The 126,390-nt window shown below is 32.5% G+C and overlaps 3 protein-coding genes across 5 annotated transcripts; 2 read left to right on the forward strand and 1 right to left on the reverse strand.

The window, feature by feature from the left end:
* Positions 1–40,645: 40,645 nt before the first annotated feature.
* Positions 40,646–42,189, forward strand: LOC125069519. Its single transcript, XM_047679039.1, has 2 exons — positions 40,646–40,718; positions 41,480–42,189. Exons 1-2 carry the CDS (start codon positions 40,646–40,648, stop codon positions 42,187–42,189), a joined length of 783 nt encoding a protein of 260 aa, XP_047534995.1.
* Positions 42,190–58,491: 16,302 nt separating this feature from the next.
* Positions 58,492–118,927, reverse strand: LOC125069427 (lysophosphatidylcholine acyltransferase). Of its 3 annotated transcripts, none has more exons than XM_047678920.1 (11): positions 118,598–118,927; positions 109,925–110,070; positions 80,239–80,450; positions 69,002–69,114; positions 63,649–63,803; positions 62,776–62,913; positions 62,377–62,502; positions 61,775–61,919; positions 61,161–61,262; positions 60,451–60,592; positions 58,492–59,927 (listed from the first exon to the last, which is right to left on the reverse strand). In XM_047678920.1, exons 1-11 carry the CDS (start codon positions 118,712–118,714, stop codon positions 59,830–59,832), a joined length of 1,494 nt encoding a protein of 497 aa, XP_047534876.1. In that variant the 5' UTR covers positions 118,715–118,927; the 3' UTR covers positions 58,492–59,829. The 3 variants fall into 3 exon arrangements, with proteins under 3 accessions (XP_047534876.1, XP_047534875.1, XP_047534877.1); XM_047678919.1 differs by lacking the exon at positions 80,239–80,450 and adding an exon at positions 93,518–93,744 and having other exon boundaries at positions 118,598–118,922; XM_047678921.1 differs by lacking the exons at positions 109,925–110,070; positions 118,598–118,927 and adding an exon at positions 93,518–93,570.
* Positions 118,928–119,496: 569 nt separating this feature from the next.
* LOC125069397 (sperm-associated antigen 7) lies at positions 119,497–121,675 on the forward strand. Its single transcript, XM_047678881.1, has 3 exons — positions 119,497–119,798; positions 119,871–119,981; positions 120,236–121,675. The coding sequence occupies exon 3, from the start codon at positions 120,569–120,571 to the stop codon at positions 121,274–121,276; it is 708 nt and encodes a 235-aa protein (XP_047534837.1). The 5' UTR covers positions 119,497–119,798; positions 119,871–119,981; positions 120,236–120,568; the 3' UTR covers positions 121,277–121,675.
* Positions 121,676–126,390: the final 4,715 nt, after the last annotated feature.

A 126,390-nucleotide genomic window follows, 5' to 3' on the forward strand; every position in this document is an offset into this window, starting at 1 on the left:
TTACCGCAATTCCGTGACCTCAGTCTGTCAAATCCGGTTATGGTGTTCCCAGATAAAAACTTACTTAAGATCACCTGGTTTAAGCAACTTATTTATTATTTAAAACAAAAAAAAGCAATAACAAAATTTACTCCCAAATTTATTCAAGTAGTACTTCAAGCGAGTATATCAAAAATACAATTTTCCACTGTGCCTTTCACTGAATATTGAATACGTTCAAAAATTTTAATTTTAAATAAGCATTGAAAAGTGGGTTGGATACGTGAACCTTCACCAATAATGGGTTGAAAATCCAGGCAAGCACCACTGAATTTTCATGTGTTTAATTTGCGTTGCGTTTCGGTAAAATACTAATTGCCTCATTGGTCTAGTGTCTAGATATAAGGCTGAAAATACCGAGGTCCTGAGTTTAAACACCTGATTTGACTGATAAAAAGTTATTGGGTATTCCTGTCCAAAAAAATCTAGGTTACAGCCCGGAATTTAAAAGCCATTGGTAAAAAAGTAATTCCGGTTGGGTCAGATTTGCTGTCCTGACGCATAGTCAGAAATAGGAAATAGAGAGTGCATCTGTGCAGACATACCATGACCGAACCGATTTGGAGGACATCTTCATCATAATTTACTAGTTGCCTCGTCTGTTTCCCCCCGATAAAACGTTAAAGCTCCTGTCCTTGTAAGTCTTATAATAACTTTCCTCAAGTATTAAGCTATCAAATTTTAAAAAAAAAGTTTCGAATCTGACAGGGTTTTCCAGAACCAAACATATGAACGACAAGTAATGAGGACATTTTATGACTTTATCCATCGAACCTCGTTCGACCAGTGGGACGGAATAAACTCCAAGAGAGATGGCGTTTGACACACAAACATAGACACATTAGAACATTTAGGGATTTAATATTTAATCTTCTTTGATCGTGACAGACAACACATTGTAAATGAATGAACGATTGAATGAGCCAATTATTGATACGTGACTTGTATTCATAACTCTGAGCATCGTTTCCCACTCAATCACACCTTGCATACCTAATGGTGTGTTGACTTTGGGACATAAATCGTTTTAATCCTTACGCTCAGATATCGTATAAAATACACTTTATTCAATTTGGCTCTTACAGGTCGTAATCAAAATATTCTCTATTCCAAGTAGGCTTATGTAAACACATTTGATATCACGTTACAAGGTGATTTCATTGATTCGAAATATTCATTCTGAGGAGAAAACCGACAAGAAACTCTTATGTAATTCTAATTGTCATGTTAATCAGTTTAACGTTATAGAACTTGATGTACCACAGCACCATCTTGCAAATAAAACATCGCTAGAAGATAATAATATATAATAAAAACCTTCATACCATTCATATTTGTATCTTAATATATATTTAACAGTCTTAGAAAGTAAATACGTTTTATAGAAAAGAATCATAAATAAACTGGAATTCTTGGAGAATTAGCTTTAATCTTTAAATCCATCAATTGAACGAATTGATTTATTCTTTAACTTAAGGGATTTAACCGAAAATAAATATTCGATGAGTGTAATTTTATCAAAGACTTTTAAGCATTTGAATAATAAATTCAATATTTATTTAAAACAAGATTTCAGATATTTTTGTAACAAATATGTCTAAAGCAATGTTTGCTGACTCGGCAATGTAAAACATAACCGAGCATTTTTGTTTCAAGCCATAAGTATTTAGTTCAATTTACTAAGTAAATAATTAACTATTTGTTGAACTATATTATAAATAAATAAATAAGTATTGGACAACATCACATACATTACTCTGATCCCAATGTAAGTAGCTAAAGTACTTGTGTTATGGAAAATCAGAAGTAACGACGGTACCACAAACACCCAGACCCAAGATAATATAGAAAACTAATGAACTTTTTCTAAATCTATTAGGCCGGGAATCGAACCCAGGACCTTGAAGTGGCATACCCATGAAAACCGGTGTACACACTACTCGACCACGGAGGTCGTTAAATTATATATATATTCCCAAAAAACCTGTCTGTTGTAATAAATAATTTGAAGAGACAAATGATTAAAACTTACTTATAAACAGTTCAATTAAAAACATCTTCAGTTTATATGCATTTAAAAGAAGGCTTGAAAGTGAGACAACAATATCTAATAACACAAAGTATGAAAGAGATGTAAATATTCCACGTAGATATAAATACAGTCGAATTTTAGAAAACACGAACACATTACGTAAAACATTACTGGGCACCGTAATTGAGGTCGTTAAGCCAGAATCACCAACGCTATGGTGCGTAGCACGTTTTAAACTCAGAACGAAAATTGTTTTGGAAATGGTTGATCTGAATCATCGGAATTGATATTTGTTGAAATAATTTATAGTTAATGTATGTATTTTATTTTATATTAGAAAGTTTTGCATAGTACATAGCTTGACGACACGAGAGATCGACTCGTATGAAGGCAAACGGCATACAGGAGTCGGTCTTGCCTCCCAAGCATGACAATAGATACTCGAAAATATATTAAATTATAGAATGTATACTATTACTAGCTGAACTTGTTGCTTTACCCGCACTAAATTCATAAAACATAAATTTCCACACCCTGTTTTACCCTGTTTTACCCTGGGATGAAGTTTCGTAAAATCCGTTCTTAGGGGATGTCTACACACTATAAGGCCTGACCTACCTGCCAAATTTCAAGTTTTTCGGTGTTATTGTTTCTGAGATTTCGTGAGTAATCAGTGAGTGGTATTTCGCTTTTAAATATATGTCTAGATTATAAATGCGAAAGCAACTGTTGGTTACTTCTTCACACTTAAACCGTTAATAAGATGGATGGTGTGGTGATAGTTGAGCCCTGGGAAAGGACATAAGGCGTATACATATACTTTTTTGAATTCACCCCCGATGTGACTAAAATAGCGGGTGACGGATTGTAAACTATCGGTAATTTTTTATAAATTGGGCACGGATAAAGTCGAAGGTTTAGCAAGTAAATTATAAATTAATTACTGAAATGCATGTCATTTCCAAAAATGTACTGTTCAGAGGTCTTTCCCAAATACTCACTTTAAGCACCCGCTATTCCCATAAGATGGTTTTAATCGCAAAAACACCATAACAATGGTCCAAGATAATTATGGTTTATGGACTGGTTTATGGGGATTGAGCTGGTGCAGCATTTTAATGTACATATAATGTCCGATGAATTATAATTAAAATTCGCGAATTTGAAGTTGAAGTATTCTCATATAAGAACTTGGTATTTATGCATTTTATGAAAGTATATATAACGATAAGTGGTCATTTTCGCCTTTAGATACTGTCAAGTAAAAAGTGTCAACCTGTAGATGTTCCGCTACTGGGCTATGACCGTCTCTCCTTCTTAAGGAGAAGTTTTGGAGTTTATCCCACCGCGCCTTACTTGGCGGTAGGGCTTTATGCAAGAACGTCTACGTAGGTACCCTCTCATCAGATATTCAACTGCCAAACAATAATACTTAGGATTCTTGTGTTCCAGTTTGAAGGATTATTGTAATTATAGGCACAAGGGACACATTATTTCAGTTCCCTAGGTCGATAGCACGTTGCCGATGTAGAGAATGGTAGATTTTTTTTACGGTGTCAATGTCTAAGGAGAGCTATGATCACTTACCATCAGGCGGCCCACTTGCCGGTCGACCAATCAAAGAAATACCAAATATTTGTATGTGTACATTTTTATTAGATCAGATCTTTCCTACAAAACCCAATATATTGTTCTTGAGTTATACTTTTACTACATAGTAATAATAAATTGACTAATAAAATAATTTATGGTTATTTTTGAAGAGCTATTTAAAAATTGGCGCCCAAAAACGACGAATGCACTACGGATAAAGAAAACGTGTTTCTTTCGTCTTCTAAATATCCGAAGAGATAAATAAATACATTTACATTATCATTGAAAAGAAATATTTTTACTAAATACAACGCTAGACATATCTGTTTATCTTATTTTCCATAAAAGCAAAAAGTAATTTGTAAAAAGGTTTTATATTTCTAATCTATAAGTCTTATAGCTCGAAAGATCGTAGCGTCAGACTACGGAAATCTATTAAAGTTCGCACACACTTAATCGACAAAGCGAAGCTTAAGATATTGGGAGGAGCGGATTTGAACTTGAATTTACATATATAGTTACAAACATATATAGTTTATATAAATAGTTTTTTGTGAATGCTTGAAATCATAATCAAAATAATTTAATACATAATACACGTTACGTAGTTCATATTAAAGACACCTCTCTATTCAATTGACTGCCTCGTTGCTCTAGTGGCTAGTTAAGGCACAGATCCCGAGGTTCTAGGTTCAAATACCAGGTCGGACTGATAAAAAATATTGGGGTTTTCCTGTGCCTCGTATAGCACGTAAAGCCTCTAGACTCTCTCCGGTCGCGTAACATTTGTCGTCCCATCGGATTATGAGAGTGACGGAATTGAGAATGCACTAGAGTTTGCACACACACTGTGCACAGTTATTAGCCCGCCTAGTTGGATAGTCTGACATACTTGTGACCGAGCATAGCATCAACAATACGTTACTATATAAATTAATACAATTATTTTTGTTTTGCCATTACTTCTTATTTATAAATAAATAAATATTGGACAACATCACATACATTACTCTGATCCCAATGTAAGTAGCTAAAGCACTTGTGTTATGGAAAATCAGACGTAACGACGGTACCACAAACATCCAGACACAAGAAAAACTAATGAACTTTTTCTACATCGATTCGGCCGGGAATCGAACCCGGGACCTCGGAGTGGCGTATCCATGAAAACCGGCGTACACACTACTCGACCACGAAGGTCGTCAAATCTTCAAATTTATACCGAACATGAAAAAGAGAAGCTTGAATTTATAACGCTAATTTTAAATACGAAAGTAATTTATTCCTAAATACAAAATCTCACTTCAATTTTGCGAATTATAATTTTTCTTAATGTGTCGCTTTATGCAGAGCTATCGCTTCGCTATGCCAAGCCTATGTATTAAGTTCTTAATCGTTGCAGACCTCTCGTTTTCATCGAGTTACCGCTCGCAACAGATCAATAATATGATTATTTTAGATCAAATGCCGATACGAAGCTGTGTAAACTTTAAACAGGCTGCAGTGTTTACTCTTAGCTATAAAAATGTGAAATAGTCGTTAGTTCGTAAAAGTATTGTTACAAATAAACCTCGCAGAACAGCTTTTATCAGTCGCGGTTATTGAATCTTGTGAAATTTTAATAAAATATTTAAGATAGAGTAAAATACCATCTATACCAGAGCCGAGATCGTCCAGTACCCGCAAATAGGATTAAAAATTATTAATTTTGGAAAGAAATGAGACTCTTTTTTTAATTAAAATTCCATTCGATTTAATTTTGATAGGAACGGTATACTATCGGTCAGCTCTAAGAGGTATAAATATAATCAATCTTTATCGACACTTTAAACACACATAAGCTATGGAATATACCCATAGCTTATGTAGGGTAGGCCCCCCAAGGTCAAGGTCAACAAGGTGGTCCGACGACCTGGTGAATGTCGCGAGAAGCCGCTGGTTGCGGGCTGCACAAGACCGGTCGTTGTGGCGATCTTTGAGGGAGGCCTATATCCAGCAGTGGACGTCCTTCGGCTGAGAGAGAGAGGCGATTTATGTTTAAAATGTCATACATTCAAAAATACCCAAGCACCTTAAACTACGAAGACTCATCTTAGGGGCCACTGCCATCCAATCTATAGAATAAATGGTCAATTGCATTTTGAATTCATGTGGAGGTGTCGTACGATCTCGATGGAATATACAAAAATAAATTATTATACTTAATTTGAAATATTACTGTACAAAAATTTCATTAACATCGTTATAATAAAAAATGACGGAGACCGGACAATGTGCAGCCTCATGCTCGTTATGACAGTATAAAAAGAATTAAAAAAAAAAATTAAAGAAAAGAGCGTTCATTTATTCAGCTCAATTAGTAACGTGGTACTTTTATAAAATTCAGCTGTAACATATGTACTAACAGGGAAAAAACAGCAATAAAAGTTTCATTATTTGTTTCATCAAAAATATACTGACCCCTGAATATTATCACTGTTAAAATATGAAAATTAACTCTAATATTTTTTTAAGATCACCTGATCGACTAATTTTCGTTAATATTTTAGGTTTGAAAAACGTTTATTGGAATAAACGTTTTTATATAAGATTTTTTTTTATATAATAATTAAAATAAGAATGCTACAAACAATCACTTAAAGGAACGTACCGGTTAGCTTACAAATAAAAGTTACACATATAAATTAAGAGTACAAAGAAATCCAAATATACATAGTTCAGTTTCCTTTATAAGATGGTAGCAACAATAACATATTTTTCTGAAGTAAGTAGTTTTCATCACATCACATCATTGCATCACAAACTAAGTACGAACGTAATGGGAGAGAACGAATATTAAATATTAAATATTTAATTGCAAATAATATATATGTTAGGTAAGCGGTCACTACCGTAAATAGACATTGGCCTTATAAGAAATATCAACCATTTCTTCATTCTCTAATTCGCCAATGCGCCACCAACCTAGGTCACCAACATTTTATGTCTCTTGTGCTTGAATACAGGCTCAACCTCCAAATCAGAACACAACAACACTAATCTAGTATTAGTGTTTAGCAGTGTACAATACGTGACAAATGGAACTTGGTGACAAATGGTGACTTGCAAACTATAAGTGTACTTCCAGTATATTAAGAGACAACCAGACTCGAAAATGACCCCTTATTGATTCGTTATTTCGTTATATGTACGAAACCCAAAATCCCAACAAAAACTTGATATAGTAAATTAAGAAATATATAAAAGCCTGGTTTAAAATATGAGAGTCGGTTATGTGTGGCAATTTAAAAAAAGAACATGAAAAATATACAAGAAGACGAGTATATAAAGCTCGGATAGTTTCATTTCGTGCACGTCGGAAATAAAAATGGCATCTAGTCCTCAAAAAGGCTCTCAACACCTTTGTAGGGGCGATTATTAAAGCTCCACATCTCTTCTCCGCTTTAAAATTATTGTTCTTTTAGAAATCCCAGGTGTCACCTTAATATATACATCAGTTCGTCATAAAACCGGAACAAAGGGACGTTTTCAATGTGCTTTTTTGCGTACGACATTATTAAAATAAAACGTTATCATAAATTAACTTTTATTTAATGTTTAAAAAATTATTACTTTAAAACATTTTTTAAAGTAAATGAAACCTATAGTTTTAGTACATTATACAATATATATAATGTGAAGGTTTGTCCGGAGAAAACATAAATTTTTCAAAAGTTAAGTTATAATAAGTTATATATCGATATAAAAATAACATAAAACAATCCAACAATTTAGTACGTTGAGGTCAGAATCAGTCATAAATACATTCCAAATCGATATGACCTTAAGATTCAGCATAGCGATCGTCGTTCGCGACAAAATATTCACATGCTATTCTAAAGGTGTATTCACATTGAATTTATACTCGTTACCGTACGAGATATTCGGACGAATATGAAATATTTATCTCGTTCAGGAATGCGGTATTCACTATTTCATGCAGCGATATTGATATTATCGTAACCAAATTCAGTCGTTACGAGTCATTATTAAACTAACCACACTAACTCGTTGCACATACAAATAACTTTTAGAATGCACTCGTACTTATAGCCGTGTTTTGTATTCAACACGACCATCGTACACAGACCTAACAAACTCTTTATGCGCGGCAAAAATCTGTTTTTGTTTTTTTTTTTTTTAATTTTTAATGTGCATTCCCTACCACTATTCCAATTTTAAAAATATAATTATTGTATGCATAATAATACATATTGTATATAGTTGCATTATATAATTCTAGCATAGTTATAATTTGGCAGAATTTTTTTTTTCGTTTTCGGTTCACATTCATCTCTTCATGCGATAACCATTAATTATATTTATCTTTTCATAATTATATGTGTATATTATATCAGATACAACTAATAAGTCGTCTTGTACTGTTATATTATTTACATACAAAGGGTCGTCAGTGCATTAAACATCGGCGCATAAACGCTTGCCGCCATTTTTTTAAGATGATTTATAGATTAATCATTTCTATTATTTATGTTACCGACTTTAAATATTTAGATTTAGATACATTGTTTTATTAAAGCCTAAATATAAAATATTTTAATAGATCACATACTATATATCATACAATTATTTTTGTACGTCAAATGATTCTTTCCGTTTATATTAAAATATTTAGTTTGATTAATAATATGGTTTTTATTTTGACTCCTAATTAAGCTTATAATGAAAGTCGTATAAGCACCCATTCGTTTTCCTAGATACCGAGCAAAAAAGGTGTACTGTCAAATAAATAATTATATAACTGACTGTCTAGAATTATAATTAAAAACCTAACGTCTCCAAAGTAAAGTGTAAAATGATGGGCGGTTTGAGTGACTAAGATAATAAGGCCGTAACACTTATTTACCTAACATAATTTAACGAACATTAATTATATGATCAATAAAATAATATCTCTCTTTTAAGCCTTATTATTCGGCCTAGTAAAATAAAATGCCGAATCGTATGTGTAATCGCATTATGGAACACTTCAATGTGAACAGACCTTAATATAATTTCATTCTGCCCTACGTCTTTCTCACTAAGCGAGGCTGACTTAGGCATAGTGTGACCTTCTCAATGCATGAGTTGCATGACACCGTTTAAGAGATAACTGGTATAGCAACAACAGAAGCGTTTAGTTTTTGCTCTTTCAAATAAATAACCCTAACTAAATATTATAAATGGAAAAGTATGTTTATTAATTTGATGTTTGTTACGCTTGCACGTCTTAACTACTCAAACAATCGTCGTTAAATTTTGCGTTTTCTTCATCAGGACTACTGAAAAGGATTTAGATAAACCACCCGTGTCCCCGGAAAAATTAACAGCCTGTAAATTTCTCACTGTTGGGCTAAGGGTTCCTCGCTCTTGGAAGAGAAGGTTTGGAACTGGAACTTATTCCGCCACGCTGCTCCAATGCGGATACACATGTGAAAGAATTTCGTTGGAATTACACATGCAGATTTCATCACGATATTTTCCTTCACCGCCGAGCTCGAGATGAATTATAAACATAAATTAAGTACATGAAAATTTAGTAGTGCTTGTCTGGTTTCGAACCCGTAATCATCGGTTACGAAGCACGCTTTCTTAGCACCGAGCCATCTCGACTCCCCTTAACTAGTCTTATATAATTCTACAACAAAATAGTGCTTGCTCTTCTTCGCATATAATACGTTCACGCTTTGTTGATACGATTAAGAAACAGCCGTACAATAAGTAGCGAGCGAGTGTGACTAAATTAGCTTGTAGTAGTCAGTAGACTACTATTTTTGTTTTTTTATTCAACACATTTTTTAATTAATCAGACGAATTATTTAATCCAAATATTCTATATATATATTTTGTATTTTTTTTCCGACCAAAATTTATTTTAGTCGGGTTTTTCTCAACATTTTACACGCAAAACGCGAGACTCTCGTTGGGCATTTCCGGACTGTTTCCGCGGACCAAGGTTTCCGATCAAAACTTGTAGGGATGTAATTAACTCATCCATCACGGGAATCGAGTATTTTTTTTTAATTATTATTCTTAACACAAATTTACGGTTTTTAGATTATTCCCTTTTTTAATGTTACAAGCTTAGTACTTATGATTGTATATCAACGGTACCGTAAAGTACCCTTTTGATTCTGGGTCAAAAATACGGCACAAACGAGGGTTGAACAAACATATTTATTGATTGCGTTGACTTAGAAGTTTGAGTTTTTCACTGGTAGATGGATATCGAATGATCCTATAAGAGTTCCATTTTTCTTTTTGAGGTACGGAACCGCAAAAAGTTTTTTAGGAATTATACTAAATATAATTATGCTTAAATTTAATAATTTACTTAATTTTTGCACAAATAACTTTTCATGTATGTTTTGAGGTTAATAAAGATTGTAACAGTGCCTAGCTTTTGTGCATTTTCATTTGTTTGTTTTTTTATGTAATGTTATGGCAAATGGACCACCTGATATTAAGTGGTCACCATCGCCCATAGACATTGGCACTATTAGAAATATTAACCATTCCGTACATCGCCAATGCGCCACCAACCTTGGGAACTAAGATGTTATGTCCCTTGTGTCTGTAGTTATACTGGCTCATTCACCTTTCAAACCGGAACACAACAATACCAAGTATTTCTGCTTGGCGGCAGAATATCTGATGAGTGGGTGCTAACTAATAAAAATAATAATAATGTAATGGCTATACATTACCATGAACCGTCAAACTCACACAAACACACACACACACACACACATACACACATACGCGATCATATGTTTAGGTGTAGTTATTGGTTTTTATATTTATAAATTCATACGTGGCGATTACTATCCAAAAGCATTGTTACACAATAGGGTTAAGGTCAGCCATTCACGTTTTCATTTCCCCCTCTAAATAAAGCTGTGGTTTCCTACAAACTGGACGCAGTTCGGAACGGATTTAAGGCGTGAAAAGAAAAATCGTGCGGTTTAATTCGCATTGCAGCCGTAACCTTAAATCACAAGTGCTAGAGAAATAGGATAATAAAACTACGTGGACTTTTACGGCACAATCTAACTCTCAGTGCAAGTATATATATGATGTGAGTGTATTGTTTTATTGATGGCTGCCTCGTTGGTCTAACGGCTTGATATAAGGCTACAGATCTCAAGATACTGGGTTCAAACAAACTGTCATAAATTTTCAGTAAAATCCTAAGGTCTGGAAGTAGGAAGAGTATACACTCCCATTCCTCGGAAAATACGTAAAATACTCTTTCCGGCCCCGTCTGATCCGTCCGTCTCTGGATTACGAGAGTTACGGAATAAAGAGTGCACCTGTGTTTGTGCACACACTTGTGCACAATAATATGTCATGCTTAGTTGGCTGGTTGAGATTGGAAACCGTGATCGATATTGGCCGGAAAACAAGTTTATCATTACAAAATGAAAAAATCAAAATCAAAATATTCTTTACAAGCACTTTTGACAACAAACTATATGAGTACAAATGAAGATACCACGTATTCGGAAAGCAGATTCTACCGAGAAGAGCTGGCGAGAAACTCAGTAGTTACTCTTTTTCAAAACAGTATTGTACATTTTCAGTACCAGTACGTAGCGTTAATTGATCAAATCGCGTTTCTGAATTTCTAAATCGCGCACGCAAGATGTTCTGGATATATTATATGCTTCAGAACAATTTCAGTCAATCTCAAAGTAGCCTCACCCACACACGCTCACTTAACAGGGGCGAGACTGATACGTACACCTCACTTACAGTGTCTCCGCTGGCGGAAACGAGGTCTCCGGCTTACCGTATCTTCCTTTCCGACGTCCTAAGCTATTCGCTATCTCGGGAGATACCCTTAAGACGATAATATTACTGAGCTCTCACGTGGGCTTATTATCTCGGCTGAATCGGACTTGACACATTCCATACAATTTAAAAAAAAAAAACAAATAATAACTAATTGTTTACTAAGTTTTGTTAGATATAACCTCGAATTGTATCATTCATTGTATCCAACCACTAACTTCAGACGTAAACAACAGAAGTTAACTATTCACATTTATGTTAATAAAACAGTTACTTTTTTTTTCGTTAATAGATGGCGCTAGTAGGTCTTTAATTCGCACTATAATTGTCTAAAGTTATTATTTAAAGTATATCGTCGTTCAAAATAATTATTGAGTTTAATGGTTCGTTTCATTCGTGACCTAACAGTAAGAACCATACATACAACCATACAAGATAACGGTTGGATCATGAAAAGTTAGTTTAATGTTATTTATGTTAGCTTAACGTTTTATATAATATGTAATGTAATTACAACGAAATAGCAATCAAAACCAAAAGGTTATAATAGGCTTTTTAATTAAAAGCAACATGCAGATGTCAACCTTACTGTACACACACGATGTACATATATGATGAGTTAGGGCCTTCTGTAACTGTAAAGGACAAAACGCAGGCTCTATTAATGGTAATATATTCAAACATTCTTAAATTAAAAATGAAATGAAACGTTCTCTTTTTGAATCTTTTTTTTTTTAATATTGTATAGTCAAGGTAAAAATATAAAAGGGCAAAGTTTCGTTTGCATGAATTTTCATGGTAAAACGGATACAGATTTCCACTCTGTTTTGGGAGCCATTAAGTAAAATAAAATACATTCCATATGTTCATCCAATATAAATATATAATGCTATCTCTCTCTTCCTTTAATAAAAAGTAGCGATTTTAGTATAATATATTCAACATACGAATACAAAATATTATTTTAAAGCATAATAGATTTATTTAAGTTTTTTTTTTATAATGACACCCAACAGTCGACTTAATCCGTATACATAATTGGGATTAATTATTTGTCACATTTTTAACATGAAATATATTAAAAAATAAATACAGGAATGAATATTAAATTACACAATACGTGGTAAATTTTCATACAACCTTTGGTGGTTATCTCGTTTCGTTTTTCTCCACCGAGCACGAGATGCATTATAAACAAAAATTAAGCATATGTAATTCCTGTAATGCTTGGTTTGAATCGCAATCGTTTAAGATACGTGATCTAACCACTGGGCTGCATCAGCTTAAAACTATTAAATGAATTAACCTATATAATCTGAACGCATACCTAATTAACGTTTGACTCGCTTCGAAAATTGAACACCAAATTAATTAGAACCAAGCGCCTATTAAACTATTTTGAACGATACGATTAAATTACCCTAAAAGAACACACCTCACATAATAGTGATGCTAATTTGTAATTAGTAGTTTACGTATGACGTCACTACGTATGTCATTAAAATCATTGTGTTATTTTTAAATGATTAAAATAAAAAGAACGACCGACTAGCTTGCAATTTTGTAAAGTGTAAAAGTTTAGTTAAATAAAATACGTAAAGATAATATTAAGTCCTTACATACGAAATTATCGTTTTGTCGTACTGGCCATTTTGATCTGAAATATCACCTCTTTGGTTAAGAATTCCAAATTCAAATTCATTTATCTGGTACATTTGAGTTTTGAAAACAGTAATTCAATTGTTTTTTTAATATTTCCGCTAGCTATCACATGTTCCGGGGGGGGGGGGGGGGGGGGATTTGAAACCGCAGTCTTCGTTCATCACGTGTCTCTATCACTGGGTCATCTCCGCGCACGATAATATACAATAAAATCAATGATTTCTAAATCTCATTTTTCAATATTTATCAGTTCCGAGACTGTTCCGCCATTTACTATATGTATATCGGCGCGGTATATCAACATTATTGCCTAATATTTCGTGCGAAGTTCGAAGGCAGTACTTCATTTATTATTTATAACAATTTTGAGAGTAATATTGTAAAAAGTGAACTATTTTCTCGAGGAAATGTTTTTGTAATCATACATTTATAAAAGTCTAAACAAAAATATTTAAAAATAATTTAATTTATTGGTAAACAGGAAGAGGCGGGGGGGGGAAGGGTTAGATATCGTGGACTAATTTCCTCCCGCGTCTTTGCCTGCTTGTTGCCCGTGATCACGTGTATGCATAATTTTATAATGATCGGTTGAGAAGTTTTAATTTTAAAGCGTAATTAGAATTATGTCTTTTGTGCCTTCAGTTACTAATTAGATTATATATTATATAAAACAGCCACGATTTAACTTGGAGGAACGCGAGGAAATCTCAGCTAAGCGCCGGTTAAACTTTTTTATAGCAGTTCATATCCAGATTTTTATATAACATTTAATATTTTATGTTATGCTGATTTTCGGTATGGACATTTTAATTTTTTAAATTATTTGACTCTCTTTGTATATCTTTGCTAGTATCACGAATTTCTTAAGCCTTTGTCAATTAAAAAAGACTTGATTGTATTAAGGAATAAGATTATTTATTATTAACAGCCTGTAAATTTCCCACTGTTGGGCTAAGGCCTCCTCCTCCTTTGATGAGGTTTGGAGCATATTCCACCACGCTGTTCCAATGTGGTTTGGTGGATACAAATGTGGCAGAATTTCAAATTGCCACATGTGTATCACCATGCCATATTCACCGCCGAGCACGAGATGAATTATAAACACAAATTAAGCAAATGAAAATTTAGTGATGCTTGCCTCGGTTTGAACCCGTAATCATCGATTAATTTGCACGCGTTCTAACTATTATTAAACAAATAACAAAATATTAAAAAACCGTTGATAACATTAATGGGTCTCTATAATATTCAAAAAGATATATAGAACGTAATAACATAATTGGAAAACTTTGAAGGAATATCCGAGATTTTCCGATATTTTCCTCCAAGGTCATGCTCGCTTTGAATAAATCGCCCAAAGCAGAAAAAAGATTTATGAAACAGATTGCATTAAAAAAAACACTAATAAATTATTCCTCTTCTATCTCGTGATATTCTTCAGGCGACAAATACGAAGATCAGATCTAACAAAAGCCTATAGAAAAAAATATAATCAGAAACGATATCATAGCTCTATATTTTACGAAAACGTTGCCTCATTTATTTTCAATCTTGCTTTCCTTGTATCCGTAGTCCACCGATCGACCGAAAATGATTGATGGTCGGTGGTTTGTTTGAAAAATAGTGTACGTTCCGACAATGGAGCGAGCATTGTACAGTTGATTATAACGAACGTCGCCACGCCATAAATAACTCGGATAGGCATTTTCAAATGTAACGTGTATTTTTGTCAATATATTCGCTTCTTACCTTATCGAGTGATATATTACAAAGTATATAAAGCGTAGAAATGTAATGCTTCACGTCTTTACGTCTAGGACGATAATGGACATTGATGAACGAGTGGATTAAATACATGATGAAATCTACTTGTGCCAAATTAAATTCTACCAAACATCTGCCAATCAACTTTAAGTGGGCATATTTGGAACACAAGAACATTTACAGGTCACTTTTACTTTTAATATTTGAACAGACAGTGCGTTTTTATCGAGCACAGTTCTTGATAGACCTTGGGCACTTATATCAGAGAAAGAGAGAGATCAGGAACCTTCAAACATACGCAATTTGCAATGTAATCATACAATTACATTTAATTCAACACTGTAACAGGAAGATTTAAGAGTGCTTTGGCCTACCTAAATAAAGAAAAAAAGATAAAAGAGACGAAGACTGTCGAACAAAAGTATCTTCTCGTTTTGTCGCAGTTGTCTTGAGGCACGTGCTTTCTTACATCATATCTGGTTTCTTAGGTTTTCGTTTTTCCAATACTCCATTGTTCAATGTACAAGCGTTTGGACTACAAACGCCACAGATATTACAACTTGATATAACTTTGTGCTAGCCCAATTAACATCAGTTACCCATAAAAAAAAAACTAAAAACGAGTGAACTTTACAATAGTTGTATATGAGTCATGAACATATGACAATGTAAAAAAATACCGCTGTGTTTCTGTCGACGGCTTCAGTTCCGATGGTAGATTCTTGGCTTGCAATCAATCAAACTACTATAATAACAAGTGTATTTATTTGAAGCGAAGCCGGGATGGCCCAGTAGTTACAACGCGTGCATTTTAACCGATGATTGAGGGCTTAAACCTAGGAAAGCATCACTGAATTGTCATATGCTTAATTTGTGTTTGTAATTCATCTCGTGCTCAACGGTGAAGGAAAACATCGTGAAGAAACATGCATGTGTCAAATTTCAATGAAATTTGCTACATGTATATCCACCCTGCATTGGAACAGCGTGGTGGAATAAGCTCCAAAACTTTTTCCGAAAAAAGAGGGGAGAGGCCCAGCAGTTGGATATCTACCAGCTGTATCTATATGTATATTTGAAATGTATTCTGCATCATCCACTTATCATTTATGTATCTACGTGTGTAAAAGCCCTTCTCGGAGTATGAGGTCGAATCATTTATTATATTGATGAATAGGCGAACGTTCGTTGACGGACTCTCTTACTCAGGTATAATGGATGAAGTTAATTAATTACATTCGTAGTATAAGTATAACTCCAACGTATTTACTGTTATATTCTATTTAACTTACTATATATACATATGTATATATACTTATATTAAACCGATTTTGCTGATACCTTTTACATTTAAAATATTCAAGGCTAAAATAAACGTTATAATCAAAATTAGAAATAAATACCGTGCAAATCAAAAATGCAAGCTGCGAATTTGCTTTTTTTATATAACCGTTGAATCGCAAATCTGACCAAATCTGACCAAATTAATCCGACCAGCCATCCAGTTCTTCGGAAGCAATACGATGGGATATTGTATATTTTGTAAAGGTATAAGGTATTATTATGACATCTTAGCTTCCAAAATTAGTGACATATTCGTGAAATCAGTAATTGTTTAATTTCTTACGGTGCTTATGTTTATGAGCAGTGGTGAATACTTTAGGTGGTCTATTTGCCAGTCAACATATATATGTTATAAAAAAAATGTGATTTCAATCTAAGAATTAAGTTTTGTAATGTCTATGGTTAGAATTAAAAAATAAATAAATACATTTTATCAGAACCGAAATTGTATTCTAGTATAAGATTCATTTTAATAAGAATTTGGTCATTTGCCTAAGAACTTATTACCATTGGAACGGTCCAATCACGTACAAATTCTTAAACAATTTAATTACAAACCAATAAAATGCATTTACAAACATCCAATAACAAATCTTAATATAACAAGTAAATAAAAAGTTAATTACAAATATTACATTATAGGAAATGAGTAATAATTACACAAGACGCAAAACATTCAGAGCGAATATAATGGAGTCCACAAAAAGCTAATGGACGCCTTTCAGAACACCCTATATTTGTCCGATGATACAGCATGATTCGTTAGTGTTTGACATTTTTCACCCCCGACATATAATGTGGGTACAATATATATTGCATTAATGTAACAGTATTGTAGACTGAGCGCTGAAAGCTCCTTCATCATGTAAAAAGGTTTTTTGGGCGCAAAACTCGTCCAGCCTTAGAACTGAGTGTTTTGGATATGGCATTAAATTTACGTTAGTTAAAAGATGTTGAATCATTTATTTTAAATATATTTAATAGTGCTTTTAACACAAACGTTTCCGATATAAAATATTTAAAAAATCTTTAAACAAGTAGGCATTTACAAGCGCTTTGAATAGTTTTTTACAAAATTATGTTTAATGTAAAGCTACCGAGATGTCCGAATGATTAGTATACGTGAATCTTAACAAAAGATTGCAGGTTCAAACTTAATTTGAATTTATAAGTCATTAAGTACTCCTCATTTAAGGAAAACATCGTGTAGGAACCTATTCAAGTAAACATCTGCTACATATGTACTAACATATTATTCTGCATATGTATTCAAGCAATCCATACCAACCTTGAGAACTAAGATGTTATGTCTTGTGCCTGTAGTTACAATAGTTCACTCACCCTTCAAAACACAACAATACTAAGCGGCAGAATATATACCTACACTCACTGTCAGTGTCATATGACTTGGTGGTGGGGCTTTGTGCAAGCCCGTCTGGGTAGGTACCACCGACTCATCAGATATTCTACCGCCAAACAGCAGTACTGAGTATTGTTGTGTTCCGGTTTGAAGGGTGAGCGAGCCAGTGTAACTACAGGCACAACGGACATAACATCTTAGTTCACGAAGTTAGTAGCGCATTGGTGATGTAAGGAATGGTTAATATTTCTTACAGCGCCATTGTCTACGGGCGGTAGTGACCACTTACCAGCAGGTGGCCTATTTGCTCGTCCGCCTGTCAAACCACCAAATAATTTTGGACTCATATTTATACCTAACGAATATATACGAAGCGCTCTTCCATGTTCCTAAAACATCTACAGCACATCTCGTAGGTAGGTATTGACGTAACGAAGTTTTCATTCTGAAGACGGCTTTGAAAATAAAGAAAATATTTCAAAGAAATTTTTTATTCACAATAAAATCCAATATTTGTTTTACAAAGGAAAAAATCAAGAACAGCTGATTCATTTGGCTTTTAATCATTCTAGTTCATTTTGTTTATGTAGGGTTGTGACCAGCCCTACGTTACGCCCTTGTACTCATATCTAATAGTCTCAGCACTATCTGCCTATTTAGGATTTAGGATATCAGTCACTTAAATTATCGTTAATTAATAGAAGGATTACAATATATGTGTAAACAATAAATTAATTTAATTAATTATATTTTCGTTTTAAGTTGTGCTTATTAACAATTAAACTTTTTTTATTTTGATTTATTTTGAATTATTCTTAAGTATACGTTGAATCAATTATTAAACTCTGTGTCTTATTTTTTTTGTGGTTTTAATGTTTAAAATAAACTGTTACTTCTTTATGTCTACTATAATCAATCTTGATATAAAGTGACTGTCTGACTGTTAAAAGGCTGTCACAGACACACAGACACATAAACATACAATTATATATGTTATTCCACAATTAAAGAACTTGCTGTAGTTATATGTTGCGGATAAGATTATAGATTATATATCATATTAGTAAAAAAAATATGGCAATAATTAAATTTGTTTCAATTGTAAATGAAACGATTTATATTTACAATACGACATTAAATATACATAATAACAAAAGAGAGTCAGTAAAATTAAAAATGACTAAAAAACAATTTAAACAATATAATCTTGAAGATTTCATTAAAAAGTTTCGCTGAGACTATTCACTTTACCCTTTTAAGATGTAATAAGGCGAGATTGGTGTAATTTTCGCCTTTCCGTACAAAAATGTTATTTATTTTCATCTCGAAAGCAACGGTTCTACATTCTCTATAAAATGTAAAATCGATATGAAAAATTGCGATGAAAGGAAATTTGACGTTTAGTCGCATGCAATTTGGAAAAAGTTTAAGGTCGCTAGGAACTATGACAAGGAGTTTATGCATAGTTTAACTAGAATGCATGCAAGCTAAGATAAGAAGTATACACATACGAGAACGTAAAAGCGTGTTGAAATTCCACCGGGCTAAGACCTCCTCTTCTGGTTTAAGGCGTTGGTAGATTCATAAATGAAAGATTTCCTTCACGATGTTTTTCTTCCCCATCGATAACCAATTGTTATTTTAATAATATAAGATAGACGGTCTAATAAACGAGCTAGTTGGTGGTAAGTGGCAACAATTGGCCAAGGACGTTGGCGTTGTAAGAAATATTAAAATTTACTAACATCGCTAATGCGCCACCAACCTTGGGAGCTAAGATGTTATCCCTTGCGCCTGTAGTTAAGCTGGCTTATAATATGTGTTTTAGAACATACTTAATTTTGTTTTTTCATTTCTAGTTTAATGTTAACTGTAATCAGTTCAGACTGGAGATATATCTGCTATTCTGTATAATATTATTCACAATGTTACTAGACCAAAACAAAATAACGTTATTGCCTTATAAATTAAAATACATGACTGCACTGAATGTTTATTTGAATTAATTTATCATATCTTATACATCCATCAAATCTTAAACATTACGCTCGTTTTTTGTGCAGTCGTGTAAATAGTTCACAAGCTAATGTGCATTATTGTTTACTATATGCAGATATAACCAAATAAACCATTGTCATTGCTGAGTCGAGTTCCACAAATTGTCAACCCTATTGGGAGTGTTGGAACGCTTCCGACAAACGACCAGTCAATTCTTTGCCCTCATATATTTTTAAATCCTTAGAACTAAAATGTTTTTACATGCTATTCTTTATTTGATTGATCAAAAGCAATTGTATGATGCAAATGCCGAACTTAAACCCACTTAGGGATTCTCTGACAGTCAACATTTGGGCTAATCAGATACATATTCACGTTCAAGGCTTGATTAAATAAATCATTGTGTCAATTAATAAAATAAATAGCCTTCGGTTCGGAATGAGGTATTCCTACAAAGTAGAACCGACAAGATAGTTTTATACCCATATACAAAAAAGTGATATAATAAATGTCTAAAAAAATTAGATTTATTTATTCATTCATAGGTACACAAACAGAATACAATCAGAACATACATTAAATTTACGTACTTACACAATTTTGATCTAGATTACATTCCTAAGCATGTGTACACGGCATGCTCATAACATTATATAATAATCAAAAAATAATAAATTACAGTAAATACATAAAATTAAAATAAAGTATTTACAGATGTCGTGCTTCACCCGGTTTGAACGAAGCTGATATGGTGTGTTAAATAATAGATACAATATAAAGAAATTAACAACGATTGTAAATAATTAAATAAAAATAATTTTGTTTATAATAATCTCGTGCGAATTGCAAAAAATACAATAACAAAAAAATAGTCTAAATAATGTTTTACAAAACGATATATACTAGAATGACAGAGAAAGGTCGCCTGGAGGGGGACTAAAGCTTTTTCCTTACGTGATGCCAGTTCACCGTACTGTAAGTCGTATAAAAGAATTTCGTTCCAAAAATCTTTCTTAGTCAAATAGGCTCTTATTTAATTATCTTTATGTATATATAATTTATTTGACAAGTCCCTAAAATACAATCGTATTACAAGATTAAATTAAAGGTACTGCGAACTTGAAACAAAGATTTTTCTGAGGATACTTGATTCTTCAAAAGACGAAAGACTGCTAACAATATTATGGTAAGAGTTTACATCATCACCATCGTCATTGACAGAGGCCCTTCCTAGAATTTGGACTGAACCTTACGTGTAGTTTTACGTTCCTTGACCTTTTACAAGTCAACACTGCATCTGGCTGTAGAACGACTAATCAGAGTTTACTGCTCCTCGGTCTTCCCTCTGGGACTCGTCTGCTCTAATGTCATGTCATTAACACCCAATGATGCATGCAAAATTAAAGACATCGACAAACGAATTAATGAAAACGTTTACTCAAAATAACAACAGAATAATATATGCCCTTAGAAACTACTTGACAGTTACTTGACAGTTACAGATACTTGACAGTTGTTACGATTCAAACAAAAAACGTGCATATAAATACACACACTCATTCATATGCACGCAAACTAGCACACAAGCATATATATACTCTCAAGCTGATACACCCGTGTGCGAGCATACAAGAAAAACAGACAAGTTAACTGCATTACCTTCATAGGTGACATAATCATAGAACTAAGTATAATTATATGCAATAATATTTCAGTATAATAGCGCTATAAATAACAAATACATTCAGAGCTTTCTCATAAGTACAGTCATGACGAAAAGGGGACGTGGGTAATATTTCGTTAGAACGTTCTCGTTTTATCTCATTGGCTACTGTCCAAAAAATACTGGCTAAGGACAGAGTGGTTTGTTATGTAATGCTCCTTGGGGGGCACTAGAACCATAATAGAGACATCGCCCCAACATTAAAGAAGATAAACATTGCATTGTCTATGTACTTAACCGTAACGCGGTCGAATCTTTTTACAAAAATCGTCCGTTATTGTGTTGTCTGGATACATTTTAAATAAATTCTCTCCATGCTGCGAAATTTCATAAAATTCCGTGGAAAAATCTGAAATATTCCTAAGAATAATTAATAAAAAATATCTTCTACTACTCAATGTCTGCACGAAAAGTTACGAGCGCGATACAGCGTGATTAATTAATATAAAAATATTATGAATCTCGACAATAACTCGATGCTACTTTTCATTATGAAAATCATTCATTTTTTGTTATAGATAGCAAAAATGTGTCAGTCGCGGAACACCCGAATGACAAAACTTATAATTAGAGACACCAATATATAAACATGAAGTAGAATAAAAATTGTTTTGCTGTGCGATTTTTTTCTGAAATAGGTAAGCGAACAGACAAAAGGACCGCCTGATGGTCACCAGCGCCAATAGACTTTGACACCATAATTAAATTTTAATCTTTCCTTATATCTCCATCAGCCTTGGGAACTAAGTTATTATGTACCTTGTGTCTGTAGTTACACTGAGTCACTTACCTTTCAAACCGAGACATAGCAATACCAGATGTCCTGCTTGGCGATAGAATATATGATGATTGGGTGGGTGGCACCTACTCAAACGGGTTTGAAAACCCTACCACCAAGTAAATAACAAATATAAGTAAAAGTGTGCAGTTTAAATACTAGCACGTACATATACTACTTACAATGGTCACACAAGGTAGTGGAGAACCGCGCAGAGAGGTGACATAAGATAAGACGATCTCCTATAGGCATAGGAGCTTTCATCATCCTCATTGACATAGGCCCTTTTTAAAGTTTGGACTGAACCTTACGTGTACAGTTTTACGTTCCTCGACCTTTTGCAAGTCAAAACATCATCTAGCTTTTAAACGACTAATCAGAGTTTGCTGATCCTCGATCTTCCCTCTGGGATTCGTCTGCTCTAATTTCATGTCATTAACACCCAATGACACATGCGAAATTGTTGACATCGGCAAACGAATTAATGAAAACATTTACACAAAATAAGAACAGAATAATAAATGCCATTAGAAACTTCTTGACAATTGTTACGATTCAAACATAAAATGTCCATATAAATACACACAATACCAAATCTCCGCCATCTGTCGTCACGGCATTTGAGACAGTAGACAGTCTTACTCCAAAGTCGAACCAACAATTTTTTCAAATCGAAAAGAAAAAAGTCTTAAAGTCATAACGAACATCTTCAATTTTCTGGGTCTATTATGTCTTATTAGTGACCTGCTCCGGCTTCGCACGGATGGGGTTTATTAATAAAGTAAATGAGAGCGCTAAGCAAGAAAATATTATAAAGTAGGTTTATTGATTTGACGTTTTCTTCTTGTTTACTTTATATACGTACGTTGTATCTATGTCATAAATGAGGTATATGAATAATGTAAAAGTTTGGTTAAAGTCGTAATTTTATTGTAAAATGTTACCAAAATTACTCCACGGCATATAAATTTAAATTTAGGTAATAGTAATTGCCTGTTATTATTTTTTTCTTTTTTTTTATAGATTTCAGTTGTACGGCTGTGGAATAAAATCGTACAACAGAAAAAAATGTACATATTATATCCAAGTTTCTAACCTATTTTGAAGCAATGTGGTGGAATTAACTCGAATCATTTTCCCTAACAAGAGGATACTCTTTTACCAGCAAGGTTTACAAGTCATTACCTGTAAAATTTGTAAACGAAAATATTTTATTGAAAATAGCGAAAAATCAGTTTTCCTCGTCTCTAAATAATCAAAGATTAAAGTCAACGTCTAATAAAATTTACACCAGTAAACATTTCTCACTCAAACTCATGCCATCTAATGAAAATTTAATAAAGAAATTGCTTCTATCTAGCTTCATCAAAATAAATATGATTTACCATTTATATTATAAAGTTCCAAACATTATCTATACAATAAAATTGGAGTGTCTGTTTGTAATATTAAAATAACCGATATTTACTTAATGCATATATAAGTATACTCGATACTTATACCAAAATAACATTGTTTACAATGTTTGTCTGTCTATCTGTCGGTTTGTTCCGGATGTTCTCGGAAGGGCTGCAACGATTTTGATGAGACTTCCACTGGCAGATAGCTCATGTAATAAAGAGCTATAACAATAACTTTTTTGTTAAATTCAAACGCGCGTGAAGTCGCAGGCAGTCACAGCTAGTTTTTTAATTAAATACTAAGCGTGGAGGTAATTTGACGTAAAGATAAACTTAAGACTACTTGTATTGCTTCATGTTAATCCGTCTAGGTATATATCTCTACCCCGGGTGGATTTATACACCCAAACTGGTAATATTATTACTGTATTCCGATTTGAGTGCTACTACAACCGTAAGGGAGATATTACATCTTAGCTCCCGAATTGATGGCGCATTGGCGATGTAAGGCATAGTTAATATTGGATGCAACGCCAACATATATGGGAACCAGATCGTACGTAATACTTTTATTTTTAAGTTAATGACTTTTGCCTAAGCTTCTACGTCCTTAAAATGTTCATATCATATGTCCCTTCCGAGGGCTACCTCGGAAGGGCTGCAACGATTTTGATGAGACTTCCACTGGCAGATAGCTCATGTAATAAAGAGCTATAACAATAACTTTTTTGTTAAATTCAAACGCGCGTGAAGTCGCAGGCAGTCACAGCTAGTTTTTTAATTAAATACTAAGCGTGGAGGTAATTTGACGTAAAGATAAACTTAAGACTACTTGTATTGCTTCATGTTAATCCGTCTAGGTATATATCTCTACCCCGGGTGGATTTATACACCCAAACTGGTAATATTATTACTGTATTCCGATTTGAGTGCTACTACAACCGTAAGGGAGATATTACATCTTAGCTCCCGAATTGATGGCGCATTGGCGATGTAAGGCGTAGTTAATATTGGATGCAACGCCAACATATATGGGAACCAGATCGTACGTAATACTTTTATTTTTAAGTCAATGACTTTTGCCTAAGCTTCTACGTCCTTAAAATGTTCATATCGTTTTAAATTTTGACTTCGAACAAATATTAGAAGTACTTCAAATATCAATTGTTGAATATTGTAAAGTTTCTTACAAAGATAAATGTATACAATGAAGTTCTTACTTGTCGATCGTCTGTGAAGTTATAGCATTACTTTGTTATGAAAAACAATTAAAAAGTTATCGTTCATATTTCGAGTGGGTAGAACACATGGTTAAAAAAAAAGTTTAAAATAAAAAAATACTGTTATTTGCCGTTGCAGTACTTATATGCAGACTAATTATTTTTAATGACCCAATTACGGAGCTGTATATCATTCTTATTATTGCGATACAAGGATTTATTCCAATACAGCAACTTAACAATTAACAACAAACGTTAGCAAGAGTCAGACTTAGAAAAAAAGATAAAGTTCGTGTACAGCAAGTATGTATCAGTAAAAATAAAACATCGGACTTATTGTTATCAAAAGAGGCAACATGTCACAACTCAAAATTCGAAGATTAAAACTCATCCAAGTGCGATTTCTTACATGCCTTATTTGGATTCAATCTCATGTTTGAACAACAGAATTAATAATGTCCTAATTGACTTGGGTCAATGTGTCTTACATGAGAGACTAACCACCACAAATTATTTTCCAACAGCTTGGGAGTATCTTTTCCCTTAATTCCATAATCTAATAGGACGGCAAATCTAACAAGACCGTAGAGAGGAGAATAGGTGATAAGAGCTCAGGCGCAGAACCAGTCTGCTACTTGGAATTTCCAAGCTTGGACCTAGGGTGTCGGGTTCCTCACGGAATATTCACGACACGAAATATTAATAATAATTTATAGGAAGATACCAGCGACTGTTGCAAAGACGGGTCAGCTGTAAACTCCCAATCGATCTGACATAACAACTATTTCGTAGACTAGACCGATTACCGACTGACCGACTACCTAACGATATGTTATAATAACAATTGCAAAGAACATTGTTAGCTACCTAGCGATTTCATATAGTCAATTAATTACTTTGTGAACTGGGGTAGTAAAACATGTTATTTTTACTGACAGCATTACCCACAAGTTACATTTTCATAATTATATTTCAAACGAAGCATAATTAAAATATCAGGATTCCAAAAACAATTTCGATTCGTCAAACTTTTGTGTAAGTTTGCCTCAAGCGTCACGGCCCGTAAGCCGCCGTTCAATCACATTTTAATTAAAAATAAGCAAAACTCAAATAACGGCTTAACTAAAGTCTCTTATTCCGGGAAAAATAACATATGAAAATTGAGGCAAGACTATGGAGCTAGACGTAATAAGCATATGTTGTTTCGATGAAAATATTCCATTGTACGGATTTTTTATCGGCCGCTTTGAAGTTCACGATAAAGGCAAAAAGATGGGAATGTAACTCTTAATGGAAAAAAAATAATGATATGTTCAAAAGTGGGCATTGATTCAATCTATTGAATTAAATATAAGAATATAATACTAGCTGCACCTGCGGCTTACCAGCGCAAAATTGATCAAATTTTACCTAAAACACACAAAACGTCACCACCATTTTACTCTCTCGAGAGGTGAATTAATAAAGTAGCCTATGTCCTTTGCCCAGGGCTCACGCCATCTCCATACTAATTCTTCTAAATCGGTTCAGCGGATGAAAAGGTCGTTACCTGACAAAGTGACTGTATAGATGTTTTTACTGTAATTAAATTGTACGACTGTAATTACCTAAATTCTTGCGTGCATTTTGTTGTGCTCTTTTATTCGTTTGAATTAAGCAGACTGAGCTGCTTGTTAATAAACTTCGACAATGTTGGATCTATCATCGTGGATTTGGGCACGTTAGGGAAATTTTATGCTTTCCACTTTGTCCTTAAGGGCCGGTCGCATCAACTTCTATCCCGTTTGACCAAGCTTCATGACAATTTATATACATTCGTAAAATATTATAGTGCACATATCGTATAAAAATCGTATAGATTATGATCGCCGTTCTAATTTCTAAATATCCAAACGTGACTAAAATAGCAGTTTTCACTCGTTATACATCTGTAACACGTGAGGGTTCATGGATATGCTGCCTACCTCACGTAAATCACTACGTCACAGGATACTTTAAAGATTTTCTGTGACTTTTCCAAAACTTTTGATTGTGTCCAACATGATTCCTTTCGAATTTTGTATCTTAACAATAGAATTCAGTGGGTTGACGAAGAGCAAAGTCTCACCGGGAGACCTTTTTCTTTTTTCTTAGTTAGTATGGGGAGTCCCTCAAGGATCAACTGTCGGACCTCTTCTAATCCACATATATATAAAGGAGTCTTGCAAGAAACAAACATTAGCATGCATTAGCAGCCTGTAAATTTTCCCACTGGTGGGCTAAAGGCCTCCTCTCCCTTTGAGGAGAAGGTTTGGAGCATATTCCACCACGCTGCCAATGCGGATTGGAGGAATACACATGTGGCAGAATTTCGAATTTGAAATTAGACACATGCAGGTTTTTCTCACGATGTTTTCCTTCACCGCCGAGCACGAGATGAATTATAAACACAAATTAAGCACATGAAAATACAGTGGTGCCTGCCTGGGTTTGAACCCGAAATCATCGGTTAAGATGCACGCGTTCTAACCACTGGGCCATCTCGGCTCTTGATGAAAGCTCTGAAAACAAACATAATGTAGTATTATTTGCTAATTATATCTCTATCTTAATTTTTTAAATTAAAAGAAAACAGTAGTTTAATGTTAATAAACTTATCTTAGTAACTCTTGTGTGGGGCAATGCATACGGTTTTACAAGGGGAGCGCCGAAAGCGTTAAAAATACTTCCGTTGCCAAATTAAAAAAAATTTTAAAAGAATGCTTGTATGCGAATGTTATTATACAAACGGTAAAGGTCAAAGGTGATAAACCCTTGGAACAAAACGCCTCTTGGCTAATTAAATTATTAGTTACCTATATTAAATAATATAATAAGAAAGTAAGTTGAAAAATGAACCCACTCAGTTTCATCTCGCCGGTTCTTCACTGGTCAAGCAATTTTCTTATCCAAACCGGCAGTAGTTATACATTTGACAACCAAAGGAAATTGTAATGCTTCTATTTGCAATGAAGGATTTTGATTTGATTGATTTTTCACTTTAAAATGTGACTTAATTTGATAATTCTGTTTTTTTTTTGTAGTTACATCAAAGCCCTAACTAATTAGTGATTCTAATTGGGTATCTGACCATCACAATCACACATCAATATATATAAATGATGCTTTAATAACACTTCACTGGAAGGATTATAGAAATAAACATACTCGTAAGAAATCTCTGACTAATCTGAAAATCTTCCGCGGCACAATAAAGAGTAAGAGGGACGATACATACAATCATATACAGTATGTACGACACAACTTTACAATGTACTTTAAATTACAAATAGATCTACAACCACTATAAAAATATTGAAGTTTTAGTTCGTCCGTTCAAAATATGTCCCCATTTTTTTACTAACAAATATATCATCAGTCGAAAATTTCATGTTTTTTGGCGAGGTGGAAGAAGGACCCAAGGGTATAATAACCACCAGAATTTAGAATCAGCTGGAACCTCTTTAAAAAGATATTAAGAGTCAAAATTAAAGGTAATTTATGTACTAGAATAATTCCCATTTAACGAAAACGCGTGGTAGCCCCATGATAACCTCACCTTTGAAATCTATGGTCTCGGGATCGAAGCCTGAAAACTTTATTGATACAAATGTTTCTACTATAATCAAGGAAAAATCCATGTTCATTTATTTCGGTTATTTCCCGCTTTTCATGGGTCTATTAACTGATTATTATATATAATATATTAAATCCAGATTCAACATGTTAACGATTACCAGATTTGCTGGTATAAACTGGAATAGATGAAAAACATTTAAGCCAAAATAGACATTATTCATATCATAAATATACAAAAATCAATGTTCATTTCTGCGAGATATTTCCCCGCTCCCTTACAAGGGTTAATTTATTATTCTGTCCAGATTTCACAGGTTAGCAGTTTTTGCACGTTGAATTTGCTAGCTGACCTTTGCGTCCCTTTTTAAGATGATCCCAGTAACAAATTGAAATTTCTTTCTAAACGGTAGTCTACATGAGTTTCGCATACATACCAAGCAACCTGACTTGCACTTCTAAATTTAAAAGCAGTTCGTCACCCATTACGTCTAGCTAAAAGATTTTTCACAGAAACTTTTGAACACGATTATAATTTTAAAACTGTTATTATTAGTGAGAATGGTTTTGTTGTAACTACCACTTTGGATCAACTTTGTGAGCTGGATAATTTGTTTAATAAAATTAATATTAAATAATGTGACGTTATATAAAAAAATTTAATAACGTTTCCTAAAATTTATGACACAATGTTAATTAACAACGTTAAATAACTTTTCTGACGGTATGGCAACACCATTATGTTTCATATAATGACTAGATTCAGTCAGTTTGTGACCGCGGTATAGTTCTATCGAAACGTCAAATAATTGAACTGTAATCGCGGCTAACATAGTCTATACAATATATTTATGTAAGTGATATAACCCTTAAGGTCACGAGATCTCCAAACTATTGGTCTGATTGACTCAGCAGTAGTAGTCGTTATTCACTAAGAAGAGGTTACACTAGTTAAATGTTAGCTGTATGAATTTTATGAACATTACTCGTACGAAGGCGTAACGGGCTGCTAGTAATTTATAAAATAGATTCAATAACACGATTTTTTTATATGTGTGTGTGAGCGTGTGTTTTCATGCATGTATTTATTAGTATGTGTACAAATTTGAGTTTACTTTCATAATAAACCAACACATGTGAAAAATACTATAGAGAATTACGTATGTGTGTGTCGAAGTCAAAGCTAAGAAACTTGCACTGTTAGCTGTAAACTTTAGCCGTGCTTGATGTACATAAACCATTTTATATATTTTATTCCGGCTATAAACGCGATCATACCTATTTCATTTTATCCGTTACTTCGACAGAGTTGCATCCTCAGCTTTGGCATAATATTATGAGATCTAGAACAGCGGCTTATTGGAATCGAGTACTCTTATGAAAAAATAAGACTATTGATGATTGATTAAATATATTTCTATATTTAAATTTTTGGTTATCTGTGCATCGTGATAGAAATAGCAAATGATATGTTAAATCAATGGTAGGGCTTTCTATAAAGCATCGGATCACTTCATCAAAATAAATATACTCATTACAATTTTGGTTGTATGGCTTTGGCAAGCTCGTCTCGTCTTAGTTCCAACGGATTATCGTATATACTAATGCCAAACAGCATTATTTCAAGACTTATACTTTTATATTGTGTGTGAATACCCCTGCCTTGTTGGTCTAGTCGCTTGTGATATAAGGCTACAGATGCCGAGGCTCTGGGTACAAACCCCAGGCCAGGCTAATGAAAATTATTATTTCAAGACTTATACTTTTATATTGTGTGTGAATACCCCTGCCTTGTTGGTCTAGTCGCTTGTGATATAAGGCTACAGATGCCGAGGCTCTGGGTACAAACCCCAGGCCAGGCTAATGAAAATTTATTGGGATTTTCTGTCGAAAAATTCTCAGTAACAGCCCGAAGTCTAGAATCAGGTAGCAAATACATTGGCGTGCCTCGGAAAACGTATAAAGCCGTTGGTCCTGCGCCGCAAGTCCTTCTGGTTGTGTCTGATTTGTCGTGTCGGATCATAAGTCACGAAATAAATTAAAATTTTAAGAATTGTTACAATATAATAGCGATTTTATTTCAAACTAAAAACTTATTTTTTCTAAAAACTGCTATAACGTGGGTTGGTACATTTTGGTTTGGACTCGACTTGAATACTGATGAGAAACAGTTACCATAAAGATCGCGACCATAATATCACGATGTTTCTACAAAACTTTATATCTTTAAAGTACCTATTTAATCAGGCTCTCACGCTGAATCGCAAATTCGATTCTTTGGGCGCACTGTCACTAACGAAGGCTATTAAGCACATCTATAACGAAATTGTAACAATACCGTGTCTGTGCTTACGAAAATTAATTGGCGGGACTGAACACCGATTTATATTTTCTTTTACTTTCCACAGAGACTACGTTACGTGATAACGTTCGCTCAATGTATATGACATATCGTTATTTAAAACATTATTTATATTAAACAATCGTTATCGAATTAACCAAGATGGCCCAGTGGTTAGAACTTGTACATCTTAATCGATGACTTCGGGCTCAAACCCAGGCAGGCACCACTCAATTTTAATGTGCTTAATTTGTGTTTATAATTCATCTCGTGCTCGGCGGTGAAGGAAAACATCGTGAGGAAACCTGCATGTGTCTAATTTTAACGAAATTCTGCCACATGTGTATTCCGCCAACCCGCATTGGAGCAGCGTGGTGGAATATGCTCCAAACCTTCTCCTCAAAGAGAGAGGAGGCCTTAGCCCATCAGTGGGAACTTTACAGGCTGTTAATGTAAAAAAAAAGTAATCTTACATATTCATCCACAGCGTTATTAATATTGGTAACAACGCCTTATAATTTATAATCCCACTACTGAGCTAAGAACGTTTTGTAGGAAGGAAGTTTGATGCTTCTTCCAGTACGAGTGTAACTCACTCGTGGTACATTTACATCCGATACATGAAAGTTTATTAATTATTATTTCCTTCAGCATCGAACACTAGACGTATTACAAATAAAATAAAAAAAAAAAACAAATAAAAAAATATATATATGTGATGCTTTCCCGGTTAAATAATTTTACAAGACTTTTTAATATACAAGGAAAATAACTTGGGCCCAGAAGTAAGATAAACGAGTACCTCAGTACGAGTGGAAAAATAGCTCCAGGCACATAAGAAATTTTGATGGTTGGCGGTATACATTCCATAATTAAACTGAATGTAAAGCTAACACCGGCTCGGAATGTAGATTTACCAGAAATTAACCAGAAAAATTATCATTTATATTTCTATAAAATCATGAGTTATAACGATAAGGCTATTTTTACGTTTAGCGACGGTAGTGGCGACCACATCGACAATCGTGCATAGTATTCACAGTTTTTATTAAAAAGCTACTAATATTAATAAAAGAAATATTTATTATAAAATAAATATTATTGTATTAAAATAATTATTATTATTGTATCTAATATATCTAACATATGAGAGAGAAGAAATAGGCGCCGGAGATCGGACAGTAATGGCACTTAGCATAAGCATTATTTAGCATTAGAAAATGCCTCCTCTCCCTTTGAAGCGAAGGTTTGGAGCATATTCCACCACGCTGCTCCAATGCGGGTTGTCGGAATACACATGTGGCAGAATTTCGTTGAAATTAGACACATGCAGATTTCCTCACGATGTTTTCCTTCACCGCCGAGCACGAGATGAATTATAAACACAAATTAACATACAGAAAGCGCACTAATAAATGTTTAATAATGTTTCACATTAAAAAAAATAGTTCATTAAGCCATGTAATATCGGATTAGGTAGCTAGTAGTCAGTATGTATATACAGGGTGATTATCTGGGCAGTTCAAGGTTCTTTTAACAAAAATATTGTCAACCCAGCCAACGTAATGAAACAGTCAATCAACCGCTTGCTGATAAATTCTCCTGACATACACCATTAGGCGCTCACCTTTTGAAATTGAAAAATATCTATACGGTGGATCGTTTAAAAAATGACATCATATATTATCATATTTACGGGATAAATTTCATCATTTGTTATCTGTGTTCGTAATTAGTAAGAGTTTTTTTTTATTACTGTCCGGCTTCTACCTTTTCTTCTTGTTTGACTGTTCCATTAGTCGAATAGCTTTATTTTAAAGTTGCTGATATATTGGTTGTTGGACTTTGTGCAAGCCCGTCTAGATTAGTACCACGCATGCAGTGAGTGAGCCAGTGCTACTATGGGCACAAGTTAAATCTAAGTACCCAAGGTCGGTGGTGCATTTACAATGTAAGGAATGGTTAATATTTCTTACAAAACCATATACCAATCTATGGGTGGTCGTGACCACTTACCATCAGGTGGGTCACATGCCTGTCCGCCAAACTTATATCATAAAAAAATAAACCTTCATTTAAATAAAAAGTTATTGCTATTTTCTGTCAAGAATTCACTTGAATAGCCTAAAGTTTTTACGTAACGTTAGCACATAAAGCCGATAAATTTCCGCTTTGGTCAAAAATCGGTCAAATATTTTATTATAACCTCTTCTATTGAAAAAACAACTGATTCGAGTTATTATAAAAAGAAAATCATGTCACGATTAATAGATACTAGTGGTTCATTGACCGAAATTCTACCGTGATTCATTTCTAATAAAGATACGTCATTTATTTTAAAGGTAAGAAAAATGCTCAGCTGAACGTTAGCTTGTTATTATTACAATAAGAAACCCAAATTTTCAACATGGCATAAAATTTTTAACCTTGACATATTTTTTTTACTAATACTTTATGGAAACAAACAATGAGATGAAACTTACAGGATAATAATATACAAAAATACATACGTCAGTTAAGAAATGACGTGTTGTCATTGGCAGTGCGAACGTATAATATGAACGTTTCATAATAAATAACAATACACACATATATGTTATTTTTTTAAATATTATAGTTTTTTGAACTCTATTCCATAAAAAATTTAACTGTGGCAAATTTTCTTACTCCTTCGTCCGCGTAAATTTCATAAAAAAAGTACAAACCCTTTGTTCAAGATATATAGATTATCTCGCTACTTTTAAAGATCATAAAGCAAAAATACCTGATTTCCGTGAGGCTGATGCAAATACAAATAACGTTTTGTTATTCGAATATAAAGCAATCTCGTGGCCTTTTAATGTGAAAGAAACCATTTTGATGAAACAGCATTACTAGTTATATCTTCAAAACGACAGCCATTGTTTAAATAAACAAAAGTGCTTGGTCTGGATTACCAAAAAATAGACAATAAGTTGTTACTGATTTAAAGATATTACTAGATATCCACGATAAATCAAAAGTGATTCAATTAGCGCTTACTTGCTGGTAGGGCTTTGTTCAAGCCCGTTTGGGTATGTACCAACCACTCATCAGATATTCTACTGCCATACAGCAGTACTCAGGATTGTTGTGTTTCGGTTTAAAAGGTGAGTGAGCCAATGTAACTACCGACACAAGGGACATAACATCTTAGTTCCCAAGGTTGGTGGCGTATGCTGATGTACGAAGTGTTTAATATTTTATTACACCGCCATTATCTATGAGCGTTGGTGACCACTTACAATCAGGTGGTCCATTTGCTCGTCCGACACAGATAATATATCTATATTATCAGTGGCCATAATCGGTCAGGAAGTCTAATCAATGTAAAAAGTTATTTACATGAAATCAATCTCTAAGAGATATATTTCTAAATATTCGCATTTAATTCGAGAATCTATATTAATTTAGATCGCAATTCATAAAATTAAATTTCTGATGAGCTACAAAATTAAAAAAGATGTCCCTTGGGATACCCGATTGGAACGAAATTGCTTTCCATGTATATAATGTATTATATAACAGAAAAAATGAAACCAAATAACAACCACATATAAGCGAAAGAGACAGAGCTAAGAGAAAGAGAAGGAAAATTCACCTGGAGTCCCCTCCACATAACGCTCTTTCCTTATGTCACAAGTTCTCTACTACAGTAGAGTGAACTGGCGTAAAAAATATTAACCTTTTTAAGTAATACGAATGCCAAAAAAAATGGAACCGAAATGGCGTTAAAAAAATATTGCCGACACAGGACATCCGACAACTATAAAACATCGAGATCGGCTATTGAATGAATTGTTAATTAAAGAAAACTAACAAATAAATATGGAGTAATATCAACAAAGCATATAGTATACGTGCCATATAAAACGGACTAGAGCGTGCTGCTGAAGAGGTGACTGGACTCTGCATAAGTATGTAAAACCATTCGTCATCTCAGCTTACGAGTCAGCCATTTTATAAAAAACACACATACAAAATCGTCTACTAATTGTTAAAAATGTTTCATTTATTAACATATATATTATATATATTTACGTTAATTATATACAAATAAAAATTAATTAAAAATAATTGCTATACAATTAATAATGACCGCTTGGAATTGTGGCATTGAAGAATGCTAACAGTATTTACCCGTTGAATCGCGATTCCGATCCTCTGGGAAAAAACTGAACCAGCCCTCCTGTCACCAGTGGAATTAATAAGACGAGCAATACTTTTAATAAAGGCTTTTGCACTATTACTCCATCATTTGGAAGATAAATGGACTACTAATAGTATTTAAAACGGGATATTTACCATGTTTTTTATTTTTATCTGGTGGAGCTCGATTCAACATCTACCCGCAAAACTTCAGACATTCGTAGATAATGTTGAAATATCGAGCTCAAACAGATAAAAATAAAAAACATGGTAAATATCCCGTTTTAAATATTGACAGTAATAAAAATAACCATGTTAATTTAAAATCTTATATAGAATTATGCTTTTTTTTTAATAATGTTTTTTTTTTTTATTAAATATAATTTTGTTTATACCTTGAAATAAAACTAGTGTTCGTGGTCACGGTCTGCCCGTGACCACGAACACTGCAAAGTGCTCGAAACGTCGGGATGTTAAAATAATTAATATACGCGATTAAATCCGTTAAAAACTAGTTTTATTTCAATGTGTAATAATCGCGAAAATCTAAGACAACATTATTGTTTATACCTTTAAAGACGTATCACTAAGAATGTTATCCACATCAGATATTAATTTTACGCGCTTAGTGATAAGTTGATGGTGTAACTTTTTCAATCAATAAATAATTTATAAGCTCTGATCAATTTTAACATTTCTGAACGTCTTCCTCATAAACTTTAACGATGCCAAATGTCAAACTCCTCCGTGACAGATTAAGTAAGAAATTTTTACAAAAAAGTTTTACACTATTTATTGTATTTTTTAATCAATTCTGTAATCATAATAATTAGATTTAAATTGCACTAAATTAAATCTAATTATAATTTTTACACATTTTAAGAGCACTTGGCTTAGAATATTTGTCGACAATTTACAATCCAATAAGATTTATTACAAACGAGCGGTGTTCATAATTATTCATTATCATATACAGAACATATGTATTGACAATGCTATGCCAACCGTGGGTATTAAGTTATTATAGCCCTTTCCGTTTGCAATTACCTTGACTTATCCTTCATACGGAATAATTACACATTTGTAACATGGTCTAACAAGTAACGGTCACACGAGCAATCATGTTACCACAAGATTTTTTTATGTTAATTTTGGAACAAAGATAATGTTATTCTTTTATACAATATAGATAAAGACTTTTTTGATGTCTAAAAAAAAAGGTTGCTAAACCAATGTGTACGTATGACCTTAGAAATATCATTAGAACAAAAGATTGAAATTGCTACTATTGACGTGTGACAAGTGTCAATTTCATGTATATGTATATTCATACTTAATACTATTATTCTCTTACTAGTTATTCATAAATCTATTTTATGTACGCGCCATCTAAGTTGGCCGGTCTGAAATTAGTCACCAGTCGCGGAAATGGTAATAGCGGTAAATTGGGCTAGCTTGCGAAAACGTCTGGGTAGGTACCACCCACTCCATCACGGTAGCATGTGAAAGCGAGAATGGCACCCGCCGAAGAGAGAGGTTACCATTGGTTTTTTAGTGGGTGATCCCGATGTACTAGGGCGCATTAGGCGTCCTGGGCACCGTCGATTCCACATAACCCGCCCCCTCCCTCCTCACGTAGAGGATACACGTAATGCGTTTTTTCAGCAAGAGAAAAGTGGTACCACCTACTCGTCACATATTCTCCCGCCAAACTTTGATACAGATATTATTGTTGTGTTCCGGTTTGAAAGGTAATTAAGCAAGTGTGACATTATCTATAATAAGAAGAACAAGGGACATAATATCGTAGTTCACAAGGTCGATACACATTAGTGGTGTATCGACGATGTAAGATATGATTAATATTTCTAACAATGTCAACGTCTATGGTTGATGGTGACCACTTACCATCAGGTGGCTCATTTTCCGGCCTTAAAAGCTCTTTCAAGAAAGTTTAATCAATCAATGTAGAACTCAATACAATATAGATTATAAAAAATCTATACGACTATAAAAAATCGAAGAATTTTTTTTATTATTATAACAATATTAATTGTATATATGTATTATAACAAACAGTCAAATGCATTTCATTTAAGAAAAACATTAACCATTGTATGGCATACTAGTAGTATTTGCGGAATCTTATTATTGAAACGGATACCTTGCCCCAGAAACGATCTATTGACTTTGCGGAGTCGGAAACTTAATGTGCTAACCTGTACTTCTCGTGTTTATACAACGACCGCCGCTTATTCTATGAAAATGTTATTATTCAGAACATTTATAGCTAATCAATTGATTTTTAGATAGAATACACCTGCATATTATAAAATCTGTGAATAATATAGTAACGATAAAGAATCCTGAAAATTATTATCAAAAAAAAATAACAGCAAAACAAATAACAAAACGCAAAAAGAAATAATAATTACTTACAACGTTATGTCGTACGCAATTAAAAAAAGGGCTTTGTACGTAGTATTTTATAGTACTACGTAAACATTATTTACGTAGTATTTGTCAGAGAGAGATACATATGTTGAAAACCGCGAGCCGCAACAGTTATTACATATACTACTTATATATATACGTTGATACTACATTTGTCTAAATATGCTGAAAACTATAAATTTTATAAAAAGACAGCATATATTTATTCATTCTTAAATTATATAACTGTATATTATGTAATTATTTTAAAAAAAAGTCTCTTTAAATTTAGTAAAATTAAGACAGTGTGACAATAATAAAAAAATATATATTTTAATAACAAACAAAAACCATAAAATAATGTTTAAAATTTACAAACATTCTTTGTTCAAATATAAATAAATTATTAATTACGTAAACAAATGAACGGAAACATTCTGAAAACAAAGAAAAGGTTCTTTATAATCCCCGCGAGCTAATCCGGGATTACACATTAATATTTAATGTGTAGTAAATAAAAGAAACATAACAATGGAACGGAACGAAACGTAAAATTTATAATAAGCAGGACAAGATTGAAACTGTCTTAATCAAAAAATGACCTCGTCTGCGACTTACCTGTAATTACACTTTTCGGTTAAACACAAAACACGCCCAGCGGCTGGAATTCTATTTCAAACTACATCACACAGGTCACGGCACTAAAAAGAACTTAAACTGTCAAAAGAATTTTTTTGTCAGTGGAATAAATTATCATCATACTTATTTTCAAATTTCGAACTTCGCGTGCATTCGATTTCGAGTCGCGTGCTCCCGTCGCGTAGAAATCTAAACTACATTTTTTTCGTGTTTTTATTTTTTTCACGAACAAATTCAGGCACGTGTCGACGGTGGAACGCACCTTTTTACACTGGAACTGAGGGGTAGGAAACCCCTATTTCGATACTACGGGATCATAGAATAAAAATATCGCAGACTGAAAATTAGGTATTAACTGGAAGTCTTCAAAATAATTAAATATAAAAAAATATATAATTTCTTTTAATGAAATTGTGAGTGTTTATAATTTTTTTGAATAAAATATGAAGCTAAAATATTCATAAATAGCTACATAAATATTACTCATTTTTTATTTTAAAAAATAAAATAATTAATAAAATTATTAATGATGTGGGATAAAATCGTAATTAAATATACGTCTGATTTTCAGAACAAAATACGCGATAATGAATGTGGTACAAATAATCTTTGACCAATTTGGCCGAGTGCGAAAACGGGACAACTTATGAGGGATATAGTTAGAGGAAAGAGACGAGACATATTGACGAATGTACAACGTATTTGACCAGCCTTTCTTTCTGCTCAAATAAAACATGAGTTCTGAGAAGGCTTAGTCGACTTGTACGATTGAAATAATTCAGGGATCACCCAGCATTAAACATAAAGTGAGCACGTTTACCTTATATCGATGGATAATAATTTTCGTATCTGGTCGAGTGGTAAATTACTGATACTATCGTTTTAAAAATAGAACACGTTCGATTCGAAAAGATTTGTAATTTGATTTTATTTAAACAGTTACTCGTATCAATTATTAAATTACAAAAAACATTAATAGAATTGTAAATTAATTGGTAATGAATATTTTATACAAGTATGTAATTTTTTCTTATTTTATAATATTAATACAATACAAAAATGACTTTCATAGGCAACGAAACAGTTATTGTCGATCACAACATGTTTTAACATAAGCCGTTTTTCGTTTGGTTAACCAAGACGAGTGAGTAATGACTAGTTCAAAATATAAATAATTAGTAATTTATTCACGTATAATATATATTTTTATAAAATAGGAAAGCCCCATATGGGGCACCTGATACACCGGCTATAAACATTGGCGCTGTAAGAAATATTAACCATTCCCTACATTGTCAATACGCCACCAACCTGGGAAACGAATATGTTATATCCCTTGTGCTTGTAATTACACTGGCTCACTCCCTTGTCAAACCAGAACAATGCTAAGTATTGCTATTTAGCGATAGAATATTTTATGAGTACGTCTTAGAGGAGTTTCCACTGACCATCAAGTAATACGACCAATAGTATTCATATAGTAAAATTTGTATCGTTGAAGGCGTATCGTTGTTGTTTTATATTTAAATGAATATTGTAAAATAACTGTTCAGAAATACTTGTGAAAGTCACTAAAAATATTTTGATTTTCGTGCTAAAAAGTCAAAATAATAATTTTAGAAAAAGTCCTCGAATAAAATATAGAAAAAAACTTTTATTTATAAAAGTGAGCCGAGATGGCCCAGTGGTTAGAACGCGTGCATCTTAACCGATGATTTCGGGTTCAAGCCCAGACAGACACCACTGAATTTTCATGTGCTTAATTTGTGTTTATAATTCATCTCGTGCTCGGCGGTGAAGGAAAACATCGTGAGGAAACCTGCATGTGTCTAATTTCAATGAAATTCTGCCACATGTGTATTCCGCCAACCGGCATTGGAGCAGCGTGGTAGAATATGCTCCAAACCTTCTCCTCAAAGGGAGAGGAGGCCTTTAGTCCAGCAGTGGGAAAATTTACAGGCTGCTAATGCTAATGATTATAAAAGTGTGTCTTAAAATATGGTGGCTGATGATCAGTGACAAAAATTAGGATTTCCACTTAGGCACCAACTCCAAACATATTCCATTTGAAAATATTTGAAAAACGTATTAAGATATTAGTAATGTGTTCGTTGTTATATTTCTTCTTGGAGTGCCAGTGTTTAACGATGAAAATTATACATCCGCACAAAGGGGGTTCATTATTGATTGTGGGCTGTCCTAAAAAAATATAGGAATAGAGCTTATTCCTTCTAAGTGGCCAGTTAACTGTCTCTGTCTTTTCGAGGACCTGTTTGCTGACGTTGACAGCTAGTTCAATAGCGATTGATATTTATATAACAGTAATTACCTGAAATTGAATTAACTCTCCCTCGAAATATTAACAACCGACTTAAGATGATAGACCATTTTGATACATGTAACCTATACCTTTTATGATTATTATAATGAATGTCCCATATCACAGTCTGAAATTTAACGCTCGTGTTCTGCGTCGAGTTTCGAGTTACTTCTTACAGGATATCTGTACTGTAATTAAAAAAGGTTTACATGGTACACTTTCCGAGAAGGAAAACATCGTGTGTAATTGAAATGTGTCAAATTTCACCCCTATCCACGAACCCGCAAAAAAGGCTTCGAGCCTTTTTCTCTTCCAGCTGTTTGACATTTACAGAAATTCACTAAGAAATATTAAATTATAAGTACGTTAAGCGTTAACTACGATGTTGTTAATGGTCCATAATTGATGGAAATTGTTGCTTTTACGATTTTCTCTGTAAACCTCGCGGACGTCGGTGAAATGAGCGCTCGATTATTCAGTGAGTTATTTTCATTATAATTACTTGATGACAGTGAATTGTTACTATGTATTTTTTATTCAATCAATATTTTTAAATAAACATTATTAAATAATTACATATAATCTAAAAATATAAGTTTTTTTTATTGTATTCAAAATAAAAATATGCTTTATTCGAGTAGGCTTTTACAAGCACATTTGAATCGTAGAGCCACCACCGGTTCGAAGTTTAGATTCTACCGAGAAGAAACCTCCAAAAGAACCAGTAATCTCTTTTCCAACATATAAAAATTCGGAAGAAACTTCGACAAGCTCGGTTCAACTGAAGCGTCGTTAATAAATTAAGTGATTAGCTGCCCACCATCAAAAGTAGAATGTGATGAGCCGTTGATATGTATGAAGTAATTATATCTAAAGAATCATCAAAATCGTTTCACAATCAATGTATCGAGTGTGTTAAGCACTATAAATAATAAGACCGAATTGGTAAAAATATAAAATAAAATATTAGACAACATCACATACGTTGCTCTGACCCCAATGTAAGTACTTGTGTAATGGAAAATCAGAAGAAACGTATACCACAAACACCCAGACCCAGACAACATAGAAAACTAATTAACTTTTTCTACATCGACTCGGCCGGGATTCGAACCCGGGACCTCGGAGAGGCGTACCCATGAAAACCGGTGTACACACTACTCGACAATGGAGGTCGTCAGAATTTGTAGCCCCCTTATTTGTCAAATTAATTATTAAACATTTTTATATTTATTTCAGAACATCTAAATTTTATCCTCAGCCTAACCCATATAGTCAAAACAGACTTAGATCCTCGAAACGAATTTACTAATTTCACATTCAAAGATTATCTACAAAAATTTAAACCGAGTCTTATTTGGAGAGAAATCGAAGAAAACAACAAATTTAACGGCATAAACAGTACATTAAAAGATGAGTTCGACAATATTTACAAACGTATCGACGTATCTGACGAGCTTTTAAATTTAAAAGTTAAAAATGGTGATCCAAAAATAATATTACGAAGAGATGGTAGGCGATGGAAGCCCCCCGGAGACGTTGTGTCGAATCAAAACGATCCTTTCAGCGTGAGACCCAGGATCTTCGAATTGATGAAACAGACTATATACCAAGCGAGAAATAAAATGGTCATAATGCAAGTCTTAAGAGAGAAATACAATAAGATATCGGTGTATAAAATGGGTTTTTTGATTAGCAAAACGGATATCACGTGCAAAACTTTTTCAAGATTTGCGTATAAGGCGTTTAAGGCTTGCACTATGTCTAGACAAGGTGCTATCAACAGCTATCCTTTGATCGATAAGTTGGAAGCGAACGAAAGACTGTTAGATCTGTGGTTTGATGTAGACCTACTAGTTGATTTGATAAACCTTAATCATGAAAACTGCAAGCGAATGCTAAATCAAGTTATGACCAATAGGAAGCATGCTTGGAAATTTATCGACTAATAATATACATAATAGTATTACATTAAATAAAAATAACCAATTAAATCTTCAATTTATATTGTATTATTAATTTAATGCCTAAATTTATACGCCACATAATCGTTATCTAAGTAATAAACAGGAAATCGTTAATCATAAACTTGAAATTGTTGAATACATTCATTTTTATTAAATACTAAAAGATGATAACAAAGTCGGCATTTTTTCTTTTAATTTTTTCACATCAACATTGTAAGTTTTATATTACAATATATATACATTGTAATGTGTTTTTTTATCTAATTTTTTTAATTAAAAATTTTTTTTTCAGGCCTAGGCGAAGACCCGAAATATAAATTTATTGAAATATATGATAATACTTATGATAATGATCGACTTTTTTACGGTGACTTGACTAATATAAAAGAAATGTTTCTACCACCTCTGGATGAATTAAGTGATACTGAAAGCGAAGAAGAAAATACTACCACAACAGAGAAACCTGGTGATTTAAATTTGGAATATTTAGAAGCAACAAATCAACAACATGATATACAAGAATTCAATGAAATAACAAAACTTATTAATAACGCAACTAGAAGGTACCAGGGCTCGTATCATGGTTGGAATGATCCACAAAATACGAGATATTATAGCTTTCTAATATTTTTCTGGGTTTACTTAGAGGAGACAGAGGATTTAAAAAAAGAAAGATTTATCAATCTTAACACACAATTCTTGATACATACGCGGTATCAGGTAAAAAAAGTGTTATTACAAAAACATCCAATAAGAGCAGACAAAAGATACAGACTGGGTTATCTTTTTAATAGATTGAGGAGGCTAAAATATGAGCAGCAGAAGATAGTAAATTACGCAAGCCAACAGATAAAATCGGCATTTCGAAATTTAAAATCACAAATAAGACTTTATGAGAAAATGGTTCGTTATGATGTAGATATAATGGATACAATTAAGCTTATTAAAGAGATTGATGAAGAGGGAAATGAATTCGTACCTATAAAACCAGAATCTTAGAATATATAAATTAAAGTATTCACAAACAATCAAGTTCATTTTATACCTACCAATTTTTAAACGTTAGATGTTGAATATTTTTTGGAGATTCCAAGAAAATTAAATTATTGCTCTTTTATTGGATTTATCAGTCCATGATTATCAAAACATTTCTAATAAAACAAAAAAAATCTTCATCAATCGAACCCCTTAATCAGACTAAACAATATTCGACTGGATTGCTGCATAAGGTTGTCGAGTCTTTTTTATCATCCGAAAAATTCCATAAGATGTGTATAATTAATTTTTGAATTTGTAATTTAATTAGTGATATAAATTAAAACATATTTATAAAAAAAATGTTTGAACATACGTTCAATCATATTCATCTTCGCATCTACTACCGTATTTTTCACGGAAAGTATTCTGACTAATTGTTTGGATTTATTTATTTGTTACGCTTTGTGAAATATTGAAAATATGTTGTCAGTGATACAGAAGAAAACTTCGAGCTAACCTAACGCCTACCTCCGCCTGGTAAAGCCGCAGTTGGTAAATAAAAATATAGAAATTGTAAATATTGTCTTACTTTCTTTTTTTTCTCACACACAAACGATTATTTAAGCCATATTTATATGGTATAAATTTTACATGTTCGATTAGATTTTATGCTAAATAAGGAGTGATGACTTATCAAGCTATAGAATAAAATCATTGGTAATTTTTTACTAATAAATGAAATCTTTTTTTTTATAACGTACCTACTATACGTCTTCGTTACTTCCTTGTACCAATTTTATGAATATCATATTTTCTCTTATATATATTTTTCAAAATCATTAATAATTTTCCGTACATACATAACATTACAGAATATATATTGAGAAGTAACAGTCAATGTCTTGATTTCTTCAAATTTCTATCTCAATGATTCTTTAGCTCCTAGGTTATATAGATTGCGAGAATAGCCCTTTTCTGCAGCACAAATATAGTATGGGAGAGATCGCTCCGTAGCGATAAGGTCGCCAAAATGGTATGCGTATTTTATTAAGGTTGGATCTATGTTGTATTTATTTTGGTTTCTTTGTGTGGAGTACAAAGTAAAAAGTAATAAAGTAAATATGGACAGCGACTGCGTTACCCCAAAGCATAATACCGTAAGACATAATAATGTGGAAGTAACTGAAATATTCTAAACGAGCAAGATTGAACGGGTGAATGTGACATTGCAGTGGGTGTCCGATTGGGGTGACGCCAATCTTGTCCAGTTCAACCCTTCCAAAACACAGGCCTTTCTTTTCTCCGCGAAAAAGAGTAACTTCGATTTAACACCCACTTTCGAAAGTGTTTCCTTACCGATTACTAACCATCTAGGGCTTCTAGCTATTACCATCACCTCTAACCTCAACTTTGGCCAACAAATTAAGTCTATGGCACAAGCGGCGTCCAAGAAATTATCAATTCTTTCAAATGTTCGGCGGTACTTCATCTCTGAACATTTGCTTAATCTTTACACTGCCCAAGTTCGATCCCGCATGGAGTACTGCAGTCATCTCTTGGACGGTGCAGCCAAATATCATCTGGAAGCTTTGGATTTAGTTGACCGAAGAGCCCGTAGGTCAATTAACAACGAAAAGCTCTCAAATAGCAGACTACACACCCTTGAGCATCGTCGTCGAGTTGCCAGCTTATCGGTTTTTTATAGGATACACTTCGGAGAGTGCTCGAAGGCTCTTTTCAAACTGGTTGAGTCATCTCCATTCCTTTATCGGACTACTAGGCGCAGACAAAAGTTTCATCCATACGTTGTTGACATACCCAAAATTCGAACCAAACGGTTTGACAGCTCGTTTTTGGTGAGAGTCGCCAAAATTTGGAACGACCTGCCTGGGTCAAAAAAAAAACTACTAATTCGCAATAGATAAAAATAGTAATAAAGAGTTTTGTGCAATACCCTTTTGGGTATATAGATGAACCACCCACTTATCAGATTCATTCAGCACAAGGGACATAACATCTTAGCTCCCAAAGTTGGTGACGCATTGGCGATGTAAGGAATGGTTAGTATTTCTAACAGCGCCGCTATTATATATATGTGGTGGTGACCACTTACCACCCGATGGCCTATTTACCCGTCCACCTACCTATATCACACAAAAAAAATATTATGAATGTACCTTCGAAGGCTTTTTGGGACCTACAATTTTTCTATTAGCTTTTCTGTTAGTCATCTGAACGTACTAAGACAACCAGTCAATTTGTACAAAATATGGCAAACTTTCCTTGTTTATCGGTCGTTATTAGTGAAAGTCGCATTAAAATCCGTTGTGTGGTTCAGAATAAGTTAATGTAGATACAGACGAAAAAAAAAACTTTTTTGAATGTTTATTATTATAGATTTATTTTTATTTCCAGTCCATTGTTGATTTATAGTTATTTCAAAAATATCTCGTAGGTTAGCGATTACACGATTCAAATACAAGCAAACATTACCTACATAATATGTCGCTCTTTTTCACGAAGTCTGGTATAAATTGCCGTCTGGGGTTTGAAGTTTCTAGAAACGTCGTGACGACGATAGAAGCGAGTAAAAGAATTGTATATCTTATGGATATGTCACCGTAAAATTGTAAATACAGTTAGATTATAATCTATCTCGCGAGATTGAAAACTGTTGAAAGATTGTGAACCGTAGCATACTGCTTACAATTTAACGCTAAAATTTTGACATTTTATTTTGAGTTAAATCATCGTTCACAGTAATTCGGCACCTTACTATATCGCGAGATAGATTACAATCTAACGATATTTACATACTACTCTATCTACGGTGATAGATATATATTAATTTAGATAAATTATTATTATTAGTTCTCCCCAGAGTTTGAACTCGTAAGATAAAAAAAATATGGTAGGAGTCATCGTCGACTCAAAAAAAACCTGATTTGCTCCTCATTTAAATGAGTTCTTAATATTCCGTTTAATATTGCTGAAAAGAAAACATATTAAAAAGCATGAAATTAAATTACCATTATTTAAAATCAATAAACATAAAAAACATTGTATTACAAAAGTGGCAATGAAGCGTGCTTTATTGCTTTTGAGTAAGTAATTTTTTTTTCGTTTCTAATTATTTATTTTAGAAAGTATACTAGTGTATGATGTTTTACTATGTATGTATGTACTATTGGTGTATTTGGTAGTATATGTAGTATTCACCTAAACATTGATTCTATGAGAAGTGTGAATTTTTAACACCAAGTCAACGATGTAAACAACTTATTTCTCACTATGACTTACTTTGGACATTAATTAAGTACCTTTTACAATTTTTAATAATTTTACAATGAATCGATTGTCAAATTCCGCCTATTTCTCAAATCCTCCGCCGTTTCTCCTTTTTTTAATCATCGTACAAAACAACGTACAACTTTATTAAGAAACTCTAATTCCCATAGAATTAATTATTAATGGCAACACTCGATCAAATACGTTAAGAAATTATATAAATTTCAAATTATCGATCTTATTAAATCAAAATCATAATATACTTTATTCAAATTGGCACAAACTATATTAAGTGAACCTACCACCGGTTTGGAATGCAGATTCTACCGAGAAGAAACGGCTAGTAACTTATTAATTGAGTAAATCGGAAAAACCATCGAATTTGTGTATAACATGTATATTCTCGTAATGTTCGATGGCAAATTAATATTTTTTTTTATGAAAAGAAACGAAAATTACACAATAATTATCCATAAAAACATGAAATATATAAGGCGTTATCATTAATAGATCTACTAATGATCAAGCGATCAATTAGTGGAACGGAACTAATTTAGTTTAGCGTTACGTTAAGAAATAGAAGCGATCTGATATAGATCTTGGAGTGATGGAGATCAAATGACAATGAATCGCTCTTCAAACTAATGTAACATTAACTCTTATTATAAAATAAAACGAATATAACATTTAGTGTTATTAAACATAACGACGTTCATTAAAAATACTAACAGTTTTACGAAAATAAGTTTAAATGAATGTTATGTCGAATAACGGTTGATACAGATGGCAACATTAATAGGATAAATTTTAGTAAAATGATATATAAACATTGAGATGACGTTGGACACACAGTTGAAACGATGTTTTTTTCGCTATTTATAATCTAGCGACCCGCCCCGGCTTCGCACGGATGCAATGCTGATACTGAATATACAACAGAATGACTTACAACTTTCAGTCTTTCAGTCATTAGACAATACAAACCGCTATGTCCCTGCGCTTTAAATCTGTTATATCTTCAAAAATATTCATTTAAATTACAAACCGTAAAGAGCCATATTGATCTATATTAAATTCACAATGTATTAAAGGTACTTAATTGGATAAGGATTAATGCTGTATTGCTTAAAATCGCTTCGAAAATAAGCCATTTCTCGTAAAAAGTTAAGGACAAAAATGGTTATTGTAGATTATCCCTAAGTAGACGTATACCATCGCGGACTTTTATGAAGACCTTTTTGTCTGTACATTATTTTGATCTATCTCGTAGGGTTCAGCCAGGGTTTGCAATGTAAACAGAAAAATGTGTTTATTTACGATATCACTTCAGAAACCTCTACAATTATCAGTGTTTCTCTAGTTTATAATTGTCAATGTATTATACATATAAACCTTCCTCTTAAACCAATCTATTAAAAAAACTGCATCAAAATCCGTTGTGTAATTTTAAAGTTTTAAGCATACGCAGGGACAGACAGCGGTTTGCGACTTTGTTTTATAATGTATAACGATAATGATTTAATAAGAGACACAATGAAATAAATTAACGTTTAAGAATAATTAAATAAAAGCAAAAAAAATAATAATATAAATCATGTGTGAATTTAAAAACTAACAAAAATTAAGTTTAAATAATAATATTTAGAACCGTATATAATAAAGAGAGAAAGAGAAAAAGAGGGAAAGGTAGCCTGGAGGAAGCGTAACTCTTTTTCTATAAGTGACGATTTCTGCCTCACTCAAAGCCGCATGAAATAACTTAGTTACAAAAAACCAAATGATATCGTAGCAAAATTTGCCGTAAGATTACATTTATCTAGATCAATTAATCACTCGCAAAAACTGGAACAATCAACAAAGCCATTAGAACGATCCCAACAGATACGTATTTATATATTTCTCCTAAGACTTTTGCGTCCGTGATTATTTGAGTTGTTTTTTTTTTCATATTAAATATATTGATCTTTTATGGCTCCGTTAAATGCTGTCAAATATATGTATGCTTAATTTTAACGATGACTGATATCGGTCGGGGAGTCATCGAAACAACTACCATATTTTATAACGGAGAATAACCAATTTATTATACATGCATGCACACACACACACACACAATTTATTATTTCAATCTCATAATTCAATCGTTCGGCTATTTGACATAATAAGAGCAACGGCTTAGCTAGTAAATATAACGGAATGCTGTAAATATAACTATTGTTATAAATATGGGGGTTTTTCTTAAATTTCTTGACAGAAACAATTTGATGACATTAACCTGGTCTGACTCGGGGTTTGACTCCATAACAAAGTTATATTCCTATTTGCTATTACTAAGACCAGGGAAAATTTTGGAATTTTTCAACTTAATTCTTACATATTTCAGGTGTCATCTCTGTTTCCAATTCTGATCCGTATGTTCCAAATATCAACGATATGTTCAAGTCGCTTACTGAAGATAAACTACTAAGCAGGAGAATAGCGAATCCACCTAATGTTATTATTAAAAACTTAACCATTGACGTTGAAAAGATAAACATGACCACAATTATTGCAAAACTGAATTCCTTAGCTAAGACCTTTGAGAACAACACCGGAGAAGACGTCATATTAAAGGACTATAAGGCAAGACGACTGGCTTACGTCGGAAGACTTTATCAATGGTATAACGCGTCGACAGTTCTCGTAAAAAATAAGCTGTTCGATTTGATGTTACAACTAATATACATGGCGCGACATAAAATAAAACAATTAGAAAACGAACCTTACTATAACCCCTCGGATACATCATATCGAATAGCGTTCTTGTATAGGCGGCTAAGACGTCTTTGGAAGAGGTTGCTAGATGTTTTTACAACCATGACCAGGAACAGGTCAGTAAATTATTTGCAATTTCTTGCACTCTTTCGAAATTAATTGTAAAATATTTTAAACATCCGCCTAATTGTGTTGAGTAAGTTTGAAGGTTGAGTGAGTCAGTGATATGTCATGTTAGACTTAGAGTGACAATGCATTAACGATGTAAGATGTGACCGTTCTAACAAAAACTTTCGTAAACTGGGTTTTTATTTTAACCATCACAAAGTAAGTGTAATACCAATACATTCCAATGTTTATATCTAAATAACCTTGGAAGCCAAAATTTTATGTCCCTTGTGCCAGTAATTAGTTCAAACCAGAACATGACAATACTGAGCATTATCCACCCAGACGCACAAAACGCACCAAGTAAACGCACACATAAAGGAAATCATTTAAAACATGCAATGTTGTTAATTGAATAATAAATTATGATCTTAAAATCAAATATTTCATTAATGATTTTTTTTGAATTTATTAAGTATTAGCCATATCCATTGCTAGTCAGTAATTAGGTTCCTACCTTATCGATCGGACTGGTCCTGCTAATTATACCTAATGGCCGGGTAGTAAACTACTGATTCGTGCTATTTTTTATTCTTTTACTTCAAAATTATGAGGCAATAAAACTATTTATATATTAAGTTTAGAGGCTATATTATAATCACGAGGTTCCTGGTTCACATTTTCAGTAGTAGCGCTGAAGACCTTGATCTTGCGTTCTATTTACTTCCTTTCGTTGTATTCATTTCATGGTGCACGTGTTAATTTATATTGAACACAAAGACGAACTTGTAAATTATTAAAAAAATATCACAATTTATGAAATACTTACTGAATAATAAATCTACAATGTGTTTATAACCATGTAAAAAAACACACACAAAACTTATTATAAAAATAATTCAAATCGATACGGAAGAACTATGATGATACAGCCAAAAAATCAACAGTTCATTATTCATACTAAAAGAACTTTTGTTGTTTCAGACACAATAAAAAAAAAGTATTCGACAGAGTGAATCCCTTCCTTATCCTTCATCACAAAGCTGCGAAACTACACGTGGACTTTCTCTACCTTTGGTGGCTGCTAATCAAATTACACGAGAAATATGATTTCCGACATGGGATACCTAATACAACGCCGGTTGATTGATTCTGATGATACGAATATATTTTTATCTCACTGTTTTTTACTGGACTTGACAATATCATCATATTTTATTTAACGAGGATGAATTTACGGAGCGTAGTTTATAAAATTATAATAAGGCCTTGCTAGAATCGAGAGGCCCAGTGGTTAGAACGCGTGCATCTTAACCGATGATTTCGGGTTCAAACCCAGGCAGGCACCACTGAAATTTCATGTGCTTAATTTGTGTTTATAATTCATCTCGTGCTCGGCTGTGAAGGTATACATCGTGAGGAAACCTGCATGTGTCTAATTTCAACGAAATTCTGCCACATGTGTATTCCGCCAACCCGCATTGGAGCAGCGTGGTGGAATATGCTCCAAACCTTCTCCTCAAAGGAGAGGAGGCCTTTATCCCAGCAGTGGGACATTTACGGGCTGCTAATGCTTGCTAGAAAATTGATCCAAACTTATGACCAATGAACTGGCACTTACTTAGCTGAAAGACTGAACTATTCAACACACACAACAACTGAGCAATTCAGAGAAGTAATAGCGCCAGTGTCCTGTGTAGGATGCCGTAGAACATATTTCGGACAGAGTGGACTTTCTGTTTCGTATATATCTTTTTTCTTTTTCCATCGTATGATTTGATTTAAATTACACGTTGAGTTAAATTAAAATTAAATGTTGAGTGAGAACCTTGTTACTATTATGGATATTTATATAGCTTTACATTTAATTTAATCACGATTCAAAGGTCGCGTTCAACCTGTTAATTAAAAAAACATCCTCCTAACTTTAACTTCCTCTTAGTTAACGAAAAATTTTTATTTTTTTGTTCTGATTAAAACCGTCTATTATCATTAACTACTCTTCAAAATTAAAAGATCAAATGTGTATAAGACGTTTCTATACTTAACGTTTCATAATAAAGTGAATGTTTGCTGATTCATTTGTTAACTGATAATTCATATATAAATGTATATAATTTAAATATAAATAAATTATAAGCTTATATATGCTCCTTTCCATATAACATTTTGCATAGCGACCATAGGGTATCCCATTTTAAATTCCATGGTGGCGGATTAAACATGACGTGTGAAATGATTGCCACATTATTGGCAATGAGTAACAGACATTCAATGCGATATCAACATTTGTAAATAAGTCTTTTGTCATATGAGTCATATTGTCGGTATATACCGGTTCTTCAAATTGTTTTTTGAAGTCATACTTCTTAAGGCTTTCTTTCTTTACTTGGTGGTAGGGCTTTGTCCAAGCCCGTCTGAGTAGGTACCACCCACTCATCAGATATTCTACCGCCAAACAGCAGTACTCAGTATTGTTGTGTTCCGATTTGAAGGCTGAGTGAGTCACAGAACAGAAGGGTTTGTTACAGGCACAAAGGACGTAATATCTTATTTCCCAAGGTTGGTAGCGCATTGGTGAGTTAAGTAATGATTAATATTTCTTACAACGCCATTGTCTATGGGCGGTGGTGACCACTTACCATCAGGTGACCCACTTGCTCGTACGCCTACCGATATCATAAAAAAGGCGTGTTATGAAAAAAGTACGAAAGTGACATTTTATGGTTCGAACGCACGGGGTGATGTGAAATCTACTCGCTGAATCGACAAGTCTCTTGATACAGACAAATATTAACTTTGCCAGATAAAGTGCAAAGTGAACTTTATCTCGCAAAGTTAATTTTATTTGATTTGATCACAAAAAAAAATATTTTGATAAAATTATATAAATTCAAATTGTGAATATTTAAATTTGCGACATTTATCAAAATAATGATTATTATTTTATTGCAATTAATTTTATTTGCATGCAGTTCAAAATTATTTTATAACACCCGAAGAAGAAGGACTTCTAACGAGCGTACATAAGTACACGTACTTTGCTTTGTTTAATTATTTAACAAATGAATCTGAAATTCATCAGTAAATTTATTTCTTTTTTACGAACCATCTATCAAAACTAATAACCATATAAATGATTACAAAATAATTAACTCCCACCTGAACAATGTGCTTAACCAAATGGATCTTTATGTTATGTAAGTTTCATGGTTAATTTATTTACTTATTCGGCGAGTCTAACAGAGTTGGTAACAAGAACAGTGTTTTTTTTTTAATTATAGCTTTTTTAAGTTACAAATACATTTAACTTAAATAATCTAAATACACTATGAGTGCTTGTTAGGTCAATTGTACTTAACACTTTTAAAATAAACATGTTTTGTAATTATTATAATAATTTAAGAGGTAACTAGAGGTACAAGGGGCATAATTAACGCCTTGGGTTTTAAAGCTTGGGTTATAAGGTTGGTTGGTTGGTTGACGGATTGGTGATATAAGGAATAGTTATTATTTCTTACAGTGTCAATGTCTGTGGGTGTTCATCAGGTGCCCCAAATGCCATCCATCTACCATTTACCGAACGTAAAATTGCTGTAACGTGAACTTTTGATTTTGTTTCGTTATTACCAAATAAACCGAGGTTCGACAAAGGTGATAGTTATGAATTAATAAACTACCAAATTAAAGACGCAGTCGGAGGCTCTAAGACATTTTAAATGTCCTTTAGTAAAGCCACCGATTTCTTCAGTTTCTTTACAAATCCTTTTCCTTTTTCCTTTCCTTTTATATAAAAGGATTTTTTTCGCCACCTCCAAAATAATGGCTGCGCTCAGGCAAGTCATCTTCGTGGGATACTCATTGTGAACGAAGGAGAGGACTCCTCGGAGTCCAAAACAATCTGGGGAGCGTCCTTTCCAAAAGCTCGGCTACGAAACCAAAACCCTCCTCACTGGCCTGATTGGCCTTAGACTTGAGGTCAACCTTATCCCGAGCAAGGCTACAACAACGTCCTTTCACAGTTTAGCCGGCTTGCTCTTCACAGCCGTTCTCGTCAGACTCCCGTCTCAGATCTCTCCGTGTCAGAGTCGGAGTTTTAGACCAACTTAGGCGTCGAACGACAACTCAATATTTAAACAAAAACAAGTTTCCATGTCCAAAGCAAAAAGTCCAGAAGTTACACGTCAGAAACAAGGAACATCAGTTTACAAGCCAGCTTGAAACGACAATTTTAATGCATCAAAGCGTAAAATCTTATCTCAGTCGAAGACGTTCATTCCTGTTCCGCCTCCGTTGGCAATAGCCTAATATTAAATAGCCTTCGCTTTTCGCCTTCGTCGAGATTTGGAATATCTGATGCAACAAGATTTTTTCGAATCTGAATAGTAGTTCCAAAGACAAGCGCGTTCAAACAAAAAAACACACAATAACTTCAGGTTCGTTACATTAGTTTACCTTTTTCCGTTGAAAGAGTTACACTTTAGTTAGTTGTGTTTCCCAGCAAATTTATTATCTGTTTAGTTTAAGGAAAATAAGATGAGTAAATTAAGTATTATTTTTTGTTTTTAATCAGGTTTTGGATACAGCCTATCTACGACAATAATAGGAAATATTTCTGAAAGTACGGACGTTCAAATTGCTAATTCTGTTAACACTACCAGTATTGACGAGAAAACTGTCCTAGATTATTTATATGGCAACCAATCAGATACCAACGAAGATAATTTAGACTTTAGCATGATGGACATTGATACTCTTAAAAAGTTATTCGCAAACGCACGCAATGGAAGCTACATTAATGAAACGGAATCAGTTAAAAATATTGAAAGGGGCCGGAAGCCTTCGGATGAGGCTAATCAAGACGGTCCTTACTTCATGGCCAAATCTTTAGATCTTATGAAACAGTCCATATATGCAACAAGATTCCGTCTTCAAGAGACGAGAAGTCTGAGAAAACAATATTCAAGCGATCCTTGTTATAACTTAGCGATTTATTACGGTTCTCTGATGCAATTGAGAATAAAATTGGACAATGTATATAACACTTTGATGCAGTTAGGTTACGATGTTAAATTTTTATGGTACCTGAAACTGTATGAGCGGTGCTTGGCGATAAACGTTGATGTGACATACATGGTAGAACGAATGTTTAAAATAAAGGGTCTCTTAATGTCAGTAATACCCTAAGATGCATTAAATAATTTATTTCTTATCATATTTATTGATTTAAATAAATAGTACAATAGAACAGAAATATTAACTAACGATAATACATAAACCAATCAAGTTTCCACCAATATCTAACACAGATATGAGGCAGGAAGTAATAAGGGAGACAAAAATAGTAAAACTAAGAATTTTTAGATGTACAGTGTGTTACAGTCCCGTGCCTTAAAAAGCCCGTAAAGCCGACGGACGTATTATAGATTCGGTTGGTAGACAAGCAAATGGGCCGTATGATAGTAAGTAGTCACAACAGAATTAAGATATTACGGTCCTTGTGCTTGCAGTTACACTAGTTCACTTATATTTTAAACTGGAATATAACCATACTAACCATGGCTGTTTGGCGGTAAGCCCTATAATCATGTAAAATGTCTCTAAAATCGTGTCGGATTGATCCGATCGGACAATTAGAATTATAGTACAATAGAGAGAGGGGGAATCTTTCCCCTCTCTTTATATAATATCTCCTGCACACTCATATATTGATTATTTTGAAATATTCAATTCCATTTGGTTTAGAATTTCAACGTCATTGAAAGCTTTAATGACTTCAGCACAGAGGTCACTTAGCGATTTGATCTCCCAGATTCGATGAACACCTCATGAATTGGAAGACAAGTAATCTATTATTTATGAATATATATATAAAGAGGTTTTTAATCAAAAGCTAAAAATGAAACAAAAATATTTTTAAAACATTTATTAAAAAATAAATACGTATAGAATAGCATCAATAAAATTAAAAACATAACGAAGGAATGCTATATAATACATGATTAAATCTCATTTAAAACTCAATGTTCGCTTAAATAAGAACTACATAATTAATAAAATCTAGGTACATGTGATATTAAATAAAGTACTCGAACCATTGAAAAATACTTAACAATGAAATCGATGTTACCATATGCATAAAATAATATGCTCCATATTGATTTAATTTAAAATTGTTGTAATATATAACCTGTGGAAATGTGATTTAATGACTAAATAATAACTTAGAACTTGAAACTTTATTAGTACTTAAGAATATTATACTGTGATACCATCGATTCCAAGAGACAAGTTACACATGACATGAAACAGCTCTAGTGGAAATTAAATGTTAAATTATTCCAATCTTATGGTTTACATAAGGTACCACAAACAAAGCAGCAGATTTTGTGGTGTAACTTTATATTATAGGTAGGTTACCTGTCTAAATAGCCGATACATTAAGCATGGGTCATATATGCAAAACAGAGAAACGGTTAACTATAATTTGTCTGCTGTTGCAGCTCATAAAATAATCCCAGTTACTGTATTAAGCAACTTATAAAAAAATATTTCTAGAGACGATTTTGAATAAACGCCTCGTTAACAATTTAAACAATTATAAGTAAACGAATCGTTTCTCGAATGGTAATCGGGCACGAGTGGACTTAAACAACGTATTAATGATTACGAACAGTTTAAAGATTTGAATAATTCTTTGTTTCCATGTTAATAGCTTATTTTTTTACTAACTGAGTATTGACTTGGAGGAGATACGATTATCATGTCGGTTAAAACATTAAATTCAATAAAAAGCATTCATATAATTTAAATTATTTGAATAAATGTTCAAAGTAAACTAAGAGTACAAATAACAAATAATAAATAGAGTAAAAATGAACATATACTTTAATAGTAAATTATCTGTACATATTTAAGTAAATAATTTTAAGAAATTAAAGTGTCTGAAATAAAACTAATTGAAAGAATAAAAATGCCTTAATAATCTGTTTATAAAGATAAGTACGGTTTGGTTATTCGAGTTCCTAGTTTTAAGCTATATACAGATTAATAATTTATTTAAATAATAATATACACAAACGTTAGTATTTTTATACAAAACATTTGTATTCCTGATTTATCATGCAATCGTATAAAATCAATCCATTACATTATAATTACCTTTTTTTTAATTTCTACTAGAGAGAGTATTTTAGAAAGAAGTGCATTTAATACTTAATAACGCATATATCTTCTACTAACAAAACAATGAGAATCAGTGAGCTATTATAGATTAAAAAAATATATGATGTTGCCAGCATATAAATATCAAAATTATACGACAGATAAAATAGTATAATTATTTTTAAAAAAGGTAATGAATGAAAAAATTAAGAACTGTTTACTATAATGTTCTTGAGTCTACGCCATATTTGTTTTCTAGTATTATGAAAAATGTTAACATATAGACTATATAAAAATAATTTAAGATGATCTGTCAAAATGGTTGACAAAACATATAGTTAGTGCAGTTATCTATCGCAACAAACCGTACATTATAAACTCCTAATTCAATCTTCAATTTCCTTTCACAGCAAGAACTAATTAGAAATAATCAGTTTCTTAGTCGAGGCCAGGTTTTTAATTCTAATTTATTTGTCTATTGACATCTGACATAAGCAATATAACAATTGTCGGCTTAAATAAGAACAGGTTACTGTGAAAACATATTGTGTTAGAAATAAAAGAAGAAATAGCGATTGGGCATCCTTATTACAAATAATTTATAACAATATTTTTGTTAGAGCCAATGACATTGTAGATTCGATTAGTATTTATTTTAATTTGACATATAATATGTCAAACTAACCTCTAACTGCATAACATTTGACGTATCTTTCCACACTCACTAATTCAAATATTATTTTCCCACAAATGACAGCACGTATTCTTTTTTCAAATATAACATAAGGTCGGCCATGTTTTGAGTTACATTATATGTCAGATATTAATAGACTAAACTAATTGATAACATTTAAATACAACAAAAACGATTAACAATAATTATTTTTTACCGAATCTCAATATAACCACTTATTGTATTATACTATTACTAAACGAATATAATTCAATGCTTAATCTTATAATTAACAATTTGCTTACAATTATCACAATTTAAATGGCGTATCAAGCTTGAAGGAGACGCACTACGTCAAGTGTCAAAGAGAAATATTTACAATAAATATGCCATTAGTTAAAGATTAAACACGCTGAGAGAATACAGTTCTGACATATCCTAGTTCGAATTCGCGACTTATCATATTACTAATATATTCATATCGTTTATTTGTCGTATTCATAATTTTTAAATAAAGAAGTTTTTTTTTAATAGATAATGCGTTGTTACAAGTTTATGTCAACTGTTTAGTTAAGAAAGAGTCATTAATACGCAACTGACAGATGTCAAAAATACATTCTCTCAGCGGCCGCACATTAAAATGCCGGGACGTATCTACCGTTTATTTATCTTGTAGTAAACATTAAGCTCTAGAGATATATGAGGTATTGATGCCGATTATTCAATAAACAATCTAGCTAAGGCAAATTCGACAGGACTCATAGTGTTGCCATCTTTTTTAAACATACAAATGAAAAAGAGACAACAATACATTTGGTTCTGTCAAATTATTTTGTTTAGGATTTTAGTTTGGAAAAAATTCAAAAACTTTTTAATTGATCATCCGTCAGCTTGCTGTAATTGAGAATCTTGAAAATAATATTAACATTCAAAATACGCAAATAACATTTCGACTGGCAGCTCATTAACGGTGTAAGGAATGATCGTTACTTTCTACAATACTAATTAATAATATTCTATGGACAATAACCACTTGCCATTTGGCCCATTCGCTTATTATATTATTATACTCTGCATTAGTAAGATTCACATTTGCACAATATTCCTTGTGTTCAACTAATAATTGTAACTGCTTTTTGCAAAATTACAGAACATTTAAAAATCCTGTTTTGTTTATACATTTAAAGCGATTATGCTTAATTGGGAAGTAATGTTTTTTACTACCTTTTTTTATTAATAATATCATATTTATTCATTTAGTTTTAAATAAATTCAAAAACAATTACTTTTGAATAAATGTGAATAATGCAAGTGTGAAACGTAATCAAAAGTAATAATTAATTATACAAGCTTATGATTAAATTTGTATCGTCCATTTTTATTACAAACTGTACAAAATGTACATGTAATTTTACTTTAAAAAAAAAAGAATTACATTTTAACCGAACAATTTTATCGGAAGCTGTTCTTTAGAGAATATTAACCATTTGTACTAATCGTAATAAAGCGTTATTTTAAACTACTACGAACGACTTTTTTTAAATATCTTATAATTCTAAGAGTACGAAAATATTCACAATAATAATATTAATTCTACACACACCACCTGACTGCAGGTCAGCTGAACAACTAATTTGAACGAATCTTAAATTAATTCAGAAGTTCTACGAAAAATCTATTAAGCATATTATAATCGATATTTAATTTTTAAATCATTTCAAGAATTGTGATAAACCTCTATGACAAAGAGAGACTTTTATTGTAGTGGACGAATAAATTTAGAGGAACGTTCGAGAAAAGCTTCTAATTATTAAACTCGATATTCAAAACTATCTTTAACTAACTTCACAGATAACACATCAAAAAGATTGTTAATTTCGGGATGTTTCATTAAGAAAACATAATTGTGACCGGAAAATATTTAAAATAAAAACAATAACTTCTCCGAGAATCTTTCTTTCACATCTGAAGTATTTTCGAACATGTAGTAGATTTTTGGAAAACAATATGTGAGTTTTAGGCTGTTAATAAACGTGATAAGAACTGTTTTGGCGCGAAATTTGAATAAAGAACGTCCCAGGACTATCCGCGTTATTTCCGAGGATTCAAATTATTTTATCCACAATTATTGATACGATTTACAAAATTAAATATATGACGTTTATTTAAGCAAATGCGATTCAACTATTAAATTGTATAATCTGTGTCCGTCTTTACACAAAAGCACTATGAGTTTTCAATTCTAGATTTATTCAAATGTTTCTTAATTTGATGATTTTTTTTTCTATTCATAATATTTTTCTACTGTTTATCTACATTCTAAGTTGAGATGTTTTAAGATTTCTTCTACAGAATTTATTTTGTTCTAATTTTAACGAGTTATGTAATTAATTTTTAACATTGCAATATTTTTTACAATTTTTTTTTAAAGATTTGTATTGATTTGAAATAAGTTGCAATATATTAGTAACTTCAATCATTATAAACGTTTAGTGTTGCTACAGATAAAACTGAGTGTTGCTACATAAAAAATATTCTAAAAATAAATAAAATTACGAAATTTAATTTAATAAATTAAAATAATGTACCACAGATTTATTGAATTAAAATAATATCTATGGTACTTGCCTGCAGACAGTCGGTATGTGTTCCGAATCTCACTGGTTTTTCGGTTTCGTTTTCGGCTTGAAAGAATTATCGCTGACAAATAAGAATGCATATTCGTTTTTCTCCTGCGCGAATTTTATAAATTCCTCTGTAATAACAAAATATATTTATATATAAGTAAATAAATTCGTAACGCTTTTATTCTTAGTATATACGATTGATTATAATATCTTCTCTATATATTTACAAAAATATTATGTATATCCGTATATATATTTTTCTAAAGAAAAACAGAACAGTTAGAAGGGTGAGTGAACCAGTGTAATCACAGGCACAAGGGACATAGCATCTTTGTTCCCAAGGTTGGTGGCGCATAGGTGATGTAAGGAATGGTTAATATTTCTTACAGCGCCTTTGTCTATGGGCGGTGGTGACTACTTACCATCAGGTGGCCCATATGCTCGTCCGCCAACCTATGCCATAAAAAAGACTAACTTTTTATCGGCCCTATCTGGGATTTGAACCCAGTATCTCGAGATCTGCGTCTTTATATATAGACTAACGAGTCAGTCAAGATTTACAATATTATAAATATAAAGAAAATTAAAGGTCAATATAGTTTTTTTTTTTTAATAACTTCAATAATAATAAGAAAATTAATAAAGTCTTACCGTAAGTAATGTATCCCTTTTCGTCAAGGTCTACCTGTCTGAACGTGTTCTGCGCGTCTTCTCGACAAAGTCCGAGAACCCGAATCGCTATCTCTTCAAATGTGTCGCATTTTATAAAACCCGTGTGTGTTTCATCGTATAGCTGGGAAATAAAATAAAATTATTTAATATCTTTTATTCCAGTGGACTAAACAACTCCTCGAGTATTGGGCGCCGAACTGCAAGCATTCAATGATTTAACATTACAAATATCACAAAAAAAGGTTGATTACAAGAAGGTTTTTATAACGTACTGGCAGAAATCGTGACGTAAGGAAAATATTAATGTTACTTTTTATTATGTTTTCGGAAAATAAAAATAAAAATAAAATAATTACAAGATTCGAATGGGAGAAATATTAAATAACTTAGCAATTTTGTATGTAGAGATTAAATTAATAGTAATTTTTATGTAACTATTTAAGAGATTCTTGCGAGATCCATTACTAACTTGAGTTTGATGGACCCTAAAGTTTTAACTGCTTCAGGCTTCCATTTTTGTTGACTCCATGTTTAGTAAATTTATTAAAATTATTACTTTAACTTTAGTACGACTAACATTGCAAAAGCACCTTTGAAACTGTTTAAATCCTTATATTTGATATGATTTATAAATATTCTTCAGTGCTATTAACAAAAAGTTTATGATAATAATAATATGTCGCCTGTACCCTGAAAGTACACGAGAGGATGTGCGACAGCGGCGCGTGCGGGACCGACAGGAACATGGCGCACAGGATGTAGTCTGCGAAATTCACCAAACCGCTCGAATTCTGAAATATTAACGTTTCAAATTAAATGAAAATAAAAAGGAAAAAGAGGTTCGTTGCAAAAAGGTTTTTGTCTGGCAGAAATCGTCACGTAAGGAAAAAAAAGTTATATACCTTTCCGTTTTTTTCTCTTTTTATTGTATACGGTTTCATATACATAAAATTATTTATGTATATAATTATAATCGTCATAATTTTTTTAAAATTGGATTACGTAATTCACGCGGGATTTCAAGTACCAATTTTGTCATTAGATTTTGAATTAAATTTGGTTATTTTAATTACTACAAGTATTTAAAACGGGATATTTACCATGTTTTTTTTTTTTTAATTGGTGGAGCCCGATATTTCGACATTATCTACGAATGTCTTGTTCACGAGAGTTCGAGTTTCTTGATTTGTGATTGAAGTGATTGATTGTCATTAAATTAGTCTTTGTTAATTAATTGATTTTATTGTGACACGTCCCTTTTTTGAATATATTAAATGTAAATGGTTCCATTAAAGTAACTTACTTGAACAAATATATCGAAGAGCCTCTGAGAATTGATATCGTACGGCACTCCTAATCTTTGGGCGAACTCTTCTTTGTTAAGCCATTTTTTCTTTCCTTTAAGACCTTCAGATGCCAAGTGAACCTCGAGGTGTGAACGATCCAAACTGAATAAATCAAGGATTAAGAATAATTATATCCTAGAGGTTTGAACTGGATATTTATCAAGAAACTTTATAAATCAATTTAGGCTCTTAATAACAATGAGTGATATAAATAAAAAATATATATAACCAAGGGACCTCAGCCAAGATTCTGATTTAAACCCATACGAGAAGTATTAAATTTTCATTATTTTAATCTGAATTTATAATTCACTCGGCTCGGCAATATATCGGCATAACGTATCACGAGGAAGGTATATGTCCTAAGAAAAATGCCACACGTGTATCCAATCGGCATCGGATCATCGAAGTGGAATAAGCTTAAAACCATCTCTTTAAATGCACAAAACAATTACAGACAGACTTTACTATTTTACTATATGTAGTTTACAAAAAGAAGGACATATAATTATACATACATACATATTATATAACAAACTAAAGACATCGTTCTTCCTACCCCAGTTGCGCCCTCAATTCGCTGATCTCTCTGATGGCGGATGCACACGGAATTCCTAACTGCTTCGCCCTTGCTATTAGACGGCAGTCATCATAAGTGTAGTCGAGAACTGGCACGCCTAGAGCCCTGCAATTACATACATACATTTGCTATGAGTTTTAGAGCCGAGATGGCCCAGTAGTTAGAACGCGTGCATCTTAACCGATGATTACGGGTTCAAGCCCCGGCAAGCGCCACTGAATTTTAATGTGCTTAATTTGTGTTTATAACTCATCTCGTGCTCTCGTGCTGTAAAAATATCTGCCGATTTTTATTATAGAAACGTATATCTTTATTATTTTATAACAATATATAACTTAGTATCCAGCGATCCAAGTTAATACCCATGAAAATACTTACTTAGCCATGACGTCTCTGACGTTCCTTGCGTACAACTTGGGATCCCGTTTCTCTTCTTCGCTCGGGTAGTAAACCGGCAGGAACTCGATTTCGCACGAACTGTGCACTTGCGTTAGAGTCAGCCACAAGAGTTTCAGTCTGAAAATGTTGTCAAAGTGAAAATATACTTTATTCGAATAGTCCTTTAAAACACTTCTGAATTATCATACTATGAAAATACATTAAGCTAGCTGAGCCGACGACCGTTGTCCTGACTCTGCTTATGAATGTTCATAAATATTTTGCCTTAATAGAAAACTCGTGTAAGTTGTTATTACGACATGAACGTTAAGTTTTCGAAAAATGTCCAATTTATTGCCCATTTTCCTTAATATCTATTAACGAAAGAACCTTCTACAAAGTATTAGAAAAAAAAAAACAGATGAACGAAATCGGTTTAGATAAAATTTGATAAAGAGATTGTTTATGTAACACACACAGGCAATATTTTGTTACTTTTTTTATTTCGCCCCTCGAGGGTAAAATGGATGAGAGTTCGTAGGCTATTTATAAAGTTTAATAAATTTCGCGTGGGTAAAACAACAGGTTCAACTAGTATAGATATAAAGCTATTATCGGTTTTGATTTTAGCTACAATTTGTTTTTATATGTTGATTTTACTGAGAATAATCGGCAGGGATCTCGGTACTACCATAGATAGCACTGTAAGAATGTAGGAATAGACGTTCATCTTGTATTTACCCTTGCAATGTAGCATTTTCTGCAAGACGAACCAGTCTCCATTGTATGTGTAGTAAATACACTTACACGGACGAAATCTATCATCTCTATTGCTTAAAAAAATATACCAGGAGTAGATGTTACTGAACTTACGCGCCAGGTCCCTCCCACGTCCACGTGACAGTATCCCGCGCGTTGGGATAGCGGATGGTGACGGGCTGCACTGGCACGCCGGGATAGAAGCCCCCTGGCTTAAACGTGATCAAGCATGACCGATTTGTGCACGTACCTTCCGGGAAGATTAGAACCTGGAAATAATTATAAGGCTGTTACCCGTTTAACTTAGATCTACCTTAAACCTACCCTCAGACGCGGACAAATCCACGTGTAAAACAACACGATACGACTTACACAGCCAGTGTTAAAGTTAAAATGGTTATTGCCAAATCTTAATTAATTCTTAATTAAAAACTAATATTCGCCCAGACTATACGCTACCATTTGAACACACCTTTCGATAACTCTAAAACGGGTCAATAGCTGCGTAAGAAAAAAAAAGAAAATCGGTTAACAAATAGGGAAGATAAAAATTTGGAACTGTTTTGTTTTCAAATCTAAATATTATATGTAGACATAGTAAAAAACAAAGGAGCTTCCCGCCGTTTGTACGCTTACCTCTTTTAAACTACCATTAATAATGTTTCCATTAATAAATAGCGTGATTCAAAAGGAAAGTTTGAAACATCGTGTTAAAGTTGAGAAACGTCAATTTCTAAGTAGGAAAGTCCCTAGCCGGGAAAAAACAAGAATTTTTCTTTTTATGTTTCTTCTTTAACCTAAAATTTGTTTATGGAGCCTTATTTCACCCGTGTAACGTGACCACGTGACCCGTGTGACGTGTTGATGGGTAGCTGGTTTATACTATATAATATGTAGATAATATTTTATTAGAGAGGTGATTCTGTGATTTGATTATATTTTTAAATCATAAATTATCTTTCTTTTTTTATAAAAAAATTCGATTATATCGAAAGACATGCACATTGGCATGCATCACTTTTATTTTTCTGTACGCCATTCGTTACCTCTGATATATAGCAATTTATTTTTAGCTCTTGGTAGAATTATGCTCCGTAGATGAGACAACCGAAACGTATATTCCGAAAAAAAACCGAACTCTATTCTAACCAAAATAAACAACATTTGACAGCAAATTGACGCGACATCATTGGTCGAGAGCTTGATTAATCTATGATAATCACTATGGATATGCGAAAAAATGGCGTTTTGAACGTCGACGAAACTGTTATCGGAATTTTGGAAGTTAAATTAAAGTGGGAATACGTAGTTAAGTGTAATAGTGTTTTTTTTATTAATAAATAAAAATAAATAAGATAATCATTTACTCATAACAGTGCACTATGTACCTGAGTTATCAACAAATATAAGGTTTGTTTATCTTTTTTCCTACTTCCATTGGAAAAAACTATAGTTGTGTATGTGCGATGAGTATATGACTCGAGGGGGAAAAGTTATGTGCTATTAGTGAAGTTTTATAAATTAGGTTATAGTTTTATAAAATAGGTTCAGCTAGTAATATATACTTTTAAATAAGTTACATATTAGCTAGATATTTTTTTAGTTGGGTACTTCTATATTTAGCTCTCGAGATGATATCAAGCAAGCGAACATCAAGACAACACTAAAAATAAAAACTCAAATGTAATTATTACGGTTATCGATATAGACTATTGTTTTCTTAATAAATCGATGTCTATTGTTATTTGCTAAAGTTTAATAAGCCATGATACTTCTGAAAGAAATACAACGGTACCTTTTTTTTTTAACGGCACGTCACAGCTATATAGGGTACCATTGAAAATCAGCGTTAGGTTGGAACCCGACTTGGAGGCTGAATGTACCACCTAATTAGAACACGATATTACATTTTTTACCAAATCTCTTGTTATTATATTTTCTTTTCATTTTTTTTTTGTGTTATTTGTAGATTTTTATTTATATTTGTCAGTTTTTTTTTATACTGTTTATAATTGTGCCGTTTCCTAAATAAACTTTTATTTATTTTTATCGTTTTAAACTAAACACTCTGGGAGCCAATTCTACTAATAAATCGTCGCTCTATCGTTATCGAAACGAAACGTTTTCGTTACTGTTCAGATATTCGTTTCTAAAATAAAATACAATTAGATATTTTTGCTTTGTCGATTTATAATTTCAAATCGTTTGTAAGAAAATAATAAGTAAGGCATATTATTCAACACAAGATTAAATAGATGATAAAAAAAAACATGGAACCAATACTTGACTCAACATAAAAATATTCTTTATTCTAATATCATATATATATAATATATATATATATATATAATATATATAATAAATATGTCATTTTTTGTGATTTAAATGTAATGATATCACCAGTTCGGAAAATGACGATTCAAAAGTGCTTGATTTTAGATTCTCTAGGTGATTTTTTATTATTAAGCTCAGTTTCAATTTTGTAAGGAATAGTCGAAGTTCGAAATATAAAAGTAAACGTACCATAACGGTTATATGTTGGTAGAATTCACCCGCTGGAAAGAGCAAAAGCTTTTTTTTAAATATAACATGGAGGTTGGAGTTGTTTTGTTGTTTTGTAGTTCTCTCCAGACAATCAAGTTTTTTAATTAAACCCGCTACTAGCTTTGAATTTTACAAAAAGTATCACCAATAAAACTCTTTTTTGTTCATTGCATTATATAACATTTATTTTAGGATGAACTGATACGTATAGTCTCAGAGTATAAAACAAAGGGCAAATGGAGCGCGCGAAACACTATATTGAAGCAACAAAATCGAATACAAAACCAACAACAAATGCATATTACCGGTTGTGCTAAACGACACGTCCATTTGTTAATATGACAAAAATGTTGCCACATTTAATTTACTAATTATTCACGTATTGACAAATTGTTAATTACTGCACACACTACCGATAACTTGCATCGTTTTTTATTTTTAATCTGAGCTTGTAGTTAATTGTTAACAAGATCAAGGAATTCACCCTTGTTACGATAATGCTATAATACTTGTACAACTGTTAAGCACAAATTATATAATAATATAATATAGCACAGCCCTCTCCGAAACGCACTGAATCTTCTAGTATAAATCTTAAGTATATTGGTTTTGATTTTTTAGTTTTTTCAGTTAGGCAATACAAAAAAAACGTCACCTTTTTAAAAAATGAGTTTATGCTTGTCTTTTTTCTATCTTTATTTTGTTGCCTTTGTTCTACAAAACTTCATTCATAGGTCGTCATGTGATAGATCGCTGTAAGATAAGATCGCCTCTGCGAACCATTTTTTTACAAATTTTTTCATAATCTCACGTAATCCGTTCTATACATGTTGCGCAATAAATAACTAGTAAAAAACGAGAAGTGTTATAATAATAATATAATAAAAATAACAGACACAATTAAATAAATTAACAACGACTGAGAACGATTAAACGACAATGACAAAAATGACATATTCTCAAACGTTGTCAATATAGAGAATATTAAAACTCCAAATATAAAATCAATAAAAACTCCGTGTGAATTAAAAACAATAACAAAACATAATCTTTAATAATATTATAAATGCGAAGGTCGACGACCTCTGTTGTTACCTCTTCACGCTTAAACCGCTGAATCGATTTAGATGAAATTTGGTATCGAGATAGTTTGAGTCCCAGGAAACGACACAGCTTACTGATTTCATTCAACCCTTGCGAGCGTAAAATTGGGTGTGACGGTTTGTGTGCTATACTTAAAATTTTATAAATATATAAAACTGTATACAAAAGAAAGAGACAGAGAGAAAGAAAAAGAGAGGGAAAGGTCGATTTCTGACAGTTCACTCAATTGTAAGCCGTGTGGAAGAACTTCGTTCCAATGAAATTTATAAAATACATACAAATATTACTTCGAGACACATACGAACATCGTAAATTAATGCACTTAGACTTGTAACTTATATAGTTTACCGTTGTTTATTTCATTAAATCGTAGTAAACGTGAATCGCTCGTATCCGTCCGAAATCAAAGTTATAATAACATTTGAATAGGTTTTAGGGTTCCGTACCTATAAAGGACAAAATGAACCCTTATAAGAACACTGACGAAGTGTCCGTCTTTCTGTCCAACAAGATCGTATTTCTCAGGAACGCGTAGCTAAATATCAAATAATATTAAAATTCTAAGTTTTCGCAATCAATAGTACCGTAGTAGTTATGGCACATTTTCCATTTATATTCACAAAGATGATCAAAAGCTATTGAGTACTTCGCGTTGACCTAACCCTTGTAGCTAAAGTGTAGGGAAAAATCCAAAAACTGTAAATTTATTGTTACATCAGTGTCTGTATATCTATATGTCTAGAGGTACGGAACCCTCAAACCACAAATCCGACTCGCACTGGCCGTTATTTTTTGTATTGAAATTTATATCATTATAATTTCATTGTAATGATTCTTGACGCGGCGACTTTGAAGATAGAAAGTTATAATCATCACGTTTGATGAGACGAGTTGTTTGTTGAAATAAATTGAGATAAATAACAATACAACCTTTGAACTAATTCCATCTATTACATTGTGGATAAGATCTATGCGAAACCGATATTCCTTCATTCATTATCATTCATTAAAATACAATGATATTTAAAAATATACCATAAGTATGATATAATTAATATATTTTTATCCTTGAATCACACTCAAACAGGCGTACAGATTGTTATCAAATTCGGTATTAAGGTCGGCTGTATCGCAGATTAGGAAATGGCATACGTTTTTTTTACCGAGAACTCAGATTGCCAATTGGTTAGAACGCGTACATCTTAACCAAACAGGGTTCAAACCCAGGCGAGAAACACCAATTTTTAATGTGTTTATAATCCATCTCATGCTTGACATTGAAGGAAAACTTCGTGAGGAAACATTCAATGAAATTCTGCCACATGCGTTTCTACCAACCCGTATTGCAGCCTCCCTTTGCTCCAATGTTTCCTTTAGCGTTAGCCCAGCAGAAACATTTATACATTTTTTTTTTAAATTACTTTGCAACTTGTCGTATATCAAAGTGGGTAATATTTGTTTATTAATGAAATCGGAGCCAAGGTATTTTATTAATATGATATTTTTATAACATAGCAATTATTAAAAACGTTATAAATTGATACATCACTGGCTGAAACTGCGGCTTTACCCACGAGAAATTTATAAAACTTTACCTATAATACGCAAACTGTCACCACAAATACTACTCCCTCGAGGTATGATTTAAAAAAAGTTTCCTATGTTTCCGGGGACTCAAACTATCTCCATAAGAAATTTCATCTAAATTCAGCGGTGAACAGACAGAGTTACTTTCGCATTTATATTATTAGTAAAGATTTATTGATAACGAAATCAATTTAATGCATATCTTAAATAAATAATGGAAAAACCAATATACCTGAGGCCAGTCTTCTTTAGAGGTGGCCCTCTCGATAATCTCCTTGATAGTGTTCTGCCGAGAGTTAGGATCATCTCGCCATACATAAACAGGCTGAGTGTAGTTGATGAGTTCTGGAAAATAATTCAAAATTATTCTGTTAAATAAATATAAAAAAATGTATTCCAATTTAACAGAATTATACTCAAATAGCTGTACAGTTTCTTATCAAATTTGTTATAAAGGTCGTCTGTGCTATGGATTAAGATATGACATACGTTTTTTTTACCTAGACAACGACCCAGGCAAGTACCACAAATTATTCAGGTGTTTAATTTGTGTTTGTGTTTCACCTCGTGCTCGACAGAGAAAAAAAACATCGTGACGAAACATGCATATGTCTAAATCAATGAAATTCTGCCACAAATTATCGACTTCAAATTTTAAAAAACTATATAAATATACTCAAATTTATGTTTTTTCAATTATTTTATTACATTCTTTAAATATAAGGATGATGTCGCTTCGTGCAAGCCGTCTAGGTAAGGCACACACACCAGAATCACTTTTTATATATATATTTTAACGACAAGCAGTTATACTTTGTATGTGTTCCGATTTGAAGGACAGGCTCAAGGTATATAATGACTTAGTAAATAATGATTAATATTTCTGACAGCGTCAACGTCTATGGGCGGTGATGACCACTTAACATCAGGCTCGTTTACAAGTCCGCCCGTCCCCGCCTATTTCATAAAAAAAAAGGATTTTTGACGTTTTCCTTTCCTGAGCTCGAGATGTTTTTTATTTTTATTTGGTTAAGCTCAATATTCCGACATTATCTACGAATTTTTTGTTCGCGAGACATTCGTAAATAACGTCGATAATACTTACTAGTAATAAAAATAATCATGTTAATTTAAAATCTTATATGGACCGTTTTGGTTAGATATAAAGCGTATAGTATATATACATCGCGATAATTTCATACCTCTTACAACCCGTAACCTGCAGTTTTATTTTACATAACAATCATAAATTCTTTTAAATAAACAATTGAGCAGACTTTTAGTAGAAGGGTGACTACCCTTCTACTGTCGTACCACACGAATAATGCCTTTTACTAAATCTGCTTTTTACTTTAAACATCATAACAATGCTTATTTTTGTAACGTCATTGATATTCATAATTATAGCCCGTTCGATTTATTTATATTATTTAGCTATGTGAAAACGTTCATGGTATGGCCATGTTATGCAGAGGAATGAGGACCATGTCGTGAGGAGGGTCTTGAGCATGGATGTGGACGACCAATGGAACGATGGATGAATTGTGTGAAAGACGATATGGCTAAAAATAGTGTTACTTATAAACTGACGTCAGACAGAGAAGTATGGAAGAAGACATGCTGCTCTGTCCCAAAATAAAATTGAGATAAGGGCAGGAGGATGATGATAACCCGTTCAATTTAATTATTAAACTTCTGCAACCTCTAAATACCCCAAAGAGTGTAAGTTTACATCTTTACTACCACTATTTATTTACCAATATTTTACCAATTATGTATATCTTTAAATATATTGGCACTTCTTGCATAAGAAACACACTCGTCAGACGCGTTTCAGACAACCACTGACACACAACATATGTCAGTCGCGTTACGCAATTTAGATTCGGTACAAGAACACTTTAATAATATTGAACCCACGAAATGGTAAATTAATAAATCAAATCCACTCAAATACAGTAACGAACTGTTATTATCAGCATATTTTAATAAAATAATAAATTATATACATAATAGTCACGATATTTCTACACGATATAGTACTAGTCTAGCTAGTGTTACTGTTATCTTTTTTCTTTTATTGACTAAAATTATAGTACTAACAATCTACTAGATTTTATTAGGAGATCGCTAATACTTTCATCAACTAACAATGTATCCAGATTATATATCACAGTTTCATTTCTCAGCTGCAGGGCTATTCTGATTCTCACTTCGAATGTCAATCGTGAAATGTTGATAACCGACATAGATGATAAGTCATCTTGTCATGTCATCTTATTTTTATAATTCTTATAGTCATTCTTATAGTCAGTCTCGTGTTATACGGTGAGTTTCGAGTTTCTTATTCGGGTTGACGCGTCAATCGCTGAAATTATTAAGCTATAAAAATCAATGTCGCTTATGACTTTGTGGAATGAACTTCGAGTCTGTCACAGATTATCCTGTTGAGATTAATACGATATTTTGTTTGGATTTAAGAAAAGTAAAATCTTGCGACTTCTTCATGTACAATGACAAATTCACGAGACACAATTATACACCTCGCAGGTCGCCTTACGTTTCTGCATCGCAGATGGTAAAAATTTACAGACAAAACAAAGTCAGTTCATCAAAAATCAGCATTCGCATTAGCAGCCCGTAAATGTCCCACTGCTGGGATAAAGGCCTCCTCTCCCTTTGAGGCGAAGGTTTGGAGCATATTCCACCACGCTGCTCCAATGCGGGTTGGCAGAATACACATGTGGCAGAATTTCATTGAAATTAGACACATGCAGGTTTCCTCACGATGTTTTCCTTCACCGCCGAGCACGAGATGAATTATAAACACAAATTAAGCACATGAAATTTCAGTGGTGCCTGCCTGGGTTTGAACCCGAAATCATCGGTTAAGATGCACGTGTTCTAACCACTGGGCCATCTCGGCTTATTAAAAATCAGTGATTACCTAAATAAAAATATGTGTATATGTATAGTAAACGAATTTGGTTCCGACTGACCTGTTTTTAAACTAACATGCCTGCAGCATCTTAATAAATTATTTACATTCAGCGCAGCCACAGGCAGTCCCGTTGCAGTTATTATTCTAATAGATTAGACGAGGTTTGAATAATTACAAACATAAAAGAGAAAGTTTTATGGTTTCTACTTTACTTGTGCGGTTTAATATCTATCATTTACACATTTTGTTATTTCATACACACACATATATACATAAGTATAAACATGCAGACGTACACACACATGCAAGCGTGCACACAATTCAACATACAATAATAAAAGCGATAAAACTGGGCAGATTTCGCACGCTCTAAACATGACGTATGTACATAGTGGAATTTATAAACATATACCTAAATCATTTAATCCCCTTTTTTAAGATGTTTAAAAAAAATAATCAAATTATATATATGCCTAAAACCTACGATCCGGTTGAAACCGCGGTCTAAGACTAGTATTACATAAAGTAAACGACGGCTAAACCGCATTGACGTCTTACTCGTTGCCAACATTCTTCGTCACTATAGGAGATTGCATATTTAATATTCTCATTAAGATACAAAATTTCAATTTCCTTTACAACATTTAATTATAAATTAGCCTCGAAGTTTTACTCTATTCAGGCACGCTTGATAGATTTTCACATGAAATTCTCAAGCGTTATTTTGAATGTTTTCATTGAGCTGCACATCTATATGGAAGTGCGTCATGTTTTTAAGTCAGAAACATAGAAATTTGTGTTTACGCTTCTGTTAATAAGTAAAAGAAAGCAACTACACAGTTTTTGAAATTTAACAGAACGGCTATATTTAAAAAGCTACTAATATACAATTTGAATAATAAAACTGTTAATTGAATATTTTTATCGTTGTATTTACGTTTGACGATAAAAGGGTCAACAATTTCGGTAGTTAATTGTATGATGTGCGTATTAAAGTACGTTATTAGGACGGAGTTTACAGGCTCATGATGATTTATTGCTTCTGGATATTGATAGTACATCTAATATCAATAACTCGGATTATACATATATTTTTAAAGTCAACTGTATGACGATTCAGGAGCAAAGAACCGAACAAAACAATAATTCATAAACAAATCTATCGTTGTAAATGGTAATTTATTATCCCTGCATTGCGGCAAATGGTACTTTTTATAATCGTAATAATTACATCTATTATATTTATATTTTAGTTCAAAACAAAACACGCAAAACCCCTGGGTAATAAGCTTTAGGTATAACCTTGAATTTTGATATTAATGTCTTCTGGAAAATTCAGAAAGCCGAATTGCCAAGTCACGTTCGATATAAAATTTTCTTACAAAACGAAACAATCCATTAAGACATAATATACATGATACATATAATATAGTGAACTACAGATAAAAAATAGTAACATAAATGTCAAAAAGAACATTGACTTATTTTTTTTTTTTTTTAAATTTTCGTAGTTTTCGATACGTGATGATCGTTACGCAGGTGTCCCTCAAGGGGGGTACATGTCAGTCACCTCCTCGTGGTGTACCCTGGGCAACGGGGCCGGCTTGAGCTTGCTCGTCGGCCACGGCTAAGACTGGCGGGAGGGATGCCGCGGGGCTGCTCCTGGTACGTCCCTGATCGGCGTCAGGGTGGACCATGTGAGTGGCCTCGTTGGCTAGGAGGGAGTGGGAGGGCTCGCTACTCGAGCCTCCCAGGTGTTTTACACCGGCGGTCAGCGGCGGAGCCTACCATCTTATCCGCCGCAGGGCGTCAGCTTCGTTGACGCCCAGCCTCCAGTGGCGGACTCGGGGGAGTTCGCCACATTTCCGCGTGGAGGATGAGGGGGAAGGCGCGCACTAGGCGCGCTTTCCATGAATATTCAGCCGCCTTACGGCGGCTGCCGCTGGTGGGGTCGTGGTTGCATGCCCTTGGCGATCCCGTGGCCTCACCACTCGGCGGCATGGTGGAAACCCGAGGATGGTTTTAGTGGGTAGGACAGGGCATTAGCACTAGCGTGCCCTGGCACGGGGCATTAGTTCCCGGTTGAGTCCCACATACCCGTCCCGGTCCCCCGACCGGGCGGCATGCGTAAATGCATTTCCTCCTCGTTAAACAAAAAAAAAAAAAGGTGTCCCTCAAGGAGCTTTTCTCTGGACACTATTATTTTTATTTCATATAATTGAAATTGTTGTGAGATACGCGTCTAATTCAAATACTACTATACTTATTTCCATTATTCATGAATCATAACGAATATATAACTAAAAAAACAAAACAAAATTGATAATATTCTCATTTATCAAAGTCGCCTAGAACACTCTTAATACACCTCCGCGAAACTTTTTTAGGAATTTCGAAACCTATCATAGGTTTTGTTTTGATTTCATTTTATTGTCTACTGCAATTAACTCATCTAAATTTGACGCCAAAATGTTGAAACCTCTTTTAAATGATTTTTTAAATATCAAATAGTATACATTCATTTAAATATCAGTTATTATTGGAGTTTGTCGAAAACAATTTACTTTAATTTTGTTTACGTGTTTAAAGTTTTTCTTATATAGCGCCACTCTCTAACAGGCCAGTAACTTTTTTCAAATTTTTTTTTTTTTTGCTAATTCGTAACAATTTTGTAAAATGCTATCAAGAATCCTCTTTATTCTTCTGCACATCTACGGCATGCTGGACAAGCTTTGTCGGTTTGACAATGAAACTAATCAGTAACTATTCGTAATTGGTAACTTACAATAACAATTACTTTCAATGAGTCATTGTATTATAAAATTTTCTATACCAAATTTTCTACTTAATAGATTAAAAAATGGAGTGCTACATAAAAATTGATCTTTGAATGAAACGAACACTTTCAGTTTTTAATACAATAGTATCGATTTTCAATTCGATCTAAACTACTTTTACGATCGAAGTTAGCCAACCGTATTACACCAAGCACACGTGCGAATCTAAAATCAGTATCACGTGGGGACTATTACGCGCGCGAAAATAGAATTTAATCGAAACAACGTCATAAACATATATTTGCATTATTCTCTTCAATAACTATGGAAATTTATTTTTACTATTATTTACATTAAGGAGCCAATTCAATATACAAGTTCGGTGTCACTGCAGGGGTTCCTCTCCTTTAAGAAGGTTTGAATTATTTCTATTCAAATTATTTTTAGTCAGTTTTTCTCACGAAGTTAAGTAGTCATCCTCCTGCCCTTATCCCAATTTTACTTGGGGTCGGCGCATAATGTCCTATTCTGCCATACTTCTCTGTCGGACGTCATCTCACAAGTAACATTCTTTCACACAATCCATCCATCGACTCTTTGGTCGTTTGGAAATTACGTAGTGCTTGTCCGAATTTGAGCTCCGAAATTTTTACTGGGCCATTTAAAAAAAATATTTTTAGTGTAACATAATTTCAAGTTTCAACTTCAACTCTCAATTTCCATCCGCTGCTAGCTCTAGCACTCGTCACTCCACCTAGACGGGTTGGGGGACACTACGCTTACCAAGTCGCAGTCTCCACTGCAATTCTACCATTAACACCACTTTGGTAAGAAACAACATTGAAGCTGGGAACTTTGGGTACAGATGAGTACCTAATGGTATGTGAGTTGGTGATCGCATGAAAAATCTACATCCTAGCGCTCACAGGCAACCTGCACGTAGTTTATCCTGCAGATTAACAAAGGAGGCGCTGGCAACCGACTAATGGTACGACCATTATATCTAGGCGTAAAAAACCACTTAAATACCACAGACCGTTGAAGGACATCGTCAGGATATAAAATACAGGCTCATTCTCTCTTACTCATCATGATTATTATTACAATAATGCATACAAAAGAATCACACGATGGTTTTACCAAAATACAAAGTTATGATTCAAAATTTAATACATTATAATTAGCAACCTATTATATTCAGCGACTGACTCGACTTTTTTATTCTAAAATAAATTATATCATTAAAAAACGTTATGAGTATTATAGACATAAAATACATGTACAAGGTTTGGTCCGTAAATAATGTTGATGATATCGACCTGAACGACTTCGGAACACGACCACGGAGGCATTTCCAAGAGAGACTTTCCAAATGCATAGAACATATTCTAACATCTGAGTTTGTTAAAATCAAACAAAATTACTATAGATACGGATGGAAATATTTTAAAATTATTCCATTGATTGATTTGTCGAAAATGAGGAAGTGTGGGTATTAAAAAATCTAATTTCGTTTAAATCGACTTTTGAATCGTAAACTATATCGAATTACTCTTTGAAAAAAAATTACAACAGTTATTGTAACATTTGAAATATTACCCAAACTGTTTATAAACAATATCTTCGAACCACTCAGTGTATTTTTGTTAAATGCATACTTTTTTAATAAAAATACATTGAAACGACAATATGATGTTTATTTATTACCAAATTAGATGCGGAATTAGAATTATTATGGTTCTTCAAGACTTCAAAACAATTATTTTTTTTTTCTAATTATACCGATACATATATAAAGTTTATTATATATAATTTTCTTTGATCGCAAATATTAAGGACAGAATAAGGCACGGGCATGACGAAGCGAGTCGAAAGGAACCGCGTCGTTTGTCATACTCACATTGAGAGTTGTACTCTCAATTTTGTGTAACCAATTGTGATAACTAGTCACCCATTGGTCGAAATTTGACCCCAATCGTTATTAAAAAGTTGCTTGCTTTAAACATTATTTACTAATAACACTAAAGCCCAAGATCTATAAACAATCGGTCGACAAAAAGAGGAGAAAAGATTGCTTCTAAAATTATAAAAATAAAAGCTGCGATAGGTTCCCAAATTACTAGCATGCATTATGCCCCATCGGGTACACGGCTAATTTATGTATAAAAACTGACATTCATTTTATTAATGGACAGAGCAACTTGCGGTTAGAATGAACGGGAATTATTCAAAGAGAAAATAATTGCATCACTCGTAACGTTTTACGGAGCAAAAGCGAACGACCTAGGAAGCGATTTAAAGTGAAAACAATTATTTGATATACTAAATATAATTATTATTTCGACGTCACACTATTATAGTGATTCTGTTTTGAAACATCCAATCGATACAAATACATAATTGAAGCGTCTGCCTGTGATTAAAAAGTAACTAAGTTTTTTTTTATGTAAATAAGTAGGTAGGATTTGCAAATGGGCAACTTGATGGCGCTGTAGGTAATATCAACCATTCCTTACATCACACCTATGTGGAACCAATCTGGGATACAAAGATGTTATGCAGTACCACTGGCTCACTTAACTTCAAAGCGGAATACTAAGTACTGATGTTTGGCGGTAGAATATCTGATATCACAAACCGCAAAGTACCGCAAAGTAAAATATGACTTAATATGAATTATTGCAAGTTAATAAAAGAAAACAATCTGTTTCTATTGTGTGTCTGGCATAATCTTCAAACGGGTAGTAATTACAAATCTATTTTAAACTACGACAACATAAAATGTACGTACAGATTTGTAGTTGTTGATTTTTTATAAGTGGGTATTACTATAAACCTACTAAATTAAACCGGGATAGAATAACAAATACTAATATTAGTAGATACAAATTTAATGCGAGTAACCACAGTTTATAAAATATATATTATAAATATATTTTTTTCTCAGTAATTATAACTCTACGTTTTTAAATTTAAAACATTTGTATATTATTATTACAGAAATTTATCAATCGAAATGTTAATGTCCTCGACTGTGGTTTCGAAAGTAGATTTACACATCGACATGTTGTCTATCAGTCAAGCTGAAACTCAATCTAATAAATAAATACACCAAAAATATACAAACACATATTTGGTGGCATTTTTCATCAGCCACATCGATTTCCCTTACGATATTTTCCTTCACCGCTGAGATGAAATATAAACACAATTCATTTGTGTTAATATATTACATGCACGAGAAAATCAACGGTTTAGATTTACTGTATTCTAACCAGTGGGCCATAAGGGCTCTTCAGCATATATTGTATTGTCAAAAACACATTAAATTAAAGATTTGCCTACACATTGAAACGGTGATTTGTTAAATAAATTCGAGCTTCGAATACTTCATCCATCAATAGTTATATTATGTCATCATATAAAACCTGTCTGTAGAAAGTTCTAATAGTTTTGATTATAAACGAACCCGTCTTGCATTGGCAAGGCTTGTGAGGATGTACAATTTAATGCAGTCTTTATCCTCCTTTCCAATCGCTCAGCGTTTCATGTCTAAAACTGTGATAAAAGTCATTCAAAATAATTGATTTGAAGTAGCGAAGAAAGTCAGCGGTGTGACCAAACCAGACGTGAATTAATCTTAAACCTGAATTATTTATTTTATACTTGGAACAAGAAGACGCGAGAGAACTTTCACAGAAGGCAAATTGACAATGTTTTTTATCGAAAACATTACTTGTTATAAAAAGAGATAGATTTTATAACAAACGTTAAGAAAAATTCAAACAGAATTCGAAAATCTTATTCACTCATTCTCGTACCGAAAACGTACCAGTACGTTTGGTTATTAGAGAACATTCATTGGAAACTAAAATTAAAAAAAAATCGTCGTGAACTGCCCAATAAGCCATTGTAATTCGATGCTCTGAACTAAATCTTTGCATAAAAGATCAGTAATATCAAAGCAGACTTCATTTACAACTCGCGTGTACGTTTACGTGTTCCTACATTAATACTTGTTAACCCATATCCGTCACGAAGCTCGTTCAAACGTCAGCTCAACAAAAGGGGTATTCAATTCATATGAATAAAAAACAAATAGCGAAGAGAAAACCATTCAAAAGCCTTCTTTATTAAGTCCGGTACTTTGTAACGGGTACTGTTTGTGATGCTTGTCGAATCGAACCTATTCAAATTTTTAAAACGTGACATGTCGAACAAAATGTTAACATAGGAGATCAAAATAAACAAACAAAGACATCCATACAAACAACGTAAATGCGAAGGTAACTCAGACAGAGTTGAGAGAGTCTGTCTGTCTATTGCTCTTTCACGCCCAATCCACTAAAGCGAATTTTATGATATTATGTATTAAGCTATCTTGAACTCCATATCAATATAACTATCTTCATTTTTATGCCTAACACTAGACGACGACTAGATATCTATATTTTAAAAGAAATTTTAATCGAATTTTGTATATTTTTTTATAATTAAATTGAAATATCATCATTTCTAGTGATATAGCGATGGAGTACGCATATTTTATTTGTCATTTTTTTATAAAAATGTCAGTAAAAGAAATATATAAACAAAAAAATAATAATAACACGTTAGTATTTTAAAACGGCATATAAATAACTCACTTATGCTTTATAATCCTTTATTTGATGAAAAAACTTTTGGTAGATATAAATACCAATAAAACATCTTAATTTTATGATAATTAATTTATATAAGTCTAGAAGATGGGTTTGTTAATTTATACCTATATAGTATTAACACAAACACATAGAGCAAATTATATATTATAATGTATGTACACAGGGCTTGGCACCTCGGTCGGGTAGTGCGGTGTAAGTTGCACGTAAAATCAATAGCGAAAGCGCACTGAATCACTCAGTAGGCTGCAATTTTGAATCAGTGTTGCGTAGTCGTTATACGCTTTTTCGATTCCATGATTATAACTTAGTCACATACAGCTTAGATTATACATTTCAGAGATAAATTTATAATTAATCGTTAGTAAAACAGTCTCATATTTTATATTCGAAATCTTCTCCTAAAAAATGTCTAGCTTTCCAACCAACTATGCAAGATGAGACTTATCGCTTCATAATACAAATATACTTCGTAAAAGTGGCAGTTGTAACAAAATTTTGAAGACAAAAAAGAGCGGATGTCGACCGCAAACCTGGCATCCAAAATGAGGGAAAATTTCTTAGAAGATTATGATAGATTACCTTCTTTTTTAGCGAAGTAGAAAACATTATAAAATAATTGTACAAAATAAAGTAAAATTGGTTTAGGTATCCATTGAAAAGCTGTCGTAACGACAGGCTATTTATTATCTTAATAAAGATGGTCATGACGTTCCTGCGTCTGTTATGAGACCACGACGACATTTCTAGCTACTTTTAGTAGTTCCATAACTGCCTAATATTCCTATATATTTTTTATAATAAAACAGGAATCTAAGATTAATCGACCACTGTGATATATATTAAAATTTTTTAGACCTAGAGTTGTTCCTCTGAGACAACCATGATTAGAAATTCATACATGCTCCTTATAAAACCAATTTTCTATTTAAAGCAAAATATAAACCAACACCAATTACATTACATCTCACAAAAGCTTAACATACCCCATTAATACTATTCTAGATACTGTGTGAGAAATTAATTTAAATTTACATCATCTTCGTCACCACCAAATACACCACCACCATAAGAAAATCGATTCACCTACTTCCGACATAGTTGTCCATGCTCTCCTTCCTAACAATAACAGAGGACATCCTGGTAGCATACACGATGCAGCTGTCCAAGAAAGAGGAGTGTGGTGCTATCACTAGTATCGGAGCCTCCTTCCGACTGGCCTGACGACCTCGTATCGATATCGCCATTCCTCCGGCGAGATACGACATCTTCCCAATGAAACATATGAGCGGTTTCAATGACCTACAATGGAATATGAAAAACATTTGTTACAAGAAATTTATTAATTTTACTTAGCGGATGTTTAGTTAAACATTGAACATCTCTTTCTATCGTTATTAATTTGACGTTCGAAAGAAGAAGACAAACATTGTTTAACAAATCAGCCCCTAAACGTTTATAGGTAAAATCTTTACTCTTTATATTATTTTTAACACTCTTTATATTTTTATATAATATGACGTCATCTACACTTTATCTTGTTCCTTTATGTTTTTATTATACTTAAAATACATTCGTGTGTGTGTGTGAGGGTAACAGCGGTTCAACCGTTACTTTGACCTTTGCGATCTTTTTGATGTTTATATTATGTTTTCTCAATCGATTACTTGAGGACCTGTTGATTTTGGTATATAATTAATCAATGGTCAAGATTATTTACAAGATGAATCATCTAAGTTTAGCAACGTCATTTGTCTTTCTTAATGCATACAATGTTTAAAATGTAAAAAATATTTTTGAAATCTATGCTTAAGTTTTTTTTCGGAATCAAGTTAAGAAATACTAATGATACAAAAATTCATATAGTGCAGTGTTATTCTGAAAGAATTCACTTCGTATCTCGCTCGTGAAATGTTGACAACCGATTTACAGTGAAGCCATTTTGATACGTGTCCTACAAATTTTATTATTATTGTCAGTGTCGTATATCCCATTCTGATATTTTACGCGGTGAGTTACGAGTTCTTACCTTACTAATATATTTCAAAATGGCTATATAATGTATATATGTATGCTGTACTTCATTTATGTATGGCTCTAATGTCAGCATACATCAATTCTTTCAAGTAAACAATACTAAAATGAATTTAAGAAAGTTATACGTTTAAAATTCTTTGAACATCAAAATATTAATAAAAAAAAAATTATAAAACGGCATAAGATTACATTTCGCAGATAATTATAAAAATGAGAAAAACTATGATTTCAGTTAAATTTATTTATCATAAAATATATACCTACATATACTTAACAAATAAGTACTATGTTCATTTTAAGCGATATATCTAAATAATAGATATTCGTTTTTTTTAAGTCAGTTATAAAAAAGCTTACATTCTCTGCAGTCTGGTCTAGCACTTTATAATTTTAACTCTGATTTAAATAACATCATGAAAAAAGAGGTACGGACCGTGTGAATTGAATTACGTGACTCAAACCTAATTATATTATTAATTTATAACTTATTATATAAAAATATCATTCAACTAAGCCTTTGTGATACTTGTATTAGCATACAGCGAGTACTAATATCATTTTCTAAAGCAGAAGCCACACTTTGGGAATCGTCGCCAAAATTATTTTGTGTTAGGTACATTATATTCAATTACTGTCATTTGTTTTTGATTTTTGATTGTTTTAAAACAAAAATTGATTATTATGATTCCGTAGACGTGAGTACTAGTAGATTTGATTTGTATCGGGATGATAGATGATCTTTTTAAACATACTTATGTACAGGTCGGATTTCACACGAATACGTTAGAGGTATATATTCAAATTTAGATATCATTTTTTACCCCGGCTAAAAATTCAATAAAATAAAGAAAATACATGAATTTTCTCTTTTATTATATTCAAGTATACATATAAACATTCCTCTTAAATCACTATTATCATTGAACATCTGTTCATTGATAAAAACGGCATTAAAATCCGTTGCGTTTTTGTAAGATCTAAGCGTACGGACGGCGAGTAGCGACTTTGTTTTATACTATGAATAGAAGAGCAGTCACTGAAAATTGAGATAAAATTATGTATTTATCCAATCATCTATTTAAGGCGGGGCTTACTCAAGTATTTCATTTGTTTAACTAACTTTAAATTTACAAATAATTCAATACTGTAACAAGACGCTTAAAAGTAATTTCATAAGTCTTCAAAAATAAAGAATATTTTAGATTGATTCAAAACGATTTTGACAGACTTCTTTCGACATGACGCATCTTTTTATAATTTGAAAGTCTCAATCAATCGTCAAACCGTAACACGTCCATAGAATGTATATTTAAATCATGTCTGCATACTAAATACTTTTCTTGCACATACAAGTTTTTGTTAAGCTTTTTTAAAACTATATCCAATTTATTAAACAATTCTCCAAATTTATTGCTACATTATACCAGTTTTAAGCTAGTGTATTCAAAGAGGTCGGTGACCTAGAACTAATATTTAAAAAAATCGTCTTCAAACATTTGCTTGTTAAGTTTAAACACCTAAAATAAAAGATCTTTAGCACACGCAAATAATAGCTTACAAAAACAGAATAATTAAAAATGTAACATTGTTTGACAATACACAAAAAAAAATTAATTACTCTACAATTCAGAAACCAGTCCAACTGCTTTTTAATTTGATCAAGATCTCGTTGGTGACAGATAGACAGTGTACCGTGTACACAATAAATATAATACATGAATGTCTTTTTTCTTTATACATCTATCACTAAACTACTGAACGTATCGGTATCAACAATCAACGCCGAATCGTTCGTAGGTGGTAAGGTTTTTAATTTTTTGAATTTCGTTCATCGTTCCCCCTCTTTTTTAGGTTTATTTAATGCCCAGCAAAGCAAGCATATAACAGCTAGTATGATGTATATAAAATAAAACACAGGAATTAAAACAGCACTAGTTAAAAAATTTTAGAGATAATTTCTGAATGATAAATTTTATGAAATGCCCAAAAGCTTGATGACACTATTGCAAATATTTAAGCTTCGAGGACTTTTATTTAAATCTCTACTCACAATTAGTTTGCTTTTCTCCTGAGAGACCACAGAGTGTATAATTTTTAGAGGTGACACTCTGTGGTTATCAGAGTATTCATTTTTTGAGTGAATTGTAATGTCCAGATAGGTACAATACAATGTGCAGACATTTGAATATAAAATTCTAATGGAAAATATGAAAAAAAATTAAATATTCATATAAAAAAAATCTATCATCAATAAAAATCAATAACTACGAGCAAATATTTCAAGGAATCCCAGCGTGTCAACACACAATAATATAATAACACACTTGTCAATTATAACAAAAACAATACGTTAAAAATATTAATAGTCCCAAATAACTGTGACCGACGCAAAAATGCTTGGAAATATGAGATTCACAATTAACATAAAGGTCATAATAGATTCTAGAAAATGTAAAAACACAACTTTCATAATCATAATAAACAAAAATATCGTCGTTTACGTTTGTATAATATGACCACCATTTATGAGGTTCAACTTTTCATTAATATACAAAAACCAGTACGTACAGAAAGTACTCTAAACATAGTCGTACTCTAAACATAAGTACGACGCAAATGCATGCATTACGTGAAGTGAACGCACTGCAAGAGCGTCTCAAGAGTACTTTACCGTTTACTCGACTACAACCGCACTGTTACGTAACAGACGTAACGTGCAACTAGAGTTACGGTTCATTTATTCACTTATGCAAAACTGCGCGAATAATGTGTGCAAATCCGTAAATATGAATTTATTAGAAAGATGCATATTTTGCGCGACAGACATTTTGTTTATAATTAATATTGTATATAATAATTTCAAAATAATGAGTACATGCTTGATTACACTACTCAAGCAACGATACATTTTGCTTGTGGATAATGGAATTGTCTACGAGACGTAATTGAAAAGGAGCTCTATAAAGTTATTACGTAAGTTTAGAAGTTCAATGTATTTATCACTCGTAACTCAAATGCTATTGGTAACCGATGTTACAATAACAATATTCACTAAACATAGATATAGGACATTACGGCTACACGGATGACTTCTGAAACACAGGAGTGCTACTTATGTAATGTAGATGAGATTAGAAAAAAAATCGAAAAATAATCCCCCGAGGGAGCTAAATAGGGATAAACTTAAGCTGAGTAATATAGCAAAAGGCAACGTAATAACAGACTTAATTTCAACTTAAAAAAAAAACGTAAAACGTTGAATATAGAACTGTTACTGTTTTAAAATTAGCGTCACAGATCACTCTATTTTATTTATTACTATATTAAATTATGTTTATACAATATCTTATATAAATATATATACATTTGAGGATACAAACATAAATACAATGTACACTAATATATATTACTAATTGTCATAATCCGAACGGATACCACTCGAATCAGTAATTATTTAATTGAACGAATTACACGACACCACAGAATATATTTGTATCATGATTTAACCGCGAATCAGAAGCAGTTAATTGGTATCATGTAAATCCAATTACTCTGAATACGGATACTGAATGAGGAATTAATTATTATTTTTATACGATGGCAGTTTGATAAGCACTTGACCTAGCAATTAAAAAGGTTTCGACATAGTTTTTTGATTCCAAGAAGTATGTACATTCTGTGTATTATCTTTCTAGTTCAAGGAAATTGTAAATGGGTGAACTGATGGTAAGTGGTCACCACCGCCCATAGATATAAGTACTGTAAGATATGTTAACCATTCCTTGCAACATCAATTCGCCACCAACCTTGGAAACTAATATGTTATGTCCCTTGTGCCTGTAATTACACTGGCTCGGTCACCGTTCAAGCCGGAACTCAGTAAATATTGCTATTTGGCGGTGGAAGTGACGTTTTAGTGTTACCACCTCAGACGGGTTTCCTAAATCCTACCACCATGTGATTATCATCTCTCAAATCTCTCTTAGCCAAAACTTTGGCGGAAAATTTCACGATTTTGCCTTTTTTGGACCTATAGTTTCTATCTTTAATAATTGTTTGGCCTATTCTGTTTTTGGCATGTAGTGACGTATCCACATACGTCATTACACACCAGAAACCATTCTGTACCATGCCCCATCGGTAGTTAAATCGATACTTAAAATAAGTCATATTTTTTTACAACCATTGAAGCATTCAAAATCGATATTCGAATTCGAATATCGATTCGATTCGTTGAATAATCAACTACGAATGCCTAATTAAGATAAAATTAGCTATTAGTAATTTATTCAAAACCTTGGTTACTTAGTTCGTTGATTACAAATATTTACACAATTCATCATAATCGCCAACCTTAAGATAATTAACGATTTACTGTTACGAGACTTTGACTAAGTACCACATTAATCTTAATTTTTCATCGATAAATCTTGTCAATTGCTTAAAAATATATTTTGCATTGCGCCTCTTACTTTTATCGATTCAAACATCGTCAGCATCATAGCATATTAAGATCAAAATTCATTAATTTTTAAACAGTCTATTACAATTTGGAACTGAATGACGCTAAAAGAAAATGGCGGCCTATCTTTTTTGACATTCAAGTTGATTAGAAATAAATCAAACGTCGAATAGACTGAAATAATGAGACGCTACTTTCCTTCGAAAATCGACACGAGCGTTGACAATTCCAAAAGAAAATCACATCACATCACATCACAAGCCAATCATTAGATTCTCCTTTGAAGTTAGAAAAAAAAAACAACTCTCTTAATTCTCTAACTAAATATTTTATTCGGTCTTACCCCAAGAGTTCTAGTAGTAGTAGGCACTAATTTTCGAAGTTGTTGATAAACAAACTCATTTTCCGGAGCGGGTTATGAACGGAAGATGTATATTGGCTATTGTCATTCAAGCCGATGGTTGAACGGTGCCATTCAGTAAAATGTCGAGGCGTATCATTGTCAGGCTAAATTAGCCAGACAATGAAACCAGTTTACTGCGACATATACAACAATTTAAATAATTTTACGATCTAATAATGTATTGATTACCTTGATAATTAAACTCTTTTTTATTTATTTATTGCTTTTAATTGCGTTAATTTGTGATAAGCGACGATTTCTATGATACAGTATACGTAGTTTAGAAGTCTGCAGTGTTTTTCTGAAAGAAATACTTCGTATTGAACTCATGCACTATTGAAACCGACTTATGGCGTTATCCTATTGTGTTTTTTTTTTTTTAATCTATTCTATAAGAACAAATTTAAGGCCATTAAAATTACAAATATTTTTATTTTTAATAAAACATTATAAGTCATTTTTTTAACGAAAACGTCCTGATTTTTTTTTCTCGGTAGAATTAAAATTCCTAAACGGTGATAGCATGATATTAAAATGAAAAGTGCTTATGAGAGTCTACTTAAATAAAATATATTATAATTTTGATTACATTTAAAGGATACTCAACTTAAAAAAACTATCACCGTAAGTTGCAATTTGAAATCACAAGAGTGAGACACAAATCGACTTCTTAAAAAATAGCACTGCAAATTCGAAAGTAAAAAATATAGTAAATACTCACGTTCGTTTTAAGAGAAAGTAATGTCATATGTGCTGTAGGATGTATATTGTGTTATGACGTTTTATGCCAATTAGTTAAATACATTGAAGGCGCACGAGTCTCGTGACGTAAAACGAAACGAAAAAAAATTGACTCGCTGGAAAAACGCAATTACATGTTTCAACATGAAGGATACGTGAGACTCGTCGGAATACACACTAAAAAACAAGCGGAACCCACTCGGTCTTTCGGGAAGCTTCATCGGATCAATTACGTGTACGTGTCGCAGCCAAATAATTTAATTAGCCTTTTAATTAACAGCCTAGCCATCGATCTATAGTCTTTTTTATGGCATTGGTTGGCGGACGAGCATATGGGCCACCTGATGGCAAGTGGTCACCACCGCCCATAGACAAAGGCGCTGTAAGAAATATTAACCATTTCTTACATCACATATGCGCCACCAACCTCGGGAACTAAGATGGTACGTCCCTTGTTCCTGTGATTACACTGGCTCACTCAGAAGTCTAAAACAAGTTACCCAAATCTATGAACGGAAGGTATATTCAACTATTGACAGCCTTAGATTGATATATAATTCAGGCTGCTAGTTGAGCAACGCCGTTGAAAGGCTTGCCTGCAACTTATATACATATATGATTGTCGATTGAAGAGTAACGCTGAGTCTTTTGTTCTTCTCAGTAGAATTTACACTTCGAAATGGTACTTTTCAATTTATTTATTGTAAAATGACGTTTCTAAAGTGCTTTTAAGATTTGCATGAAGTGTATTTTTATCTAGCAACGCTTACTATAAGGTGATAGATAACTGTACTCACAATTCATTTTAACATTATTTTCAGTAAACAAATCCATCCCAATAATCATACCCGCACTGAAAATTATTTATACTACTACTACGAGAATAGTCTTCCAAGATAAAATTATAAAATTTATAAAACTATTTTATCAATAATTAACAATTTTATTTTAATCTGTTGACAAACATTAGAAAAAAAAAAAACAAAATACGTATATATGCAAAAAATCTAAATTTTTATATTCTTTATTCATAAAAGCACTTTCGAATCATTCTGTTACAGCCTTGAAATAAATATAAACTTACCACCGGTTTCGGAAAGTAGATTCTACCGAGAAGAACCGGTAGAAAACAGAGAAGAAATATGTTGAACAATGCACTAATTGCATCGTCTGTAATAACTTCACATCACCGCGCGCGCTCTTCAAATTGGAACTATGAAGTTTTGTCACTAGATGGCGTTAGTAATAAAATGTAAAAAAGAAGCTTTTCTTTGTTTTTAAATATTATATCAAAAACTAACTAACTTATATCGTCGATTGATAATTTATATGTTGTAAAAATTAAAAAAATGTCTGGTAACAAATACATGCAGATTCATTAAAATAATAATAAAAAGAAATCAAATTAATAAAATTAGATACACGAAAATCAAGCAACATGTCTGTGAATATACAAACCAACAATACAGGAAAAGAATACTCTAAAGGTCAATAAACTTTACGTAAATACCAGTGTAGTTCCATAATCGGCAAAATATGAAAGCATCATGTAATTAGTCATTAACTATTTCCTTATAGAAACAAGCTCTAGACTTCAAGTAGCCTTTGTTTTTAAAGTGAAACTTTCTTTGGTAGAGAAAGGAGTAACATTTTCTAGTCGAATTTGAATGCAACGTAAACAAAGTGTAGGTACGTGTACTTACTAACACGCGCTTTTCTGTTACAAAAACATTATCATTCGAACAAAAAAGGAAGTGAATTATGTCGTGACAAATCTGAGAGCGAATGTCGCTATGTGTGAAACACGACTTTACAGTTACAACGATATCTGACTTCTACTTGAGCGACCTTAAAACTACATTAACATCACAATTAAAAGACAAAAACACGCTAAGACGATTAGCGGACTATAAAAGCTGAGAAGTAAAACGTAAAATTATAATTTATTTTTATCGTAAATCATGCTATTTCTACTAAATGTACGATTACATATTATTCCAGAATGTATAAGTCCGTACCTGACAACAGACATACTGATAGCTGTAACTTCGCCATTGGTTATATAAAAACGCTTCTTATGTTTCAAAATGAAATGAATCAACATTAAGTATGTGTAAGCCGCTTTAAAATAAATCTGAATAAATACTATCGAACGTTTTTTAAAAAGATTTTTTTTTTTTTAATATAAATTGTTGTAGATTTATTTTTAAATGTCATATAAATTAAATTTTATTTAAAAAATTTAAATGTGACACCACATTTTATTTAGTGACATAATTATTTATTTTATTGTACAATAAAGTATAAAGTAGAGTGTTATATATATACTCTGTAAAGGAACATTGACCTTATTTGCGTTCATTTTTGCGTCAAGCATTTTCATATGAAAATTTAGCATAATATAGCAGATTAGCACTATTTTTGAATAACTTATTTTCACCATGATAATATTACTTTTAAAATTGGTATCAAAGGTCATTAACACTTCCTCACTTGAATGTTTATTTTGAAGGAATCATTCAAAGTGCAGTTTATATTGTTTTGTAGTTCGACTTTATCTTATATGTTATCTGTAAGAATCCTATAGTTTACATCTAGTTAATCTGATATCAGAGCCAGTAGGTAAATCTTCTATGGTTACTTGTAAATCTCTCGAGTTTGAGCTCATTTGGATTGTTTTATAAATTATAAATACACTGACAAAATTGATTAGTACGTTTTTGAGTTTTTAAGTACTACTTATCAAATAGAACATCTAAAAAGTATATTGAAAAAAGCCAAATGTAAGCAAACGTCCGAACATATACATCCCAGTCATAAATATCCATCCTACTGAAAAGGTAAAGAATTGGATAAAGAAATATAAACAAAGATATTATCTATTCTGTAAAGTTAAACTTTGCACGATTTACTTTGATGTACATCGAAAGTCATAAATCTCCAGCTTTAACTAAAAATATATATAAAACCTTTTTAGTTCGCTGTTTAGTTAATTTCGTACGATGCGGACGTTGAATTGTAAATATTTATTTTAGTATTAATTTTAACTAATACGATTAAATTTAATTACCTATCTAGCCGACTGCGGTCTTAATGCCTCAATTAATTTTGACAAATGAGATGTTAAGTGACATTACCAAAAATTAAATATGGCGGCTAGTGATGTTCACAATAAAACCAGTTCACCATTTGTTGTTGTTTTTTGCATTTAAATAGACGTGTAATCCGTAGTCTGGTTTTTATATTATAACTTACAATTACGAAAGCGATTTAATGCACTACATATTTCAAATAAAAGTGGCCCCGCCGTGTCCGTCTGTTTATCTAAACGCAATAAACTCAAATACTACCGAACGGATTTTCATACCGTTTACAGCAATGGACGGAATGATTCATCAGGTCTAGGTTTATAACTAATGATGATATAGTGCACATTGGCTAGAGTATAAATTATTGTTGAAAATTTCGGAAGAAATCATTCTGATTTCTTAGTCAGAGCTCTTGCTTTACTGGTGTGCGTCGCGTTAAACAATACAGTTATATGCATTACCGTATTAACGTTTTATGTAGTTTGTAGCTCTTGCTGTACATGCGAAGCCGGGCGGTTCTAGTGTGATATAATTATTTAATGTTTATAGATGAAAAAATACATAAATGTACCTAAAAGTAATAGTATTTATCTTATATGCTTTATTAATTCGCATTATAATCGTCGATTACAGGCGTAACTCTCGTAAACATCAAGAAATTAAACAAGTTATAAGAATTCAGATGTACGTAACCAAGAGCAAACACTACGAAAGAAATGTTTATGTATAAATTCGCCAGACACCTAAAAGTCATCATAGGTCATTTAACACCGATAGAGTAACTATTTTTCTCTTATGAACTCTGTGGACAGACAAACTGGGGCAACTGGGCCACCTGATGGTAAGAGGTCCCCATTGCCCATAGACAAGGGCGCTGTAAAAAAAATTAACCATCTCTAACATCGCCAAAGCGCCACCAAACTTGAGAACTAAGACGATAAGTTCTTTGTGCCTATAGTTACACTGGCTCGCTCACCAATCAAACCGGAACACAGGAACACTGGATATCTATTACTGTTTTACGGCAGAATATATCATGAGTGGTTGGTACCTACCCAGAGGGGCTTGCACCAAACTAATATAGCAATCCGTATTCTTGATATAAAAAAGCCAATGCATTTAAAACTCGACATCTTAATTCAATACATACATTTGCATAATGTATTTTGGTCTCAACAGCTTAACCGTTCATCGTCGTGATATGTCAAATTAAATTGGAGTCTTGTGCTAAATAACCCATTAAGTCGTCTTAACATTGAACGCGTAAAGGTTTTTTTTTTATCATTAGCAGCCTTTATAGGTAAAGATGTAATGAGCATAAAATGCATCGTTGATATTCTTCAAAGAATCACATTGACAATTATATTATTACGTTATTAAACATATGTTTTACAATACAAAACCCCTCATTAATTTAATGGTAGCTCACAATCATGTTAACAAACTTAAAATTTTCACAGGAAACCGGTTGTGGAACGGTATTCAAATAAAATTCATGACTGTTTATATATAATCTGTAAAACTTTAACCATCATTATAATGAGAATTAATGTCGTCAGTTTATCTCATAGCATTACCCTCTTGACAGATTTAGGACAATCATTCTTAAAGAACACTAGTGGGACATACTAATGAGAATGTTTCGACAGAAAATCAAATATTTTGTTAATGGCCCGACTTTGGGGGCCATTCATTTATTACATAAGACTATTTTTGCTTGTTTTTGACGCCCTTCCTCTTATAATAAGAAAAAATAAGAATAGGCCGACCCCCTCTCCCCTGTTTAATATTTATTACGTAAGAATCTTATAGAAAAAATGAACCTCGACAATTGTACCATTTTCAAATAATTTTAACTTTGCCAATTTTTTTATCTTACGTAAGAACTATCGAGATTCCTTCACTCCCCCCACCCTTGTAAGAAAACATAAGACATAGTCGAACCCACTCCCCCCTTAATCGTCTTTCGTAATAAATGAATGGCCCCTTGGATTTGCACCTTAATATCTGCGACCCCGAGTCAGCCACTGGACCAACGAAGCAGACCGTTTATGCAATAATAAAATTCGTATAAATAGACAAAAGCGGTTAAGGTTACAGTCTATATGTCAGATTTTTTGTTCGGATGTTGTCTAATAATTCAAAAATTAATGGATCAAGTAAGAGATAAAATTAATCATACTTGGATTTATTTTTAATGGTATATCATTTATTATCTGTGAATTTTAACTCTTGATATAAGTTATCAAACACAATAAGGTTTGATATAAATTTCAATTTAACGCATTATACTAAGTATCGTTCATGTTAATTTGAAAAAAAAACCAATCGAATCAATGTATGCCACCGACATACGAGCACTTTTGTTTAATTGCTTTTTTTGTATGTTTTTAAAATCTGATTTTAAATGAATTGTAAAATTCTTATGAGAAATAAAGATCTTAAACTCAAACATCTTTCAAAAAAAAAAACTAAAATAAAAACAGACATTTTCTGTAATTATTACGTTAATATACAAAACTGTAGTCTTTCGTAATTTGATTTATTTATTTCAAGTATCATATCATGCTCATGAATCGAGAAACGGCGTTAAAGCGGTGAACTGCGAGTTATACTGTGGTACCGTTACCGCGGCTACACATACGTGTACATAAAACGTCGGCTACTAAAGTCACATGTGTGGTATGGCATGTGTGAAATATCGCGCATATTTATTGACATTTTCTATATGATAGATTTACAGTAAGGATAATATTTCCAACTATTTACCAGAATTCTCGAATGTGTGGCGCCAGATTTATATTTCGGTTAATTCCCCAACTGCAAGTCATAGAAAATAGTACCAGATTTTACCTTAAAAAATGTGTCAACATTCATCGCGTTCCGTGCGTAAACCTCCAAGTTGAAAATGTACCTCTGCATATTAAGAAGCAGTAGCAGATACGACCTTTTGTCAGTCAATAAGAAATTATGTGAAAAGGCATGTTTGATGAATATTTTAGGCTTGTGAATAATAAATGCTTTTACCTTACGTTATGCAATTGAACGGGTTCAAGGTGGTTAATATTGAAAGAAAGTTTTTTGGCACCGCCGCGCCGCAGCGGTTAAAACAAACTACTTTAGCCAAATACTAAAGAAAACTCTTTGGCAATACTAAATGCATTCCTAAAAACTTCGAGCAGATCTATAAAGGATTTTTAACCTAAAAGCTTTAACAAAAATATAAACAAAAAAATCTACTGCGATTGCGTACGAAGTACTGATTTCCTGGAACGGTAAAGCCAAAATTCTTAAAACAAAAAAGACACTAGCGTTAAAAAAACGAGAGGTGTCGTGGAACACCCGGTTGGAACGAAGTTCCTTTCACTTTATATATATTAATTAACAAACAATAAAATAAATCAACAACATTTTATAATAATTAAATAACAATGATAAAACAATAAAAAAAATAGAAAGAGACAGGGAGAAAGAGAAAGAGAGAGAGAAATATCGCCCGGAAAGGCATAACGCATTTTCCTTACGTAATGATTTCTACCAGTTCAAACTACTATGAGCTGCGTAAGAGAACTTCGTTCCAACAAACCAAAGATAACAAAACTACACACAGAACATGCCAAACATACACGCCACCTACGTCCTATAAAGGGCAGCCTCGCGGTGTCAGCCTTCGCGACCACGCTGGGAGCTCCAAGGCAGACTATAGCAATTGCGTCGAAGAACGACGAGTGTGGCGCGATGACCAGTACAGGCGCGTCACGTGGACTCTTTGGAAGATGTTCACGACCCACCACCCGGACGCGATGGAACCCAGCAGCCACCACCACCAATCGTACGAGAGATAGAATCGAGAAGCGCAGTTTGCTAGAACGAGACAGCAGTGTTAGTATAATTATAAAATTGGGACGATTAGTTTTGAGAGTCGAACGTTCTTGAATACAATTATTTTAGGTTGACCTAAAGATTTTGTGTTACATTTTCAAACGTAGTGGAGATGTAAAAAATCTCCTACTGTCGAATCTAACATCAATGATTGAATGATCTGATTTTCATAATATCTAAGTTCTAGTTTAAAAAAAAAAAAGAGTCATATTCACAACTTATATGTAATGATTAAAGCGTTATGTATATAAAACCTTCTTTTGAGTTTGTAAGAGGTTACATTTATTTGATTCATTCGTTCAAGTATACACATACACACAATCAAATAATACAATTCACTAACGCACACAAACAAACATGTCATAAATTGTACATGAACTGATTAAATTAAAGAACGGTGTGTAATGACACATTTAAATTAAAGCTGATTTGTGTTGATCAACAACGTTAGCACAGTTCTTAAATAATCCACTATTAAGCAAAATTGATACGGATATAATGTATATTCCACCAGACACGAACGAACAATTCAAACGTTATAATAACTCTACTATTCGATACATTTATTTTACTTAAAGTAAAAGCTTGTAATTTTTAAATATACCGAAGCTCGACTAAGACCTCTTCTCGAGGGTGTGTAATGAAGTAAGCACGTGAAATTTCAGTGATGCTTGCCCAGATTTGCGCCCGCAATCTTTGGTCTCGATTGACATTTTCAAACCAGCTCAGGTTTACACTTACAGTTACAAATGAATATAAATTGTCTTTCTCACCTTTGTCACATTTATTTAAGATCAACGCAATGTGTTCAACAAACATTGCTAGAAATATGGTACATCAGATATTAACGTCCGCCAGTCATTGCTGGAAGTACTTTTGACCCTTAATTAGTCACGATAGAAGCTGTTTAGACGGTAAGTGATAATAGTAAGAGCCGAGATGGCCCAGTGGTTAGAACGCGTGCATCTTAACCGATGATTTCGGGTTCAAACCCAGGCAGGCACCACTGAATTTTCATGTGCTTAATTTGTGTTTATAATTCATCTCGTGCTCGGCGGTGAAGGAAAACATCGTGAGGAAACCTGCATGTGTCTAATTTCAACGAAATTCTGCCACATGTGTATTCCACCAACCCGCATTGGAGCAGCGTGGTGGAATATGCTCCAAACCTTCTCCTCAAAGGGAGAGGAGGCCTTTAGCCCAGCAGTGGGAAAATTTACAGGCTAATGGCTAATGCTAAAATGGTAATGATAATAGTAGTGACGGATGCGTGTATCAGAAAAAAAAAAAACAAGAATAAAGATGTTTAGGACACAGGAGTTCAGATGTAATGACTCTCGGAACTACCAGAAGCCATTAAGCATTATACGGCACAAGATTTACATATAAATATATATATATATAGTTATTCAAGTATTTTAAGAGGCCTTTATAGGCAGCCTATATGTCGGCCGCATTGTTACACGCTAATGTGACTTGAATTAATATTCAATTGTCACAAATTTGAAATTTTAATTGTTATTTTAAACGTTGTCAACATAAACAGTGCTATTATGATCAGTATTAAATAAAATGTTTAGTTTAAATGTCTTCGAGTAGACAGATACCATACCGCAAAAAAACTATGTTTCAAATATAAACTGACGAAATTATATATTACACAAATGACTTACTTCCTCATAATAATTAAAGCTTTACTTATACATTTTGATCAGTGGCTGATTTATTAAACAATGTTGTGTCTTTTTCTTTCGAATGTCAAATCAACGATGATAGAAAGGGAGAAATTAGTATTTAACTAAACAAAAAACAAAGATATTAAGTAAGGATGTATGTTTTAATTTAAATATTTCATAATTATAATGTACAAGCGGCTATTCCACGACATTTACGTAAATATTTGATCATAAAACCTAATATTGACAGTATTACCAACGAATTCTATTGATTCTGTTATCCAACAAGATTTTTTGTCAAAAGTTCATTGAACTCTTCAAAATAATACACATGCAGATGAATACTTGAATAAATCATGATAATACGATAATAATGTTCTAGACGGCGCAGCGCATCTATCTGAACCCAAACTAAAGTTGTGATGGACCGAATCGGAAATCGATTCAGTGCGCTCAACCTCGCTCATATATTTGGAGTTCCAATGTTTGCCGATCACGGGACGAATTCTACAAGCAATTTGCCAATTTATCGCGATTCAATCGAGACGTTATCGTTCCTGTTCAGCCATTTTCCTGTTCAACTAAAACAAAAATCTAGCCGCAGTTTAGTCGACGTTGTATCGGTATAAAATCGTAACCATTATATATGAGTAATATAGACAACTCAGCTGATGTTTATTTCTGTATGGAATAGTCGATATTGTATCGAAATAGAATCAGGTAGAGCCGACGTGGCCCAGTGGTTAGAAGGCGCACATCTTAACCGACGATTGAGTGTTCAAACTCCTATATATATAAGGCCTATAGATACATTGGCTAACTCATCCTTCAAACCTTGACACAACAATGCTGAGTAGGTACTGCTGTTTAGCGATAAAATATCTGTGGAGTGGGCTTGCATACAGCCCTACCACCTAGTGAAATTTTAATTAAAATTTAATAATTTGATTTAAATATACAAACACAAGTATTTGTGTGCCGAGATGGCCCAGTGGTTAGAACGCGTGCACGTGCATCTTAACCGATGATTTCGGGTTCAAACCCAGGCAAGCACCACTGAATTTTCATGTGCTTAATTTGTGTTTATAATTAATCTCGTGATCGGGTGTGAAGAAAAACATTGTGAGAAAACCTGCATGTGTCTGATTTCAACGAATTACTCCCACATGTGGAAATATGCTTCTAACCTTCTTATCAAATCGAGAGGAGGCCTTAGCACAGCTGTGCGAAATTTACAGACTGTACATGTAGAATCAGTTACCTATTTTAAAATAGTAGAATAGACCCCACTGAGACTGACCGATCGCGTGAATATATTCCATTATCTATTATTATTGGCGGGTAGCAAACCAATGTGACCTAATTTTAATATTAACCAAACCGAGACTCTGACCTATGTCCTTTTAAACTTAATAAGAAGATTCGAAATCATATAGTATAGCTTTGTTATTTTCTTCAATAATACTTGCAACGTCAACCTTAGAAAGTAATACATACACCAACTAGTAAGAATTTAGTTACTTTGTTAAAGTAAAAATTTCCCTTAAAAGCATTTACATGAACCGAAACGTCTCAGTTGTCGAAACGTGTGCATTTTAACCAATGATTGCGAATTCAAAGCGAGGCAAGCACAACTGAATTTTCATACATTGAATTTTTGTTTATAAATCATCTCGTGCTCGTTGAAGGACAACATCGTTAGGAAACCTGCATGTGCCCAATTTCAATGAAATCTGTGTACATGTATATAAGGCGGATTGGAGCAGCGTGGTGGAATAAGCTCCAAACCTCCCAACAAGGAGACCTTAATCCTTAGCCCAACAATTATACATTTACTGCATTACTTTACTTTAATTAATTGATAGATATTTATATATTCTATTTCTTTATTATCAGCACTCTTATACTTACAGTTTTTAAAACATACAATAAACATATTGTCTTCAGTTAAGGTAAAAAATGTAGATTTAAGATGAATCTATACCATATACCATTACATGAACGAGATATATATATATTTAATATAAGAATTGCGTTAATTATTAATTAATAAAATGTAGTTAATCAATCGAGGTCTCGATAAATATTAACATAATCACCAAGCAGATTTTGTGAAACTACTTTTATTTACAATTGTTTTTCGCCGGCGGTTCGCTTGCGTATTAGGAATCAAGGCTGGCATAAAAATTAAAAATAATGAAATATACAACCTCCTTTAGTAGCGAAGATTGAAATTAGCAACGGGTAAGACGTCACTGCGGCATTACACGTCGTTTTTTCATATAATATTTATAGCTCGCCGTTTCGACAACGTATTTGGGGGTTTGAGATATTAAAGTCTATCATCGCCCTTGGGGTTTCAGCTTACTTCATAACAAATTGTACCAAATTCGGTTCAATGGTTTGGCCGTGGAAGAGCAACAAACAGACAGACAGAGTTACTTTCGCATTTAGAATATTAGTAAAGATATGCCTTTATAGTTCGAATAAAATGTCTGCCTATAATAAAGCTATTATAAGATTAAACATATTATATCTATATTAAAGTATTGAAAAAGAAAATTAAACACGATTTCGTTTGATTTGTACACACAGATAACGTTACAAGCAAAATGGTTCATAGTGATATTTATCCGAAAATGTTTTTGACAAAGTTTTAAGTTACTTGATTTTGAAAAAGTATGTTAATATAACACCAATACTGGACAAATATTCTTGTTTTCTTATACCACTAAGCTTCTTCAATGGTGACTTAGTTTTGACATAATATTTATGTCAGAATTGCATCAGACACACATTCCACCGACCACGAGATAAATAAATTAGAAGCACATTAAGTACAGGAACCATTTAATTATTGCTAGTTTTAATTTTATCACTTGTTAAGATCCAAGTGTTCTTTATACTAAGTCACATGAACTATTATTTTCAAATATATTATTATTAAACATAAAAAACGTAAAGATATTTTGTGAGACACTCGGTTGGAACAAAAATTAATTTAAACAATTATACAAAACCGTATATATAATAGAAAGAGACAGATATAAAAAGAAAGAGAGGAAAAGGTCGCCTGTTGGAGACAGTAAAGTTTTTCCTTACTTGTCGATGTATCCCAGTTCATTCTGATATATGCCGCGTAAAAGAACTTCGTTCCAAAATTCAAAAAAATAAATACAACTATAACCTCTTTCGAATTCAATTATGTTTCCGACTTTACTTGACAAAACTAGAAAGCTCGAATAGAGGCTAGGTAAACTCTCAGACCTAATTAAGATTTTTACCGTTACGAATTTCGTGTCTGCGCTTACGCCTATGTGGATATAACCTTGACTTAAATGACCCACACAGAGTCATAGGACAGTGAACTTGAAACTGTACATAAGGTTGCGATATATAAAGATATGTAGTTTTTAATAACGGTACCCGTTAAAATGTATTTTGAATTAAACATGCACTCGATACTAAATTTAAACGTATAAAAGAACTGTGACCGGCCGGTTTTGATACTTTTTTAAAGATTATTAAACTCTCGTTTCTGAAACGCTTATTAGTCCAACTTACGATAAATATTATTAAATTGCAAGCTGAATTCGAACAACTTAATCTTTGAGCAGGTACCTATCCGATCATGATAGCTCATTCAAGCTGTACGTTCTTACATTAAGTTATATTCAATTCAAGTCGATATAACTTGTAAAAAATACACATTCAACCAATATGTTGAATAAAAAAATAATAATAAACGTAATCGCAAGAAAATTAAATTAATCTAACAAACGAGTTAAAATTGAGTTAAACATTGACACGTGTGTAGACGCGTCAAAGTTTAACTTAATTTTACCTATGCCGTTGCAAACGAGAAGCCCTGCAAGAAAACCTTTATCACTTACCTACTTTTACATTTAATTACATTATTTGTTACATTATTTCACAGATATTATTTCTTTAAAGGAAATGTAAATGTTCTTTCCTTGAGGAGATTTGGAGATTACTTCAACACACAGCTCCAATTCGTACAACCAACGAGATTTTATTAGAGCAAATAGGCAGATTAAAATCTATTGGTGATTATCTATATTTGAACTCATAAACTTCAATTAAAATTCAAGTATTCTAAGCACAGAGTCATCGCGGCTCTTCTATTCTGTACTGTTAAACTTAAATAATGAACGATGCATAATTAGAACTATTACAAATCATAATTAATCGTTTAATCTTTTATCTGATAAGACGTAATTTATCAACGATCTAAAGAGGCCATTTAGTTAAACACTGACTGACTTTCCTTCTGTCAGTTTTGACTTGATATACACAACATTATTTGGTAGTTTTTGATAAATTGGTTTCAGAGTTTTGTGGAAGCCCGTTTTAGTAGGTACCACTCACTCATCCTGCTAAACATAAATACTTAGTATTGATATTTAGCAGTAGTAGACATCTTAGTTATCAAGGTTGGTGGCGCAACGGTGATGAGCAGAAGTAATAGTGAATATAACTTACTGTAATGTATACGGTTGTGACCATTTATCATCAGATAATATTATCTTATATTCTATACTAGACAGTTTGTCTTTACGGTAATATGCGTAAGCGATCCCGTGACGTCATACGAAAACGGACGGATTGGGTACCGCTGGTATTTAATAGGTATTACGATTCTTCAGCGCCGGCAACCCTCACATACTTTCCACATTATATGGGTGAAACACGCAAAGGCGTTATTCCAGCGAAAAAAAAAAAAGAAAGTTCGCCTGAGTACTGCATAAAAATGCCAAAAAAAGATAAGCAACTATATTTGATAAGAAATCTAAGACTACAAGACCAAGACACGTGTTCATCACATGCTTAATATTTTATTTGTTTAACGGTGGTCAAATGACAACGAAAACATACCGTGGAACGTCACGCTCGGTAACGGAAAATGGTAAAACTACGTTCAACTAAGCCTAATCTTAATAAGACGATACTTTCTCTCTACTTCAGATTGTCAAACTGTTACATCGGAACAGGTAGAACAAGTTAAGTACGGAAGCTGCACTTTGCTTGTGTTCCCAGTACCCTAATGTTACAAATACGAAAGTGAATTTGTTTGTTATACTTACACGTAATTTACCTTTTGGTGACCATATATTTGCATTCCCTTATCTCTCACCCGAATCTAAATGCGGTACAATAAGTTATATCTGTGTATAAAGGTTATCAGGAATACATAGAAGAACATAAGGTAGTCGTCACTTGCAACGGCCTGCTAATTCCGAACTTTGAGTTGTTATGCCACTGAGATATTATAACAATTGTGCCCAGTCAACCTTTATCGACTTGAAGAGAATTTAACCTAGGAATTTGGGATCACAAAACCAGCCAATGCGGTGTTTATAATACTGAGAGTATCAGATACAAAATCTTAATATATTTATTAAAATGATAATTAGTAGCGACAGTGCAAAATATCAAGTAGGCAAATCGATTGTAATTAATAACGCCTGTCCATACTGTGTAGCAATAACCAATACTATAATTAGACATCGTTCAGGTCAACCCTGACACCTGAGTTAGGTCATCATACGTGTAATTACAAATGGTCGACATGTATTCTGAAATACAGCAATACAAAGCATCGTAGACATAGTATAGGCAGGATATAAAAAAAATGTATTGTTGTGTATGGTGGTAAGAGTAACTACTGATTTTCTTGCCGGTTCTTCTCGATAGAATTAACTTTCCGAACCGGTGGTAGCTTTAAATTTAATTCAACACTGTAACATGACGACTCAAATGTGCTCTCATGAATCTACTTGAATAATGAATATTTTAATTTTGTTTTTATAGCTGTATAGTTAATGATAGCTACATACATAACAGAATCTATAAAAATACTAGCCAAATATGGAGCGGATGTAAAAACGAAAAAAAAATTATGTTAATCTTTTAAAATAAAAACTAAATTCAGATTTTCATTCTCATCAGTTTTTTTTTTTTAATTCGGGCGACATTATGTTACGCCATTATTTCTGTTTTCCAAATTAAACTTGTTAATTACATACAACTTGGATTATGAGCAATGGGTATAATTTTAGACTGAATAGTCTCAATCTCAACTCTTTTCGTATCGTAGAAAAAAAAAGTATTCATTAAAATTCCACCCAGTACTTTGTGATGCCCACGCAAACCAACATTATTGGCTATATACATATATTTCATACACAGATGTATTTTTAAACATTTTGATGTATGTTACATCTATACTTCCTTTACAAACAATATAAACCTGTGAAGCAAAACGAAATGAAATCTTACAAGTCGTCAATTCGAATTCTAAGCACATAAAGGGTGCAATGAGGTTGCTTTCAACAGTAAGAAGCCACAATAATGCCTGTATACGTTTACGCCTCAATCGATTTTGAACATTGTACCGTCGGATACGCAGAAATCTTCAGTGTTTTGCACTTTACGCCGACATCAGAAGTTGATGCACAAGTATCAAGAATAAATAACAAAATAATGTTATAAAATTAAGTACTTTTTCAGTGATAATTTCAGACTACGTAATACTTATAAATACAATTTGATAAACTTCTAAAAAAATGTTACCAATTTTATCGCGAAACTACGCATTACCACAGATTATTCAAGATCTCGACCAATGATAGCACGTCAATTTAATGTCAAAGTTATTTATTTGTCTTTACTCTTAGGGTCGTCACACACGAGCCAATGGCCACAACCATAAGACGCAGCCACCGCAAACGGTTGACGCCGGCGAGTCCATAAAATGTCTGAAAACTACATATGCCGTTAGCGGCTTTTGTGGATGTGGCCGCTGGCTCGTGTGTGGCGACCCTTACATATAGAACAGATTGTACTTACACACTTGCTTAATACGACCACGCTAGGTAAGTCCAATAATACATAGTTCTTACAAGAAAAGAAACAAAAAATACATTTTCACAAAATAAAATAATCATAAACATATGAAAATAGGATCGATAGAAAAGTATTGCCAGTCACCAAAAATCCTCTATAAGATTGGTCTATACCGAAAGATTATGCCAAGTAATCGTTTCGCAATTTTACCTAGAAAATTGGATAAGTATGTCAGGCTATTTATTTTAAAACACGCAATATATTTACAGTTATAAAATACAATAAGATCTTCGTGCACAGTTAAATGCGCTAAAATAGTAGTAATAATACCATACATATTGTATATGCGTCATAAAATCGAGCAAGACACTTCTAGTCGCAGAGTTTAACTCGTTATTCGGACCGGGTCAGGCTAGATTAGTTTAACACGACTATTTCCTATTCAGAAATACGATTCTCATTTTCAGTAAAAAAAAAATGATGGCTTCCGTGTGGCTTTGTGGACAGAACTCGTCAAACGGAGATAGCCGGTTCAATACCAGGCTATCAAAACTGATTTGTTATATGATAGATTTATGTTTTTAATTAATTATTAGGTGGTAATGGAAAACATTGTGTGGAAATTTACGCATGTGTCGGCTCGGATGTTTAAAAGAAAATGCAGATAGAGCGCAAGGAACATTATAATGAATAAACTAAAACGTATGCAAATTCTAACGTTATCTGTAGTAATTAAAAATCTGTTAATACGTCAATAATGATATAAATAAAAAGACACGTCGTTACGCACTTGCGCAATATCATCATCCGCCTTTTGCTTTTATAATCTGAGTTTATCGAGTGTAATTTTGCCGCATTGGAGCAGTGTGGTGGAATGAGCTCTGAAACGCCTTAAGAAGGTTAAAAGCGTTTGCCTAACAGTTTATTTCCGGACTTATCATTTAAATTAAAAAAACAGTTTTTCTAATCTCTCGTATTTTTTTATTTATAAAATACAGATTAAAAATATACTTATATCAAAATTTATGGTAGATGACTACAATTAAATGCGCAATTCTTCGTAACACATTCATTTTCACTTGTACTTAATTTTAATTAAAACTTGTTGTGTATTTAATGCAAATTCGAGTGTACTTCATTGAAGTAGACCGACGGGCACTTTAATAATTAATTTCGCAAGCCTGTCACATAATTTCTACTAACTTTTTACTTTTGCAAAACCGGTTTCGAAATTATTATTTTTTTTTCTTAAACTAACGCGAAACTTTACTCTATCATAGACAACCACTGAATCTTTTTTTTCTAAAATAATCAAATCTTAAAGCACATAATATCATCTAAATTTCTCTATGACTGATAATTACACAAATTTCAATTGTACTGAATTGTTGATTGGATTGACCCAATAGAATAATATGGAACTAAATTTGGGACGTACCATTTTTGATCTGGTGCCTGTAATTGCAAAGACTCACTCATCAAGTCGCAATATAGACATACAATGCTGATTACAGATAAGCTGATTAGTAGGTGGTACCATCTAGAATATTTTCTACAAAACACAACCAGACTTTATGAGTTAGGTGCACTTTTAAAAAGCATTAATCTATTTTACGTTACCGTTCAATTTATGTATAATATTACTTAATAATTATTATACACAAATATATACTTCGTCTTTATAAGATAAATATTTAAGGTGAGTGTGAAAATGATAAAAAACATGAACATACTTTTATCACATATACATATTAAAATACATTAATAAACTTATTTACACCTAATGTATATTCAGTTTGAATTTGACTATTTTATCTATTAAGATGTTCGAATCCTTGAAAGATCGATTATAATTCATTCGTCGCAATATTGCAACACTCGACATTGTCTCAATTCGATACGCCACGCTCTACAAAGCCAACCTTGTAGAGACGCACAACCTGGATATATGGCATCTTCTGTGCAATGCAACTAACCGCGTCGAAATTATTTTTAACTTATATGCATATGTCATTATCTAAACCCTAGGATACCTCAATATCAAATTACACTACTATCGGTACAACATGGTAACAGACAGATACTTAGCTTTCGCATTTATTGAGAAAGTGTACTTAGTAGGTCACGAAGCGACAAGTCTCTTCCCGACCCAGAAAAACCTTATGTACGAGGGAAGGTCCAAAAGTCCGCGGATTCAAATGATTGTTATTTCAATAAAATATTAAAAATTTTTGACAATCTTCGATTACAAAACATTTAGCAGTTCACATATAATGCATTTTTCTAGTTGAACCTGATTGGACTTTTTTGTTTGACTATTTATAAGCCCTTTAAAATGTCTGGCACATAGCAAGGCCACTTTAATTTTTTCCGTTAACCATTGTCTGATACGTCTCCCGCGTCATGTTAGTATGCCAGAAATATTCATGCAAGTGCCAACAACTGTTCAAAGTATCGACTCAATAGATGAACGATTCGTATCCGCATAGGAGAAGCATTTGTTTTTACATTCCCCATATAATATTTTATCAATAATTGTTCACATTGTATTCGAATATATTTTTGTTGCAAAATAAACGCTCTAGATTTTTAAATAAAGATATATCTCTGACTGGATGTGTTGGGTTGGGTGTATAACTAAAATTTGGTACGGGGAAGAGGTCGACCTAATAAGGTAATGATAGAAATGGATATGAACGATCAGATGACGAAAAATAGAGGAGAATGGAAGGAAAAGATATACTACGCCCACCCCAAGGGTAAGAAAGTTGGCAACGCTCGCTTTATAAGCTATTGAAAATATAATTGAAAACTAATAGCCTTTTCACGATACTAATAAAATAGTTTATCATTATTAAAGTTAAATTTAGCTCATTTATCGACGAAAGGATTTAGACGTTTCAGCTTTACTAGTACATGAAGTACACAAGGTCATATGCATTGCCATGGAAACATAGAAAGAAAATACATACAGGAATATTGTACAAATACGACGCCATTACCATCGGTGTACATTTGAGCACGGTGAATATTTAAGTGATATGTTGAATTATGGAATTTCCTAATACAACGATAAATTTATTAAATTACAATGCAACGCATGCTTTAGCTCTTATTATCTTTACTAATATTATATTTGCGAAACTCTGTCGGTTTGTCTGTCTTTCGCTCTTTCACGGCCAAACCACCGAAATTAGCTTGATGAAATTTAGTATGACGCAAGATTGAACTCCGAGCAAGGTCATAGGCTTTTTATACCTATCACCTGACGACCAATCCCTAAAACGCGAGCGAAACCGCTAGCAGCAACTAGCATAATATTAACATAAGTACGTGAAATTGGTTATTTGTTACTTTATTATTAATTAATGGAATCAGGAATCGGGTTACGTCATAGGATAATAACAGTTTTTTTTTAATCATTAAAATGAACATCTTGATTATGCCGAAAATCGGGCAGGTAACGGCCAATTCTAAATACAAATGAGTGTCTTAGCGTGTCTCGGGTGCTTGTAATGGTTCCACTTCAACTGCGACGCGAAGGCCAACTTGAAACGTCACTTTGTAAACTAGATTGACATTGATCAATCCATAAAGCAAATATACAATCATTTAATTTGAGTTTTTTATGTTATTCGTTGGTGGACGAGCAAATGCCACCTGATGGTAAGTGGTCACCACCGCCGATAGACAATGACACTGTAAGAAATCTTAACTATTCCTTACATCACCAATGCGCCACCAACCTTGGAAACTAAGATATTATGTCCCTTGTGCTTGTTGTTACACTGGCTCACCCACCCTTCAAACCGGAACACGACAAAACTGAGTACTGTTGTTTGGCGTTAGAATATCTGATGAGTGGATGGTACCTACTGAGACGGGCTCGCACAAAGTACCACCAAGTAAATTATATTTTTGTATTAGGATTTCGTCCATAACTTTATAAGTTTTAAATACTTTCGTTTTCTTGTTGGAGCAGGAAAATCGAAACTGTCGAAAGTCTGAATTGAGAAATTCAGATGTTTGGTTTGATTATAATTATATTAATTGATGCCTTGGATGATGGGACTAACAATATGTTGATGGAAGACTTTATTGGTTATAGCAAACCTTTAAACTAACAGTCTAACTCAATTTTCTTTTAATTGATTGAATTTCGCGTTCGCGCGAATAAGTTCTTTAAATGTTAAGCAATACAATGAAACGTCTTAACGAATTCATTCTTTCCTGAGTGAAAGAATGAATTCGTTAAGACGAAGGCCCTGGCCTTAAACTATAGATAAGTAATATCCCAAAATGTCTAATTCTGTTTATCTTTAACCATATTTTACTAAATTTATGAAAATACTAAATATATTTTAAATTAAACTAAATCTATTTAATATTAAATAAATAAATAGTTGCTAATCTAGAGAGGCAGCCAGGAGACTTTTAGAACAAGGCAACCTAGTTTAGTCTCCTATTTTAAAGTAATGTCTGTGGTAGAGAATAAATTATTATTATTATTACTAATTCTATAGTATTTAGTGAACTTAGTAATATATTTAAAAACTATTTTTATAAAACGTAGTAAAAGATTATTCCGTGAATAATTGACAAGACAAGAGTCTAAACAAAATTACAAAATTTTAAACTAATCGACCGGAAGTATACGAAATAGAGCAAAACCTTCGCACTCTGTTCCGTGAATTTAAATTACAAGGTTCCATCATTTCCACTACTAACAGATCGAGTTAATAAAGGCGTGTTATAAACATATACGCTTAAAACTTTACCAAAGCGTAAAGTGACATAGATCGCTAATTAAAAGTTAATTGATGTAATTAACTTCATATGTAAATTAAAGAGAGTTTGAAATAACAAAAACGTGTGTATAATTAGATAATTTAATTTACTTCTACTGCAAGTATGTCGACTGTTTTGTTACGATAAAGTTCGAAATCACTAATCATACATAATGTTTTTTTTAGTGTGTAATGTACTTTATTTAGTATATTTTGACGCTATTAAATATAATAGTTATTTATTTTTATTTAAAAACTTTATTGCACAATACATGAGAACGTAAGAGAAATCGAAAAAAAATGACAAATGGTGCGCAAAGGCGGTCTTATCGCTTATTGGAGCTTAGAACGAAAACAGGTAAGGGCATATGTAAAGAGAGATTTAATTTACTTATACGATAGCGAAGTACAGTTTCTTACCAAAAATATACTCAGCCGAATTGATAACGTATTTAATTTATGTAATTAACTAAAAAAACCGGCCATGTGCGCGCACGAAGGGTTCCGTATCATTAAAAACGGCAAAAAAAATCACGTTTGTTGTATAATTAAATATTTATTTTAATTTGGGTTTTTTTGTATTTGATGTTATACCGGTAACAGAAATACATCACCTGTCAAAACTTTAACCGTCTAACTATCACGGTTCATGTGATACAAACTGGTGACAGACGGACAGACAGACGAACGGACAGCGGAGTCTTAGTAACAGGGTCCCGTATTACCCTTGAGGTACGGAATCCTATAAACTATTTTCTATATACTCGTATAAGTTGTCTATGTGTATCTCTAACATTATGTGTATCTCGGAATTCCAGTAACGTCGTCATAGGATTCTATGAAGTACGGATTAAGTGATACTACAAGTTACTTAGCATTTACAATAGACGTACAGAAACAAAACAACTAAACAAGTATTAGTATATAGATCTTTACGTGTACGATTACATAAATAGTAAATAAAAATATTGGTACATAAACGAAAAATCAGTCAATTTAATTACTGTATATCGTATTCGAATAAAGCTCTATTCGTTTATATTGGAGTAAATAGCATATTAAATACTAAATATCAATAACTTTTAATCAAAGTTAGATTAGAAATTTAATTACAAATTAAATCTCACTTATGATAGAAAGAAAGCTTTCAACATTGCTTTAACGAAGGTAATTACTTTCTACATATACAATAAAATAAAGTTCATTGACTGTATAAAAAATTATATGTTTATGCAAATTAATATTTTTTTATGATATAGGTAGTCTGTCGACCAAATGGGGTACTTGATGGTGAGTAGTCACCAGCGCTCATAGTGCATCGTTGCATCTCGGGCACCTCGTTGCATTTCCAATGTGCCACGTAAAGCCGCTCGTCCTGCGCCTGAACTCGTTCCGGTCGTGTTGGATTTGCCATCTCATCGGATTATGAGTGTTTGTGCAGACACTTGTACACAATAATATGTATGTCCAGCATAGTCTGGTCTAGTACATAAGAGGAAGTTTGAAAGTGGCACCGGTAACCGAGAAGCTATCTGGAAACCGGCTGTCTTGGTATGGGCATGTTATGCGGAGGAATGAGGACCATGTTGTGAGAAAGGTTTTGAGTATGGATGTGGATGGATACAGAGGTAGGGGACGACCCAAGAAACGATGGATGGATTGTGTGCAAGACGATATGGTTAGAAAAAATGTTACTTGTGAGATGACGTCTGACTGAGAAGTATGGAAGAAAAAGACATGCTGCGCCGACCCCAAGTAAAATTGGGATAAGGGCAGGAAGATGATGATGAGCATAGTCTGGTCTCGCTTGAGTTTGGGCGCCATGGCCGAAATCGGTCAGGACGACATTATTACCATCGATAATAAACAACAAAATCGACATACTTGCAAGTTAAATAACAAATTTCTTACACATTCAACCTTAAAAGTTATTTCAATTACCTATAAATACATCTTTAATATTGTACACTAGTTATATTTCTTTCTTTTGCCCGCGGCCGCTCGCTCGTTTTACTATTCAACATTTCAAGGCTCCTATTTATTTTCAACAATGCCTCAGTACCATTGTTAGCGCTGTGAAGCAGCGATATTTGCTGGTAATTGTTACCAAAACATTAAATTTACAAAAAGAACAAAGGCCTGAAAGATCTTGACGAAGTAATCATTAACATCCGAACAAATTTAGATGACATAGACGGAAGAGAGAAAGAGATGGAAGTAGGTTACAGATATATTTCAAGGAATCATATTTCTATAATAATATTATAAAATTTGTTTATTTGTACGTAGAGGATAAACTCCGGAAGTAATGATCCAATTCTAAAAATGTTTTCACTGATAGAAAGTTACACTATTCAGAGTGCTATATTGTAACAATTGTATTTATATCAAATATTCTTAATAATTAACCTGCACCCATGCGAAACCGGGGTGGGTCGCTAGTTCGCTAGTTCTAGTATAAGTCCTGGGCGAAAGTTTAAAGTTTATTAGCCATATAATAAAAAAAATATGTATTAAAAGCGATGTATTCATTTCTACTATAGTATTTGCGTTGACGATGTAGGTGCGAATGTATTTTGAAACTTGTTATACTTAAATAATATCGCAATGATTACCAAATAATAAGTACATCCATAACAATAATCTTGTTTCTTCATAAACTTACTTTACATTATGGAATCGCTCAGTGTTACTATGAATAAGTTTATTTATATCATGCGATTACTGCGTAATAAATAGATTACCTTTAGTGTTTATTAGATTAAGTATTTATATAATTAGGCTTCGATAGTCAATATAATCTTAGATAATAAATTAAGTAAGATAATTTACCTTCTCCAGCCAGTCATGGGTTTTTTCCGCAAGTCTTCCTCGCTCAAGCCATAAAGGCCGATGCAAGCAAGGAACCAAGCCGTCACGATCAGGTAACAGATGACGATCACACGAAACGGAAGGAGGATGACAGTGAAGATCGCCGTCTATAAGAAAAATCAACTTGGAATTAATCCAATTCAACCACAAACATCTCGATGATCTCAGTAAATATTTCGTTGACGTTACTTTTGAAATAGCTTTCAACGATAAACCCGGATAGTAAAAAGTGCAGAATGCGTATTTTGTCGACCGCTTGCGTCAATTCCCTAATTTGTTTACTGAAAACATCTGCATTATATAATAATAATGTCATTATCATTACGTTTATATTTAATACTGTTTAATCTTATCTAAATTAGTCTTTTCATTATTCCAAACATTAGCATTAGCATTAGCAGCCCGTAAATGTCCCACTGCTGGGATAAAGGCCTCCTCTCCCTTTGAGTAGAAGGTTTTGGAGCAATTTCCAAACAATTCAACTTATTTCATAATTTTATTGGCAAAATAATCTGTACCCAGTCCTTATGAGTAGAGGCCATTAAAATGTTGCTAATTTATTATATGAAGTCGATTACATTAAAGCATTAGGACAAATTGTCAAATTGTCCGTCAGGTCACATTCCAAGCGAACATTGCCAACACTATATCATATACACGGAAACTATGAGAAGTGTGTTATATACATAACTAAAATATCTACAGAAAAGTTTATATGAAAACATAATTATCTATCATTTATAGACAATTTACAATTTGTATTTTTTTAAAGTTACAAAATAATTTTCGGTTCATTTTAATCAATCATATCTTACCAATTTAAATAACATAATACCTTCATATACAAAAATATATTTACGCTTTGCAAGATTTTTGGTCCTAGACCATAGTTAAGATAATTTAATCAAATGCATGAAATCGAAAATGTGAGGTGTCCTAGCACATAATAGGATAACGCCTATGAGGTTTAGATAACAGAATAAGTCAACCCGTCCGCAATGCAAAGGACAATCCTCGCTCTGGGGGAACAGCCTCAGCAAATTACTCAAAGATATTATATCGCCCAAGTATGTGAGTGTGTGTGTATGCGTTTGTATGTGATAGTGCAAGAATCCTCGCTCTCATAGGCGCGATGGTCAAAACCGGTGATGTTTTTGGAGCTTCATCACATGTTTATCGAGGCATTTGAATGTAAACTGTCAGCATACCCGCAACCTTATAATCTAGCTACTACATCAAAAAAATTGTTCATGCATTGTATCAGTTAATAATATCTTATTATCAGTAAGCAAATCTATACACCAATGTTGACTCTTGTATCGTCTATACCAAGACAAGATTGTAAAAGATCTCGTACCATCACGATACTGGTACGGTTTCAAACATTTATTTTCTGGAACCTTCGAGGTTACACTTATTAAAATTACGAACTGGCAAGTTGGAAAATACTTGCACATAAAAGCACATATAATTCATTAAATTTTATAAATTATTTTGCGTAATGTATTTTTATTTTTAATAAATTTATTCGTCACAGATGAAATCGGCTAAGTGTCTATATAAACTAACTAACGTAAATACATCCATCAATTTAAACTCTATACAATTTTTACACCTCAGAAACCATCGAAGCCATAAAAAATACAGTTAAGTAGACTCTTTAATATTAACAATATTAATTTAATTCTTGTTTTATATAGCAGTGTTATTCAGCATAGACCTAACTCTTACACAGCCTTCTGCAGTAGGTACTATCAAATATTATAGATCTAATCAAAGACAATGAGATTTAGACAATTTACTTCTTATCAATTATTTTATATCTTGCTAAAATCGACATCAAAATTCAAAAAGTAATATATATAATTGCCGAGTTATCAGGGAAACATAAAATTCACCTTTTTCAAGATGGGGGTGAAAGATCCTAGGAAGACTTGGTCGCCAATTTTTAATTCAGTTTTTCTACTCACAAATCATTTTAAATACACAATAATATCTAAAAATCAGCCTTCTCGGTTCACATGCATAAGGATATGCAGAATTGTACAAATTCTTTAAAAGTTCTTATTGATTTGTCCTTTGATTAATTTGAAGATCATTTATAATGTAAAGGCTAACTTCGTAACATAACAGGAAACGTTTAACAGACAGCCTTGATTCACTTAAATTAGATTCTATTTTTGCACTATGCTTGTTCACTTAATCTGATTATGGAAGAGAAACTATGTTTATTTTCTAGGTAATATATATCTTAACTTCTATTTATTATATATAAAATGTACAGAAATATTCATAACTAGTAGTGCGGCTTTGTTTGCATTTCATGGGTCGGTCAGGTCCATGGGTCAGGTCCAAGACATAAAAAATCTATTTCCTTAAATGAGGTGCAAACTTGCACTACACAAAATTTAGTTCATTTGTTTAGCCGTGAAGGAGTAACAGACAGACAGAGTTACTTTCGCGTCTAAAATATTGTTATGGATTAATTTCTTAATATAACATTTTTATAATCTACATAAGGATTTTGGAACCAATACCATTTTTTTTTTAATTTATTAAGGACAACTTAAATACCGACATTACCGACAACAATTAAATTTGATACATATTTTTTTTGGACATGGAACATGGAAAAGGTTATTGTACTCTCCACTTTATTGTACCTCTTAACAAGATGACGCTAAAGCACATCAAATTTATACCGTTCAACCGATCGATGTCAATTTTTATATACACACAGACAGGACAACGTTTAGCGGGTTCGGCTAGTTATTAACAAATTAGAAAAAGATTTGAGTTTCCGTAAAAATATTTTTAGGGTTTTGGACATATCAATTGTAAGTTTTTTTATTCTTTTTCATGCAATGTACACATGACCCAAATTTTAATTCCAAGAAAATAATAAGAATAATTTAAACAGAAATTAAATATATATATAGGAACTTCGTGGAAGAAACTCTTTCGTAAATTAAAAATCCAATATATATTTTGATTGATAAATGATTTACCTATACATTAATAGGTGCGACCTTGTTAATGTTTTTATAATTATTCATTATGTATAATTCAATTATCGTATTTACTTAAAATTCGTACGTTAAATATGTACCTATATCTATACATATAATAAAATTGGAGTGTCTGTTTGTAATATTAAAATAACCGCGTTTTACTAAATGCATATGTATGTATACACGGTACATATACCTAAATATTTTTTTTTTTTCAATTTTTGTCTGTCTGTTTGTTTGTTCCGGCTAATCTCTGGATCGGCTGGACCGATTTTGACGGGACTTTCACTGGCAGATAGCTGATGTAATAAGGAGTAACTAATGCTTTTATTTTAGAATAATATGTAAAATAATAATAAAATCGCGCTTTTTTATTAAATTCAAACGCTCACGAAGTCGCGGGCACAGCTAGTATTAAATATATTCGCTCTAATATGTCGCATATGTTTCCATGCGCGGTATTTTCGAATTAATCTATTTAACAATCGAAAAAACAAAAACTTAATACAAATCGAATTCACTTACGATGGCGCGTCCCTAAACGTTAAATTATTATCGGACAAAATTAGTGAGTGATACTCGTACTTATAAGATGTATTAGTGTGCGTGAGACGAATAACAGTAATGACAACAACAAAAAAACAAATTAAATTATATTTAAGTTTATTTTATTAAAAAAATATTAAACGGGCGCCGCCTTCGTAGTAAATAGATCTATAATTTAATTTTGTAACATTATTATCTAATAATTACCAGCTTACTAAAACGAAATAATTTTTATAGTCTACTTATAAATAATTTAAGAACAGTCTTTAATATAATTACAAACCTCCAGTAACAAACTCGCTTACTGGAGGTTTGTAATTATATTAAAGACTGTTCTTAATAAGAACTTCTTATAATTATAATAAGATACTTCTTATAACATATTAATAGCGTAAGCCGATTTTTGTCCCAGTGATTATGGGACGATAGTAGCACATAAAAAAAAAACAGTTATGATCTCATTTTGAAGAGCTCCAGCCGTGGATGTGCAGAAAAATAAAGAGGATTCCTGATTGCAATTTACTAAATTGTTACAATTTAAAAAATACTTAATTTTAGAGAGCGGAAAACTTACTGACCGGTTAGAGTATAAAAAATGAATAACTTAAAAAAAATTTGAAGTAAATTTTTGCTATCGCCAGACTCCAATTCTAACTTAACTCATCTATACTATTTGACATTAAAAAAATATTAATTATATATAATTTTAATAAAGTTTCATCATTTTTGTGCCAAATGTAAATGAGTGACTTGCAGTTTACATTGAAATGAAATCAATAAAAAACCGGTCATCGGTTTTGAAATTCCAAAAAAATATTTTGAAATATGCGAAGTTTCGCGGGCGACCCACTAGAGCATGCTTGAGCAAGGTAGTCTCATTATCCACAAATCTGACTTAAAAATATATTTTATACAAACGGGTTATGTAACAACGGGTTTTTTGAGAAAGATTATACCTTAATGATTTATGTCTTCAGCTGGAACGTTGAATCGCAACAAACGAAACAATAGAACCAGCTACTCTCAAACGCAAAACTAACTGCAGAACATGATCGTGAAATATTTGAATATTATACGCAACATAGACTATAATAAAATAATAACATTTATATTGGTGATCAATATTTCCGAGTGAGTTAAGAAGTGATTTTTATAGAATAGTACTATGTGGTGAATTTTCAAAACAATTACAATATATTTGTGTAATTTTCGCTCTTATTGCACGATTCCAGCTACTAAACAATTTTCCTGCCCTGGAAATGTTACTAATAATAATCTTCTATATACATATATAAAAGCGAATTACCACTCACTGATTATTCACGAAATCTCAGAAACCATAACAAACTCAAACTTGAAATTTGGTAGGTAGGTTCCTTATAGGGTGTAAACATCCGCTAAGAACAGATTTTACTGAACTCCACCCCTAAGGGGGTAAAACGGGGGTTGGAAGTTTGTATCAAAGTCCTATATTTTAAGAGGCATGAAATTTAAAATGTATGCTCTATAGTCTGTTGGTGTAGAGGTGTACTAATAATGTATTTTTAGAAATCAACCTTTTGGGGTTAAATCAGGGGGATACTAGCAACTTTATATAATAGATAAAATTGGTTTCAATAATTTTGTAATAATACATTAAAAATATTGTTCAAGGATGTTTATTTCGGCACGGATGTGTTAAAAACAAATAGCTGTTGTTTCTTATGTTTGTACTTACAAGTGTTAGTAATTTGTAGACTAAAATAATAAATAATAAGTTTACAAGGAAAACGACCAAAGGGTTTAACTTTATACAAAAATTGAGAAAAACTAACGACGGAGAATATGGCGTTCATAGCTTAAGACTTCTAATAAATATTTCGGATCTTTGTATTTTATTTATTTTTTATCGCTCTACATTTCCGTACAAAAAACAGGCAAAACCGTGAACATTACATCAGAAGGCAAATACACCTTAAGATTAAATTACAATTTGTAAAACGAATTATAATTTAATTAACAAAAAAATATAAGAACTTATTGATGGCATATAGGTATATATATATATAGTTATTTTAGTCTTATTTTATAACTAGCATACCTTTATAGTAAAAATCGAAATTTTATGCGTGTAGATGTCAAAATGACAGTTTCAGTACTGAGCGACTGGACGGGCTCTCTTGAAGCGAAGCTAATCTAACGCACTAGCTCTGGAAGCATTACGCTTGCTTATCAATATTGACTGGTACGTTGCTCTAGTGTCTAGATATAAGAAGCCACAGATCCCGAGGTGCTACAGGTCTCGACCCATAAAAAGTTATTGCTTTTTCTGCCGAAAACATCTCATAACAGACCATGGTCTGGAAGTTAAAGGATGTACACTAACTTACTACGGAAAGCACATTAGTCCTGCGATCAACTCTTACAGATCGCGTAGTGATATACAGTCGGAATACAAGAGGGAATAGAGAGTTTAGCTGTGTTTGTGCAAAAACTTGTGGACTACAACATTTAATAGTGCACAAGATTAATGATTTAGGCTATATCCTGCTCAGTTGGTTGATGTCCGTTTGCCGCCGGGACCAAAATCACTCAGGACGACATCATCTCTTATGTATACAGTCAATTTTATAATTGTTGCCGATTTTCATTAAAAGAAAGAAATAACTGAATAACGATAGTTTCATTTCCAAGAAATAATTATAAAACGCAAATAAAAATAACCAATATCATTGTCGTATCGTTTTATATTAAAACAATATTCAGAAAACAATAATATTCGAATACAAATTGACCATACATTTAGAAAATCAATTATCAGATTTCTTTACATTATGCCACGATTACACAATTATGAATGAACGTAATGTGTTCACCTTTAGTAGGTTTAAGTTTTAGGTGTGTGCGTGTTATGGCGTACGAAACTTTCCCTCGGTCAATGGCGATCTAAGTGAGCATTTTCAACTTTCTTTATTATCTATATCTACATAAAACTGTACTGACTACCGAGGCCGTTGTAAATTATACAAATAGTAGGTACATTGGTATAATATTCCCACAGATGTAAAATGTTTATACTCATCACTTAATAACAAAATTTATGAGTTTTTGTTATAAAATATTTAATAAACAAGAATGCATCTTTTAAATAATTTATGGGCACAGGAAATACAAATAAAGAATAACCAAGGTATTATTTCTTTATTTTTTATTATAGTTCGAAAGTGAGTTTACGCTAATTTTTTTTTATAGCATATTAGCTCTTGCTTATTCAGCCCAATAATATACTGATAATTCTTTATATCATTGAAAATAAATAAAGAGTATTATATTATAAATAATTTATAAAAATAGACATATTTAATTAAATAATTAATAAATTGCATTTTGTGCTTAATTTGACTAAATCGAGGTAACGGCGGTCTATCTCGACCTTATGAATTAATCATTTAATATAACACACACGTTGTAGGCAAATGGGCACCTAATGGGAAGTGGTGATCACATATATATGTATTATAAATTTACGCCATTAGATTAACCATTTGTTACATTGCCAATACGCCACCAACCTTGGGAAGCTACTTCGCTCACTTATCCAACCGGAATACAACAATGCTAAGTATTACTGTTTGGTGGTTGATTATTTGATGATTTGGTGGCAATAACTTCCAATTAATACCGGACCGAAAAAGACTACTAATGAATTAATGACTGAGAATCTCTTAAGTATCAAGTTCTACAGCCTTATGAACTAGCTACCAACGAGGCTGAGACACTGTTTCCAATATTTATTTCCAATATTTTATAACTACAAGTAGAAATATCATGTCGACGTAAAATCGGCCTGGAATTCCTAGTCATTGATTTTAATTTAAATCTTTATCATTTTATTGCCCTTAACCCATTTATATGGTGTTGGAAATAATTTCTCAGACTTTTATGGATTAACTAAATGCCAATTCTCATTGGAATGATTTTGTTTCTCGAAACAATAACGTATGTTGAGGCACTCCGTTTCAATTTATAAAGGTAGAGCCTTAACAAAACTTCCCTCACTCATTGATTAAATATGGTGGCTGTATAATCTACTCTGAAGGAACCACACGGCTTCCTTGATCAGATTTAAGATGTATTTATTTGTAAGTGATAAATGTTTTACAAAATATATTGCAATTTTTAGTAGTAGCTATTGGGGTTCTTGTTAGCTAGGCTTCGAAACAATAGCTGTGATGTTAAAAATACAGTTTGTATTTTTATTATTGAGTAACGACTTATATATAAAGAGCTGCCCGACCTGACTTCGTCCAGGTGCAATAAGAATTGTATTTACTTCCCGATCGCTGCGTCACCTACCGGGTCCAATCTAATTAATTTCATTGATATATAGAGATGGAGATACGGAACAAAAAAGGTTTCAGTGCTTAAAAGACGCGACGAAGACGACGACAAGAGTCTAGAGCATCTATCATCGTTGATTTTTTTTTACAGCTATGTACATACCTATATGTCGAATAACCCAAAATGTTAAATAAGCGAGGTTCTACTGTGGTTGTTTTTTTTTTAAATGAATGGCCTAAAGGAAGTAGACCAGAAAGTATTTTTTCTTATTAATATTTTTGTTTTGTTTACTATGAAAGAATAGCTGATGAATAAAAGATATAATTTCTCTGACTAAGACAAACTAACTGTTTTCCTAGTTTAACGTATGTTTCCTAATTATATATATATTTTATGCATACTATCTTATGTATGTAAAGGTTTACTTTGTTTATAATATTGACCAAAAGAAAATGAAAATATTTTATTTAAGAATAACATTTTTTAAAACAGAGGTGAGAAGTAATAACATCGAAAAGTAGAGACGAAACGATGACCAGATATTTTTTTATTATACAGAAGAAAAAAGCTATTTAAAAAAGTTAATAGATTAAAACAAACAAATTGAATAAAATATAATCTAATTTTAAAAGTATTACGACACAATCTCAGATTCCCCTTGTTTTGCCATTTCGAGCCTGCGCAAACGATACTTATATTTTTCGCCGTTATAACACTATTTTATACTATTATTAATTTATTTAAATATATTACTTACCCGAATTTTATCATACGTATTGTCTAATTCCAATTTATGTACAAATGGATTTAATATTTCGGCTCGCATACCATCGGGCGAGAAAGTGCCCGTTTCACTGTGCTTTTTACCATTCATTTTCACAATATCACAATTTATTCTTGCGTCCCAAATAATATTCAAACTACACTGGTTACACTCATTTTTCCTCACTATTTATAAAAAATCTTATTTGACCAACGCGGAATTAATATGTTTCACAGCGGAATATAAATCGAAATTATTGCGTGATAAATTGACGTGACCCTACAATCAACAGTAAAAGCAAACTGATCACTTTTGTACATTTGACATTGACGTTAATAACGTTGACATAAAATAAATAAGACGTTCACGGTTCGGTCGTTCAACGGTGGAGTTTGGTGCATGTTCGGTAGTGTTCATATTTCATAATTATTTTTTGGAAACAAAAATGAATCCCCAAAACGGTGCACTTCGCGATTGCGTAACTCTTACATTTAAACCCGCTCATAACATTGGTGGTTCTATTTCAAAACTGAATTTAACGAATTATACAATTATTCTTAAGTTCTACGAATAATAACATGACTCTGGAGAACAAAATCGTTAAACAAATTAATTTTAATCATGCATACGGTTAGATTAATTAAAGTACGTTAAAGGTTTCTTATCCAATTGTTAGCATATTTTTTCTCATCAATTTAAATTTAAATTTAAATTGATGACAAAAAGTGAATCGACAAATATATCTAAATGAAATTAATTGAAGTCAGATCTTTTTTTTTTTATTCTGTCCTCTATACATAATATTATATAATATATTTATTATGATAACACTTTTATTTAATTTTTTTGTAAACGTTTCATAACATTTTCACTGGCAGTACTGTCAGAACTGCAGCTTAACTTGAATAATTTCAACGACTGTCGACAAACGACCAAACTTATCTGTGGACGAAATTGACATTTACCATATAAATAAAATATTTAATTTTATTTATGTTTAAACTCGTGTCTCGTACGAAAATAAATAAACATGAAGTTTAATATATATAATGGAAGCTAAAGTACAAAAGCATATCATTGATTACTTTTCTTTTTTCGAAGAATTCTTCAATAAGTCCAAAACGTGTTTGAAAATTTGCCAAAACTGCGCAATATCTATTAATAAATTGATACATCGTTGCAAAAATATAAAAGAGTAAGAATAAATACAGATATTTTGATTTTTATATTAATATTATTAGTAATTACCACGGGCGTCATTTTACAGGGCTAACTTGTCCGGAACCCCTCTGGAAGAATTTGACGGATTGCAAAGAAAATTGATATCGGTTTTACATAACCTAATATCTGAAGAAGTTCGAGAAATTCAAAGTCAACGGTGAGTAAATGTGATAATTTAAACATAAATGAATCAAGTTCACTAAATTTCTTTTGAGTTAGAAAAAAATATTGATTATACAAACTTTGCGGTGTAACGTCTTATCAATGGTCGAAGATTATTGACTATGACAATACAATTACAAATAACACTTTTTGCTACGAAATTAAACTTATTTTTTATTTTACCCATCGTTTTTTTTTTCAAACTTATCGATCTTCTTTATTTATTAACATTATTTTTTTTTATTATAGATCGGAACTTGAAGAATCCTTTGAAATACTCTGCAGTAAACACAGATGTTTGTTAGAAAGTTGCAAAGAGATTGACTTATCTCACCAAACATTGCTTACAAAAGGCACTCCTCTCCAACCCCCTTTGGAACAGTTGCTAGAATTTGCAGGAGAAACTATTACATTTGGTAGTCAAATTTGTGCTCAAATTGAGACCTCATTAAGTGTTTTATCATTCAAAGCTCTTAACACAATTTTCTTTGCCGATAACTTTAAAATACCAGCTGACTGGCAGAATAAAATACCAGAAATCTTAGCTTATACATCATTCTGCTCAGAAAATATTATTTAACAATGGATCTGCTTGGTTCCATCTTGAATTCTATGCAAAAGCCCCCATCTACAAGTGAGGCACAAAAAAAAGCAATTAAGAAGCATAAGGAAGCATTGGAACAGAAGCAGAAAGAAGAAAAAAATATTCTTAATAAATTTTGTAGACGTGTAGAGGAGAAAATAAGTAACTTTATAATGGATGGTACAAAGCCATATTTACAATTTGATCCCATGGATCAAATGTATAGATCAGTTATTAGAGATGTCGCCACAACAGCTGGAGGCCAAGTATACTCCTTTGGACAAGAGGGCATTGACAGATATTGTGTTGTTTACTTAAAAGAGAAAGGGCCATCGGAGGATGAACTCACGGTTCGCAGGGCAGGGGGTATATGGGATGATGAAAAAGCAGCAGAAATGGCACAAAGACGCTTGGATATGGAAAAACAAGCAGCTTTAGATAATGAAGAAGAGAAGAGCAGAAAACGAAAGCATGGTAAAGAGGAGTTAAGCGGTACTTTTTATAAGCAGAAATATGCACATTTAATAGGTCAGGAAGCAGCTATAGATGCAGCCCAGAAAACTAATATGAATAAAAGTTATGGAGAAGTACCAAGTGAGAATAAAAAAGATTTACGTTCTATTGAGCAAACTATGGCAGATATTAAAGCAAAGAAAGTTAAAAAAGCAGAAATTGACAAACAGATGGACAGAGAAGGTAGCGTTTGATTTTTAATTTACTTCTAGTGGAATAGCTTTACTTAGCAATAAACTTAGACTCTTCCAATTATGTTAAGTTTAAGGTTCAAACACTTTTTATTGTACTAGAACCCAAATTCTTAAGTCTTACAAATTCAATTTACAATACTAATATTTTGTTATCACCTACGAATTACGAAGTCAAGATAAAATTCATGCAATTATATGAAGTTGAAGGTATAGTGAAATCTGTGGTGCTGTATTGTTTACAGAAATACAATTATGTCACATTTTTTCTGCTACTCATGCAGACTTGTGGTAGTAAACTAAGCAATAATAACGATCCATTTAAACAATAAGACTGTATCAAAATTCTATAGTATAAGTTAAATTTTAAACGCTTAGAAATATATACTAAATATCAATTAATTTGCTGCCTTTGATTATAATTAAGGAACATAGAATAATTGGTCCAACGGTCAAGTATATAATTCCATTTGTGACATCGAATCGTGATAATTGGAGAGAAGATATAAGTATAGTCAATTGCGATGGCATGAGGTGTTAAGATAAATCAAAACAACTTTGACCTTGAATCAACAAGACATCTTAATAATCTGTGGTATTCGGGGGGGGATTTGTGAAAAAAACTTTTAGAATATTGATGAAGATGAATAGTGTTTTATTATATACAGACGATTTAAGAACAGTTTGGAATGCTTAAAGGAGGAAGATCTGCCATTGAAATAGACTATACGTATTATGGTTTAAGAGTGTTGTGGTTGTTTCCGAAACCCTTGACGCAATGGGGTCCAGTTTTAGTGCAAAAATATAATGTTATATTAATAGCACTTTACATTTAGAGTTACAACACTAACATTTTAAGAAATTAGAATTAAATCCTTTTGCTGAAATTGCATGTTGTTTGTTGTTTGTATGAAGTTGAATTGAATCCTTAAAGGCTTAATAGAGTAATAGATAAAAATAATTATTTTTCTACAATGAACCATAGACATATATAGACAGAACCATTGAAGCAATAATACTTAACTTTTTAGTGAATACTATGTAAGAAAAGGAGCAAGACCATGTGATCTTTTAATTTTATAGTAATTTTCCTTGAGATGTTTTTTAAATGTAAGAATACAGACTATCAAATTAAAAAATTATCATGTGAGCTATGATTACAGGCTTAATAAAACTTAAAATAATTGTTTTTTTTTTTAATTGTGCCAATGGACACCGATTATAATGCCAATGTGATGTAGGGTGAAGTCAAATGTTTTTTTAAACATTTTAGTTTTAGGTTTATTTTTTCTGTAACATTGTAGTACAGATTATTTTCGATTGTAACAACAAAAACTATTTTGTGTACCTGATGTTAAGTTCAAATGTAAGTAATTTAACTTCGGGATGTAAAAATTATTAAAATAAATAATATCCTAATATGACAATGATTTTACTTAACACTTATTAAGCAAAATTAAAGAAAAAAATGCAGATTACAATTCTAAAAAAAAATATATCACATAGATACCACAGAACTGGCAGATTGATACCCATTCTGACCTTGTCCGGGTGAAATAAGAATTTTTAATTTCCCAATGCAGCGTCACCTTCCAAGTCTCTTCTAATCCATCCAGGGATTCATTTATTCATCGAAATCAGTCCAACTGTGGAATTTAGTTACATACACATTAAACTATCGCTAGTCTAGCCAAGATATAAAGCCGCAGATTCCGAGGTCCTTTGTTCAAATTCAGATCGCACCTATAAAAAGATTTTTTGGGGGTTTTCTATCGAAAAATTCTCAATCACAGCCCGAAGTCTGGGGGTTGGATGTAAGTACATTCCCATGCTTTGGAAAACACGTAAAGCCGTCGTTCGTCCACTTGAATTATTTCCAGTTTTTCGGATATGCCGTCTCATCGAATTATGAGGGCGAGAAAATATAGTGCACCTGTGTTTGTGCACTTTAACATTACCTGTGTAGTTGGCTGATCTTTCTTGAGATTTGCCTGAGATTTTATCACGATATTGGAATATATAATTCAGGCAGTATAGTACATATAAATATAGTTCGACGACGATAAACAATCAGACAATTCAAAGAAAGAACACTCAAAATATCTCATTTACGAGCTAGGTATAAACATGCTCCAACAAAAAATTTGTATGTAAGTCCTACCTCTTCCTTTCCAATTACTCTATTCTGCAAAAGACAGTTTTGGTTCGCACCTAAAACGAGGGTACTGTACCCTGGACAGAACGCTAATGCTGAAGCTAAATCTGATAACAGAATTTCGCCATCACGTCAGAATTTTTAGTTATTTTTAGATTTTTTGTATTCCTCAATTTTCTACGCATGTTTTATTGTTAATTAAAGAAGAAAAAAACAATGCCACTAAATTTAGAAAAAAATATACTTATTTATTTTACAAAGCTTATTCTAAAGGAGCAATAAATATAAAAATATAACTGGACTTTTTCTTAGTATTAGGTCATTTTCTTTTAAAATCTTGGTTATTCTTAATTTTGAGGAACCAACAGTAGACTCCCAACATCCCTGGGTCCCATCGACCTTTGAAACTTGGAACGTTCCCAAGGTCATTGAATGAAGGATGTCTCGATGGAATTTCTCACCCTGTTCGTCACTAATATCCTAAGCTTTCAAAATCTATTTCTATTTTCTGAATAGGTTTTACAGAGAAGTTCCGAAGAGTTCTGGTCTCAAGAACATGTATTTTTTAAATGAATTATTTATTGTGAAAGTTTTCCAGATTGGTGAGATGTTAGCCACTTTTTTTTTATTGTACCTCAGATAGACCCTAGCTCTTATGATTTCTGTTATTCACTACTATTATTAAATTAACTATTGTTACATTATATATATGTTTTTACGATACACAGTATATATCAATATTTATTCTGTAGATACTATATGGATATGTATGTATATGTTTTTTTTTATGTAGTTTTATATAAGTATATGCATATATTGTTATATATTGTTAATTAACTTTTAATTAATTTTTAATTACCGCCTTCATGGTGTTTCTGTTTGACCTAAGGGTTGACTGGCAGAGAGTGCCTTCAGGCATTAAGTCCACCCATTAAATTTATGGTGTCAATAAAGCATTTAAATAAAATAAAAAAAAATGTCTAAATGGATCTGCACTGCAAAGTTCCAAAGAGTTTCGTGGGCTATTACGGTTAGAGCATAGCAACTGTTGCTATCAAATATTTGTTGCGGATTGATATCAAATTAAATTAATAAATTATAAATGACTTATCGACTGCAATATTTATCAATTGAATTTAATATATTTAAAAAAAAATATTATTATGGGTCCGTTTTTTAATCTATTTTAATGTTAAAATACAAATAAAATTATGAATATTTTTAATTATAAATAAAAACTAATATTTTTTTGAAACGTTTATTTACCATCAACACGCAATAGATAGACAAAATTTACAATAGGTACACAAAACAACAAGTAGGTAACCATAACATTATATTTAAAGGATTAATATAGGGGTTATTTGAATTTATTGTCTAAAACTCTCATGGAGTCTACTTATAAATAGCTTATAATAACATATAGATAATGGATGGTAGTGAAAGCACAGAAAAAAAAAAATAGACTAAAATAATAATGTTATATTATTCGGTGTTATCGAAAAACACAGCTTTTATTTGACTGCCTCAGAAATCGAGTTATATGATATGGATATTTTTGTCACGCTTTACCCTTAACGACTGGATGGATTGAAACATAACACCTAAGAAATATGATTCAAAAGATGGTATGATACATTGGTATACGTGCTTCATAAAAATACTTTTAGTACATTAAATTCTGTGAAGATACTATATTAATTAAATTTCTTTACCACACGTGTAATGCGCTGTGTGGCCTTTGATGTGAATCATACTTAAGCTAATCAGCGTAGTAACTAGGAGCTGGCCAGAACGCAACCTTCAAAACGCGCCCTTTTTAGACCCTCAGCTTGTAAGCCGCTGGGGCGCGGGCGCATACAATTTAAACAATTTGCTAACATAAATAAAATGAAGTTAAACGTAATTAAGATAGACGTTTCCAAAGATTACAAACAGCGAACTTAATTTAATAGATATTCTGTGCTGAAACATAAAATAAATATGTCAAAATCGTACACTCATGTGGCCGCAAAATTCAAATCTTGCCAAAGGCGTTCATTCGATTCTTGATATCTACCCTAGTTACGACGCTGACGTTTAAAACTAATTAATGAGGCAGTCGGAAAGTTACTATTAAGTATTATAAACATTTAGATGAATCTAATGAAACAATGTATTTATTGTCGTGCTTATATTTAAAACTATACATTTTCTACACAAACAGTACTTATTATTGTCAAGTTTCAATTATAATATTGTCTTTTAACAAGTTGATATATTGTAAATATATATATTTTTAAATAAACTCGTTTTGAATAAACGTATTTATCGTAACGACACATAATGTCCATCTGTTGGACCAAGACTTTTTTGTTTAGATATTTTAATAAATTATTATTATACAAAAAAGCCAATATAATATATAAATAATATTATTAATTATTTTTCTCATATTTTCATAGAGTGTATATCTGCCGTGATCTCAAACATAATTATTATAATCAGATCAGATTAAAACCCGTGTATAAGAAGAAGATCCCTTATTTTATTTTTACTTCAGACAGACACCGATTGCATAGAAATTAAAGATTTTCGTGTCGTTAGTCGCTTTTGTCTGTCGTTGCTGATATAAGTATAATCGATAAAAACATTACAATTACATTTCGATAAAAGAAATCGTTGTAAATTAAATAGTCATGATTTATATTCCAAATTGCTATTATCGTATATATTTTTGATTTAGTAGCGTGTTAATTGACTTAGAAAATGCAACTAAAATTAGAAGCGGTGTATGTCAACTGTATTATAATTTTAAATCTACTAGCAATAAAGCTATAACTATTTAACAAGATTGTATTGAAGACAATCAGGACGCTATATAATGGCAAATATGGCCGATACATAGCCTATTGATAAAACAATATTAGCTTATAGCTACCTTATAATATCATAAGATACATTTTTAATAAAATTATCGAGC

Source organism: Vanessa atalanta, chromosome 15 (genome assembly GCF_905147765.1).
Source record: "Vanessa atalanta chromosome 15, ilVanAtal1.2, whole genome shotgun sequence".
Lineage (NCBI taxonomy): Eukaryota > Metazoa > Arthropoda > Insecta > Lepidoptera > Nymphalidae > Vanessa > Vanessa atalanta.

What these genes read in the sequence shown, in the direction of transcription:
- LOC125069519 (XM_047679039.1), top strand. Translation starts at nt 40,646, where the DNA reads ATGGAAATTGTTGCTTTTACGATTTTCTCTGTAAACCTCGCGGACGTC. An exon ending in AATGAGCGCTCGATTATTCA is followed by an intron (nt 40,719 to 41,479) that starts GTGAGTTATTTT and finishes TATTTATTTCAG; the next exon opens with AACATCTAAATTTTATCCTC.
- LOC125069427 (XM_047678919.1), bottom strand. Translation starts at nt 118,714, where the DNA reads ATGAATGGTAAAAAGCACAGTGAAACGGGCACTTTCTCGCCCGATGGT. An exon ending in ACGTGGGAGGGACCTGGCGC is followed by an intron (nt 62,914 to 63,648) that starts GTAAGTTCAGTA and finishes CAACATTTTCAG; the next exon opens with ACTGAAACTCTTGTGGCTGA. An exon ending in TCTTCGATATATTTGTTCAA is followed by an intron (nt 61,263 to 61,774) that starts GTAAGTTACTTT and finishes TTAATATTTCAG; the next exon opens with AATTCGAGCGGTTTGGTGAA.
- LOC125069397 (XM_047678881.1), top strand. Translation starts at nt 120,569, where the DNA reads ATGGATCTGCTTGGTTCCATCTTGAATTCTATGCAAAAGCCCCCATCT.